We start from the raw sequence: 144,179 nt of genomic DNA, 5'->3' as shown, positions 1-144,179 counted from the left end.
TACGGCCACAATTAACTTTAAATGCTGGTGTCTCTGAATAAAAGCAGTTACTCCCCGTGGCCCCGTGAGGTTATGTGTGTGCAGGGCTGGCCACCAGAAATCTGTTCGTTGTTATCAATGCAGACAGTAAATGTATTCATCCATCAAGCCCAGATGCTCACGAGGAAGGGTCCTAAACCAACACTCATCAGAGGAGCCAGGCTGGGCTCGGGCCATAGAACACAAGTCTTTTTGCTGTTTTTTTTCTAAGTTCCATTATCACACCACAGACTTGTAATCATATTTCATTGTCAGGGTTAAAAATAAAAGCTAGTCCCCCAAAATCATAGCATTCAACTCTTTCTATTACAATGTGGCTGCTTGCTATTTTTAAACTAATTCCAGTGACATCATGTATATCAGGCTTCTTTGCTAAAACAGACTATTCATGAGTGAATCATCAAGAAAGCTTTGGCTTATCTTTTTAAACAGCACATTTTTATTTTTAATCATAACCATTTTGGTTACATTTTTCCCCCAAAACATTATCAAAAACTTCCCAGCCCTCTTAATAACTCATTTTTTAAATGGCGGTAAAATATACACAGCATGTAATTTACCCTTCTAGTCATTTTAAGTGCAGTTCACTTTTAAGTTTACAGTATTTAAATGTTATCTCATACATTCAAATGGCTGTGGCACTATCGCCGCCACCCAGAAGAACCGATTATTTTTAACATACATGAACCTTGCTTTGATGACTCTGACGTCATTATAAATATCCAGCATTATGTGTCGTTGTGATATTACTCATGGGGACAAACACAGTGTTTAGGGCTGTTTATCCCGTATGTTAGACAAACTCCGGCTGCTAAGATACTGAAGTCTTGAGATAGCATTTATAATTGCATTTGTTTTTGTTGTTCTTTGTCTTCTGCCATTGGGGTGCAAGCCACTGTTTGCTTGTGTCCACTCTTTTCTAACGTAGGGCAGGGAAAGCCAATAATCACACTTGGTAACTACTACGTACACATCCTATGAACAGACCTCATGGTGTGCATTTTTGTGCTTTGGAAAACAGTTTTGTTTCTTTCAGATTCTTAACTTTGTCTTGGATTGTGTGATTGACATGTATCTGACCTGTAAGTAAGGGAAGACTGATTCTTGTGAATCCTGGTTGCCTGAAGCTCCCCTTCACATCAAAAGGCAAAATGCAATAATAACATCTGGAAGCCTAGTCCCCACTGAGAAAGCAAAAGAGAAAATTCAATTAAGGAGACAAAAAAATTTAAGCAAAACTCCCTTTTAGGTTATTATCATTTCCTGCCATAGAAATAAAAGACAGATTCTTCCTATATTGGCTCTCCGTTTGTCTTGACCATACATTTTTACTTACAAAATTGTCCCTCCTAAATATAGCAAGCAGAGAAATAAACTTTGGCCGGAACCTAAACATTTAGAGCAACCAGAAATCAGGCAATGCCGGAAAGGATAAATCAGGTGGGGAGGTGATATCTTCAAATCCCTGCCTCCTTTCTGCTTCAGTATCTGCTCGGTGGATGAGTGAGTACTTTCTCTGAAAGAATCTCCTACAGGGATTCTATTTTGGTTTTCAATTAAATCAGTGGTTCTCAACTATGGGTGATTTTGCCCCCAAGGGACATTTGCCAAAGTCTGGAGATGTTTTTGGTTGTCACAACTGGGGAGGGTTGTGCGGCTGGCATTTCTAGCGGGTAGAGGCCGGGAGGCTGCTAAACACCGGACAGTGCACAACACGGTTCCCATAGCGTTAAATCAACCAGCCCCAAGGTCAACGTGCTGAGGTTGAGAAATCCTGAATTAAGTGAACCAAAGCATGACAGAAGAGATGGATGCCACAGAGAGGGGACGGAGAGGAAGGCGGTCACTCCAAGGAGGTCACATAAATGCTGCAGCTTTCATGAAATGTGTGTGGGTTCCTGAAAACGGAGTTTTAAAGCTAGAGGACTATTGCTTATTTGGCTTTGATGCTACAAAATGTGGATGATCCTGTTAAGAATAGAAGCTGTAAGGATGAGTGCACCCGAGCCCTCGGGGAATGGTTATAACTGTACGCGCTTCTAAGGGGAGGGGACGGAAGTTGCTTCAGGTCTGGAAAAAGAACCTGACTCCAGCTTAATCGATATGATTCTTAGAAGAAACTAAATTATTCACTAACAATTGAAGACGCTCAAGCTCCTTATAATCGGGAAAGAGCAAGCGAAGAACATGGGTCCCCCTTTCATCCTTCAAATAGCTACATTTTAAAAGTATGGCAATATGGACTTTTGCTCCCTGTACTTCTATATCATTTGACGTATTTCACAAAGAGTGTGTGCTCACATATTGTTTCTGTACCAAAACGATCATAATTTTTATTTAAAGAACCAAATCCATTTCACAGATACAAAATGCCAGTCGGGACCCACTACATTTATTTTGTGATCCATTGTGAAGGTATTTTTTGGATGGGACTAGCATTTAAATTAGTAGACTTTTTGTAAAACAGATTGTCCTCCATAATATGGATTGTGTCCGTAATGTGGGTGGGCCTCATCCAATCAGATGAAGGTCTAAAGGAAATCCTGACCTCCCCCAAAGAAGAATAAACCCTGTCAGCTTTTGGACTTGAACTGCAACTCTTCCTTGGGTCTCCAGCCTGCTGATCTACTCTGCAAATTCTGGACTTGCCAGCTTCCATAATCATGGGAGTCAATTCCCTAAAATAATTTCCTCTCTCCATCTCAGTTTGTATATTGAGATATATTTCTATGTAATTATGGATATATACAGGTTTGGAAAGAATTACTTTACACACACACACACACACACACACACACACCCTATTGGTTCTGTTTCTCTGAAGAACCCTAACACTCACTAGTTTGTAAGAAAAAAAAAAATGAAAACAATTTAAATTCCCAACATTATTGGAGCCAACAAATTAAAAGCATCACATTCATAAAATGAAATATAAAATATTCACTAAAATGAATAATTATGTTTATGTCTTTCCACATGAACAGCTCTTGAAAACAAAATGTTGACTATACAAAATACTCTTAAACAATGTATACAACAAGATACCACTTATGTAAATTCTTAAAAAATATAAAACAATACCATCCTTTTATTATGGAAAATATGAGTGTAATGAAAATATAAAAATGTGATCTGGAAGGATATACAGTAAATTACTCAGGGTTGTGTGTCTTTGAAGGGAGAGGATGAGGGAAGGCAGAGCATAAGAAATGGGACCAAGAAGGGACACAAAGTAGACTTCTGTTTTATCAGTAATGTTTTATTTTTTAATGAAAAATTACCTGGAGCATATGAAAAGATGTTAACATTTGTTCTTTCTAGATGGTGCTTGGAGGGGGTTAAATTATGCAACCCCCCCCAAAGGAAAACAGACATCCACCCAGAACCTGTCAATGTGACATTATTTGGAAAGAGAGTCTTTGCAGATGTAATTGATTTAAAGATCTTGAGATGAGATCATCCTGGATTAGGGTGGGCCCTAAATCCAATGACAAGTTTTTACCATCACAGACTTCAATTCTGCTTCCAAAATTCTGGAACTATCATCCAAAAATATGTCGATATAATCAAGAGAGAATGAAGACATCATGAAAAGTATGAAGATTAGATCTGATTTGCACAGTGGCACCTAACCAATTCTCATCCTTCTTGGTGGTACAAGACTCTAATTCTGGCATTAGAATATGGTCTTAAAAGCTTCCCACCTGCCCCCAGCCTTCTCTTCCTCACCCTGGTAATCTCGGAAGTCACGTGCTCCAGATGGCATAGCTACAAGATGGAAGCCTAGATCCCTGCACACCTTTGGGAAGAGAGCTGACCTGAAAGCTGCCCAATCTGGATTTTGGTAAGCACAAAGTAAACTTTGGGGTTGTTTCTGCAGCATGCACTGTTCTCCTGACTAATACAAGCCCCAGAAACATCAATCTCATTTTTAGCTGTTGACCTCCTTGAACATCAGCATTTACAGATCCTTCCATCACCATTGTTCCATTAATTATTATGGCTCAGTTAGTTTTCTTTAGGATTATTAAACCGCTAGTAAATATGCATTAAAATCTTCCACTGGGATTTCACAAATACCACTTAATAGCCAAATAGTTTACCCCCTCATCTGACTCAGAAAAGCATATTGTGATTAGAACACTCTTTGCACAATAATAAAAACAAAGCAGGTTTTTGGATTGTGCTGGATACCCAGTGTGGTTAAGTCACCCAACTTTGAGTTCTGACTGGCACAGGTTTGTTTATTTAGATACTTTTCAAAAAGAAGAGGATAGGCCCTGTGCTGATTCAAGGTGTATATGCCTGTGTTTGTTTCTTACTATTAAGCCTTGCTTAGTCTTAATTTTTTCTGGCCAAAAATTGACATTTTTCTATAGACTTCTCTCACACAAGACATCTCACATGCAATAAAGATGTGACTAAATGAAACAGTGAAATGTGGTGAACACAGGCTTTGAAGCTCAGAAGACCTGGGTTCAAATCCTGACATTTACCAGTTGTGGGTGCTTGTGCAACTCCCTGAACTTCTTGATTTCCTCATGTAAAAAACGGGCTAATAGTATTGCCTTGTGGCATTTGTCATGAGTATTAAAAATCCTTAACAGAGAGCTTGTCCAGTCTAAGCCCAGGTTGAATGGTAGCTCTTACTATGGTCCTACTGACCAGAAGGAAATTCCCAAAAGTCCCTTGATTCCTAGATCAAGAAAGAATGCGTTGCTCTCCTCTGCCCCATCCATGGAATCCTGCCCCCTAGAGGCAGAAGGCGTAATATTTCCTGACTTGGAAGCTAACTAAGTTGATGGGGGGGGGGGGGGGGGGTCANGGGGGGGGGCGGGTTCAAGGACCATGTTAGGAAGAGCTGATGAGGCACAGAAATTAAGACCAGGCCTTTACCGAGGTGGAGTAGCAGACACGAGGGGTCTGGGGCGAGGAAACTCTGCAGTCAGGAAGGCACGTCCCCTCACACAGAACAGAGGTCCACCCAGTTAGACAAATCTGAAGAACAAAAGCCAACACTTTGACTCAATTCAATGTGTTGTGACCAATTTTCAAGTAGGAATAACCTGGGTATTTACAAGCTTGTCTTAAAATTAAAGCAGAATACAGATGTCTTGAAGGATATTCATTAAAATGTTTCCGGTTATCCCTGGATGGGGGTCTTGAGGTGACTTTTCACACTTTAGTTTACAAAACCTATAAAGCCATTTCAACAAGAACAACGACAACAAAAACAGTGAAAATGCAGAGGAGATACTCAGGGTTCTAAGTCAGAGACCTGACTTCAAATCCCAAATCCACCACCACTACCTGGGACCTTGAGTGAGTCACATCGAGCTACTGCAGGCCTAAGTTTCCACATCACCAGCTTGGGGATAACTTATGAAATGCAAAACATCTAGACTAGGGCTCAGAAAGTGGCAAATTAAAAAAAAAATTAACACCCTAGAACACCTTGTGGGGGCAAGTCATTTCTCATGGAAGGTGTTGACTTGATTGGAGACTGCCCATCCCCTCCATCACAGTTCTCCCCAGGAAAATCGGAGATGGGGAACTATCTACCTCACCTCCTAATGTCTCCGAGACCCTGGCAGGGGGAGGAAGGGGAAGGGGAGGGGACTGTGAAAAGCACAGCTGTGGAAAGCAGAGGCTAATGCCGGTGTCCATCCACTCCGACTTTAGCTATCACAGCCAAGCTGAGAGTCAGCCCCCAGAGAAAGTATTTGAAGCCACAGCCACTCTGCAGACCCCCATGCAGGCAAACCCACCCCAGCGCTGGCCGTCCTGCTCACAGAGGCCCCAAGCCAGAGGAAGCAGTGACTCAAAGCCATCCCCTTTGGACTTGGCATCCTGGGGCTTTTGAACAGATTACACAAATGTGTGTGACAAAAATAGGCGGGCATGCCCGGCTCTGCCAGGGGCTCGTTGCTAAGGGATGACGTTAGGGAGAGTGGAGACCAGGAGCTCGGGCTCAGCCCAGGGCCCTCCACCTCTACAGTGTCTCCTCCTCTCCTCCTCCCCCACTTTCCATCCCTTGCAATCCATCTTTTTCCAAAAGTTGGCAGGTTAGCTGGAGACAAATCCCCCTGGCCAGCTTTTCTGTCTTTTCCATCTTTACGTTAGGTTTCTCGTGAGGGCTGGTAATCCGCTCTCGGCTCATCAATAACTTCATCAGCAAATCCTTCCAGATCTTCCTCGCCTCCTTCGCCTGCTCAGCTAAGCCGAGAATAGACCTGGCCACCCTGGGGGCTCCAGCCTCTCCATGTTCCCATCTCCTTCCTTCCAGGGTCTCCCTCTCTCTCTCCTCGTTTTAATCCTATGCTCACCGTTTACCACTGCCACGAGCATGAGATTGTTTTATTGTGACATCACCCATTCTTGGGGACCTTTCCCAGGACTTGCAATTTTGTAGCAGAGAGGGATTTTCTCTCTGAGGCAGAATGATGGTCTTGTTTTTAAAAGTAACAATAAACGGAAAGAATAAGTAATTCTAAAGGTATTTGGCCCGGGGCACTCAGGTGTGTAGAGAAGCATTTCTCCTATTTCTAATTTGCCACTTTCCTTAACCAACGTGTGCACTGTTGTGGCCTTGATGACAGTGCTTCGATGCCTTCTCTAAGGCTCCTGAATGTGTGCTCGGAAAGGGTCTCCTCCCTGAGCCCCCAGCCTCCGGGCCATGGCGGCTCCAACCTCCCTCCACTCCTGCAGGCAGGGTGCCGTAAGGAGGTGAAGAATAAGCCCGAGGATACCCTGCAGCCTGAGGCCACAGTCCCCTCTGCTCTGAATTGCAAGAAGGGCAGACAGGCCTCACTGCTCGGGACGCCTCTCTCCTCTCAGCTGGCAGGAACACTTGTGGGATAAAGGCGACATCCTTTTGAGGAGCTGTGGAGACATGCACGCTCACTTCTGGGGGTGCACATTCATCCGGTTTTTCTTAAGAAGCCAGCAAAGTATAGCAACGGGACCTGGAGTCGGAGGGCTGTGGGGCTTTGTTCCAGCTCTTGTATGCATCTCACCGGCCATGTGACCCTGGACATCTGACCTTCAGTTTCTTCCTCTGTACAGGGGTGAACACAATGCCTACTTTGTTGGAAGAACTGTCAAAAATAAAAGCAGTACTAACCGGCATGTTTGATGAACCAGGAGTCTTAGAACAAAATCCGGGTGTGCGCAGATTGCCCTGGATATGGCACGGGCTCCACTGTGTGTCAGAGCCACCTGCCGACTCCCCTGGCTCATTGTTTCCCTTGGACTCTAAGAGCTGTGGCATTTTTATCAGGCATCTTTATTTCTGTTGCTATCTTACCAACACGCTCCTGTCTGATTTGCCCCATTAACGATTTACCCCCTTCCCAGTGTCCTGGTACACCATATTTTAACATTTCTTTCAGCTGTCCTTATAAAAAGGCTCCATTCGTAACCTCCACCCTGTTCATGGCCCTCTCTCAGGACTCAGGGTTCCCAGTGTCTGTCTGCAGCGTCCCCAGTCCCTGCTCAGGGGGGTCATTTACATCAGTTCCTAAACAAGGAGGAGCTCCTTCAGCTCCCTGCAGATCGAGGCAGACTGAGCCAGGCCTTCCGTTGCCAATCACAGCGCTGGACTGAGAACAAGGACTGATTCAGGCCCAGCAGGTCTTGGCTTGGAATGTTTTGATTGCTAATGTCCAAAGTTGGTCTTCCCTCTATCTTTTATGGGAACAAATTCATGCATGCACCCCACTGGATAGAGCTGTTTTCCCTGCTTGCTGTGGACACGTGTCGCTCTGCTGCTGCCACCCCCCCACCCCGCAACCCTGGCCGGTGCCTTTGCCACCAGGGCCCTACTGTCAGCAGATTTCTTTACAGATGTCCACCTGCGTTCTTCCATCAGACCACCTTACACTTTGCAGGGGCTGCTCTCCTTGCTCGTTAATGCTTCTGAGAGCTTGCTCGGAAGCAGCTGGGGGTGGGGGGTGGAATCTGCGGAGGAATGGCGCTTTATAAATCAAAAAATAATAACGGAGTGTACGCTAAGCACTGCAGGCTGGAAAAGGTCTGGCAACCCCAAAGGGCGAGGGAGCAACGGGGCGCACGGCTAGTGAATGACGACACTGCCCTCTGGTGGCCAGCCCGAGCCAGAACCCAGAAAGTGGCCGCAAGCTCCGGAGCAGGCAGCTTCGGGGTTCTACACAATGCAGATGAGTTTTCCCACTAATCCCATAGGAACTAAGCCATAATCGGGCAACGAAAAGAATTCCCCAGGAAGCATTAAATCCAGGAAGAAGCACAGTAAAAAAAACCTCTTTCGTAGGGTTTTTGTTTTGTTCTTTTGTCCCCAGATAGGGAGCCGAATTTGAGTAGTTCAGGGCTCACCAAAGAAGGTGTATTTTATGATGTTGCTTTTCAGAAACAGAATACGTAAGCCGGGGCGCCTGGGTGGCACAGCGGTTAAGCGTCTGCCTTCGGCTCAGGGCGTGATCCCAGCGTTATGTTATGGGTTCGAGCCCCACATCAGGCTCCTCTGCTATGAGCCTGCTTCTTCCTCTCCCACTCCCCCTGCTTGTGTTCCCTCTCTCGCTAGCTGTCTCTATCTCTGTCAAATAAATAAAATCTTTAAAAAAAAAAAAAAAGAATACATAAGCCATTGCCATCCCTGTTATTGAGGGTTACTATTGACCAAAAATGCCCGTGAAACTCTCTGAAAGGAACGAAAGCTTGTGCTTCTTTTGCATTAAGTAAAAAGGCCAGTTTTCATGTTTAATTTACTGAGATTCTGAACATCATATACAAACTCAGAATTTTGGTTCTTTCTGAGCCAGAAACCTGGCTTCTGCACTCATCCACACACCCCTTGAGAATGGTGTGTTTGAAGTTGCACATATATGCCAAGTTCGAGGAAGTTCATCTTTAACAGTGCATTTCATTAAAGTTTCAACCACTTGCTATAAATATCTCCAGTCTAGACTGAGCGACCCGTTGGCGCATACTCAGAAATCGGGATGGAGTATCGTAGCCCAGGAAGGCATATTCCTTTTGGCATCTCCACTCCCTGGCTGTGTAATCTTGAAGCCTGGACTCTATTTCTTCATAACTGGAAGATTCTAGTGTTTTCGTTCTACCCCCATAATTGTGTGGGAAAGAGATGAACGCTAAGGATTTGTACAAAGCACTGTGAGCTTCTTCCAAGGGACTTTACCTTCAGTAAAGTAGAACAGACTCACATTCATGTACGATGCTCCAAAGTTGGAAGGTCCCAGAACACTGTAGATCAAATCTACCCCACCCAAAAAGACATGAACTTCAGGGAAACGTGGAAGTGGTCTTGCACACTTATTTTACGGTGCTTGAGTGCCTGACGAATGGAAATATTGGTCTGAAGAAAGTGCTGTGTTCTAACAGAGTTATAAGCATTACAGTTAGGAACACTAAAACCCAAACAAACACAAAAAGAAATAAGCAAAGCCCCAAACTGTGCTGTGTGAACTGGGTGCTGTTCCCATCGTGGATCTTAGAGAATGAAGACCAGATGCCACCATATGCAGGAAAGATCAATGACTGTGACTGGAGGTTGGAGTCATTCCGTGAAGCCCATGCACGGGGGCAGGGGTCCCCACGTGAACAGGGAAATGATCTCTGCATTGAGATCTCATCTTCCACTGGTTTTAGAGTTGCCTTCTCTTTTAAAAAATTGTGGTAAATACACCGGCATACGATCTGTCATCCTGACCATGTTTAAGTGTCCCGCCCAATGGCGTTAAGTGCATTCACATTGTTACGTGACCACCGTCCAACCGCAGAATCCTTTTCATCTTGCGAAACTGAAACTCTGTACCCGTTAAACAGTAACTCCTCGTTCCCACCTCCCCCAGCCCCTGGCAGCCCCCACTCCACTTTCTGTCTCTATGAATGTGACTTCTCTAAGGACTCCATATGAGGTGGGATCCTCCAGTATTTGTCCTTTTGTGACTGGCTTAGTTCACGAGCATCGTGTCCTCAAAATTCATCCATTGTCTGGCATGTGTCAGAATGACCTTTTTAAGCCTGAGGAATAGTCCATATATAGGGAGACACCACGTTTTGATTATCCATTCCTCTGCCAGTGGGCACTTGGGATGCTTCCACTTACTGGCTACTGTGAACAATGCTGCCGTGGGCATGGTATATAAATACCCCATCAAGTCCTTGCTTTCAATTCTTTTGGGTGGATATGACCCAAAAGTGGGATTGCTGGATCACATAATAATATTAGATTTCTTTTTTTTTAATTTTTTTTATTTTATTATGTTAGTCACCATACAGTATATCCCTGGTTTTTGATGTAAAGTTCGATGATTCATTAGTTGCGTATAACACCCAGTGCACCATGCAATACGTGCCCTCCTTACTACCCATCACCAGTCTATCCCATTCCCCCACCCCCCCTTCCCCTCTGAAGCCCTCAGTTTGTTTCTCAGAGTCCATAGTCTCTCATGCTTCATTCCTCCTTCTGATAACCCCCCTTTCTTTATCCCTTTGTTCTCCTACCGATCTTCCTAGTTCTTATGTTCCATAGATGACAGAAACCATATGATAATTGTCTTTCTCTGCTTGACTTATTTCACTTAGCATTATCTCCTCCAGTGCCGTCCATGTTGCAGCAAATGTTGAGAATTCGTTCTTTCTGATAGCTGAGTAATATTCCATTGTATATACGGACCACAGCTTCTTAATCCAGTCATCTGTTGAAGGGCATCTCGCCTCCTTCCACGATTTAGCTATTGTGGACAATGCTGCCCATGGAACATTCTCAAGAATAGATTTCATTTTTTTTAAGATCTTATTTATTTATTTGACAGAGAGACAGCCAGCGAGAGAGGGAACACAAGCAGGGGGAGTGGGAGAGGAAGAAGCAGGCTCCCAGCAGAGGAGCCCGATGTGGGGCTCGATCCCATAACGCCGGGATCACGCCCTGAGCCGAAGGCAGACGCTTAACCGCTGTGCCACCCNTCTGAGCCGAAGGCAGACGCTTAATGACTGCGCTACCCAGGCGCCCCTAGATTTCATTTTTTGAGTAGACGTCACACTGTTTTCCATAACAGTTGCACCGCCGTCCAACCCCACCATTCTCCCCATCTCGCCAACATGACCGAAAGCGTCCTGAGGGGTGTGAAGAGGTAGAACTGCCTTCTTGTCATTACTGTGACCCCGACACTCCCTGGGAGTCCTACAGAAAGGTGATTTCTTTTCATTCTTAGATGAGAAAGTTAGTTAGGGGATGTAGTTAGTCAAGATCAACTCAACCTTCTGATGGAACTTACCCTCCTTGGGGATTCTCCATTCCTCCTGCTTCCGCCTCCCCCACCCCTCCCCCACCCCACCTAACCGAACACTGAGAATTGGTGGAGGGAGGGAGGAAGGGAGGATACCCAAGACTTGAGGACTCTTGGAGCCCGTGTGACCCAGCGCCTGGGTGGCATCCGGAGGGCAGCAGCCACCAGACTAGACCTCGCAGCCGCCTCACACAGCCCAGACACACTAAACTCATTAGTCTTGAGGTCCAGTGTCCGTGGCCGCCTGGTCGGCTGGGGCCGTACGTTGATGTGCAACCACACGGCGGTTTCCAAAGGAGCCTGGGAAAAGGGAGGGACCCCAGATTATAAGGGAACAAGACCCTGATAGACGAAAATGACCAAGCGGGAAGCCGCTGTGGCCCTGACCAGGTCTGGGAATGAGCTGGGATGGAAAGTCATCTAAATATAGCCTGTTTATAGCCAATGATCTGACTTCCTCAGGCGCTGCTTGTGTGACGGTTGGTGACTACAGGGCAATTGTTCTAAACTGGTCACTTTTATCACTGGCTTTTTATTTGTACTTGAAATAACTTTATTGTAGGTAGCAGAGAATTATAACCCAGACTGTTGCTGTGGTTAGAAGGCAGGCATGGACAAGCATTTCAAGAGAAAGCTTAATTTGGTGTTGAGCCTATTTTGGCATTTGAATATTTAAAACAAGATAAAAGTAATCTGAAGGGATCGCCTCTTTTTTTCACATCTCAACATTCATCTTCTTTACTCAGTTTCATACTGGAAAGTCCATCTCAACCCCCAAATCGTGTCGAGTGGCAAATACCAAGCTCAGTTATGGGCCCGTTTCAAGGGGCTGTAAATGGGAACTCCGGGACCAAGGATCCTGTGGGCATGGGAACTGTCTTCGCAGGGACAGTGTGGAATTCCAGATGTGGTTAGAGCTTCCTCATCTGCAAACCATAAGAGTGGACTCAGTAAAAACCGCTTGAGTAATAAACTGAGTAATGTTACTCAGTAAAAAACCAAGTTACTAGTAAAAAAAAAAAAAAAAAAAAAAAAAAAAAAAAAAAAAAAAAAAAAAAAAAAAAACCAACCAATGAACCAAACAACCCCATTCCTTTGGGCAGTGAGTAGTCCCCAGCATTGCTACCTAGACGAATCTCCTGGGGAGATTTTGAAAGACCCAGTGTCTGGGCTGCATCCCAGACACACTGGATGGGATTGGCTTCCTCAGGGTGGACCCCGGAGCAGCACTTAGCTGACTCAGGGGCACATGAGGTGCATGACCACTGCCTGGCAAACGGGTGGCCTGGGTGGGGTGCCTGGGTGGCTCAGTGCGTTAAGCATCTGCCTTCGGCTCAGGTCATGATCCCAGGGTCCTGGGATCCAGTCCCACATTGGGCTCCTTGCTCAGCAGGGAGTCTGCTTCTCCCTCTGCCTGCTGCTCCCCCTGCTTACGCTCTCTTTCTCTCTCTCGCTGGCAAATAAATAAATAACATCTTTAAAAAAAAAAATGGGTGGCCCCGAGCACTCCAGAGCTGATCAGATTGTGCGGGTGGGGAACTGCAGCCACAAGACATTTCAAAAGGAAATGATGGAACAAGATTCTTCAGTTTGGGGCAGTGAGCAGCTGACCTCTGAGAGAATTGTGTCTTTTCAGGCAGGACCCAACACAAATACAGAGTAGACACTTGTGAGCTCCCTTCAACCAAATACTTCCCTCCCCCAGCAGTAGTAGAAAGGTGTTCCACATTACGATTCACCAGTACACTCCCGCTGGGATGGCCGAAGTAAACAAGGCTGACCATACCACATGTTAGTGCGGATGGGAGCGGCTAGAACTCATGTGCTACCGGTGGGGATGCCAAATGGTACAAGCTCTCTGGAATCCCATGTGGCAGTATGGTACTTGCGTAGGACCCAGCAATCCCATGCCTGAGTATTTACCCAAGGAGATGAGTCATATGTCCACACAAAGACTCAAATGCCAACATCCATGGCAGCATTATTCAGATAACAAAGACCTCGAAACAAATGCCCTTCGGATGCTAAATGAATAAAGAAAGTCTGGAATATCCATAGGATAAAAACTATGGAGCAATAGAAAGGAATAATATTTTTTTTGAAAGGAACAAAATATTAACACAAGCAGCAACATGAATGGAGCTCAAAACGTTCCTTTCATTCTATGTATATAAAAGTGCACAAAAAGCAAAACTATAGTGACGTAAAGGTATCAGTAGTTGTCAGGGGTTGGGCTCAGGAAAGGGGATTAAATGTAAAGGGACACAAGGACAATTTTAGCGTAATGGAAATGTTCCATATCTTTATTATGGTGATGGCGGCTGTATCAAATTACCAGAATTCATCACACTGTACCGTGTATGTGATCCATACAGCGTGTACACTTAACATGCCTGAATTTTATTGCATGTAAATAATGCCTTCTTAAAGATAAAAAAAAATTAAGTTCCCCATGCAACATCTGTTTAAATATTATCATTACGGTATTATCCTTAGAGCAGGCAAGTGTCTGCTGGTTCCCAGCATGGCCAGTATCTCCCACTTATGGGGCTGTTCGCCAAGTTTAGGGATCAGCCTCCGTTCAACTCCACCACCTCTGCACATTCTAAGGGGACAACTGTTTCTTCCATTGGCCCACAGGGCAATTGCAATGTGAGAACTTTCTGTTTTCAGCAGGAGAACCAAACAAGTGCAGAAGTAAAGTGTGCCGCCCTTTGGGACAGAGCTCGGGGAAGAGAGGCTGGTGGCAGAGAGGCTTCCAGATGCCCCTTGCTATTCTCGGGAAGCCCTGACCTCTGCATGGGATGGTGGAGCCTTACAGAGAGAGATGGTGCAGGCTGTGCTGAAGGGGTAGGTCCTGTGTAAGAAAGAATCCTGGAGGAGGTCTCAAATCCAATGCAGGAACATGTAGTAGGGCAAAGCATTCATGGGAAGCAGCTTTCAGGCTCCCATTGTGTGAAAACCAAAAACAGGGCCATCAATGCATTAAAATATCCAAGTGGGTGTTTATATAAATAAATGGACCTTTTCTTCCACTTCATTGAGTAGTGGAGAATTAGCTGTAATGACCTAGCTGATGGGTCACTTTGTTCCCATGGAGGTTCAACCTTAAGGATGTTGGGATGGCATCTGTTTTAGTTTGAGTTATTTTGAAAGTAGAGCCTAAGACACAAGTTTGAATGCAGGTAGTTTATAGAGAAAGCAGAGTGAAGAATGGAGAGAGGAAGACCAAAAGGGAAGAAAAGTCCACAAAGTTCTGTTGTTGGACTGGCTAACATAGCGGGCAACTGGGCTCAGCTCCCCCGAAGATTCTGAGAAACTGTGAAGAAAGTGCCTCAGCCTCCTCTCTCCAGAGGACAGGAAGTTGGGGGTTTCTCATTGACTTCCAAGTCCCATAGGTTAAGGGTCCCCAAGGGGGTTTTGCTTCAGGGCTGTGCCCAGAAAAAGCAGCTTTCTGTGGTTTAGGAGGAGTCCTGCAGCTGAAAAAGAGCGAGCCCGCTGGAGCACACATTTGCACGGACTTGGAACTACCCACTGCGCTGCACTGAACGTCGGTGAGTTGAGGGGTGAGTTGAGGGGTGAGTTGAGGGGTGAGTGGGGCAGACAGTTCACTCTGTGAGATGTGTGGGGTGCCACTTCAGTGCTGCTCAGAGGCGAGAAGGTGAATTTGGAGAGGTTCCCAAGCTGTCATTGGCCTTCTGATTCTGTGACCCAATAAATGGTGTGGGTCTTTCTGACTGGAAGAACCGGAGATGGGAGATTATTAGCACATGGCCCTCATCTTAAAACTCAGGCTAAGCCATCACACAAACAAACACGTGAGCAAGGTGTAACAGTTGCACTTTAATGGCATCTAATTCCTCCAAGCCGAGCAGAGGACTCACTTCCTGCCTAGTGTCTTGCACTTGCAATGAAGGCTCCGGATGTAAATGGAAGACAAGATGCACTGGGGATAATCTGATACCATAGCCTCATTCCTGGGGTAGGTGGCAGAATATGCACATGTGTAATAAGAGCTCCAGGGGAGACCAGATACTTACTAAATGGCCTGGGGGATTATCTGTGCTTTTTGAACTTTTCTTTGGAGACAAGGGATGATCAGCAGGTTTCTGCCATTTTTGAAATATCAGCTGAATGTGCCTGGCCTGCTCTATGGATGTCACTTCACCATGAAGCTTTGAGGAAATGTCTCTAATTCTCCTGAAAGCTCACATCCTGGAACAAAACTCTTGTTCTCCCAAAAGAGGAGATCCAATCCCCAAGCAGCTCACAGATGGGAAATCAGAAGGCAAGAGGAGGGATTTCAGATAAGCTCTTAATAACGAAACCTTTTATTAGCTGTGGTGTTTCCCTGTATCGCACATTTCCAGGACCTGGCTAAACACTTTGGGTAACTGAGAGGCCAGCCTATCCCCAGAGTGTATTTGACACTCAATAAAAAAACTGCACTAATTTAAACAATTCCAGAATTGCTGACAAATATGAACAAAGCTTTAGACTAAAGAGTAAAAATGTAATGGCGCATTTTCATTTTGAATGGCCAGATTGACTCTATAACAAAATGGTAGATAAGAACATCTAATAAGTCAAGCTCATAGACATGTTTACAATGAATAATTATCTGGTAAATACTGACCTAGAAGAAGAAGAAGGCTGGGATATCAGATTATCCAAAATGTGCTTCCTTGTCTTCCACTTTGATTTATGTCCTTTCATGGCAGGTGCTGCAAAGCAGCATGCAGGAAGCTCTGTGTGTGGGGGGGTGGGGGGGTGGGGGGGGTGTGAATTCATAGAAAATAGGAAATAATACAGTGAGCACAGGCATAAAGAGAGCTTCTTTATGATACCATAAGTGCCACATATGTGCCGACTGCCTTTATGTCCACAGCTACCATTGCTGCAATCATATGTGTCAAAGGAGCATCTCCTCAGTAACCCCTAAGGTGGAGATGCATTTTTCACAAGGGAGAGAATTTCAAACTTTTTCAAACAGACTGTTTTACATGTTTCTTCCCTAATCCAATGACTTAGTGCTGTCCTCGCCAGACTAATACCCAGGTAGTCAGGACATGCCTGTGAACAGGCAATAGAGGCAATGTGATAGACTGATTCATTGAGGCTTTTGGTTTAGAAAGATTTTAGGGTAAACCCCAACTTGGCCACTGAATGACCTTCGACAAGTTACCTAGCGGTAGAAGACTCCATTTCCTTAATGGAAAATTGGTATTATAGAAGGACACAACATGTCACACAGACTATTACGGAGACTGAATTAGATAATGAGGGTAAATCTCTTAGCATAGTGCCAGGCACAAAATATCCACTCAATTGATGATGGTAACTATGAACATGGTATGCCAGATAAGTTTTCATGCACACAAACACCAACGCTTGAATACCTCCTTGATTTGTCTCTGTCTTGGAGCCAGTCTGCTTCTTTGGGTAGCACATTGGAACCTCATTTTAAAATGGTACAGGAGAGCATATAATTTAGTAACACTAATATTCCATGGGTTATAACCAAGGGAGTACAGCCGTAAGGGAGTTAGTGAAGTTTTGCCTACAAGAATATCCCATGGAATGAATCCCATATACAGTGTTATTAGGAGACTAGTGATTATTTTATTTTATGACACAAGATAAGAAGCTTCCAGTTTGTATCACAAACTTCTTTGGGTTTACAACTAAAACAATATTTAGGGAAATTTTTAGCACTAAGTGCCTCTATTGGAAAAGAGGGAATATTTCAAATCAATGACTTAAGCTTCCTTCTCAAGAAATTCATGGGAGAGGGAAACAAATTGAACCCAAAATAAAGAAAAGAAAGAAAAGAATGAAGATAATAAAAGAATTTGGTGAAATAGAAAACAGAAAATTAATAGAGAAAATGAATGAAACAAAAGCTGGTTCTTTGAGAAGATCAATAAAATTGATAAGCCTCAAGTCAGATTGATCAGGCAAAAAGAGACAAGACACAAATCAGAAATGAGAGAGGTGGAATCATCATAGATTATTAAGATATTAAAAGGACCGTAAGAAATACTAGGAACAACTGCCTACCAATAAACTTAGGTGAAATAGACAAATTATTTGAAAGGCATTAACTTCCAACATTAACTCAAGAAGAAATAAAAACTCTGAATAGTCCTATATCTGTTACAGGAATTGAATTGAATTTGAAATTAAAAACCTTCTCACAAAAAAAAACTCCAAAAAATATGGCTTCATTGGTGAATTCTACAAATGTTTAAGGCATATTCTACACAAACTCTTTCAGACAATTGAAATGAGGAAATACTACCCAGTTTATTCTATGAGGCCAGAATTTCTTTGAAACCAAAAGACATTACAACAAAACTAAAGAATAATAGCTCTCATAAACACAGAGGCAAAAACTCTAAATAAAATTTTAACAAATTAATTCCAAGAAAATATGTGAAGATAATACATTATGACCAAGTTGGGTTTATTCCAGAAATGCAGGGTTGGTTTAACATTTGAAAATGAATCAGTGTAATTCACCTATTAATAATCTAAAAAGGAAAAGCCATATGATCATATAAATACACAAAAAGAAAGTATTTGACAAAACCCAATATTCATCCCTGATGAAAACTCTCATAAAACTAGTAATAGAAGGAAACTTTCTTAACCTGATAAAGGGTATCTTATGAAGAACTTACAGTTAACATTATACTTAATGTTGAAAAGTTGAATGCTTTTTTTCCCCCTAAAATCAGGAAAAATATAAGGTTGTCTGCTCTCACCACTTCTATTCAATATTGTACTAGAGTTTCTAGCTACTACAATAAGATATGAAAAAAATAAATAAAAGAAATCCTGATTGGAAAGGAAGAAATAAAATTATCTTTATTTGCAGACAACATGATTGTTTATGCAGAAAATTCAGTGGAAAACACAAAAATATATGAGACTTATTGAGTTCAGTAAGATTGCAAGATATAAGATTAATATGCAAAATCAATTTTAGTTTTACAGTAGCAATAAACAATCAGAAAATAAATCTTTAAAAATGCCCTTAACCTCAAGAAACGTGAAATACTTAGTGATAAAATCTGACAGAAAGACCTGAACACTGAAAACTAGAAAACACTGATGAGAGAAATTAAATATCTAATTAAATGCATAAATATTACTGTTTATGTGTTAGAATCCTCAGTGTTTTTACGATGTCAGTTCTCTCCAAGTTAATTTATACATTCAGTGAAATTTTAATTAAACTCCAAGTGGACTTTTCTTGTAGAAATTAACAAACTGATTCAAAAATTCTTATGGAAATGTAAAGAATCTAGAATAGCCAAAACAATTTGAGAAAGAAAAAAGAGGACAAGTAATAACTAATTTCTGAACTTATTATAAAACTTCAGTAATCAAAATAATGTGGTCTTGACCTCAAGATAGACAAATAGATCAATGAGACAGACAGAGTGCCCAAACTACACATATATGTTCAACTGACTTAAAAGCATAAAGTCAGTGCAATGCAAAAAGGATCTTTTTTCCAGTAAATAGTGCTGGAACAATTGGATATCCACAGGCAAACAAACAAATAAACAAATTTTCATCTGTGCTTGCACCATACCCAAAAATTAAGCCAAAAGTCATTATGAACCTAATGAAAAGTTTAAAATAATAAAACTTCCAGAAGAAAACAAAAAAAAAAAAGAAAATCTTTGTGACTTTGGGTTAGACAAAGATATCTTAGATATGACACCAGAAGCATGATCTATAAAAGAACAAATTGATGAATTGAACTACAAAATAAAAACTGCCTATTGAAAGACACTGTCAAGAGAATAGAAAGGCAAGTCATAGACTAGGATAAAATATTTGCAAATTGTATATCTGATAAAGGATCTGCATTCAAAATATATCAAGAACTCACAAAACTCAATAATAAGACACACAAACTACCTAATAAAAAGGGGCAAAAAAATCTGATCAGATACTTCACTAAAAGATACACAGATGTAACTTAAATACACAAAAAGATACTCAAATTAAATGGCCAGTAGGAAATTCAAATTAAAGTCACAGTGAAATATCACTACACATCAATTAGAATGGCTAAAACTAAAAGGGTTAGCCATACCGAGCATTAGCAGAGATATAGAGGGACTGGTGAGAATGTCAAATGGCACAACTAATGTGAAAAACAGAGTGGCGGTTTCGTAGGAAGTTAAATATTCATCTACCATATGATTCAGCCATTCTACTTCCCTGTATTTACATACACACACACACACACCTGAAAGAAAGAAAAAGAAAGAAAGAAAGAAAGAAAGAAAGAAAGAAAGAAAGAAAGAAAGAAAGAAAGAAGATGTCCATTCAAAGACTTGTACAGGACATGAATGTTCATAGCAGCTTTATTTTTAATAGGCAAACTTTGGATATAACCTAAATGATCATCAAGAGATGAATGTATAAAATGGATTGGTACTCAGCAATAAAAATAAAGGAACTACTCATATAACATGGATGAATCTCAAACTACTTCTGTCACATGAAAAGATTCAGACAAAATAATATATATTATGTTTATATGGAATTCTAAAAAATGCAAACAACGTAACATTAGATCTGTTAGATTATGTTTCTATTGGAATGTGGGACTGAGATATAAGGGTCAAGAAAGAAGTCGTAAAAAGAAGCGTGAGGAAATTTTGAGAAGTGATGGCTATGTTAGTTATCTAGATTATAGTGATAGTTCCACAGGTATATGTATATGTCAAAACTTATCAATTTTAGGCTTTAAGTTTATGCAATTTATTGTATGTCAATTATATATCAATGAAGCTACTAAAATTTTCAGTATATTAGCTATTTTCCATATAAATTGCCTACATGCACCTTTTCAATAAAGAATGTGTATAGATTTTTGTGACTGTCTTCTTTTTATTCAGCTTATATTTATTAGAGTCTAATTTTACGTCTCTTGAGTCTAGTGAAAAATCAGGGCCTGTATTTTTAATGTCTTGTTTTTCTATTTCATTTCGTTAGTAATTTTTCTTTGTACTTCACAAAAGTATCAGTTTGAAATGGATTGAAAATTAAAAGGAACTATCCAAAACATCTGGTGTTTTTTGACCTGTAACTTGAGAAACACTATTCTCACATAATTCCTCTCTATTAATCAGGATTGGATCACATGGTCATGCCCTGGCCATAAGAGAGTCTGGGAAAGAAAGAGGAGTGACCAACTCTTATCACATCTGAGGTCACAACATCAAAATGGGTGTGGCCCAGAATGGTGGAGTAAGGACTTCTGAATATCCACTGCTCCATTGAAAAACAAAACAAAGCTGGCAAAGATGTCCAAATCAACCTTTTTAGAACTCTAGAAGTTAATCAAAGGCTTGAAACAATCTGAGGAATATTTATTCAAGAATGGCTGAATATCAAAAATACAGTCAGTTTTGCAGCATTTTAACTTGCCCTATTCTCATTATCTCCTCCCCAGCTCTGTGGTAGTCTCGAGAAACATCAGCTTAGCAGTCACAGGGGGTGTGTGCTGCATTTGAAGTTTCTCAAAGCGTTTCATTCCGAGAGCATTGTCACTATTAGACCTGTCTGGCGGCTTCCTGAGAAATCTCCATTTTCAGGACTTGCTATTATTTGACCTGACTTAGATCATGTTCAGTGGGAGAGGCCCTATCCCCAGGGCAACTGTCAAAAATGATCAATGACAATTATTTAATACCTTAGCTGCCTCAGTTGGCATTACCAGTTGGGGTAATGAGACTGACCAAAAACTTAGAAGAGCTGGAGAATGAGATATTCATAGGGGGTTTGGAAAAACTCTGACATATTTCAGGGGATTTAGAAAGCCATGCACATGTACAGGGCTATGTACATGTCTAGGAAAGAACTGAAAAGACCCTAATTTATCACCTCCGACTGACTCTGAGGCCCTGTGAAAGCAGGAAGTGAAGGCTAAGGCAGAGCTCTAAACTGCTGTTGCATTGAAGAAGCGCCCCAATACTTAGAGACAGCCCCTCGGCAAAAAAGTGTAATACTTGTGTTTAAAGCATTTATAAAAATCACTGTCTAATTATGAATTCATCACCAAACTTAAACTGAGTAGAGACTTCAGTGGCCACTTCATGGCAGGGAATACAGACTTTACAAAATTAGTCCAAGAATGAGATTTAAACAAGATCATCATCATCAACAACAACAACAACAAAAACAGCAAAAGAGCAACAATGGCAAACCATAGGGAAAGAAGAATTTGATTTCTAGAGTAACCATGTTACTTAAACTGTCCAATTTTCAAAAAAAAAAATATGAGATGCTGAAATAAAAAGGAGGTATGGTACATAGAAAGGAACAAAAGTAATCAATAGAAATCGTCCATGAAAAAGCCAAATTGGTATACTTGTTAAAAACACTTACAGGGGTGCCTGGGTGGCTCAGTCTGTTAAATGCCAACTCTTGGTTCTGGCTTCGGGCATGATCTCGCGGACACGGCATCAAGCCCCACATGAGGCTCTGTGCTCAGTGCAGAGTCTGCTTCATATTCTTTCTCCCTCTCCCTCTCCCTCTCCTCCTCTGCTCTCACTCTCTCAAATAAATAAATAAGATCTTTTTTAAAAAATAAAAATAATAATTAAATATTACAAATGTATGCAAAGAACTAACGGAAATCATGTCTAAAGAATTAAAGGAACATATGAAAATAGTGTCTCACCTAAATAAAGCATATCAATAAGAGATATAGATAGAAGGATGCCTGGGTAGCTCAGTTGGTTAAGCTTCCAACTTTTTAATTCAACTCGGGTCATGACCTCAGGATCATGAGATTGAGCTTCATGCTCGGTGGAGCCTGCTTGAGATGCTCGCTCTCCCTCTCCCTTCCCCCCACTTGTGTGCTCTCTGTCTAAAAAAAAACATAAGAGATACCAATAGAAATGGAAATTATTTTTAAAAATTAGTAATTCTATGGTTAAAAAGTCACAACCGAAGTGAACATTTTACTAGAGGGGCTCAATAGCAGGTTTAATTTGTAGAAGAAAGAATCAGTAAATACTAAAATCAATTAATTTAATTATCCAGTCTGAGGCAGGGAAAAAAAAGAATGAAGAAAAATGAGCAGAGCCTCACAGTTGTGGGACACCATCAAGCATGCCATTATATACTCAGTGGGAGTCCCAGAAGGAGAGAAGAGACAAAAAAAAGTTGGGAGGGGGAGACAGAGAAATATATTTGAATAATGACCAAACTCTTCCCAAATTTGATGAAAGACATCAAGATGCTCAACAGACTTCGAGCAGAATAAACTAAAAGGGGGCCACGCCTAGCAACATCATAGTCAAACTGCCAGAAGACAATCTTGACAACAGCAAGAGAAAACAACGTATCATGTACAAGTGCTTCTCGATAAGGTTAACGGTTGACTTCTTGTCAGAAACCATAAAGGCCAGGAAGCAGTGGAACAGTGCATTCAAAGTGCTGAAGGAAAAGACTGTCAGTCAAGAAGCCTACATATAGTAAACTATACTTCAAAAATAAAGGAAAAGCAATTCCAAAATAAACAGAAATTGAGAAAATGCATTGATAACCAACCTTCCCTACAAGAAATCGTAAAGGAAATCTATTTGTATGTCAATGAAGTAAAGTAAAGTAAATACCTCAATAAAGTAGTTTAAATAATAATAATATGAATCATTCAGGAGGCACCTGGGTGGCTCATTCGGTTAAGTGGCTGCCTTCAGCTCAGGTCATGATCTCAGGGCCCCGGGACTGAGCCTTGCATTGGGCTCCCTGCTCAGCAGGGAGCCTGCTTCTCCCTCTCCCTCTGTTGCTCCCCCTGCTTGTGTGCTCTCTCTCTCTCTAATAAATAAATAAAATCTTTAAATAATAATATGAATCATTCAGGTTAACATGAAAGGGCAACAAATAGTAACTTAAATCCATATGAAAGGAGAAAGAGCACCAGGAGGGGTACACAGGTAAATATAACATCTTTTATCTGATCTAAAAGACAATGCATAGAGCAATAATTATAAAACTATGTTGATGGGACAATAATTGTTTTAACTTAGCATGTTAATTGTAATCCCCAGGAAAATCTCAAAGAAAATAACTCAAAAAACATACATAGTAAAAAAAACACAAGAGATTTAAAATGATACACTAGAGGGGCACCTGGGTGGCTTAGTCAGGGCGCCTGGGTGGCTCAGTCATTAAGTGTCTGCCTTCGGCTCAGGGTATGAGATCCCAGTGTCCTGGGATCGAGCCCTGCATCAGGCTTCCTGCTCCACTGGGAGCCTGCTTCTTCCTCTCCCACTCCCCCTGCTTGTGTTCCCTCTCTTGCTGGCTGTCTCTGTCTCTGTCAAATAAATAAATAAAATCTTTAAAAATAAAATAAAATGATACATGAGAAACTACTGTTTAACACAAAATAAAAGAATGATAGAAGAATAGAGGGGCAAAAAGATATGATATTTAGAAAACAAAATTTGATCATTAATTTCTTTAAAAACATTCGGGTTAAATAGTCTAATTAAAAAGCAGATATTGGCAGAATTATTTTTTAAAAAAGCCACAATCTCACTACACAATACCTACAAGTGACAAGTGCTGGACTCGCCCGTTTGTGTGGGAAAAGATACACCATACAAACGGGAACCAGAAGACAGCTGGAGTGGCTATACTAACATCAGATAATATAGACTCTAAAACAAAAATTGTTACCAGCAACAAGGAAGGATGCTGTTTAAATGATAAAAGAGACGATATCAGGAAGTCAAAAATTAAAAGCATGTGCTTAACAAGAGAGCCCCCAAATCCCTGAAGCATAAACTTAGAGAACTGAAAGGAGAAATAGATAATTCACTGTAACAGCTGGAGAGCTCAGTATCTTACTTCTAATAATGAATAGAACAACTAGGCAGAAGAGCAACGTGGAAAGAGAAGCACTGAGGACTTGTGAACCAACGACACCGAACAAACGTGTACAGAACACCTGTTCCTGAACGGGGCCCTTGGGCTCGCTAAACAACGGAAACTGACAAGACGCCAAACAGGAGTTGCAGGCGAGGCTTTATTGGGCTTAGGCTCGAGCACAAGGGAGACAGCACAGACGGAAAGTCCTTCAGGTCGGCCCCCAAGGAGAGGTGGGGGAGAGCTCTAAAGAGGCCCAGGTGGGAAAAGGGTGACGTTTAAGCATGTAGAGGTGGAGATTTCTTGGCTCCTGTGCACTTAAAGGTCGTGCTTCTTCATGTATCGCATGTCTAATTGGCATGTTCATCTCCACCCCTGGGTGTGATTTTTAGTATTATATCGAGGGGACACATGGGTGAAAGGTCAGTGCTGGGGTCCACCTTGGCACAGACGGGGGTTTGGTCCTGTCTTCTCCAGTCTTCCTAGCCGAGTCCCTCCTTTCAGTAAGTCCCTCCTGCTTCTGCGCTCCTGCAAGATATACTACTTACGAGGCAGACAGCTTTAGCTTTTCTTTTTATGGGGACAGCCAAGGAATGTGGGTTTTGCAGTTAGAATTGAGGCGACCTGAGTCCAGTCTCTGGTTCACACCCAACCATAGCAGAATATACTTTATTCTCAAGCGCACAAAGAACATTCTCCAGGATAGACCATAGGTTAGGTCATAAAACAAGGCCTCAATAAATTTTTAAGAGGTTAAATTATACAAAGTATGTTCTCTGATCACAATGGTATTAAGTTAGAAATCAGTAACGGAAGGAAAATCACAGATACGTGGAAATTAAGAAACACACTCCTAGATTACGAGTAAGTCAAGAAGGAATCACAAATAAAATTAGAAAATACCTTAAGATGAGTGAAATTAAAACACAAACTATCAAAACTTAGGGGATGCGAGGAAAGCAGTGCTTGTACTGTTATATATATATAACGGTATGTAACTGTTCACATTTATATAACTGTTAACATTTATATTAGAGATGGATGTGATCACCATCATGGAAGTAACTTGAGAGTTATACCTATTCAATTGTACCAACATATCTCAAAACCATTTTAGAACTTTCAAGGAATAATTTTTAGGGTATCCGTTATAGTTTTTTTTTTAAACTTCAATGATAGCAATTCTTTAAAGGTTTTATGTAATTTTTGAAAACAGAAGTCATTTGGAGCCACCTAAGTGCATAAAGTGAGTGGTGAGGTTTAACAATCCCACTGTTGGCCTGAAGAAGTGATACTGATCTGATGGAGGCATCTTCCAAACAGGACAGTGGGCAATTCCTGAAGAGGAATTCCAAACACGCACGAAGTAAATAATAATAATAATAATAATAAATTGGAATAAATGTATAGCCAAAGATGACTATTTTGACTACAACAGTCGTTTAAATGTATATTTTAGGAACATTTCTAAAGTAAGTATCCTCAATGCCCCCTTTGCTTTACGGATCCCACCATTTCCAGGTGGTTATCATACTATCTGCCCATTTTGTTTGTCTCCAAGAAAAACTGGAAATGGTCAGTAGGCAAATACCGGCCTAGGATTTTGGTCTTCTAAGTTAAGTTTATATTGACTAAATGAGTTTCTATTTGATCTTAATTTGACTTTTCCATTTTTTTGACAACTGAACATCTGCTCATAAGTCTGGGATATGTGTACATGGGTGTATATGTCTGTATAAAACACAATAGACTCTTTTTAAAGTCAGAAAGCCCATGTGCTGCGTATACCCATCTAAGCCTACTTTTTTTTATTTCCCTAACTGTCTCTGTAGGATACCAATACCACATAATAACTACCAATAAGTAATAAAAATGGCTATTAAGTTATATGTGATATAAACTACCATATAAAGGCTAAACAGTAAATACCGTTTACAGCTTACTACAAGAAAATGGGAACCTCATTCTGCTGATATGAACAAGATCTCCTCTTATCCTATATGTTAAAGGCTATTATTTTGAAAATTACAAGTCCCAGTAGATTGCCACACGAGAAACAATTATTATCTGATTTGTTCTCTTTATGCTATTAGTAATGTATTGTAAAGTACCTTAACCAAGCATTCGATGTATTAAGAAACATCTGGTTGTTAGCCAAATCTGTAAGATAGCACCAGCTGGAGCAAAAGGACTGCTGAAAGGGACATGAGGAAAGTGAAAGCTATTGCAGAAAAACTGAGCAGAACCGTGGGATCTGATTAGAGGCGACTTGGAAGGTAGGCTTGGCAGAGGACCGAAACCATGTTTCACTTTGGAAAGCTGTGAGGTGCTGCACACAGCAAAAGCTGCCAAGTTAATTTTTCATGATAAGATATGGGACAAATAGGAAGCTTTTTGGTAAAAGGATTTTTTTAAAAACTATTTTAAAGTATTTTTCAAAGCAGACCATACACTGTCTTTTGAAACCTTGGGAAAACTTCATAATTTTTGAAATGTAAAGTTCAATTTTATTAAACATGTGGGTAAGTTTGAAATTATTCAGAATATTAAAATTAATTCGAAAATAATTAAAATTCAGAAAAACCTCAGGTGTGCGTCCAAGTTCTGGGCAACATTAACATGGTATAAAAACTGCTCAGGAAATTTACAGTGAACAGGTGTGTGAAGTAATTGAGGGGAAAAAAAGTTCAGACATTAATTAGCAAGAATTATGAATATCCTTGTTGAATTGTTTTCTCTCTAGTTGGTATATTTTTAAACATATTAGGGAGGAAATATTTTTTTAATTATGAATACACATGGAAAATAAACTCTTATTCATAATATTCTATACTTTTGCCATTAGTCACTTGATGACACATGGAATAAAAACAAAAAGGTTAGTCTAAACCAAAAGAAAAATATTATAATTATTTTTAAGAGTTTACAATAAGTCTTGCTAATATCATTGAAATGGTCTCCCAAATCCAGCAAAATAAGGATTCGTGCACTCAAAATGCATCTCTGTTGAAACGTGGAGAGAAAAGAATAACTATGCCAAAAATAAGACCCAAGTCCTACACTCAAGGAGCTTACGGGAGAAGGGAAGCTGGACCAGAAAAGCAGAAGGTTGGAAAATAATGTGACAATCCCCACAAGAAACATAGAGGATGTGATAAGAATGTTGCCCTAGAGGGGGAAGCATGGTGGGATTGCGGTGTTTATCAGGTAGTCAACATTAGAGGCAAACATTTCAGACTGAGAGAAGGGGCTCTATGAAGCTGCAGAATTATAAGCAAGCCTATCGTGTGGGCGCCATCAGACACTATCGGGCAGGACCAGAACAAACACCGGGAAGGTGGGAGAGGCTTTGGAAACAGGCTGTGGGAAGGAGCTGGGAAGGCTTTGGGGGGACTGTTAATTTGAAAGCTTGAAGAGCCTGGCAGAGTGTTTCATGAAATCCTAATGACCTTTGAGGAGGTTGTGAGGGACAGCTTGAGAAGGAGAGGGAAGAAAATGTTATCTGAAACTGGAGGAAAATGATCTTTGTCATACAGTGTCAGACATTTAGCAACACTGTCACTTGATAGGGAGGAAAGTAGAAAACTTACCAAATGAACTGCGTGATCTAGCTAAGGAGATTTCCAGATACTGTTGAAAGTACTTCTTGGTTTCTTCTTGCTGCTTATAATAAAATGTGAGAAAAGAGAGGTAAACTAAAGGAAGGACTTCTACACAAAGAGGGAGTTAAAAATTCTAGTCTCTCCAGATAACAAATAATAGTACAGCTAAGAAATGGCTGGGAGCCTGGATGGCTCAATTGGTAAAGCATGGGACTCGTGCTCTTGGGGTTGTGAGTTCAAGGCCCACCTTGGGTGTGAGCATTACTTAAGAAAATAATTTTTTTTTTAATTTTGTTTATTTGACAGAGAGAGAGACAGCGGGAGAGGGAACACAAGCAGGGGGAGTGGGAGAGGAAGAAGCAGGCTACCAGCAGAGGAGCCCGATGTGGGGCTCGATCCCAGAACGCCAGGATCACGCCCTGATCTGAAGGCAGACGCTTAAGACTGAGCCACCCAGGTGCCCCTTTTTTTAAATTTTTTTTTAAATAAAATCTTAAAAAAATAAAGAAAAGAAACGGCTACCAGATAAAGATAAAATCCAGGGCGCTCTGAAGAAAACATGGTCCAATCACAAAGCCAAGCATTTCAAAATCTTTGTTAAGACCTCCGAAATATTCAAGACAGTACATCAGGGAATCATTCAGTCAAATGATAGGGCTTCTGAGAACTTGAGGGTATTGTCCATCAATAGGCTCAGCAGAAGTCCAAGGTAGAGAAGAGTGTATCTCGAAGAGATCTGTGGGGGTGGTCTTTTCTAGTAGAGTCAATCCCAATAAAATTCACAGGCCACCTATAAAGTTTTTAAAAGATTCACGTCGCCAGGTGCACCACCAGCTTGGACTAAAATGGGCAAAGAGAGCACAAAGAGGAAAGGGGCCTTTGAATTCTCAAACTTCTCTGGGCAGGAGCTAGGTCGAGGCCAACGTAGTAGTTGGCTCATGGGGGAGACTACTGTCTTCACTTCTCTCTACCTTCTGGAAGCTTCTAACAGCTCCCAAGAAGATCCCAGTATTGTGGGGCCTTTGGTGTGTCCCAGCACCAAGAGTGAAGCTGACAGGGCGGTGAGCGTTGTCTGTGCTTTCACGACACTGTGCACATATGTTAGTGTGATGGGGACTCCAGAAAATACATCTTCGAGCGCTGGTCTTGAGGGAAGCCAGGAGAAGCGCCTGGCAGGGGCAGCTGTTTCGGGGTAGGCTGGAGCAGCAGCCTTCAGGTGGCGTCCTGCCAGGAGAAGCTTCTCTCCCTGATGTGCTGGCTCCGAAACGCATGCGAGAAGACTTTGGAAGTCTCTAAAAATAACAGGTGAGCTTGGAGGGGATTCAGAGGCCCTAAGCTCTGCAGGTGAGGCCATGAGCCAGCTAAATACAAATTAGTCCCTTTTATGAGACCCTATCTGTACGCACAGCAATATCTGGGGAGCAGAAACTACAAGCACTTGGAGAAGCCCTGTATGAGGAGCAGTCGAAATAAGTTTCTGAAGGAGAAGCATCGGGAACCGCTTCTCTTCCTGATGGGTGTGGATCATAGGTGGGCTTGGTGCCCCCTTTCAGAGCAAGGAGTGGTCAGAGGAAGTCATGAAGTGGGTTGCAGTGCCCTCCCTTTGGAGGGATAGTGAACGAGATTGCCCCACTCCACGTTAGCACAGAGCAAGAAGGGTGGAAAGATGATTGGGTCTTATCTCTGAGTCCCGGGCCCTGAAACTCCACCATTGAAGATTTATTTCTGTAAAAGGGTGGAGTTGTCCATTGGGACCTATATTGTGCCAGTATTGGAGGGTAAAGGAAAACCATTTCTCGTAACATTTCTGACACTGAATGTGCGGGTTTTTCCCTTGTATCAAACAATTCTGGCATGAGCTACTTGGAGTTCGCACAGACCTCACAGGTTACAAGCTCAGTCCCACAAGACTGGCCCTACTTCAGACACCAGTCACAAGTGGTGGGTCCCCAGGTTACCCACACTTTGGTCTGACATGACTGCACATCGAGACTTCCCATGACTCCTTCCTAAGCTCAATAATTTGCTACCATGGCTCACAGAATCCAGGGGGAAACTTTATTCACTATTACTACTTTATTATAAAAGGCATAATAAAGGATACAAATGAACAGCCAGATAAGAAGGTACACAGGGCAAAGTCTAGAAGGGTCCTAAGCACAGGAACTTCTGTCCCTGTGGAGTTTGGGGTAAGCCACTCTCCTGGCACATGGATGTGTTCTTGTTCACCCGCCCAGAAATTCTCCAAACCTCTTTGTGTGGGGTTTTTATAGGGGTCCATTACATAGGCATGACAGATTAAATTACTGGCCATGGGTGATTAACTCAATCCCCAGCTCCTTTTCCCTCCCCGGAGGTGTAGGGGTGAGGTTGAAAGTTCCAACCCTCTTTTTTTTTTTTTTAAGATTTTATTTATGTATTTGACACACACAGAGAGACAGTGAGATAAGGAACACAAACAAGGAGAGTGGGAGAGGGAGAAACCGACTCCCTACTGAGCAGGGAGACTGACTTAGGGCTCAATCTCAGGACCCTGGGATCAGGACCTGAGCTGAAGGCAGACGCTTAAGGACCAAGCCACCCAGGCACCCCAGAAAGTTCCAACCTTCTAATCACATGGTTGGTTCCTCAGGCAACCAGCCCCATCCTCCAAGAGTCGCCTCAGTCGCATAAACTCAAGTGTGGTTGGAAGGGGCTGATCACGAGTAACAAAAGATACTCCTCTCACTCAGGAAATTCCAAGGGTTTAGGAGCTCTGCACCAGGAACCAGGGAGGAGACCAAATATATCGTATTTAAAATATCACAATATCACAGATGATCCATGAGGTTTCCTCACTTTGGGAAGAGGTCAGAATGCCTCACCTAGAGGTCCAACTGGGAAACAACTGGAGTTCCAAAGAGAGGGATAGGATACCCTTGTGTGAGACAACAGGAAATTCGGTGCGGCTATCTCAAGCCAGGCGGGTGGGTGGGGGGAGTTGGTGACACTGAGTCAGTGTCAGTCACTGCAGGACTAACATGCGACTTTTGAGAGGGAAGCACATATCATCCTCGGGCACACATGCATGCTTGGAGCTGAGGGGTCCCAGCAGAATTTCCAGCCAACGCTGACCCCAGAAAGCAATGTGGCAGCTGATGGCTGGGGGCTGTTATATACTGAAATATTTAGTAGCAGATTTTCTGAAGCAGACACCTTACAAATACCTGTCGGAGAAATAATCACTAAGATACAGTAAAGGGATTGAATTGCTAATTGCCTTAATAATTATTAAACACTGTTCTGGCATTAGACACTTTACATATATCTCAGTCCATATTTTCTATTAACAGGAAAAAAAAAATCCTAAATCTGTGTGGGCACATTGCAACCACCACTGTTTTCAAGTGGACCAGCCAGTATGTGAATGCCTCTGGAGCCCCAAATAAGTAGTGTGGCATCATTCTTTTAAGGCATTGGGTTCTGGGGCGCCTGGGTGGCTCAGTCTGTTAAGTGTCTGCCTTTGGCTCAGATCATGATCTCAGGGTCCTGGGGTCAGGTTCCCTGATCAGTGGAGAGTCCGCTTCCTCCCCTTGCCCCTCTTCCTGCTCAAGCACTCCCTTTCTCTCTCTCAAATAAATAAAATCTTAAAAAAAAAAAAAACCCTTATTCTTAAGGTATTGGGTTCTAAATGTCACAGGATTTTTAACATGTCAGAACTTACCAAAAAGGACAGAGTTTTTATTGCATTTACCAAGTCCATGTCTTTGAATAATCGAACTCATTAACCAAAGGATAAATAAGGCCCATGTTTATTCTTCAATATAATATATATATATGACTGTTATACATCTTTATAAGGCAAAGAAATACAGCTGAATGAAACTATGTTCAGAAATAAAAAATATACATGACATATGCAATCACCACATTAAGAATCCAGTTTTATTTCTGCTCTACACTACTAAACCTCATTGAAAGGACTCACTGACATCTCTCGGCTGGGACAACTACAAAATACATACAATTCAAGATAGGAACATTCAGGTATTTGATGTTTTCTGCTCTCTTGAATAAGTAGTGATTGAGTTATAAGCCTTCATGGAAGGTGAAACTACCCACATTGAGATCACTTATGGAAAGCACGCCTGATGAAAATGGAGCTCGGAGACATCTGTGGAACTTCTAGTGGGAGAAACTGTTGACTTCATGCTAAGCAAGGAAGTCACCTTCATCCAGGATTCGAACATCTAATTGTCTAATAGCTCAGCTTCAAGTTTCCTTTAGGACAGCAAGCAATTTGCCTTTTGGAAATACCATTTTTATCCTAAAAAGGCTTTAGGGGAACACTGTGATGGATAAGAAGATGGGCTATGATTCTAACTGAAAAAAAAAAGAGAAAGAAGTAAAAAAAAAAATCAAAAAAGATAAAGCAAAAGCAAGGTAGGGAGCATCACGGCTTTTGAGAAGTGAGCTACAGCAAGGGCGCAGCCTACACCCATGCTGAAATCGCCCAGGAACAGACACCTGCCTCGCCATCTTGCCACCCTTGCACAGATGGACTTTCCAAATGGGGTTCCCTCAGCTGGCCTGTCATCCAAACTGAACTAGTACATGTGGGCATCCTGACAGCATTTGCCTCATGCCTAGAGTAAGGGTAGTGGGAGCAGAAGGAAGAAAAAAGGAATGAAATAAAGAATAAGACCCTCATTTCCCTAATATCAAATCCATATTTTGATTTTAAAACAAGAAAAAATTAGCTATGCTAATTTCCATAAAAATGGTGAAAATATCATAATTCATGCATCTTTCAAAACACATTCACATCAGAGTATGCCACAATAATAGCAGCATGCCTATTTACATCTTCGAGGAAAGAAAGCAAAATAATCTCAAGTCAGACGAAAACAAACATGAGAATTACCCCATTTCAACCTAGAAGTCTTCCCACAAGGTTGTTCTGGTGAGAATCCATATCAGATACTTTTATGTCACCAACGGGGCATGAGCTCTTTTCTCCCTGAATTTTAAATAGCAACAGCTTCTGGGGAAGTGTTGGTATCTTACAAATGACAAATGGGGGCGTGCTTTTTCTGGAATCCTTTGTGAGGTGTTTTTCTCTCCAGGCAGTGGGAAGTGCCCCGTCAGGGCTGAATTTCTGCCTTTTTCCAAAGAAATGGCTACTGCCAAATGCAAGTGACTGAAGTCATAACATCTGTTAGGAGGGCAGAGGAGCAATACAGGCTATCAAATCCTAATGACTTCTTGGAAAAATGGATCACAATAGCCCCAGTCTCGCCAGACTCAGCTTCTCTGGTCCATGCTTGCATCTGGTTTGATTTGTCCACCGTGCAAAGCCCCCTTTCCCATCACAGTGGCAATCTACCAAGTTACCAGTTCTGAAGCCGCCACACGGGCGTGGAGGGAGGGAACAGGCTGAGCAGGAGCCCGAAATGCTCCCATTTCGCTGTAACTCTAGACTGTAATAATCAGCTCTGCAATGCAAACTATCCTCAGCTCTCCTATGAAAGGCACCCTGCTGGCATGGGGATGCCTCCCCATCCAAATGTGGAAATTTAATTCCAAATGCAAAGGGGATCCGTCTTGAAAGTAGAGTCTCCTTTCTAAACCTCTTTTTAAAAAAATCACACCCACTGACTGCAGGGTCATTAGTGGATTAATTTGACAAAGAAATCATTCCTTCGTTTGGCCTTAGCTGCCTCTCCCATGTGTGCTGGGGTCTGATGAAAGTTTCTCTGCCAACGTGAGTCCGGAATGGGGGCTGGATGCAAAAGTCCTCCTGCTCTATCTGGTAGAGATTCCACACCGCAGGACAGAAAACGCCCTTCCATGAGGGGTTTCAAATCAGACCCTTGTGTCTTGTTTAGCATCTGAGAGAATGCCAGCTCTCCGCGGTCTGAGTATTAATGCATGCACTGGCTTGTATTTTTCCAGACTCGATGAATACCATCAGCTAAAGATAGCACAGTAATAGAACACTTCAGTCACAGGGCTTTGTTGTGTTGTGTTTGTGTTTTTTTTTTTTGTATGTGTTTTTTTTTTTAAGGAAACTAAATTAAACATTTTAAGCACAGTCACATAACAGGAACAGGAGAAAACCAACCTTGGATAAATGCATAGGCCAAAGGAACAAAGAAATGCATCATAATGTAAAAGCAAAGCTGGAAAGCAGTCAGTTTTATAGCTAGCATGACCACTAAATTGGCATGTGGTCTTAACTAAATTACACATTTTCTTCTGTCTTTACTTCCCCTTTACCTTGCACACGAGAATAAGAACATTGCACATATGGTTATTCACAGGCATGCTAGAAAGATCCACTAGGTGGGTACGAGCAATGATGGAGAAAAGCCAATGCCAATTAAAACTACCCTCACTAATATGGCCATTGCTATGGTGACTATGGTGACTGTTGGAGCCCAGAACCATTTACAGCTAAAAATAAAGACGTTCTTATAGCCGATCTCAACACAGGAGTGATTTGGAAATAGGAAATACAAGGGCGGCTTAAGAAACTGAATGGTGAGCGGACTGCTGGATGTGTGATAGGAGTTTCATATGGCTCTGCACGGGCTCTTCTTCATAAAGAAATGACACACACGTTTCACTCTTGAGAGGCCCCGTGCCTTTCTGTGCTGTGTATGGTAGGGCTCGCTTCCATTATTAAAGATCTATAGTGAAATGGCACATGAGCTCAGGAACAAGAAGAAGCTTCCAACTGGAAATCATTCTCATATCCAAAGAGTGAGCAGGAGTGTTCCCCTCACCTTTGATTTCTGAACGTTCTTTCTTCACAACCAATGAGCCATGCGAGAATCGCGTAGGTGAGATCACTGGTCTTCAGAAATGTTGGAATTCACCCAGAAACCTGAGCGCTATTTCCAAAGTCGTTTCAACATTGGAAGCAAAGTGCCGTCCTTCCTTGGGAGGCACACGACTCCTCGGTCCTCGACAACGGCAGCGTGAGGAAAGCTCTCGTGACTGTTACCGTTATCCCAAAGGGCATAATTCTAAAGACGAGCCAGAAGCAGACACCTCTTGTTCTGCTTGTGAAAACTAGTGCATTTCATGCGCGTGAATGCTCAGCCAGAAGAGAGCGGGGAGTGCCTGTGACATGCGCGTCACTCATTTGAGAGTAGAATCGCTGCTCAGAAGAACCTGATGAACTGGGAGGAAAGTTCAGAATAAATGGAAGACACGATGTCTGATGCCTCTTGCCCCGGGATTCGAAGACAAGTTCCAGAAAGCAAATTATTTATCAATCGGATTCACCTGATTTCAGACCAAATCAAAACAACGAAGTCTGAGAAACCAAGTGTTCAAGGGTGCAAAAGGCAGAATTTTTTTCTGGCGATAATGATCACCCCTTTGAAAGGCATGGTTTAAAGACTGGAAGCAGTTTTCTCCCTCTAAATGTATCCTCTGGGTTTAAATGTCTCAAACAAATCTCCAGTCTGATTGCTCTAGCAAGCTGAGTGACAGCAGAAGTCACAGACCCCTTACCCCAGCGACCAAAATCACAAAATAAACATTGAAAACTGAAGATTCCAGGGAAACATCTTCCCAATTGTGTACTACCATGGGGTGTGGGGATGTGAGGAAAGGGGCACGGGGCTTGTCTGCACCCCCAGGACCACAGCACTAGGCAGCCCCCTTAACTGGGTGCTCCGAGTTCAAGTGCAGCGGCTCCCCCACCCCCCACGGCCACCCGTCATCACCGGGGTCAAGGCATCAGAATTGCTGATTTTTCCAAAAATCTTCCCAAAGCAGCAGCAACCGCAGCAGTTTTCCTGCAAAGCAAACAAAATATGACTCTTGTTAATTCAGCAGGGCTTTTAAAATTGTAATTAGTTGGTTGTTCCCCTTAGGAAAACCACACATGATTTTTTATAATGCATGTGTGCATGTGAGAGAAAAAAAAGAAAGAAAGAAACCCCTTGCAGGATTCCACTGCTTACCAGAGTTGGGTTGGATTTTTTTTTTTTCTCGGTTTATGCAAGATATTTTCGTACTATTTGCAAAATCGAAGCACAAGGCCGCTTTGTTTCATGTGAAGCACAGCCAGCTCCACACCGGCCATCCTGTCAGCTTGACCCCGCATCAGAGGGACATTGCGGAGAGGGTGTGGGAATGTTTTCATTTGCTTAATGACCACGTGGGACATGGGCCCGCATGCCATTCTCAGCCCTACCTCACTCCTGTGCATCGGAGGACGTATCCTCAATTTATATTTCACAGGTTGGCAGTAGGTGGAACGGAAGCACAGAGCGAAATGCCACTGGGTTGATTTTTAGAGTGTTTCCTCGACGCATCAGAAAACCTCTAACAAATTGCAGGAGATTTATATGCGTCAATTTACAGTGTGGATCCTGCCTTATTCATAGGGCCTGGAAGTCATTCTTTTTCCACAGGAATAATCTTCAACCACCAGATTTTAAAAATCAATATTATCACAAAGTTGGTTTTACTCCCAACAGAGCTTGCCAAAACCCCCATCTTGTCCCAGCAGGAAATACTATAAAAAATGTTTGAAAAAAAAAATTCTTCTCGAATGAGGCTGCTCTCAGAGTTAGTATCTTAAGCTTACATTTTAATTTGGAAGAAAAAAAAAAGAAAAAAAGTAAACTAGGAAGTGCGCACATCCCACGGACCTGAAACAGCTCTTTCCCGGCCTGCAGTGCAACCAAGGTGAATTTCTGTGGCTAACTGCAGCCGGAGGGACCCAGGAGTGGAAGGCAGCCAGCCCGAGTGACTGTCCAGAGGCGGGCCAGACCACACTCAGAGTAAGGCTGCATCAAGCAATTCCACCCAAAACGGTATCTAACAGCGCCAGTGTGACCGGCTCAAATGTCTTTGTCCTCTGCATAACTGTCACTGCTTGGGCTGCCACCGTCCTCCATCACATTGGTTTCAAAGCGCCAATGTGACGTGGAAGGACTCTACCGCCTCCCGCTGTCATTCCTTCCTCATTCTTTCCCTGCCAGACCCTGGCCACAGGCCTGCCTTGCAATGGGACCTCCTGTCACCCAATGAATTCATTCCTACCAGGCCTCAAAAGTGACTCCGGTGCTCATGGTGGGAATGCAGTTTGTGGCGAACCCTTGAGGTTTGTGGTCACTGTAGATGAAACTGGCAGGGAGAGCCGCCTGTGGACTCTGGTGCCCACCACTCACAGGGCAGGCCGGGCTGCACCTCAGAGAGCCCAACGACCCACGGCTGGGAGCACGAAGAGTCCTTTCCTTCTCTGCATTGTCACAAGACATAAAGCTATCTTCTACTTTCCCCAAAACTTTACTTTGACACATGAGAATGGTCTTTGTAAGTAGGAAGCCCAGGGCTTTCTGTTGATGTTTCATAGATTTCTAGATAAATGATAGACTTCTAAGTAAGTGCCCCATGCACCAAAGGCTGAATGCTTTCCTAACTCTGGTCTGTGACTTTTGTTATGATTTATTGATTTATTTCTGCCTGATCTTATTCTATGAAAGATTCAAGGCAGCTTACAAGAATACAGAGTCAAACAGACAAACAAAAACTTGAGGACCAGAATAAACACCAATCAGAATAAGAGTAAGACCAGTGGGCAGCAAGAATACAGACTCATAAGTCTTACACATTTGTTAAAATTGAGTTGCAACAATGGCCATGGACTTACCACCCCAAATTAGAGAACCGACTTGCTGGAGGGTAAATGGACCCCTCAACAACGACATAAATGTTGGAATTTCTGAAAATGCTCTGTAACAAGTACACTGCCTTAGCCTTCTTCTTTAGAGCATAAATTAAGCTAGCTTATTGATATAATCAAAGGGATTCATGTGAAAAACTATATCTTAAGAATTCTGACAGAATTCCAAGCAGCGTAGAGCCTTTCTATGAATTGGTGGTTCCTCAAGGTCCAAGAGTAGGCAGCTCACGGAAGAAAAATAAGCATGGGCTTTACATTCAGAGACTCCTCAGAAGTCACATTCTACCACATACTAGCAACACAGCTTTGGCGGAGCGATTTAGTCTAGAGTCTCTGAGATTGGTTTCCCCATCAATATAAAAAAATACAAATACTTCCTCTGACCCTGAGCTAACATCACGCACCTTCTATGTGCCAGGCCCTGGTCTCCTGGCTTTGCTTGGATTAGCTCATTGGAGCCACTCAATGAACATAGGAAGTAAGACTATCTCCAATGCACAAATCAGGAAAAAGGTTTTTCTGCTAGAAAATGGCTGATTCAGGCTGCACACACAGCAGTCTAAAATCAGCCCCTCCCCTTCAGCAGAAACATCGCAGTGCTTCCCACATAGCTCAACACACATTTGACTTATTTCTTGCTCTCCTCTCCGAAGGCTTGCAAAAACATCTCTTTAGAAAAGACCCAAGACCAACCTTTCAAATGGTTGCCTTCCATGGACTATTTGGTCACAAGTTTCTTCGCATTAGAGCAACAATTCTTCTTCTAGGGAAACCAGAAGATAATTGGAGAAGGATTAGAACTTTTTTTTTTATCGTTTCATTCCTAACTTCTGATATGAGAACACCTGAAGAGTCAATAACTTGCTACCGAATAGAAGATGCTCTTAGAGAAATGTTCTAGAAGCCTACATTGTTCATGACCCTCTGACAGATACACTGACCCACCTTCAGTGTCCAGCTCGAGCATGTCCCCACTTTCCCTTGTCATCACTACTTTTCCTCTCAGGGTCAGAAACAGAGAGCTTGGCATCTGACGACACTTCATTTTTACATGTGTATTTTGTCAAAACTCACTTCCACAAACATTCATGTTGACAAAACATGAGAGTCAAGACAGACCAGGTGAGGACAAAGATGTTGCTTCTTCCAAAAAGTTTTCAAGAGTCACTTAAGTGCCACAAGAGGTTCAAGAAGATGGAGAGAGCACCTCCAGTTTGGGGATTAAGAAGGGCCATCTTACAGGAGGTGGTGTTTAAAGTAGGTCTCAGGCACTTGCTAGAATTTGAGCTGATCTGGAAGCAGTAGCAGAGACAGGACCAGACACCAGAGCCCAGGGCGAGTCAGAGCAGGCCTGGACTGCCGGGTATGCTTGTTTGGTGTGCACGACGGGGAACACTTGAAGAATTTTTGATGAGGGAGTAAGATGATCAGAGTTGTCATTAATGAAGTAATGATTTGGTGAATTAGAGAACAGATGGACAAATGTGGAATATCAGGTTCTAAGTTATTTTATGAGCTCAGTAAACTGGAAAAAGGGCATGACCTAAGGTCATAAAGCTGGAAATGGGAAGGAAAGGTAGAGGTTTATTAGTTCTGGCAGGAAAGAAACAATGTCATAGTTGTTCAGTTTTCCTTCCTCCAGGCCCAAAGCATTTATTAAGTCTGCAGTAGGTGCTTGATGAGTTCTAACAGATTTGTAATTTGGGAATGCTTTGTTCCACTCCAGCTGAGAGCTATTTCTGACGGAAGATGGGTTATATATGGATGGTTAGAAATGTAAGAACATAATACAGAAGGCAGAGAGCTACAGGGCTTTAATTCCCGGGGAAAAAAGTCCTTCTTAAATTTACTGACTGATTATAGGCAGGCTTAGTGGTTAAGAAATGGTAAGTGATTTTAAGCATGAAACAATTAAAAGAGATAAATAAAAGTTCCAGAAAGACTTTTAAAATACAAGTTAGATTCAAGTAGTAAATAGTTTTGGATGAGACTTAAATTCTCAACATAAAGTTAAATTCTGATTTTATAGAATGTATCAGAACCAGGATTATTCCAAAAATGAATCTTCTGGAAAAATCTAGTCTTAATATTTCCTTAAAAAATAAAGTACGTTAAGCTTGAATACTGGCTCTCCGCAACACCAAAAATGTATAGTACATAAGGAGTTCTGGAAACATCATCAGGCCCCCTTTGCCCAGAAGCCCATTATCCAGCAGGATAGCAGAGTGGTGAAGCTCTGCCCAGACTCCACAGCCTACCTGTCTACACTGGGATGATAGCGCCATCATTTTTCGCCTGGTGGGATCCTCTACAAGTACTTAACCCCTGTTTCCTCATCTATATGAGGAGAATACAGTACCTGTTTCAGAGAATTGGTTTGTGGATTAAATGATTTAATTTTTGTAAAGTAGTTAGAACAGTGCCTGGCACGGTGCCATATAATTATAACTTTAATGATTAACTAACTAGATTTCTACAATGGAATTTTTTTTTTCAAATCCCCATCATTCTTGAAATATCTATTCACCTAGGTACTAACAGTTGGATAAAATAACAAAAAGGTGATTTTTGTTGTTGTTAGGTGGTTTTAAAAATATTTTAAGCACTTTTTAAACTGTATAATGTCATTATTTATCTGCTGTGGTTTCCATATTGTCCTACCACGTCAAAGTGTATTTGGACACCAATAAGCTTGGATAAAAATACATTGGTGGAAAATTGGCCCAAAATAGGTTGGTAACCCTAATAAGCAGTTTATGTAGTCTGGGTGAGGTACCAACTAGGTAAAAAGTCTATTTTTACTTGACATCAGTACCAATTATCAAGGAAAGGTATATTCAGACACAAATAAAACTTAGTACTGATGCTGAATTTAGAAGTAAAGTTAATTTCAATAAAAACTGGATGTGGAAAAAATGAGTACCTGAAGCATAGTCATTCCAAGGTTTGTTGGTCAGTGAAAAAGCTCCATTCCAAAACCCTGGGGAGTAGGGAGGATGGGGAGCAGAGATGGAGGGAATGAAAGTGTATCAAACGCATACAACTCCAGGGCATGACAGCCGCCATCTTAACTGATGCTCATGTCAGACCTTCCCTAACGAGGACTGAAGGCAGAGAGCGCTTATTGCCTCTCTATATACCTTGGCCGGTTAAACATCCTAAATGTTTAGTTGAATTACTTAAATGTTACATTTTTGGTTCTGTGTTATTTGTATAATCCATAGGGATGGGGGTGGAGAAAGTCTGGAGGAAGCTGTTATTGTAATTCAGATGAGGGGTGTCATGCACCAGGATAACCAAGGGGATAGAGAAGGTTAGACAGATTCTAGAAGTCATTAGGGAAAATAATGTACAGAACTTGGAGATAAATTAAATATGAGATGGGAGGATGGAGGAGAGGAAGGAAACAGACAGACCCCGGGGGGTCTGGTTGAGGCCACTCAGTGGGGGCCGTTCTGGAAGGATGGTAGGAGGATGAGGGGAGGTGGGGAAGATGAGTGCAGTTTAGGACTGAGAAGATCCAAATGGAAATGTCAAGTACACGGGGGGATATATGGATCTGAAGCTTAGGAAAGGAATCTGTGCCAAAGGGACAGACGGCTGCCGAACGTAAATGGCAATTAAGGCAATAAGAGTAGATTAGGGATTTTATTGTACGAAGTTAACGCAGAGTGTGGGCTCAATTATTGTCAACAAGTACTCAGGAAAAAAGAAAAAAAAGAGAGAGAGCCAAACCAGGGAACAGACTCTTAACGATAGAGAACAAACTGAGGGTTGATGGAGGAAGGTGGGCAGGGGGATGGGCTAGATGAGGGATGGGGATTAAGGAGGGCACTTGTGATGAGCACCGGGTATCGCATGTAAGTGATGAAACACTAAATTCTGCACCTGAAATTAATATTACACTGTATGTTAACTAACCTGAATTTAAATAGAAACTTGGGGAAAACAGATTTAAAAAAACCCACAAGTACTTAGGTCATCTTCATTCAGTCTTTGGTAAGAGTCTCCTTCATATATATTTATATTCCTATCTGGATCAACCTTAGTAGTACAGTGTTTGGTGCCCAGAGCAGACTGAACCAGGTAAGCATAAACATTAAAAATCTGTATTAGGGAGGCATATTTATCCTGAATGTACACTAACCCATATTCTCCAAAATGTTGTATGTTTATATATATCCTAGATTATATATGTGTGTAAGTGTGTGTGTCTAATACAGTGATGGAATTTATTTTATAATGAGTACAATGACTGAGTAATAAACATAATAAATAGTTATGCTGAAAATATCTCCTAAACAATGTAAGAAGTATTTATTTTAAAAAAAACACACAAACTGCTCAATAAAAGCATTTTAAGCAATTCAACACTAGCACAAGATTGGAAGGCTGTGAGAGATGGAATTAGACAGAACCCCATATGAGGCTAAGATGCTTTTAGCCACTGATCATCGAAAGACTGAGGTTGGCTAGAAAAGGAGAGGAAAAGCAACAAGCCTCGGTTACCTGTGCAGTGAGCCTGGAGTGGAGCTTGTGGTCTGACAGCCAAGGGTGCTTGAGAGCTTCACTGGCACTTATTCTCCAACTAAAGGGAAATTCGGAATGGCTGTTAGCAGAGACACGCCAAGGAGGCCTGAATCTGTCATTCACCTCAGCTCTGGCGATTGCCTTTGGGAGACCAGATGGCCAAACGTCAAATTCACAGGCAATTCTATCTTCTCTGGAACTATCATTGATGATCGTAGGTTATCATCAAATCCAGTAAGGTAACAACAGCAGTAAGACAATTAAGGCAAATAATTCAAAATTCTTGTTCATAATTGAACATCTACTTTCCAATACAAGTAACCATTTTTTATGCAGTGTTTGGGCTCCATGTATTGAACTTCTATCAGTCAGTGGAGAAATAAATGCACATGTACGATTGCAAGAGCAAAATGCTACAATGATTCTTGATAATTGCAAACATGATTTATATATTAAAATTTTTCAATATATGTATCACTAATTTTTGAATTAAGAAATTTGGGGGGCACCTGGGTAGCACAGTAGGTTAAGCATCCAACTCTTGGTTTCAGGTCAGGTTGTGATCTCAGGGTCGTGAGATGGAGCCCCACGTCAGGCTCCGTCACATTCAATGCAGAGTCGACTTGGGATTCTGTTTCCCTCTCCCTCTGCCCCTCCCCCTTGTTCTCTCTCTCTCTCTCTAATTAAATAAAGAAACCTTTAAAAAAATAAATTTTGAAGACTTAAATAGATGAAGGGTTAGTATAAGTACTGAGAGAACATTAGATAACTTTACAAAGAAACTACATTATTTTGAGCCAGCAAATATTTATACAATTTTTTAAAAATAGCATGGGAAAGAATCACAGAGATTATATTATATTCTAATTTCAAGTTTTGTAAACTTGCCTTGTGTGCTAACGTTTATCACAATAAACCAAATAACCTTTCAAAATAAAAACTATAAGTGAGTGCAACGATCTGAGTCTACTTCTGAAACCGTATCAAGAGCATAGTTTCCAACGGTCACAGGGCTTCCACTTGCACATTGCTTCAGGAAAACTGCTCCATCAGATACCAAACATTTAAGTATAAGATTGGAAGAGACGATAACTCTTTATTTTAATCCATGAAGGCAAGTTTAATAACTTGGTGACAACATCACCATTAATAGGACCTTAAACAGGCAGGTATAACGTTTTAAAACTACTGACCTCCATCAACCTCAGACAGAAGTGCTATTTTATTGAATACCATAAATTTTCAGTGCTGGACCCCCAGAAGCGCTCCAAAAGCTGACAGTGCCAAAAAATTATTATTTCTTCACTGTAATGCAAACATCTGAAAGCTGACTATTAAAAAGTTAACAATAACATAATACTAAAATTAATTTTTAATAGAATTTTGAGTTTATTTTTGTACCCAGAAATTTATTCCATGATGGTGGTATCAGGTGTTGGCCTTAGTTTCATCCACCTATTGATTTGAATACTCAGCCAGTTGTCATTCTGCCCAAATGTGTAATTGTCCCTCCTAAGGTATTAGTGAAGCCTTCAGACCAAAGGAGAGGGCAGGGCATGGCACTGGAGGCCACCAGGGGTGGCTATGACTCTGCCCTGCGCTAGCCCTGTGACTGCTTGACTGCTATCAGCCTCCATTTCCTCATTTAATCCAAAGCATTAAATCAGATAACACATAAAAGTGTATCTGTCGAATAGATTCTCAGTAAATGTACATCTCATCCACCAAAGATTTGAGAGAGTTGACATTTTCCATCGGTCCACTGCCTGGTGCTCAGTGACATACAAATAATAATAATCATAATAGTAACATCTGTGGCGCTTTTCCATTAAAGATAAAACCCATGTCTGTGTAGTGCCCCTTCTTGCACTGATACCCCCTGCCTGGCTAAGTCCTCCTTACCTTCTAGGATGCAGTCCTGACTGACCCTTTTCAATAGACTCTTAACTACATTGTATTCTATCTTTAAAAAAACGCCTATCTCTTTTCCTGGATCATGAGTCACCTAAAGGCAGGGACTGGACTTTACGCAGGTGTTCTCAACGTTCCAGGCGCATTCCCGGCAGACTGTTGATGAAGCAACTCCCTGATGTCAGATACTGCTCTGGACCCATGTCACTTCTTTAGTCCCCTTCCTCAAAATACACCCTCCCACTTGTTCACAGACATGTTTACTAATGACCTAAAAGCCATAAAGATAATAAAACAATGAAGCAAGTATTGTTGGTCTTGAAAATCTTAAATGCCCTTTATCATTCTACATTTTAGATATAAAACCATCTGAAACAGTGTTTTTGACTAAATCACCATGCCCTTCCCCCACCTGTAGTCTAAAATGCAAGCCCGTATGTTTCAAGGTCACTCTTCTTCATGGGCTGAATTCCTTTTTAAAATTTTTATTTGAGAGAGAGAGAGAGCACAAGTAGGGGAGAGGGGCAGAGGGAGAAGCAGACTGCCTGCTGAGCATGGAGCCCGCCAGGGCTCGATCCCAGGACCCTGAGATCATGACCTGAGCCGAAGGCAGACGCTTAACCCACTGAGCCACCCAGGCACCTCCATCTGCTGAATTTTGAATTAACGTGGTTTTAGCATGACAGAAAATAGAAGGCCGTGTAATATGTAAGATTTAAATGCACAGCCTTAGGGGAAGGTGGACGTGCTTGGTGCTCAGTTCTGCCACTGACTAGCCATATGATCTTGGGCAAACTATTTAGAATCTCACCCATAAAATAGTAATGATAATTCTCAACTCTTGGAGAGGGGTGGGGGTTAAAAGACAGGCCTATAAAGCACTTGGCATGGTCTGGCCCACAGTAGGCTCTGAAATGAAATGATAGTTAAGTGTTCAGCTACACAGAGCCGGATATGTGCTTTGTAGATGTGAAAGGGGTTATGGAAATAACTTATCCCAAACCCTTCATTTTGAGGCCCAGCAAGAGCCCCTAATTGCTACAGCCTTATTGCAAAAGACAGAAGCAGGGAAGTTTTTGTAGCCCCTTTCAAGCCTGGTGACCAAACCAGTCCCCGATCTCAGTAAGCAAGGTCAAGAGCATCAAACTCCTTCCATTTACAACTTTGCACGGGCATCGGAGACGTCACAAAGAGAATTCGGGAATTACTTCCATGAATTGTGGTAGCCTATGCTTCTCTATTATCCCTCCTTCTTCCAGACCCCAGAACCAACTTGGGTTACCTCTTCTCCTTAATCAGAAGCTTGGAGATAAACTCTCTGGCCTCCTCTGAGATGTCCTGGAACTCTTCATCCTCTAAGTCCCACCTGCAGGCCAGGATGTTGTTCAGGGTCTCCGCGTCATTGTCACCCAGGAAGGGAGACAAACCACTCAGTCTGTAAGACACAGGATTCAGAGTGAGTCTTGTTTAAATGGCTTCAAACTCTTTACAGAGAGGTTGCTTTTTCTCAGTTCTGTCATTTAAAACTGAGAGAAGGCAAATAACCAGGTAATTAAACATAATTTTATCATATATCTTTGCAATCAGGAAAACGCTTCGCTCCTCCACCCCAGTCCCTAATGAAACACCTGCAGCCATGGAGTCAGCGGCCACCCTGAAATATGAAATCTCTAAGGAGAACACACCTTCCTTTTCAAAGCATTTACAGGGACACCTGGGTGGCTTAGTGGTTAAGCGTCTGCCTTTGGCTCAGGGCATGATCCTGGAGTCCTGGGATCGAGCCCTACACCAGACTCCTCCACTGGGAGCCTGCTTCTTCCTCTCCCACTCACCCTGCTTGTGTTCCCTCTCTCTCTGGCTGCTTCTCTCTCTGTCAAATAAATAAATAAAATCTTTAAAAAAAAAAAAAAAGCATTTACAGCTGCTAAAGTCTGCCACACACTCAGATGGCAAACGCCAAAGGGTCCCCTGACGAGTAAATCTAGCCTTCGTCATTTAGGAGATCAGGACACAAGTTGCTTTTTAATTACTTTTAGGGCATTAGGTGGTGTCCTAAGAGTTAAAGTGATTACAAGTAGACATATATTTACTTTTTCAGGTGATGTACAGGGCAAGAATTTATTCCTTTCACCCACAGGATTCACAGAGCCCAGAAAGTGACTCAACATGGCGTGGTGTTATTTATTTGCTAAAAGACCTAAATTGGGCTATTATGCATGTGTATAAGTGTCAGAGCGACTGGAGATCTGCTTACAGCATATAAGCAATGACACCCACACTCCACATGTCAGTGGGAAAGGAAACAAAATCATAGTTCACAACTTCAGGAGCAAGAAATTCCGGAGTTCCAAAGTTCACCTTCAGCTTCTCTCTGGGTTTGTATCTGGAATTCAGGAGACAAAGTGGATGGATGGAGAGGGTCGATCAAACATCAACAATCGTAGAAACTGAAAACATGCAGTCTATAAGACAAAATAACTTCAACCACACAGCAAATTTTAAATCACAGGCTTTAAAGGAAATCATGTGTTTAGGAAACAGTGTTAAAAACTTGTAAAAAAAAAAAAAAAAAGTTCCAGGAGTTTGAGAGTCGTAATTCATACTATAAAACCTTAATAATCTGAAACAGTGGTGGGGAAAGCCGCTGAGAATAATTAGAACACCTGAATTCTAGAACACAACGAAAGGAAAACTGATACAACCCTTGACATGCCGATGGCTTGAGTAAGCCCATATTAATGAATAAATGAAATGCAATTATTTGCATCCATTTTATATTCATCATTAATGTGCCGAAGTCCACATATAAACTCTTTTTTCACTTAAGAATCTTGTATGTACCAGAACCCTTCGCGATCTCGTTTACACTACTCAATTTTTAAAGTAAATCTTCTCTTTAATGGATAGAACGAATATAAAAGACTAAGACAAGCTTACAAATCCTAAATTAATGTCTTCAAATTTAATAACTTCACTGTATGAGATTTTAAGTTTTCTTATTTTTTTCTTGGATACACTAGAAACCTCTACATATTCCAGTTCCAAAATCAGCAAGGTAAGGCTGGAATATAATTTTTGTCAAGTTAATTCTAAATGAGAGTCTAAAAGCGAGAGGTATATCAGATTTATCTTTCCAAAGACAGAGCACCATCCTGCTGTCTACCTCCATTCATACACCTACGTCCAGATACACATACCTTCTGGCCAATCCAAAATCAATAATTTTTATTTGTTTAGCATCCCGATTCACACACAGGATATTCTCAGGCTGCCAGGAGAAAGAGACACATTAGCAATGAAAACAACCATCATTCACTCAAATTGTCCTTGAACCACAACTAAAAATACAACGATGCTCAGGAAAAACATATCAGGCCTTTCACTTTGGGTCTGGCTTGTCTGTGTGGGTATTTTCTCCTTTAATTTTGTGGTGGGTGAGGTTGTGGGTACCCTGCCAACCTTGCATTACCCTGCCTGTCCCTCTCCCTGGTTCTGCAGTTTACCATAATGTGTGAGTTCAGGCAGAGGCCTCTTTGAGGGAAGAAAGACAAGGAGCCTGCTTCAGTACCTTCCAAACAGACTGGTGGAGGCTGTCTCAGACTTGACATCTGCCCCCCTAAAATTATTAAGTATGAATTTCCCCCTCTTGGAGGAATATCTTTCCTGAGGATTTATGAGTTCCAGGAGAAATGGCCTGATTCATTTAAACAACCACACTGAGTATGCAATATAACGTGAACGCTCCTGACCTCCAGATTTTCCCTTTGTGCTTAGTCTATGGGAAAGTCATGTGTAAAAGGAAGACTTCCCCCTCGTTCATTCTTCCTTCTCAGCAATTCCAAAGTTTTGCTGAGTTTGTTCTCAGTACCCAAACCCTTGACTAAGTGTTCCCTTGGAGTTTGACTCTGGTAAGACTTTGCTCTCTGTCAAGCCGACACTCTTGGGGGGTGAAGAGGGAGCAGCGTGGATAGTAGCATTGCAACTCAGTGTTTATGGAAGGTCTTACGAGTGTGCCTGTATTTGTTAGGTCAGAACCACTGACATCTGAGAAAAATAGGGAATTTGATTTAAAATCTAGATCATCCATGAAAGAGAAATACGGTTTTCAAAGAATTGCTTGGAACTCTCAAGCTCTCGTCCCAGCTCATCCCTAACAGCTGGGGTGCATGTAGCCGAGTTGCTGAATCCCCAGGATCCCATGTCCCATCCTTTAGGTGGAATCACAGCTGTCCCTCCCCTGCCTTTCTGGGTGGAGAGGAGGTTCAAATGAGATCAGAAACTAAGCAGAGCTTGATGAAATGATGTACTGTCTCCTTACCAACATTCAGTGGACCATTTGGTTGGCAAAATGTCTTTGGAAGCTGTTTTCTAAAATATCTCTAAAAGTGGGTCTATGAGTAAAAGCTGTTTATAAAGAAATGGACGCTCTAGAGGAACATTTGGTTTCGTGCTTAAATAACTGATCGATATGAATAAAGCCGTCCAATTGTCAAAGAATACTATGATATAAAACTATGTTTACAGCTTTGAAGGCACTTAAAAAAGTTAAAAAATTTTTTTCTAACTATGAAATGAAAGCATATTCATTGACTAAGACTTTCAAAACACAGAAAAATATAAGGGAGGCCATTTTTCATTTTTAAGTTACCTATAATCTCCCCTCCATGGTGACAAGCACTCTTAATATATTTGGCCCTTTTCCTTCCAAGGAGCTCTCTGCGAGGGATGAGTGGTCCTTAATGACCCATCCAGCTGTCGCCTTTACTATTATCTTTGCCTACAAGCCATAACTAAAATTGCCCATTGCAAGTCCTCAATCAATGTTATGAAGACACACACAGGGCTATTTGACTTATGACAGGTCAGGTCCTAGTTTTAGTTGCCAGTCAAATCCCTTTAGGCATATCTGCAGAATATCTACACTCAAGGAAAATGCTCCATGGAAATACACATTATCAAACTCAGTTCGAAGCCAAGGGCTTTGCTAATGATTTTCAACCTCTGACTTTGTCTTTTATGTACCCGTTCCTCCTGCCCTGTGAATGGGAGAGGTTGCACACATAAACCAAGCCAGTGAGGGCAGCTATGTTACAAGAAGAGAGGACCACGGAAACCAATTTAAGGAAGTTAAATTTATTTAGCTCTACAATGCCCAGTGATTTGCAATAGATGGAATGTTATAGAGAATACAGATTTTATCTCATGGTCATGCTGTCCAAGCAGGGAAGTGGGAAAACAATGGTGCCACACACAAGAAGAGGCAATTTCTGGTACTTAGCCCGACATTAGAGCTGATCAGAGTTACTGAGCCTGGGTCTTTCACTGCTTCTACCTATGTATAGTCCAATTCTAGGCACTTCATAATGGGGGAGAGATCAAAAGGGGAGGGTCATTAAGTAGGAGGAGAAAGGCAGGTGGCTTGGCTCCCTGCTGCTCACATGGTTCTCCACCATGTCCAATGTGGTGCCAGCCCCATTCCCACCACCCTTCTACTATCCTCAGCATTTTAGCATCGCCCTTCTGGCTGTATCCCATTCTGCCATAGGTCTCTCTGAATGTTCTAGCATGCCCACAGAAAAATAAATCCCTAAAGTCCAGCACCTCCCAAAAGAGTTTGAGAGTACTAAGGATGCTTGAAGAGCTGGAAAACGTGGCTACCACTAGGGAATTCTGAGTTAGCTAAAATCCTCCCACCTACTTATTCTAAAAATGAGAGGGACACAGCAAGGATACCATGGTGGTGGTAGTGGTGGTGGTGGTGGTGGTTTTAATTCTAAACTTTTCAGGAAAGCATCTCCCATGTGGATTCCTTTCACACAGGCAAGTTACAAGAATCTGAATACTAGTCCCTGAAGGTGGAGATGCTAAAATATTAGGGGGTGACGGAAGCCGGGAATGGGGAGATGACACTAAGAATCCAGGTTTTTATTAATTCCCGAATATGTACCTCGTAAGAGCATAAATTTCCCAAGATGGCGTAGAGTATCTGACGGGGCTCGCTGATCCACAGGGCGGGGGGGAGGGGTTCATACCAAACAGAACGCGCTCTACCTTCAGATCCAAATGGAGAATGTACATCTGATGCATGTGTCTTATGCCCTCACATATCTGCTTGATGAACAGGATGGTGTCAAACTCGGTCAGATTATAGTTGTCATCGATGATGCGATCAAACAGCTCCCCTCCATCCACGCTGCAGAGGGAAGAGGCGTGAAGTCCTGAGTTTGACTCCTTCATGGACACAGCTATTTCCTGGAGTAGCAGGAATAATAAGCTCCCCTAACTCTTCCAGCAGGTGTGTGTGCCCAGTGACGTCTCCACCTCCGTCACTATCTCAGCTAGATGATGCTTGGGCTCAGGCCCTTATTTCCGCTACCATCAATTTCACAACCGGAAGGCCTCAAGGTCCCTGTCACCCAGCAGCTGCAGCTCTGCCATTTCCTAACATATACGGAAGACAAAGAGGACCCTATAAGGCAGGGCGAGGAATCCCGAATACCAAGCACAGGTCAAACAGGGTCTCCTCAGACTAGTGTCAGTGCTAAAGTGCTCCTATGTGCTTCTGATGCTAGACATTTTATTACCCAAAATTCCTATTGTGCAATGATAAACAAAGCCCCAAACGGAGGAAAGAATGAACTGAATCATAATACTGATTCAGTGTTATTTAGAACTACTCACTTTCTAGCTACTTACTAATTTTTTATAAAAGTCAATTTAAATGGAAGTCTCTTAGCCCCAATTATTAAGAATTTGATGTGAACTTTGTATTAATGATTAGGTCGAAAATAAAATGTAGTTCAAAAAATCACCCTCCGTCAGGTTAACCGGAATAACCTTTAGGCTGGCTTTGACAAGATAGCTTAGCTATAAAGCTGGATCTGCGATGTCCGTCTACTTCTTCTCAGTAAAATCACACATGGAGATGTGTATTCCTAGGTAATTTTCCTTCTGAAACTGATCAATCGTCGGCTATATGCCAGTCAGAATCAGAAGTGCTCCAAGCACGGATCTAGCCACTTCTGCAGCAAGACAGAGCGACAGCCGCCTAGTCCCGGGTGGTGCGGGCCGCCCTGGATGCGCGCGCGCAGCTGTGCAGGCGAGGGGGAGGGGCGGGGAGAACACGTACTACTCCATGACCAGGACCACGTCATTCTTAGACTCAAAGGCATCGTAGAGCTGAATGAGGTTCACGTGATCCAGCTGGTTCATGATGTTGATCTCGTTCTTCACTTCATCCTGAGAAGAAGCAAAGATGCTTTAGCGAAGTGAGGATAATGGCAAGGAGAGATCCACATTGCGCGGACTTTACCTTGTCCTTCGTGCCTTTGATCTTGATGATCTTGGCCGCCAGCTTCAGTCCGGTTGCTTTTTCCTCACACTTGTGGACCTGGCCAAAGCGCCCCCTGCCGAAGAAGAGGACGTGGTGCAGCGTGAGGTGGGGCCAAGTGGAAGACGCAGCTGTCGGGGCATTGCTCTTTTGGGGTTTGAATGAGCAAACCTATTAGTGTGTCTACTGTAGCCAATAAACTTCTAAAATAATGTTAAAGTGTGGTCTCTCCGTCACGAGCTGAGGGGTTTCCCGGCCCTACCCCAGACCTACTGAGGCAAGAATCCAAGGTGAGTCCCCAGAATCTGCATTTTCACAGAGTTCCTTGGGCGATTCGTATGCACCCTAAAATTCGAGAACTTCTGTTATAGAAAAAAAAAGAATCCTTCTGAATACATATGAATGGACTAAGCTAGGCTTTGTAAGCATATGAACAATATAGGCTGTAGGTCAGGCAAGTAAAATTATTTTTGGAAACTGCATATAAATAAAGTAACAATAATATTGCATACAGATACACATAATAAAAATATATATTACATAATCACCTATGAGATTTTTGACGATTTAGCTTGGATATAAATTTATATATACTTTAAAGGACAGCTTCTTACACATACCAAAATGCAACTCATGAACAATTTTAAAATGTGACTTCTTGCTTCGATTCCTGATTTGGCAAAATAGAACACAGGTGCCTCTTGTGAAGTGTGGCTATCATGGTGGGGGACACAGCGGAAGCTTCCCGAACAACATCGTGACCCTAAGGCCCACCACATTCCTGGAGGACTGCAGAGGTGAGCGTGGTGGCAACAACTGACAGAGGCAGGGTGGTGGCCAACTGAGTTGAGAGCCCACTCAACTCCGCTACCTCCGTGCACAAACAGGCGGGTCTCGGAGAATGACATTCCTGTAAACGCCAAGGGAGGACCTTCATTTCAACGACCATTCCAGATGTAGTCTCTTTACCGGAGTGCGTGAGCACAGCTGCAGCCACTTCCCATGTGGCTACTGATGAAGACAGCGCCCTGGGGGCGCCTGGGGGGCTCGGTGGGTGAAGCGTCCCACTCTCGATTTCAGCCCAGGTCATGATCTCAGGGTCCTGAGATGGAGCCCGGTGTCAGGTTCCCTGCTCGACGGGGAGTCTGCTTCTCCCTCTCCCTCTGCCTCTGCCCCTCCCACGGCTTGTGCATTCTCTCTCTAAAACAAACAAATCGAAAGAAGGAAGGAAGGAAGGAAGGAAGGAAGGAAGGAAGGAAGGAAGGAAGGAAGGAAGGAAGAAAAGGAAAAGAAAATGCCCTGGAAATTGTCTCTAAGTGTCTTCTGCAAATAACTCTTCTTAAGAGAAACAGTTGCTGGCTTGCCACTGAAGTCCCTGACACCCAGGTGAGCTACTTGATGCAGTAATGCTGAAGACCCCCAGGGCACCTACTCGAGTTTCAGAGCTCCCATTTGTCTCTTTGCCCTTCCTCACAGTCTTGAGGGGAGTTCTCTAGAATCAGCAGGCTGAGGAGTAAAGCATTCAGGTGGTGCCCCATGGTGGAGGGCAAAAGAAATACGGAGCAGGACGAGGAAGAAGGGACTTCACCAAGAGTGACCACACCCCCAATGACCAAATGCAGAAACGCGCGCTAGAGTTGCTACGCGTAATTTCCACGTGTTGGTAAGTAACTTTGTGTATAGTGGTTTAAGTGTTCTGCCTCCTTTTGCTTTTTCATGTAGATATGCTGACAGTAGTAAACTTTATAATTTAGACTTTAAATTATAAAATATCAAAGGGAGATTGTGACTGTCGTAGAAGAGGAAGGAATATCTCCCAGTAATAAATTTGGTCCCTGATGGGCTGTACTCTTCCTTCTTCAGGGAGAGACGGTGTATTTAGACATCTTTCAAAAAAACTCTTCGGTGATGGAAGCAATCAATAGAAATGGATAATAGTAATTAATACCGTAACAACATAAATGGAAAACCAACGAAAATGATAAAAAAAGAGATTTAATACATGCCACAAGAAACACAGTGTTCACTCATTTCTATATTTTGTGTCTCCATTTTCAAGTTTTGGACAGCTTCTAAACCTTCTGGTGACTCACTGGTGTTTCTCCCACTTTCAGACATTACAACATGGGAAGTAAAGCAGATAATAAATGTGGATTTCAGTCACAGTCACCACATCAACCTTTCTGACATCAGTAGCGATTTTCAGAAATGCTTAAAATCTCTTTAAAATGCTTGTTTATGATGTTTCTGTTTCCCAAGTCAAGACTGGCAAACATTTATGAAATCCTCAGGATCTGCCTCTTTGAAAACTCTCTTGTTTTGTACAAAGCGTGTTAAAATGGAGCAATACTCACCCTCCTAAAATTTCTGTTCTGCTCACAGTATAAAAGCTGTTGATGGCTGCTTGTTTGGCTGCCACGATACGGTGATTAAACGGGGCGGGAGGAGCCGGGACATCAACTAGATGGTGAGAGGAAGAGAAGGGCCATTTGTTAAGCAGTCAGACCTCTTTCTGGCACCAAGACTGGGCCTCAGAATAAAATAAAATGGACCATCTATTTGATTCCTAATGATCCAGGGAATATATGTTTTTATTTCACATTATGGTCTGTAATTCATGAAGGTGACACCTGACATCTTTCAGAAAGAACGTCAGGATCATGAAACTATGGTTTATAGCATCTTCAGGTCAACTTTTAGAAATGTCACAATAGTTGAAAATCTCCAACCCCAATATACTCCATACAGATAACTCTCCCAAGCCCAAAACCATTTAAGTTCAAAGATAAGAAAGTGCTTGCCCTCCCCCCCCGCCTTTTTTAAAGCATCCCTGATAAAGTCCATTATTTTAATTAAAGCAAAGAGAGAAAGATGAAGAGTTTCTTCATGTCATTGTAATGTTTGATATTATTCTATATTACTTTCCAAAATATTTTTAGCCTTTATTTAAGACACTTGTAAGGCACAAAGATGAATTTTTCCTGGCTGGAAATAAAACAACCAGTGAAACTTTTTAAGTACATACTGTGCAGCTCTCAAATTTCTCCCACTTCCCACCCTTCGGTCTAAGTGTTTTAACTCTAGTCCACGTCATGATTGGCTCTAAGACACAAACTCAGTAATATTCTTCCAGCATTCCTTTTGTTTTTCCGTGGTTTGCTTTCTGCGAGCCTATTCATTTCCCCATTTATTCCGTATTTAAGCATCTACTGCATGCAGCTTTTTACATGCATACAAGGATACAGGGGAGGTGAGTAGATAATAACTTTGCTTTCAGAACTTTAAATGTATTCAACATGTAATTCTGGAGCACTTATCTTGTGCGAGGTAGGCATTCTGCCAAGTGTTAATATTTTTAAGAATTCAGATAATAGAAGTCTCCAGGAATCTGATTTGATATAGACATTCGTCTCTCACAGCATAAATATGCTGAAAACGAAAGAAGTCATGAAAGAATTCTCTTGGTGGCATTCATCTCTTCAGACCAAAAAAAAAAAAAAAAGGTGATTGAATTACATACACAAATGGCATCAGTATGGCATTCTGTCTCCTTCAGGCTGTTAGGCTAAGTGAAATTTAGTTGGAAATGCTTGCTGGAAAAGGTTAAGAAGCTTTAAAAGGCTAAAACAAAAGCCATTTCCTACCCAATGGGGCCGCCAGATCTTGCTGTCTGGAGGTCTGAGTTCCAGTGGCCTCCAGGGGTTTGCCTTGTAAGCCCCCCTGGGCTTGTCTGGTTTCCTGTGTCCTAAATGCGTGTCCTTCACCTGGACTCGCTACATCTATTCTGCTCTTTTTGCTGTCCTCTTGGGCGAAGCACTCCTCGGTCACCCTCCGCTTGCTGCTGCCAGTGTGTTCTGCCTGCTCAGCATTCTGGAAAGTGGGCGCTAGGGCTGGGTGTTCCGGGATTCGGGATGTGGCAATGGCTTTTATGTTGCTGATACACCTGGAAAATAAAATCCAGCTGCAGCTCTCAACGTTTCAAGGAGATAACTTTCAGATGGGCAAAATTCTTAGCACTAAAGCTTCTTGAATATGGTGTTTTGGTGAAGCTTCACGAGAGAGTTGCTGTCTCAGCATTTGGGATAAAATGGGGCGGTACGCTTCCGCATTAGACGAAGCCGCACAGGAACTGGTATAGATACCTCGGATCCCAGGGTCTCTCCCTGCTGACCTCATGGTGACCCCAAGTTATTCCACTGACCCTTCACAAAAGCAGTCATTTCATACCTAATTCGATCTTCATTTTTTTCACTTCCTTTTCTTAGAGAAGAGAGAGATTACTAAATTAAATATACTAAAGGAAACAATCATCTCTCTGAATATTAACAGCAGGGAGAGTCAACCTGTATCGATGAAAGAATTGAACTAATTTCAGTTTTTTAACAGCTCCTTACCTTACTACCTTACTAAGCACATCTTTGCAGTGATGGGTTTTCTCAATACACATTTTCCTTTATGTTTAATTCTTTAAAAATTAGACTTCTCCATGATTAGGTTTCAAATACATTATTAATAAATGAAATAAAAATTATATCTTAATTCCCTAAGAAACACGCAGATATTTGAATACTCTGTTCCAAATAGATTCTGTGGCCCATCACAACATAGAGTAATTAATTGTGATTGGCTAATAATTATCTGAACTTATATATGAAACTTTGCAGTTCAGGAAGGGTCCTTCGATAATCTACTTCTTACTCAATCCTCACAATATCCTAGGAAAATAGCCAATTTATTATGTATAATTTAAGAATTAATTTCTTAACTTACAGATAAATCTGATCTCATTATTCAATACTTGATCTTAAAAGGATGTGCTTTATATTGCTAAAAACAAGAACTTCTTACTTAATCTTTTAAAAATATTGATTGATAATAATCATTATCTTTATCTACAGTTAGTAGAAGAAAATAGTAAAAAATGCCTGAAAATGTCACAAGGCAAAAAGAAAAAGTAATGGCAAGAGAACAGGACCAAGAAAAACCCACTGGGGAAAACAAGCTGGGAAACTGGTTTCCAAACCATTGTTTCAAAAACTCACTTCACTTCTCCTTTTGGTATGGCCTTAAATTGCAATGGCACATAGGTCTACCAAAAACATCAGTTGTAGGCGTGCAATGCTTTAAAGCCTACCTTTCACAGAATTGATCACCATTGGTTTTATCAACACACTGCTTTTTATTTGAACACTTGTCCAACACTGTATCATTTGCATTTGCTGGCCCTCCTTTCATCTCAACTTCGCTTTCACTAGCATCTTCCTCAGAACAAAGCCCATTTTTCTCTCCTTTGAACACGGGATGTTCATTTTTATCCACAGTGGCTGGTTTATCATCTCCAGCACTATTACTTTCTTGTCTGCTCAGTCTCTGTGTGCTCGAAATGTCTCCTGTGTCTGTATTTTCTCTTGGCTCTACGGAACTTCTCAGAGCAAAACCTTCTACCTTGTCTTGTGGTCTTTCTGTACGAAATGTGGCAAAACTTCTCTGAACTAGAGAGGCATTGGTCTTCTCAGAATTTTTCTCGTTGAGTTTATTAACCTTTTCTTTCTCAGAGGAGGGTTGGTTCTTCTGGGAAGATCTCTCTAAAAGCCACAAAATATTTGAATGGAGGATGCATGTGATCAGTATAATTTCGGCTTCACATAATGGCATTTCTATTCAGGTTTCTCTTAATCAGAAGCTAAAAGCTTTTGAAAAGCAAAGTAGATGTGAACACGACCAATTGACTGACATTTGGAGTCCCAAAGAGTTTCCAGTTTGTAACTAGTAGGACCCAAAGCCAACCAAATAAAAGACTTTCAAACAGCGCTTCTCCCAACACAGTGCTTTACGAACATGTAACTTCTTCTGAATAAGAACAATGACAACAGGACTTTGACAACAGAGCCTTCTTCACAGTGGAAAGTGCTTTATGAACATGTAACTTCTTCTGGATAAGAACAATGACAACAGGACTTTGACAACAGAGCCTTCTTCATGCATAAATATCTGGTCTTCTAAAGATGTTACCTGTGAGGGCCGATGTCCTTTTGCCTTTGACAGGTGCTGTTTCCTTCAGACCAGGGTGTGACTGTGACTTCTCCTTAGCCTGTGGACACACAATTGAATAATTGAAGTCACTTATTAATTACATCAGGGTTTCTCAACCTCAGCACTACTGACACACGGGGTGGATAATTCTTTGTTGTGGAAAATGTCATGAGCATTATAGAATGTTTTGCAGTATCTCTGTCCTCTACCCACCAGATGACGTTGATACCTCCTTCCCAGTTGTAACATCCAAAATGTCTCCAGAAATTGCTAAGTGTCCCCTGGGGGGCAAAATTATCCCAGATTGAAAACCACTGTATTACGTGATTCAAAAACAGAAAAATACACACACACAAACAAACAACACCAAAATTAATAGCAAGTTAGAGGGCAGGACAGTCTTATTTAATGAAAGTGTATAGAATACAATATTTGAAAACAAATGAAATCACTACTCTAAAAGAAATTCTGTTAAATTCTGGCATAGTTTGTAAAAGAGGGCCCATCTTCATGAATGGATTAAAGGATATTGATAATGTATATGTCACCTCTGACTTCTGTTTATATTGTCTTGATATAGTTCACATATAAATCAGATGAAAATGAGAGGATCTGTGTGAATAGGTTTTGTAAGCCAGAAAGTAGGAGACTAAAGTAAGCTTTTATAAATGAGCTTTCATATGGCTTAGAACAGATGGCCTTTTTCCTAGGCAGATAAACATTCTTCTCACAGTTCTGGCTTCTCTGAATTTGCTTAGCCAACTTTTCTTAAATGCCACATAAAAGGTAAACATTAGCCCAATCCACCCAAGTTATCACAAATTCTGCAGTTGTGCCTTATAAATTAATGCAATTGTATGGAAGTCCAAAGAATCCGTTTTTTTTTTTCTTTGGAAAGGGAGCAGAATTTGCCTTAGGGTCACTTGCAAGCATGAAACGTCATGTTTAAGTGCAGCTCAGGGACATCAAGACAGACCACTACTGTACTTTTAAATAATCCAAGGGCAGTCTCATAGGTTCAGAGAATTTCCATTTTTCAGAAACACAAAGGTATGTTTAGTAAATCTGTGGAAAACCAAAATTAGAGATTACAGCCTCAGAGTTTGTAACTTCCTCACCTAAGTGAAAGTGCGGGACAAAAGTCCTTCAACTTCCTCAGGCAAAGCCGGCTGCTTTCTCCTCCGTGCACGGCACGTGCACCCACCCCAGCAGCACTGGCAACACTTTTAAACATATTTTCCCATTGATTTCCCACTAGCCTGAAGGCCTTGCTTAAATGGGCAGAAAGACTGATTCATCTTTGAATCTCTGGCACTTAGCCCTGTGACTAGGACATAGTGATTAATACTAGGACATGGTGATGATGATGATGCTGGTGGTCATGATGATGATGATAATGGTGATGATGATGATGCTGGTGGTCGTGATGATGATGATGCTGGTGGTCGTGATGATGATGATAATGGTGATGATGATGATGCTGGTTGTCGTGATGATGATGATGCGGGTGGTCGTGATGATGATGATAATAGTGATGATGATGATGCTGGTGGTCGTGATGATGATGATGCTGGTGGTCGTGATGATGAGGAGGAGGAGGATGACGGTGGTGGTGGCGATGATGTCAATGACGATGTGGCTAATATACACTAAGCACTGTCTACATAACAGCCACATTTCGAAGCATATTATTAACTCAGTTGATCCTCATAGCAACCCTTTGGGACAGATTCTATTAGCCACATTTTATACTGAAATCAGGTAATTTCCAAGCATTATAAAGTTCAGAAATGGTCGAACCAGGATTATTGGTCAGCTATCTCCTTCATTCTGTGCTCTTAACTACTACATTGTACTATCACTAAGAAAAAAATAGATTACAGGCAAGGTATGTTGTTAGTATTTACCGAATATCTATTGCACAGCCAGTGCCACAGGAGATAAGAAGGAAGATTAAGAGAGAAGGGTATAAAATGGGAACACGTCAGTAGAGTGAAGAAATAAATATTTACCAAACAATTAGAATTAACATGGAAGAAAGACAAGAGAGAGAACCTAAGTCCAATTTTGAAAATAAGTCAAATTAGCCAAATAAGATAGTTTTATAAATTGTGTTTAAGATATTGTATAATTTTGTTTTTCAGTGCTTCTCTTTTGAAATGAAAACTCCTGACAGATAGGTATTTTGCTTCTGGATGACGTGAACACAGCTGGACTTGATAATGAAAACTGGTATGTTTCAATCAATTTCAGTTCATCAAATTAGCTAAAATTGAGAATTTGGTGGTAAGACTCCATGGAGTACCAAATTGATGAGTGTTTGCCTCTAAGGTCATGCAGGTGTTGGTGGCAAAGGTCCGGGAGTTGTGCTAGCATTCTTTGAGTAGAGCAGTTGGAGTTGACCAACAGGAGAAGCTGTCGATTCTGAGGCATATGAGAAACCAGCTTCCAAAGGAGGCTGGTTTTTTCTTTGTCAATTATATATCACATATGTTTTACCACTTAAATAATGTAAGGAGGTCTTTATTCATTGCCACAGGCTATTGTATTTTCATTTCTCTATGTAATACTGACATCTAGAGGAATTTCGAACTGAGTTTCCAAAAAGGCAGAAGCTGTATTTCTCCTTTCCTGTTTCTGGACAGCAACTTCAGTATGAAGAGTTTTTACTTTGTGTTTCCATGTTATCTGTAGAAGTCACTAAAATAGGAAGCACAAGTCTGTAGACTTGTATCTTGTTCCAAAATGAACATATTTTCTACTGATGAGAGAGGACATGACAGGACTGTTAGGCATGATGTTCCCATAAGGGTTACTACCACCCTCCGTAAATGATACAAATCATGTCAGAGACTATGTTCCTTTGCTAAATTCACACTGATGACCTAGATGAGCATGAGGACTTCATTTCATTCAAATTCACTCATTATTCCTTCACTTCATTAATACTTCTATATTTGCATATGGATTCCTTTTGTGACCAATCACTCATTGCTTTTATAATAATCCATCGATGCATTTAGAATGACATACAGAAGAAAGGAGACCCAAGTGCCCAAGTATTTTAAAACAAATTCTGTTTTCTCTACTCTGTAGAGTTTTCTAGACTGGTGTCCCAAGTGGGGTGTATGTAGCCGGAGTTCAAAGTAGTCTTCAGGTTGTGTAATGGAAATGTTAGAACTCATTTCTATCCCATTTCCCCACAGACCGGCAATGGGTAGTAAGGAGGGCACGTATTGCATGGTGCACTGGGTGTTATATGCAACTAATGAATCATCGAACTTTACATCGGAAACCGGGGATGTACTGTATGGTGACTAACATAATATAATAAAAAATCATTAAAAAAAAAAAAGAACTCATTTCTATTTGTTTTCCATTCTTTTAAAATTTATATTTTATATATGTTTTAAAATATGTATTAATAAAATTGGAAGATATATAATTTACAAGTATCTGTAATATACTAAATCTATTTGCAAAAATAAATATACGTGTATTGCTTATCCATGTGCATAATTTCTGAATAAACATATTGGGATTTGCTTAAATGCATTTTACTGATAGCAGTACAAAATCAAAATAATTTAGAGACCGTTCTTCCAAATAACACCATTTCTTACCTTCCGATTTTCTGAAATATGTGCTTTAGAGAAGAATCATTCTAATGAGCAGGTTCAAGAACAAGTACATAATTTGAACAATCAGCTCGTTTCTTTCAAAGTGCTTTTAAGAGGTCGAGATTCATTGCTTAATGACAATTTTGACAATTTAGACCAATTGTATGCACTTTCTCCTCTTGTCTCCATGCAGTTCCACTGACTGCCACAGAAACAAGAGCTGAGCAGGAAGGCAACAACCATCCGGAAGCGTGTGCCCCCCAACCTAGTGCAGAGCGCACTCCCACCTCGGACCACAGCCTGTCCCCGTACAACACTGTAACTCTACTCCTCAACGTGGTGGAACAACCAAAAGGAAAATTCATTCTGTCGAATGACTGCCTCATCCCTCTTCATTTCCTTTCAATAAAAATCAGCTTTAAAAACCCATTCTAAAGTGGATTTAAACTTTCAAAGGACAGAAAGGAAAAGAGCTACTGCGTCCTCTGGACGCCCACAATGCTGTGATAATCTTCTGGGTGTTGTACAGTCACTTGACATGCCTGTCCCCCCACTGGGATATGGACCCTTCTCTTCACCATTGTTTCCCCAGCACCGCATGCTGAATATGCTTGGTGAACCCATGTGCAGTAAAGGAAAGAAGTGCTTGCAGGACTGGCGCCCTCATTCTGACAGCATTCTTTTTTTTTTTTTTTTAAGAGTATATATGTATTTATTTATTTTTTATTTATTTTCTTTTTTTAACTTTTTTTATGTTCAGTTAGCCAACATATTAGTTTTTGATGCAGTGTTCAACGATTCATTAGTTGCGTATAACACCCAGTGCTCATCACATCACGGACCCTCCTTAATACCCATCACCTGCTTATCCCACCCCCCCACTCTCCTTCCTTCTGTAACCCCCAGTTTGTTTCCTGGAGGCCAGAGTCTCTCATGGTTTGTCTCCCTCTTTGATTTCTTCCCAATCAGTTTTTCTTCCCTTCGCCTGTGGGGCGCACTATTCCTTATGTTCCACATATGAGTGAAATCACACGGGAATTAACAATATTCTTTAATCAGGCTGTGTCATTGAAAAGTCTGACTCCCGAAGCACCATCCAAAATGTATCCCTATCACCAATGCTCATATCCTTTGCATCACTTAACTGATAGTGAGTGATATCTGCACTCTTGCATTTGGAGATTATGGTTGCAAAAGAAAACTGTTTTCTTACCATCACAATGGAACATGACTAACTAACTGAGCTGAGGGCTTGTCATATCACTGCCATGGAGATGCCAAGAGGAATATTTTCTGGTAATTTTAACCTGATGCCTAGAAATACAAAAGCAAAATGATAACAATTTATAATGACTTTGTTAAACTTTGATTGGGCTCATCATGGGAGAGAGAAAAAAAATAGAGCCTAAAAGAAATACAAAAAGAGGAATTTTCAGAACACCAAAACTACATTTCCGGGGCGCCTGTGCGGCACAGCGTTTAAGCATCTACCTTCGGCTCAGGGCGTGATCCCGGCATTCTGGGATCGAGCCCCACATCAGGCTCATCTGCTATGAGCCTGCTTCTTCCTCTCCCACTCCCCCTGCTTGTGTTCCCTCTCTCGCTGGCTGTCTTTGCCAAATAAATAAATAAAATCTTAAAAAAAAAAAAACTACATTTCCTTATTTGAGGATAGAAGATAATTTTAGAAATCATTTGTAAAGTGAATCTATTTCTTTTCATCTTCAGGGCACACTCAGATTCATGCTTATTAAGTGAGACTCCCTGAAGTCCCCGGGTGATAAAAAGAATGTTCACAAACCATAACCTGTTTCATGGTCCATGGGGACTGGTGTGGAATAAGGCAGGACAGGATCCAACTGACCAGATCCAGGAAGGGAAAGTGCTCGTCTTGGCCTCAGGACTCAGTAAGCAGACCTTCCCTGTGCTGCTGAGAACATCAAGGATAACCAAACAGTCACCTGAGAAAATAACCCTGCCAGGAAAATTAAAGCCTTCGATGCATCCACTGTTACATGGATAGTGCTTCATTCAGAAAGCAAGAAAATAGAATTCCTCAAGGATATATATCCAAAAAAAGGCCTGAGGGACTCCTGGGTGGCTCAGTCATTAAGCATCTACCTTTGGCTCACTGCGTGATCCCAGGGTCCTGGGATCGAGCCTCACATTGGGCTCCTCCGCTGGGAGCCTGCTTCTTCCTCTCCCACTCCCTCTGCTTGTGTTCCCTCTCTCTCTGGCTGTCTCTCTCTGTGTCAAATAAATAAATAAAATCTTAAAAAAAAAAAAAAAAGCCTGAAATTAAAGGCTGGTTCAGGAAAGTCTAACTGGACCATCTGTCAGGTGAAGATACATGGTAATTTTACTTTTATTTGATTTTAAAATGTATTGAGCAGAACTATTAGAAAAAAAAAAAAAAAAAGAGCATGCGACCACATTTAACCATCTCCTGTAGCAGGAAAAGCTTGACTAGAGAACAGCACTGGTCAAATGCACTGTATCAGGTTATTCCTTATTGATTAGACTTTTCTTAATTTAAATACACTTTCAGGTTTTCTTATTCCAATAACCGCCTTGCTATGGCCAAGCCCGTGCCGGCCATATGTTCAGTCCTGAGGCGGTGTATGAAGCCTGGTCAGGGGGTAGCAGACCCCTAATATCTGCCCACCACCCCAGGGGCCAGGCCAGGCTGTGGATGAGAGCTCTGTCATTAAAAACATTGGCTTGCCTCCATTCGTTTATCCAGCCTGCCTTTGTTGATTTTAGAAGAAGCAGTTAGAACAAGTTCAGAATCTTCACCTAAATATTTAGTCACACCAGGTACTTTGATCATATAGATTGTGTTTTTTTCCTTATCTTATGCCTGATGGATAAGCTTACCCAATACATTTTACAGATTCATATTTTTCTATTTCCTTCTCATCATCAACTCTCCTGTCCTCCCCACACAGAAAATGCTGAGCCCTCTGACTCATAACTGCTCATTTCTCCCACTCGAACTACCCACATGACTTTGGTTGGCCAAACATGTTATCCCCCACCTTGCAGGCCCAAATCCTCCTTTGTTCTAACAAGGTCAAAACTTGGCGGGGGGGGATTTGAAAATATTTGATGCATGGGTTCCATCCCTAAAGAGGGGGTGAGGCAGCACACTATTATTTTTTCTAATATCCTCCCCTCCCCCCACCGCACAACCACACACACACACACATACACACACATGCACACAAATAACTCCAAGGTACTATAAAGGTTGGGAGCCACTGCTTCTGTCTGCTCAGCTCCTCCCACTCTGGGTTGTTTTGTTGTTTTGTTTTTTTCCTTGAATCCTTACCACCCAGGCTGCCGTGCCACAGTTCTGAATGATAGTAATAACACTGGAGACGTGGTGTCTCTCCTAATCCCGAGTTCCTCTCACCCACCAGCAAGGGTCTTTGATCCTCTCCAGGATGCATTATCCAGCAAACCACTGCCTCTTCCTTGCCGGCCACCCAGGGACACATGTGTGGAAGTGAGACTCAGGCAGACTGCTCCAGAGACCACAAAGCCTCCCCTCCAAAAGTGAGCTCAGGGACATCCAAGGAGGGCAAGCCAATAAAAAAGCCGGCATTTCCAACCACACCTGAAATCCTCTGCCTGGCTTCCTGGTCAAAGCTTAGTTAATTGAAAGTGATTTAATTCCTCCCCGAAAATGGAGGTGAGCAGAAGAGGAGAGGACTCAGGGTAAGTGGAGAAACACCACTTCACAGGGTGTAGAATTATTTATAGCCCTTTACACAAAAGTATATCTGAGAACCATAAATGGTGGCGTGCTCTGCCTTCTTGGGATTCTGCCACCAGAAAAGCAAGCACCTGAGCGCTTCAAAAACTGTGTGGCAAGATTACCAAGAAAGTACAACAGCGTGTGTGTGTGTGTGTGTGTGTGTGTGTGTGTGTGTGAGAGAGAGAGAGAGACAGAGACAGAGACAGAGACAGAGACAGAGGAGAGAATAACCAATACAAATGCAAGTGTAAATGGGATTAAAGCTCCTTGATGTTCATTTGATTAAAACGAGTCTTACTTAGTAAGATTTCTCTTTTATACTACTCAAGACCCAACCTTGGAATGTTTTCACATGAAGTATACAGTGTTTTTTCATCACCTAATAAAACTCTTCTATTTCTTCCTGCCGCAGACAGTTTTACAAGCATTCGTTTCACATAGTGTTCTCAGTGTGCTTTTTAATTTTTATTTTAGGTTCACTTTTATCACTCCATCTCCTGTCTCCTGCTCTGAGTAAGCAATCAGCGTTCTAGTCCAGCCTCTCCCCACAGGCTGGCTGGTGGAAGCAGCGTCTGTTGGCAGAGACTCCCGGGGAGCTCAGTGTTTCCTCAGGTGAGGTGATGTGTGGTCCCACGGCTTGTTAGGGAGGTTCAGAGATTTGAACTTAGATTCACTGAGCAGAATATCTAACCTCCTCATGGTTTGCCTTTCCATATCTTGCCCTGCATGGCAAATTTTGCAAGCACACTACAAAGTATCTTTAAAAAGTTATCTCTGAAAGGCAATGAGAAGCTGCAAATCTCTTAAAAAGTCTCTGCATTTGGAATATGTAATCCAAACTCAGTAGATAGAAATAATCAGTCATGACTACCCCCAAACCCTTCGTTGTCTAGTCCCTTCTACTCAAACTTGGTCCCTGGACAGCAGCAACCTGGGAGCTGGTTGCAAGTGGAGAGTCTCAGCCCTGCCCTCCACTTATCCAATCAGAATCTGCACTTGAACCATTCGCCAGGTGGTTCCCACGCCTATTAAAATGTGGGAAGCCCTGACCCAGATAACATCCATAATGACTTGGTGCGAAGAAATATTTCATGAAATATCTGTCATGGCCGCTTGTATTTATTTGAATCTGGCCTCCATCCACAAAGAGCCATTGTCACACTTGGTTAAGCTCAGAGGGAGTCTTGTGGAGAAAGCAGAGAGGAGCAAAAACGCTCAGCTGGTCTGGATGTCAGCTGCCCTTGGGGGAAGTGGTCAGTGGAAGTCCAGAACTGTAGAGAATATTAGCGAGCTTTGAAGAATGTCCAGAATTTTGACACTGGCCCAAGGAGCCCTAGCAAGGACTCAGAAGGGTATGCAAGACCTGATATCATGTACCTAAAATTTTCCACTGATCTCTGGGGTCTCTACCAAACTCAGATCTCAGAGAAAAGCAACATTAAGGTGTAAAGTTTCTGCTATGGGCTGAAAGTGTGTGTCCCGCCAAAATTCATATACTGAAGCCCTAACTTCCAACATGATAGTATTAGAAGGTGGGGCCTTTAAGTGGTAATTAGGTGTAGAGGATGTCATGAGGGTAGAGTCTTTATGGTGAAATCAGTGTCTTTATGTCTCTCTGCCATGGGAGGATACAGAGATAATGCAACTGTCTGCAAGACAGGAAAAGGGTTCTCATCAGAACCAGACCATGCTTGGGACCCTGATCTCAGACTTCCAGCCTCCAGAACCGTGAGAAAGAAATTATTGTGTAAACCACCCAGTCTATGGTATTTTGTTACAACAACCTGAGCTAAGACAGGTACAGGGAAACTGTGCCAATGGTAAACTCTAGAGAATCAGAAATATATTATGATCAGTTCCAAAATGCGAAGAGTAAAGTTAGGATTATTAATATAAGTGCTATAACTTGGTTGCTGTACAAAGGTGACTAGCAACCGCTTAAAAGGAACAAAAAGTAATTTTATTTAGCCCAGTTCTTTCTAAACAAAAATTTTAAAGTACGCAGATAGTACATAACCTCTGATACCATTTAGTTGTCTGGCTTTCACTCCTAAGATATACTTAAAGCCTCAATTGATGGAGAGCATGCTGAACACCTTACTGGAATCTTCGTGATCTTTTCTCATTCTTTTGTTTTATTACGTACATACAGGAGAATATTCAGCTGGTACCGTGGTACGGTAGCAGTTATTAAAATAGGGAAAGATTTCTATTCTGGTTGGTAAATAGCAGATGTCCTGATCCCTCCCACCCAACTCCTGACCTAACCACCCTCAGGACCCTCATAAGATCCAATAACTTGAGGGTCAACGTCTGGCATGGCAGGAACCTCTAGGTGCATTCCAGCGCAGTCTGTTCTGAAAGGTGACTGTGGACTCCCAGCTATGAAATTCAGTTCTGCCTCAGTGACCATGAAAAGAATATGAGTGCACCTGGCCACGAGAGTAGGTTCATGGCCATGTAATTTTTAATATTGGAATAAAAGCTTTTTTTTTTAAAGATTTTATTTATTCAACAGAGATAGAGACAGCCAGCGAGAGAGGGAACACAAGCAGGGGGAGTGGGAGAGGAAGAAGCAGGCTCATAGCAGAGGAGCCTGATGTGGGGCTCGATCCCATAACGCCGGGATCACGCCCTGAGCCTAAGGCAGACGCTTAACCGCTGTGCCACCCAGGCGCCCCTGGAATAAAAGCTTTTAATATTATCCATGCTGTTCCTGAAAGTTAATTATTAGTAGGAATTGGAAAGTGTGCCTTGACACTCAAGAAGAAAGCAGTGACTGATGAGTAAAGAGAGGGTAGGACAGTTTCTATCAGCAATGCTTTTGCCCACCTTAGACCTTGGGACAGCCATCTGAAGTTGGCTGACAGCCCCAGAGGTTCTTAATCAGTAGGTCTGGGCTGGAGCCCAAGAACATTTTTCACAAGCTTTGGAAATGGTTCTATTGTAAGTGTTCCAGGGATCGTACTTTCAGAAAATGTATGAAATTCTTACTCATTATTCAGGACCCTACCTCAAGAAGGTCCCTTTGTGAATTCTTCCTTGAAACGCTCTAGTCCCACATCCTTCTACCAAAAGCGGAGTCAGTCTTTCTTCCACCTTTACTGATGATGCGTCATCACCGTATTTACCATACTGTGCTGGCATTATTTGTTTTCATGCCCGACTCTGCCTGTGTATCTTGATAGCTCTAGCATCTCACTCGGCATTCGGCAGACAAACACTGATTGATTAGAAAGTGGGGGTGGGGGCTGATGCTGGGCAATATTTACTGAGCATCTCCACCAGCTGTATAACGTTTCCAGAAGGGGTGCCGTAGCGTGCCCTTTATTATATCCTCCCCAGTCTTTCTAACGGTGATTAAGTCAGACATCAGATCCGTGACTCCACCGTACCTCTAGCTCTCAAGATCTCTGACGCCGCAGAATCGAGAATAAAGCTTGGCACAGCGAGAGAGCACGCTCTGAAGCTTTCCACGCTGGCAAGAAACGGCTGCTCTGTGCTTCTCCAAGGATCTTGCCTGTTGCTATCTGTTTGGGGGGATGATTTACCTAAGGCAGGCCTGAGTGATAATGTCTTCGTGGCAGATCATGGGAAGTACTGCGTGTTTGGTTGGTAGTCTTTATTTAGGTCTCCCCTCCAGCAGGTAAGGGTTTTGCTCCAACACATTAGGTCCTGTCAACACGGAAGGTGCTCTCTTTGAGATTTTATCAACAGTTTCGGATTTGCCCCTTGCTACAAGGAGAAGATAGGAGTCGTCCCTGAGGGCTTCAGAATTCTACTGTGTCTTCTCGAACACCGCTGCACAGCTCGGAGGCAGTACCGGTGAGGTGGGGGTGGGTTTGTGAAACATGCCGCTCGGGTTCCTTTCCAAATTCACGGTCTTGGGCAGCTTGGGCGGTGAGACTGCCTCCCCGCTTCAACAGGCAGCTGCATTTGCTGATTCAGGTGGGAACGACGTCCTTATTCTTAAAGGCAAGAGATTGCTATTTCAATAAACAAAGGCAAAACAAAGCAAAATGTAGCCTTTGTTGTTGTTTTGTGGAAATCAGCTATTTATTTTCCATCTTGGTTTATGGCAGAACAGGAAGGTATCTGAAAAATCACCCTAGATTTAACATCACAAATTTAAATGAGGTTTTAGAAAGAAATTAAGGTAATGGAAGGAGTTTGCCTCACAATCCAGTAGGCTAGATACTTGCCTCACAATCCAGTAGGCTAGATACCTAAGTTTTCTATTTTCAACCACACAACATATTCTCAAAAAAAACCCATAATATTCTCAAGGTTCAAAACAAGACAAAGAATTTGAAAACTTCACTAAATCATAAAATCCATTTTGAATTTGGAGAGACCTTAAAGAGCGTTGTGAAATGGGTTAAGGAAACCTAACTCAAAATTGGAGACAGGAAGCCATGCCGGGAGGGCGGTCAGGCACATGGCACTCATTGCAGCTTGCTTAGTCCCGCAGTTAGAAGGAGGCTTTCCTCTCAACCTGGCAACTGCCCTCATCTGCAGCCAATAAGAGGACCCTCCACTTCCATCACCTACAGCCAGTAAGAAGCCACCACCACTATGAACTCTCATTTCCCGCCAATGAAATTTTGCTCAAAACAACCCTTGCCACTTCCTCCTCTCCTCTATCAAAGGACACTCTCCTCTTTCCTTCTCTGTACTGGGAATGCACCTGAAGAAACCAGTCTCCAACTGGAAATGAATCTCTCTCTGTCCTGATTGACACTGAAGCTTCACTCCAGTGCTCAACCCCCTTCCAGTAAACAGCCCCTGCCTCAGAGTCCTGAACATTCAAAGAGCGAAGGTCTCTGATAAACCTCAACAGGTGCCTATGTCTAACGATCTCCTTCTGCTTAGGCCCTCTAAGAGGTGCCCACCCTTTTCTCCTTAGTTCCTCCACTCCTGTTGATTTATTGAGCCAAGATTTCCTAGAAAAATATCATGCCAGAAGTTCTTTCTCCTGAAAAGGGGAAATAATTCTAGCATTTCACAGCAGAAACCAAAATAGCCCACTAGGTAAATCGCATGACCCTCAACATCTTGTATTTGCTGTGTCTCTGACGGTCCCCAAAGCTAATTCCAAGGACGCTAACCATTTGTCCCCATTGGATCAGCAACCACCTTCCTTCTGGGTAAATCCTCAACTGATATTGTCAGATTCTGTAGTGCACCTCCTATTAAGATCCAAATAGATCCCCCACAACCTCTCCCCATAATTAATCAATACCCATAAATAAAGAGGGCCTTCAAGGCATTAAGCCAATAACAAAACAATAAGGGCCAAGGCCCCATTAGGGCCTCAGCAGATCCCCTGTATCAATCCCTGTGGCATTCCTGTTTTACCTGTGAAGAAACCAAATTGTTTGTCCAGGATTTCCAAGCCATGAACAATACTGTCATCCTCCACCATTCTATTGTTCCCAACCTCACACTTTATTTACCTCCAACACTACTGAGAGCAAATTTTTTTTCATGATCAATTTATGTAGTGCTTTCTTTAGTATCCCAGTAGATAAAGGTAGTCAATATCTTCTTGCTTTTACTTGGAAAGGACAGCAATGCTATGAGACAGTCATGCCAGGGTTTCATAGAAAACTCACAAACATTAAAGGCTGGCCCAGATATCAAGTTCCCTGGAGGCTCCACTTTAATACAACATTTGGATGATTTACTTCTTTGCTCCTCTTTCCAAGCCTCCCCACAAGAAGATAGCATCCAAGTGCTAAAACTCCTAGCCAAAAAGGGATATAACATCTCTAAGGAAATATTACAATTTGTTCAAATGCAAGTTCAATATGTAGGACATCTAATCTCAGAGCAAAGACTGCATTTGGATCTAGACAGTTCTCATGGCATCCCGAACTTCCCAAAGCCCCAAACCAAATGTCAACTGCGAGGTTTTCTTGAATTGGCAGACTATTACTACAACTGTATCCCAAAATTCTCCTCGTGGCCCCACCTTCATATACCTTGTTAAAAACTATTAAACTTCCTATCATTAGGAAGATCCAGATAACATGACTTTACAATGTTAAAAGAAAGTTTAATAAAGCCCCTTGCCCTTGAACATCTAAATTAACAGCTCCCTTTCTTCCTTCTTGAATACAAAAAAGAAGGGAATGCCTTTGGGATACTCAACCAAAATTATGGGGATTATCACCAACCAATAGGATCCCGCAACAACTAGATCCCACAACCTGGGGATACCCCCACCCATGCCTCAGAGCTCTACCTGCTACTTACTGCCTTTTTTGTAAAGGCTGCTGAGGAAATAGTCTCGGTATCCCCTTTAACCCCTTCTGTGTTGCCAAAGGTCCTCTCCCTCTCATCACACTCAGCATCTTTCGATAAAACCATCTCACTTCCTGTGAAATTCTGCTGTGAACTGCCCCTTATATTCCTTCTGTTTGCTGCAATAACCTTAACCCTGCTACTTGTCTTCCCTCCTCCACCAATGAAACCACCCACAACTTCTTAATACTGACAGATCCCCTTCTAAGCCCTGTGATGACTTAAAGGAAACTCCTTTGGATAACAATGACTTTTCATTGTTCACTGAGCGTTCTTAGTTGAAAGATGAAAATGGTAAATATTGTGGCGGATAGTCAATATTAACTCCTTTTGAAGCAAGCGGAGTAGCACCCTTGCCTTTGGCTACGTCAGCCCAACAAGGGTCTATAAGCACACACGGGCCCATATTCTAGCCAAACGTGAAACTGTCAACATTTACTCCAACAGTATATTTGCCTTTAGAGTGGCTCCCAATTTTGGAATGTTAGGGGAACAATATGCTTTCCTTACTCCGAGTGGAGATAAAATTAAAAGCAGCCCTTACATTCAGGAATTACTGGATGCCGTACACTTACCTGCCGCTTTGGCTATTATTAAAACCCTGGGGCATTATAAGCTTGACTTTCTGGAAGCTAAAGGAAATTATCTCACTGACATTTCCATTTAAGAATGCTACCCTTAAATGGTCTAGAAGTCAAATCTCTCTCATGGTCCAAAGAAACTCACTTCCAGATGATAATTTGGAGAAATTGACTACAGACACCCAACAATAAAACAATATTGGCAATCAAACGGTTGTTAGTATGGTAAGAAGGATCAGAAGAAAAACCTCTGGTTTGGACCAAATATAAACCTGGTCCTACCAGAAATTTTAAAGTTCCCACTATTGACCACTGTACATGCATGAAACCATTGGTCTATAGCTAAAATGATGTTTGTAAATCAATATTGGTGGAGAAATATCAACAAGACTGCAAAAAGCACCTACTTTGCTTTCTCTACCTGCCTAAAATAGAATCCAGGCAAACACATGGACACTGTCTCTGGGCACTTTACCTAAAGTGCCATCCAAATTTCAGCATATGGACTGTATCAGCTACCCCCACCTCATGGAATCAAATATGTCCTGGTAATAATTTGTATATTTTCCCACTTGGCCAAAGCCTTTCCATGTAGACAAACTACTATCCTTCTTCAGTAGGTAAAATCCTATTGGAATAAAACCATCCCTACCCTGGGCAATTCTTCTTGAGCTCCATAGCAACTGAAGAACGCATTCTATTGGTCAGATATTATGGCAAGTCTGTGCCATTTGGGCAGCTGGATAACATTTTCACTGTGTTTATTATCCTCAGTCCCAAGGCTAGTCAAAGGAACTGAACTCAATTGGAAAAATTTATGGAAACCCTCCAAATACCTTGACCAAAAGTATTGCCCATTGGCCCTTCTAAATCTCAGATCCATCCCCTTAGAACTCATAAACCCTCATCCTTTGAGAAAACTACAGGGTGTCTCAGGCATCCAGCTTCTCCCTCTTCTGACCTGCACATAATAAAGGAGATACACATTACTGTTATGAGGGTCTAATTACATCCCTTGAAAATAATCATACTTTAGCAGAGCGGCCTTTTCACAGCACACTTCTGGGAGACAAAGACATCAAAGACCACACTCTGTAACCTAAGAATTTTGCTAATTGGAAAGGACATCTCCAAAAAGATTCCCTTCAACCATGCTGGAAAGGCCCTTATCAAGTGTTACTAACCAGTCCTTGTGTCACCACACTGTAAGGAGTTGACTCCTGGATCAACGTGTCTCATCTAAAGAAAGCCCCAAACCCTGACTGGACCTGAACACCACTGGGAAGCTCAAATTAAAGATTTCTAGGAACTGAAGCAGACAGTTTTCCCAAGATACAGGATCAGGCCTGTATATTCTCTCCTTTCTGCTTTTTCTCACCTTGTTTTCTCCTTCTCTATCCTGGAGAGACAATGCCCTTGCTTGCACTTCCCAATCCATCGCAAAAGGAAGAAGCCTTTCTGACTGTTGGACCTGTCATTGGAAACCTTGATCCAGCTGTGACAGATGTGACCCTTTAGCCTTCCCAATAGCAAATTTTCCTTTCATCTCCAATGTGACCCCTAATTATATTTGCTCCCCTCCAAATATTTCTCACCGAGTCAAACCTCAACAACCAGGTTTTCCTGTACCTTCCTTTGACTTCTCCCTGTCATAACTCCCAATGCAACGAATTGTACCTATTCACAAGGATAAATTCCTCCAGAGAAGTAAAAACCCAATTACATAATATTTGGGAACAAGCACATTGGCCACAAAAAGTTCCACCTGAAGATTTATGGTCCTTTGATCTCTAGCTGGTTTAGGACTATAATACAAGCTGGAGTCTTTATTCTGCTCCTCGTTTTATTTTGTATAAACATTTTTAAAGCTTTGTGCCTGTTGCCTGTTGAACCTTTGTAAAAACAATGTACCCAATAAGGTAATGCTGACTCAATGCTTCAAGATATCCCTAGCACTTAAACCTTGATGAGATGCAGACTTTAGGCGGGAAATGCCTGGAAGCTCTCCCTCCCCACCCTTGCTTGTTATCCAAATGTGGCCTCAGTGTTTTCCAACCTGTGTACTTTCCCTCCGGCGTAGGACATGACACCCAGAAAGGGTCCTTCCTAACATCAAGGGACAAAAACGATCCTAATAAGGAATAAACGATCCAATTCTTGATCGGCAATGTTTTTGAAGAAAGATCTCTATCAAAAGGGGGAAATGTGAAAATGTGTTAAGGAAACCTAACACAAAATTGGAGCCAGGAGGCCAGGAGGGGGCAGTTCTCATGCTCATGGCACCTGTCACATCTTGCAAAATCCAGAAGAGAAGGGAAGAATCTCCCCTGGTGGTAGGAAGCTGCACTACCTGCAGCCAGTGAAAGGCCACCGCCACTTCCAATGCCTGCAACCAATGAGCAGCTGCCACCACTTCAAACTCCTCTTCCTCCAATGAACTTTTGTTCAAAACAACCCCTCCAAATTCTTCCTTTTCTCTATAAATGGATACTTTCCTCCTTTGTTCTGTGGATTTGCCTATGGTTTGCCATAGTTTGCTTGTCCTGAGTTGCAGTTCTTTTGCTACCCCCAAATAAACTAGATTTTGCTGGCTGACTCACTTAGCTTTCTCTTAAAAGATTGACAGCATGTGGCCCAATCAGCTCAACTGGAGATGAGAAATGAGATTCTACCCACTTTCACCTAGTTATAGGAGATTTTAATAATGTTTCAAATGTTCCTGCTAAGAGGGAGGCTGTTGATATTACTGGTGATTTTTCCCACAGGACTTTCGTCCTTAAAAACGTACTAAAACAAAAACGTACGCTGTGGGATACAGTCTCAACCTTTATTTCTTCTCATTAAAAATCCACCCACTGTAATACAGTTTTTGAATGTACGCATAGTTCTCGGCATTTCATTTGTTATTATATATCAGTTTTCTATGATGTTTAAAAGAAGTAGGGAGCTATAGATTATGTTAGGTATTGGCATAAGCATAAGTATTAAAATATGGTACTGGGTTACTATTGTGGAAAGTACATAGTTGGGTCAAGTAAGCTTTAAAATGCCTATAATTGTTTGGAGGAAAAACAAATCCTTCTCAAATAAGACATAATGTTGGATAGGATAAAGAAAACTCTATTAGCACCTGCAGGAACTATCTGAAGAAAATCTTTAGCCTTAGGCTAGACATCCCCCTGAGAATGGGGAGCGGCTGGCTCACTTTCCTTGGCTTGTGAAGAGCCCCACTTGGAACTCTCTACGAGGTGAGAGGAGAGCACTGCCATGCATGCCATGTATTTCCATAGGAAGCAAAAACCAATTGCAGACTTGTACTTCTATCCTCCTGGAGACGATGCTAGACTACACCCAGATAGCAAGACACAAATACATGCCGGTGATGAGGTGACAGCTGGTCTCTGCAGCAGAAATGCACAATCACTGATGGAAAGTTCAATTGTGGGTATTCCAGGAAGAGGCGTAAAGTCTGTTTTCAGTTAGGAAACTTAGTAAAAGTGTGCTCCATCTGTGTTTACTGCATGCAGCTGCACCTCTCTCAAAGTGCTTAATGAACTTTTTCTTCTTTGTGAACACTGACTTACACTCAAAGCTAACAGCCTCAAGTAACTATCATGAGCAAAATACTTAGATAAGATAGCGCAGGCCAATATACGTGCACTCCTCCTCCATTTACTGAAAGGGACTACATACTTCATACTCACGTGCCAAGCTATCTCATCAAATTCCAGAAAATAAATCTAAACTGTGTAACAAGAAACTGCTAAAAGAAAAAAAAAAACAGAAGTAACTTTTTCCAACTATTCTGGTCATATCTCATTATGTTCATGTATTAAAATTAAGGCAATAGTCTAAATATACTTGAATTTCACATTTAATGAGATCAGTTCAATTTGGCATTTAACAATCACTGTAAAAATGTTTCATTTTGATTTAATTCGGTTATAAGCAATATATTTTTCAAACTGACCTCATTACTGGTGGAATACATTTACACAAATATATAACTTACTAGCAGTATCGGTCAACTCTGAACATGAAAAGCTCTTCACATGCTATTACTTTGCTGCTGTTCATTTTCTGTTCACTCCCACAAAATTACTCATATTGGCACCAACTTTTCCTATCTAATAGAGAAGTACTGTTATTTAAAAATAAGTAAGTTCCAGGTAGATATCATAATAGTGTTAAGTACATTTTATGAATTCTACTTATAATTAGAATCAGTGCAAAATTTTCTCTACTAAAAGTTGTTACAATAAATGTCAAAGTCAAATGCAGTTTTTCTTTAGAATTTTAAAGAGAATTAACCAGATGAGAATTACAACTCCTATGAAAATCCACATTCTATAAAACAGAGACTCCAGCTGCAAAAAATCCTCAACTCAAAATCCTAAAATCCGTATTTTTTTTCAAGTGATTAAATAACTAAGGCTAGCTTATTATATAATGTGGATATATATTTTTAATGAAAGAGCATACCATTCATAAGCATTTCATAATCATCCATATTTTTATTAAATATTGCCCCCATCAATACTGATTTAACCAAATTAATGTCTGCAGACTGTACATAACCTTTCCCCCAGATGATCTTATATCATTATTAAAATTTAAAAATAAGAATTTTGATAGAATTAACACTAACCTAATATCTAAATGTTTCATTTTAATAACTAATAATGTTAAAATAAGCTCCCTTTCTAAATTCAAGTTCTAATCAAAGAACACGAGTTCCAAATTAGAACCTGAAAAAGTTGACAGTCAGTGTATAAATATACTTGTATACTTGTGCTTAGAAATAATAGAAGTGTGTGTTATGATGGATATTCTTTGAGGAAAACTCCATTTTTAAAAATTTGCCTTTCAGCATTCTATTTTGGTACATTCTCCTTCAATGGTTTTATGGATCATTTTTCAGAGGACATGAAAGAGTTGACCTCTACTTATCAAAGTTCAACTTCACAAACTTGCCATATAATGTAGTTTTCATTGTCATAAATTTCGACTGGGGGGGGAACAAAAATCATGACTCACGTTTCCATTTCCTCTGCTAACAAAACAGAAGGAATTATCCAATCTCAAAAAATATATTTGCTTTGATTTAAGCCATCAGTCTCATTAGCATTAGGGAGCCCAGGGGTAAATTGACTACCCCTAACACACTTAAGATTCTGGCAGCTCTCAGCTTCTCACCAGGGTTGTTGTTTTGTTTATACCCAGGACTATATGTTCCAGTCCACTTAATCTTTTGGCTTGTGACTTTGTACTCCAACTCACACATACAAGTTCTGGTTTCCCCCTTACATGGTTCCCTCAATGCCGAAGTCTATATTATAGGAAGGCCTGGGTTCACCTTCTGGCTTCAACACCTCAGTATATTTTCCTACCTAGCACATAACCTTGAAAACATTATCTGGTTTCTTTCTAAATGAGCAACTCTGATATGGCACTTTTAAAAATATCTTAAAACTTTAACATCTCTTGGTAAGCCATGTACCTATCAGATTTCTGATGGTTCCTGTCCTCTTAGAAGATCCCTTGGTTTCTTCGGCTTAGAACTTATCCCATTAGTGTTACTTATTATTCATGCATAACCAGAAACTGATAGCTGTGTGACATTTCTTCCTACTTTGGTCATTCATAACACTCTACCAGTCTTTTCATCTACTGTCATATTTGACATCTATGAACACTGACCTAAGATTTATTCCTCTTGGAGAATTCACCAATCCCTTCAACTAAACTCTATACGAATGATCTCAAAATTGTCTTTATTCCCATAATCCCAGTGATTACTAGATCTTAACATCTGGACACGGTGTAAGAATTTTGAACTCTGAGGGGCGCCTGGGTGGCACAGCGGTTAAGCGTCTGCCTTCAGCTCAGGGCGTGATCCCGGCGTTACGGGATCGAGCCCCACGTCAGGCTCCTCTGCTATGAGCCTGCTTCTTCCTCTCCCACTCCCCCTGCTTGTGTTTCCTCTCTCGCTGGCTGTCTCTATATCTGTCAAATAAATAAATAAAATCTTTAAAAAAAAAAAAAAAAGAATTTTGAACTCTGAATATCTAAAACATTTTATACCCCACATTGGCTTGCCTTCCTGTTATTCCAATTTCTGTCAATAGTGCAATGATACTTGTGTCTTACTTGTTAATCTTCCAGTGAAGCATAGGGTCCAACTCAACACAAGACAGAGCCAGATCTGGGCCTTGCACTAAAACCCTCCATCCTCCCATTAGGCATAGTTCACAAAGTAGGCTCACCCACCTTAGAATCCAAGCCATGGCAAGCTCCAATATTTGGGCACGTGAATGGCAACAGGAATCCAACAAGTGAACACAGCAGAACAAATGGGAATCCAGAGAAACATTGCTATGAATTCCAATCAGAAAGACTACATTTTGAAAGGTCTTCCCGTGGTTATTAAGGCCCTGGGTACTGAGTTCAGGTCTAAGGATGCAGCTCCAACTTTTAGGAGACAGCCCAGGTTCGAAATCTAGACTCAGCTCTTACACACACCACCGAAGATTTAAACAGGAACCGGCAGAGCCGTATCCTAGTATTTGGCACATCCTTGGGAAATAGAGTGCTTTGGTGGAGGCGCTCAGCTGTAGGAGGCCCATTATGAGAATTTGGGGAACCCACAGGGGTGAGCTACACATTTGGGAACTATATTGAGGGCGGGATCAGCTTAAGCTTCGTGCAATGGTTTGAGATACCAAAAGGAGCCCAGTATCTGCACAGAGACATTGCATTTCCCAAATATTTCAATAGAGAGAAATTCCTAAAATGAAAGCTCCCCTATCTAAGGAATGGCAAAGAGGTCGAGGCAGCCTAGTGGTTCTTCCTTTACACCAAGCCTGTGGGTCCACAGCTCACTGAGGGTGGCCTGTGGGAAAGTAAGGCAAAAGGTACATTGAAGAGGAGGTTAAGCTTACACTTGGAAGTCACGAAACAAGGTTCAAGTCAAAACATGCATTATAGGGCCGTGACCCTACACCCCTAGCTGCGTGATAGAATCACCTGGAAAGTCTTTGGCAAATACTAATCCTGGAGTCTTCATTCCAGACCGATTGTGTCTGCAGCTCTGGAGTGGAGTCCGCACTTTGGTATTTTCTCAAGGCTTATGGTTGTCAGATTTAGCAAATGGAAGTACAGGATGCCCAGTAAAGTTTAAATTTCACATAAAAAACAAATACCTTTTTTAGCATAACTATGGCCCATACAATATTCTTACACTAAAACAAAATCATTCATTGTTTATCTGAAATTCTATTTTAACTGGTGCCTTGTATATTTTCTCTGGCAGCCTAGGTGACTCTAATTCGTGGTTGCTAGGGGGCTATCCCTCGAATTTGCAAAGTTCGTCTTCGTGGAAAGCAAATTCTGTTGCCACATTCAAGACTCCTCTTTCAGATTTGGTGAACTAGGGCTTCATTCACCAAACTTTATCAGTATGTGTTGCAGACATGCTAGGATTTGACAACAGAAATAAATAAGATACTCTCCCGTCCTCAAAGAACTAACAGTCCAGAGGTGAAATAAAATCTTCCATACTGGAACATATATTCCATTAAAATAAAAAATATTTTTTAAAAAATATTTACATACATAGTAATTGATTGTGTTGACTCTTCTGTCATTATTTCTTTTAAGAAAAGTCCATTTGGAGCAAGACTTATAGGAAAATGACTCTTTCAATAGAGTTATCAAAGTGCCTTCTTAAAAATAAACTTTTAAATATTGGTTTAAAGCTTCCTTCACCTATAGGTTTTCTGGCACTGACGGCCAATTTCAGTGTTGAATGAGGCCCCCTCCCGCAGGCTACTTTCGGTTTTGGTGGTGTTAGAAGCTCTCAAGCCGTGTGGTCCCTTAGGAGATTCAAAGCACACTTTTTAGTATTTTTTAAAACTGGTATTTAAAATGTTGAACAGGATGAGATCAAGGGACAAAGGGCTGAGTATTTTATAGTACCGCAGTATCACAGCTGATGTCTTGCAGCATCACAAATAATTTATTAATGATGTCCAAGGTATGAAAATCTGTAAGCTTTTTTTTTCCAAATCAGAGTGGTAGGCTGATTTTCATAATACTATATCTTGCACTAACTCATCTCCAGATGTGTTTGTTTCTAAGATTTTATTTATTTATTTATTTGACAAAAAGAGAGACCACAAACAGGGGGAGCAGCAGGCAGAGGGAGAAGCAGGCTCCCGGCTGAGCAGGGAGCCTAATGTGGGACTCAATCCCAGGACCCTGGGATTATGACGTGAACCGAAGGCAGACTCTTAACCGACAGAGGCACCCAGGTGCCCCTCCAGGTGTGTCTTCTTGAGTGGGACAGATAGGCTGCACCTGTGGCCAGTCTGCTGCACTGTGCACAGCCCCGCACATAGCCATGCACACGAGTCTAGGATAGCAACCGTCATCCTCCATGCATGCCGCAGCAGAGCACCTGCTGCTGAAAACCACAGCTCTAAGTTCCTATCCATCCATTCATTAACACCCTCGCGTCTTGTGTTTAATTTACCCACAGCTTCAACCTTTGCTATCCAGTTTACATGCTTCTGAATTTCTCACAAGACATGGTAAGAAATACTCAACTGCAAAAATCAAAATCATGGCATCCCCACACCAGCTAGTTTAGTAACCCAGGAGAAAAAGGGATGAGTTCAGCGTGACATTTTCTTGATGAATGCAGGCTACATATTTTTGTTAGTGCTTTGCTATGTTGGCAAACCCCTACCTTCACCCCCAGATGGTGCAATATACTAAATATTCTTAACTACAAGTTACTCCCAAATTTTTAGTTAAATTCTTTTGCAAATGGCTCAGTACAGATGAGATCAAATGAGGGGAAGAGTTTCTTTTTATTTTCAAACTGTGTTTTAGTATGACACAAGAAGAAGATTTTCTGGTTGTTTTCCATGAGCTCCTCCGTGGGGTGTCAGCCCCGTGGAATGAACGTGATCGTGCATGACTAACCTCTAACAGGGCGATACTATCTGAGGCACTAGGAGGCGTGAGGATGGTTTGGAATGGCGTCTGAGACTAGCATTCATCATGTGATATTATCCACTAATTAAAAACAGTTTTTCAGTCATGTTTAAAGTTGGATATCTTTGGTTAAAAAGAAAACAAAGCACATTTTAAGATATATAATTTTAAAGGAGGCTCGGAGGATTTCACTCGAGAGAGCAAGAGACAAGTGATACTTGTTTCTCACAATCACTAATGCTCTTCCTTCCAATCATAGCATCCTTGCCAAATGTGCTTCTGTACCAACACAAACAATAAAAATAAAAGTTACACATTGTGCAGGGGAATATGTATCAGAACACATATCAGAGACTGCCATTTGAAGTAAGTTTTTGTCATCTTTTGTTTTAAAGCCGAAGAGGGACTGCTGTTAAGTGGTTTATTTAAAGAAACCATCACCGTGTTCCCACTAATACCCCCTCGTAATCCAAAACCCTCAAGCGCTGATATACTCTCCCAGTAACAACAATTTCCTCATGTTCTGGGGCTCATATTCATTAAGGGCCACCTGAGCTGACGGATGACCTCTGTGGAGAGATGCCCTAAGTCTCAGCTGGTTCCCTTTTGTCTATCAATGGTGCTCACCTGCTGTGTTCATTAAGTCCCCATGTGCTCTCTCTGACATGTAGGTCTCAAAGGTCTCAAGTTAGCAAATTCCAGAGGATGGACCATTTATGCAGAGCCTTGCATATTTGCAAATAGTCTGATGAGCTCTGCCCAGGCCTGTGTGTCTGCTTCGGGCCATTTAAAATCCAGTAGGAAGCCACCAATTATTCAAAGGATATCATCAGTGATATAAAATTTCAAGCGATCTCAGACTTCAGCGGAGCAACAACAAAAATCTAGAAGATTCTTTTGTCTATAACATTCATATTTTGGGAAGTGGATTTTAGTGATCATGAAAGTCATAAGTAGTGGTTTCTAAACTTAATTAAAGCAGAATTCACCAAACCAAATTTCTAAGGGTTTCAAGGAGTCTTGAGGTGAGGAAGGCCCCACTGAGGTATGCTTGTCTTCGCGGAGTCAGACTCCTACTCCCTTCACACCAAGACTTTATGGCAAAACGGCCGATGCAAGCTGTTCTGCACTGCTCAGCAGGGTACTGTGCTTCGAGTCATAAAAAGTCCTGATGAAAGCAGGCTATTCAAATCCGTGAAATATTAACTCCCAGATGGGATCATCTCCATCAAAACGCATTACTGGTCTACAGCCAGCGTGCTGGGTTCTGGTTCCATTTCTGCTTACCGACCGTGTGACCGTGAGGAAAGCATTTAATACCTCAAAGACGATGTTTTTCTCCGCCAAATGGGCTTACTTTCTACTCTACCCAAAGATTATTGGGAGGCTAAGATGCAGGGACAAATGTAGAGGCGTTTTTGGAAAAAGAAAAGGAACCAAAGCACTAACTCGACTTAGTCTTCCTCAACCAAGCATTTTCAAGGGTCCGCACAAACAGCGTTTGCTCTGAATCCTCTCTCTACTGTCAAAGGAGAAGTTTCTGCGTGTCCCTACATCTAGACTGTCACCACTGCTGAAATAGAAGGAGTGTCCACACATGACCCTGCCACCTGGAAGAACACTGTCCCTTTTACATAAGAGTTCACACAAAGCTGCCACTGGTATTACGTGAGAGAGGGGGAGTTCCCCACCCCAAGAGTCAGGACGTGCTTTAACTGTCAGGAATCCCCTGGGGAGGTCACTAAGGACCAGCACAGCCAGGTGGTGCAGAGTTTCCCAGCCAGTACAATTTAAAGGTCGTATTCCATATTTAGGCCCAAGGATAGGCCGGCCAATGTGCCCTGACCTACTATTCAGTAGAGAACGTTGCTTTTTTTATTCCTGTTCAAAATACAAGTGGCCACTCCCACCTGAACCCAGAATGAAGAATAATTTTTTTTGAGTGAAAAGTAACAAAAACCAAAACCACCATGAGATACCACCCATCAAGATGGCTACTATCAAAAACAAAAACAAACAAAAAACCAAAAAACAGTGTCAGTGAGGATGTGGAGAAATTGGAACTCTTGGGCACTGTTGGCGGGACTATAAAATGGTGCAGCTACTGTGGAAAATAATGTAGCAGCTTCTATAAACAAACAAAGAAAGAAACAGAATTACCATATGATCCAGCAATTCCATTACTGGGTTATACCAAAATAATTAAAACCAAAGACTCAAAGAGATATTTGTATATTCGTGTTCACAGCATTATTCATAATAGCCAAGAGGTGGAAGCAACTCAAGGATCCATTGACAGATGAACGGATAAACACAGTATAGTATACAGCCTTAAGGAAGGAAGGTGTAATACAGGCCACAATTTGGATGGACCTTGAGAATATGCTCATTGAAATAAGCCCATCACGAAAGGACAATAGTGGATGATTCCACATATACAAGACACCTAGGAGAGCCAAATTCATAGAAACAGAAAACAGAAGGATGTTTACCAGGGGCTGGAGGAGGGGAGAATGGGGGAGTTAGTCTTCAATGGGTACAAAGCTTCAGTTTTGCAAGATGAAAAAGTTCTGGAGATGGATGGTGGCAATGGCTGCACAGCAGTGTAAATGTCCTTAGAAGCCACAGAGCTGTGCACTTAAAGATGGTTAGGATGATGTATTTTATGTTCTATTTTACCATAATTTGTTTAAGTCATAGAAGCTAATATATGTTTTGATGTTTGGGAACTTTCTGGAGAGAAAGTAGGCTAACCAGACAACTGTGGCCAGAGAAACGTGCCACATGAACGTTTCCTGGCTGCAGGAAAGCCCTGAGCACGGGAGATTGTATCTGTAAGGGGAAAAGGAGGACATCCCTAAAGGGCATCTGAGTCAGAGCTTTCTGCTGACTTTCAAGAACGAGCTGGTCCCGCTTCAAGTGTCCGGTCCCTAGGTGAGGACCAAACTCACAAACAATTATGTCGTTCTTCTCTGGTTCACCTTTGCAGAAATTTCTTGTTCTCTTTCCATTTCTGAAAGAGGTACATAGTTGCACCATATGGAAAATGAAGGTGTTTTCCCTGCCAGAGAAGGAGATGAAATGTTTGCACAGCAGAAGAACTCAGAGCATGTGTAAAACTAAAGTTCTTTGGAAAATCCAAGATTTATGGAACCTTTTCTGCGCTAAGCAGGAGCCCATGGTTTGTTACCCACGCCCACTGCCCAGGCTCCCAAGACTGCTGCCACCATGAATTTTTGAGCCTTCACACCACACTCAAAGCTCTCTGCTCCCCCGCTCCTTTTCTTGAAAAAACCTCCAATAAATACGTCTTTGTAAATGCAGAAGAATAACAAAAATGAAAGATTCTGAGTATGCACTGTTGATAAGTGCATTGGTTAATCTCGATAATTATCTCTTTCCTTATTTCTTTTCCTCTTCCCCAAAGGATTTGAGGTTACTACCATGTGGTTAGAACATTTTAAAAATTGGATTTGGTGCTATGATCAACAATTTAAAATGACAACAATTTTTATGGACTCTAAATCGATGGAGTTTTCAAGGCATCCTAATCAAAATATCATGAATCATCTCTTCTTTGGTTTTTCTTTTTGGTTTTTTTCTTTAAGTCGAAAATAGACTCGTACATACTAGCAAGGAGTAGAATGTGTGTAAGTGTGATCCTATTGGGATAAATCCTTTAAAGCATTTGCATATATGCTGATGTGCGCATAAACACTTCGAAAAGAAATTACAAGAAATGATTAACAGTGTTTACTGTGGGGAGAGAAACTTGAATTGGGACCATGAGTAATTTCTGTCCATTTTAAAGCTTTCTGTACAGTTTGAATTTGCTACCGCGGGCTAGTATGTGTGTATATATACATTCATTCATTCAAGATAAAATGTTGGGTGCGCTCAGAGGAATAAGACAGAGCCCCGACAGAGAATTCCTTATAATCTAGCAAGAGAAACTGACAAATACATTATTAAATAATTATGTATGTGCTATAATTGTCTAAGAACCTGGGTTCAGATTCTGAGTTGGCCATTTTCTAGCTGTGTGATTTTGGGCAAACTACTTAACATTCCTGTGCCTCAATTTTCATCTGCAGTAGGATAGTCATAGCTCCTACCTCATCACGTTTTTATGAGCATTGAATGAGCATATGAAAAGCACTTAGAACAAGCACATGGGAAGCTCTCACTAAACTCCTAATGTTATTGTGGGAAAGATGCGAGATAGGTAATACACCAGCATAGGGCAAGAGGGATTTCTTTTGCCTGGGTCTTGGATTATCAAAGGCTTTGAAGTGAAGGTGCTGCTTGAGCCAGGTCCTAAAAGATAAATCGAATTTTTGCCAGTGAATAGAAGGGAAAGGACATTTCGCGAGGGAAAGAGAACAGTGTGAGAAAGGGCAAGGAGATGTGGCTGCCTGGACAGCAGCCCAAAACAGGCAGTGTGAACTCCTGAACTTTCCTTCCAGGAGCGTCTCAAGGAAATGAAAAAGAAAGAGCAACTTTGTTCATTTTTAAAGTCCAGTACGTAATTTGTGTAAAGTCTGACCCTTCATATGGCATTTCAGACTCACTTGTTAAATTGCTTTTTTATAGTCTTCTTGGTAGAAGTTCACACCTGATCAAACATCTGTAAATGAACTAGTATAAAAAATGAACATCCTGAAATATAAAGCAGATACCTACACAGACCTCCGGAGCACAGACATGCAGTACGGAGCAGGCCTCACACCTCTGCAATCCAATTAACACCTGCTTCTGGGTCGAGTCATCTGCAACACGCTGCTATTGGAAAACGGCCGCGCGACGGGTCTGCCTCAGCACCACCAAGTGGGATTCAAGGCAGAGTCAAGCACAGCATCACATTCCCCTGGTTGTCCCCAAATCTGAGTTTAGACCATGACCTTGCACTCCTCAACTCAAAGTCACGTGGAGCGGGCACCTACGTGTTTGAGACTGCGCTAAGTCTCGCTCAATCCCCACAAGGAGCCTCTGGGAAAACTTTCTGATTTCCTTCTTGTAGGGAAAGAACTGAGCTTCTGAGAAGTTAAGCAAGTTGCCCAAGTTCCTGGCCAATAGTTAGAATTTGTATCCACATCTTCTTATTCGGCATTCAGTGCTCTTTTCACTCTCTCCTGCCTCCTCTGAGAAATGCCTTAAACTCAGCATGCAAGATGTCACAGGATCAGAGAATGTTAGAGATGGAAGAAATCCTGGACATCTACCTTGTGGTCTCCAACCCATACACTGAGAACCCCCTTGTTGCTCATGATTCCAGACGCAGCCTCAGCATTGACCGGAGCCTGACTGTGTCATAGATTGCCTATCCGACATCCTTCTCCCATCTTCCCTTCTAACAGACACCTGTGCCACTACATAACGTGTTACATCCTTTCAACCTCCTTTGCAAATGGGGTAGCCATGGAGATATAAGCATAAAAGAATAAAAAGCTCTCAAGAAGAATTTTTGCTCCCCCCCTTCTTCAAGCTTTCAGAAAAGCAGACATTGGAGCAGGAGCTCCAGCAGCCACCTTGGGACCATGCAAAAAAGGCCAGAGAAGTTCAGAGACCTTGGCTATAAACCAACACCTCTGGGTTTCTTTATTGTGAGGGTCTCAATCTTTATGTGTTTAATCCACCATAGCTAGAAGAAGCCACATAAAATTCCCAAGTGATATAGTGACTAAATAATAGCACAAACTGAGTGTGGGACTATTGTTCAAATGTTTGTTTATACTGGTGTGGTTAGTAAAATTCAGACTTACTTGAAAGAATTGCTGAATAAAAATAGCTTTCAGTCATGTATTTTCTCAACAGGAAATAACATAAGTATAGCTGCTATTATAAGGGAGTCTGTGGGCTTTTTTCTTTCACATTAATAAGGCTGAAAGTCACTCATCCCATTAGATCCTTGAGTGATTTTGTAAGTCCTGTTCTCTAGATTCATGGTGGGGTTCTCTTTACACCATTCCACTGGCATCACTTTGGACTGCTACTGCAGACAGATCAGACCAGCAAGGAGTGAGCAAAAATGGGAGGCAAAATTCTTGGGGCTTCTTAGGGAAAGCCAGCACTCTTCACAAAGAAGACTCTTCAAAGGGCAGGAAGTGCGGCTAAATCTTGGGTTACATCCTTGAGTCACATCCATCCACATGGGATAAAGCACGCCAGTCAATTTTATGCATAAAGATTAGCACACTGAATGTCTATCAGTGAGGAATGACAGAAGGAGGGAAAGAAGGAAGGAAGGAAGGAAGGAAGGAAGGAAGGAAGGAAGGAAGGAAGGAAGGAAAGGGAGGAACTGGGGGGAGGGAAGGAAGGAAGGAGGGGAGGAGGGGAGGAAGGAAAAAAAGAATGGACGGTGGGAAGAAAAAACCAATGGGCAGTATTAAAAAAAAGCAGAACAAACAAGATTCCTGTGAACTGTGAGGCCGAGGTGCAATTTCCGCATCTTTTATAAGAGTCCCTCAGAGTGTGAAAAGAGGGCCACCATTTCACAGGTAAAATTGTGAATTTGAAAGCAATTAAATATAGTAATTTTTCCCACCCAGCTACAGAATTGAATGTGCCAAATAATTTAGTATTAATTGACTGTGAAAATGCATGGCATTTTATAGCCCTTGAATTTCTTGCCTGTGTTTAGTGATTTATTAATTATAAATGACATGTTATATTTCACAGTTTGTCTTTCTGTTATTTTCATTAAAGTAAGTTCTTAACAATTCCAAGTTCAGGTACCTGAGAGGTCTATAAAAAAAAGTATGAAATTTGTTTAAAAAGAAGTGCAAATTTAATCCAGTTCTTTTAATTCTGTAATACAAATTAATAGCTAATAAAGTATGGTTCAAGTACATGGCATATCAGATTCACATCAACAAGCAGCATTTGTAACCAGAAGAACTAGTTTGTCTTTCTACGTGTACGTTCTAATAATATCCTTGAATATTTTCTCTTTTACCTAGGTTGCTAATCTACAATCTTGTTTACACTAATTTTTTTTAATCAAATCCTCCCTCTGCCAAGTAGAACAAAGGTAATTTTTCTTTTTTTTTTAAGATTTTATTTATTTATTCGACAGAGATAGAGACAGCCAGTGAGAGAGGGAACACAAGCAGGGGGAGTGGGAAAGGAAGAAGCAGGCTCACAGCGGAGGAGCCTGATGTGGGGCTCGATCCCATAACGCCGGGATCACGCCCTGAGCCGAAGGCAGACGCTTAACCGCTGTGCCACCCAGGCGCCCCCAAAGGTAATTTTTCTTAAGCAAATCCTCTCCTGACAAGTTGAACAAAGGTAAACTTTAACCAAGTCCATTATCACTAATTACAGGTTAGCAAAGTTTGACTACATGAGGTTTTACTGTGTGACTATGATGCCAGTGTTCTCATGTTTAATGAAAATTGGGGTTGTTTTTTGAGCTAGTACCCCTTTTAAATAAATTAAGTGAAGTGAAATCACAGCTGATATATTTGTAAATGTTATCAATAGGATAAATGTTATCAATACTAACTCCACACTCTGCTCTCCCTTTAAACCCATTAAAATAACAGTAAAGGGATTTGTGAAATGACAAAAACACAAACACACAGTAAAAAAAAAAGAAAGAAAGAAAGAAAAAGGAGAGGACAGTAACAGACGGATAAGTGGTAAGCAACTGGGCACATGAAGGAGAGCTGAATCTTAAGACAATAGAGGAAAACATTGATAAGTAACTTTAATTGTCCCAAAAAACCCATAACATCACCTGGAAACCTTCAAATATACTGATCTCTAAGTCCTATTCCCAAAAATTGTGGTGTAATTGGTCTGGCATGTGGCCTAGAGTTAGGACTTCTTTTCAGATTTCCTAGGTGATTCTAATATGCAGACAAATTTTGGGATCCCTGCCCCAACATGAAAAACAGAGATTTAAAACTAATGAAACAAACCAATTAGAGGAAACAGAGATTATGTGGAGAAAATAAAATTTTTTTAAAAACCCATCACTATCCTCAGAGAAATAAGAGAATGTATTAAATCTTTGTAACAAGAACAGGATTCAGAAAAAAAGAAACAGAAAATTAAAAAGAGTTCTGGAAATTAAGACTATGATAGTAGACAAGAAAATTTAAAGAAAACTTCCACAATAAAGAACTCTCATTGAAAGCAGAGCAACCAGATATAGAAAATAAAAATGAAGTGAAAAGAAATTTAGAAGACTAGACTAGGAGATCCAACATTCAAATAATAGGAGCTCCAGGAGCTTAACATGAAAGTTAGAAGACAAGTTACAATGCCTTCCAAATCCTGAGAAGAAATTATTTCCAGTCTAGAATTATACACCAGATAAACCATTATGCAAGTGCATATGTAAAATAGTCATTTTCAGACATGTAAGATCTCAAAATATCACATCCTTCCATCACTTCTCAGAAGACTACTAGAAGATGTGTCCTATCTAAACAAAGGAGTAAAACAAGAAAGAAAAACAAAGGATAGCTACCAGAGGATACCCAATACAGGAGACAGGGTCTCTCTATGCTAATGGGGAGTAGAAATCCTAGGATATCAACTGTGCTTCAGGCCTAGAGAGCAATCAGCATAGAATGAATTAAAGTTCAGATTGATAAGTCGTCTCTGGGAGAAATTCCTTCAAGAATAGAAAGTTGATAGGATACTTAATATATGTGAAATTTTGTAGAAAAGATTTAGATAGTTAATAGTTTGGTTTTGAATTAATGACAAATTTTTTTTAAATAAGTAATTTTTTTAAAATCAAGGCAAGCAGTAATTCCAGGGAAATAAAAGGCTGAACAAGAAATGAAAATAAACAATGAAGCTCTACATTGCTCTCAGTCATGAATAGAATTTTCAAAATCACAATAATTAAAACACCAAAAATTTATTTGACCAAAAATTACAATTATGTTGGGAGGATGAGGGGAGTAGGCAGGACATAAAAGGTGTGTGTGTGTGTGTGTGTGTGTGCGCGCGCACGCGTGTGGTGGAGGCAGGAGATGAAAGAAACTTAATCCTTATCTTTCTTTCTACAGCATTCAATGAAAGAAGCCTAACTATGAAACGGAAAACAACATACACGTTATTTAGACATATGGAGGTAAGTAACAAAGGAATCAGCTAAAACAAATGAAAATGCTTACCTTTGATGGGGGAAAGTGGGGAATAAGGGTAGGGACCACACTTTCTCACCAAAAATTTATAGAACTTTATGACTCTTTAAATTATGTGAATGTATAATTAATATAAAAAATTTATATGAAAATATGAAGATTTTTATGTAAAAATATTTTATGTACCTTATATGTAAAATATTTTAATTATGAGTGAGCTGCCCCAATTTTGGCAAGACAATTTGAGACCCTGTTGTATAACCTTAATAATTCATCTTTACATTTAATAATTCACATTTTTTCAATGATACACCAACTTCTCATATTGTTACTTTTCTAATTAAAAAAATAAGTTACATGATGTCTGATAATTATTAAGATGACTAAAGTTTTAATCTTTCTCCTCCCTGTGGAGCATCAAAAAGAGTGTATTTTAAAGCTTGCAGTGAAGTAAATTTGCTCAAACAAATCAGCAGTCAAATCTTTGAAAGTACAAAAGATGAAAAGATCTCTCAATAAAACTGGGTGACTGCCCTCACGCTGGGCTATCTTGAGGTTTTCTTTCTCACCAACACTCTAGGGTCTGCATTTGTTCTTTCATTTAGAATCACTTCACCAAATTTCCTCTTCATTCGGGGCTTAGTCAAAACACCTCATAAAGTTGGGGCTTTTTGCCTCCCCAATAAGGGCTCAGGTAGAAGTGGCTGGGCTGTGGGGAACTCTGGCTCCAGGCATATCTGGCTAGACAGACACCTTTCATTAGGCTGCTAGCTCTCAGGGGAAAATGTCTATTTCTGGGCTCTTCTATACAAAGTCATATTGACTGTCTCTGATATTTTTTACACCGGCTCTTAAAAATTACTTTATTCTGGGGCGCCTGGGTGGCACAGCGGTTAAGCGTCTGCCTTCGGCTTAGGGCGTGATCCCGGCGTTATGGGATCGAGCCCCACATCAGGCTCTTCCGCTATGAGCCTGCTTCTTCCTCTCCCACTCCCCCTGCTTGTGTTCCCTCTCTTGCTGTCTCTCTCTCTGTTGAATAAATAAATAAAATCTTTAAAAAAAATACTTTAAAAAAATTACTTTATTCTCCTTTAGTCCCCCTGTACCCAAGATGGATGCTTCTCCTTCTCACCTAGCACCTGGGCTGGTACGCTAGACACCTAAAGGACATTCCGGTGGCTGCTTAGTCATTGTCATCCTGACGTTCCTGCTCCTGAGGTCCAGCGGGGGTTTGCTCTGGGTTAGGTGTTCATTAAGGAGGAACAACGGGACTTCCAGAGAGATCTATAGGGGCTGTGAAGGGGTGCTCCGACTTTGAACCAGCTGAGAAGAAACCAAGCAGAAAAGCATCTACAGATCTTAGCCACCCTGTGCTGAGAAAAGAAAGTGACAAGGGTCCCTGAGAGCCATAAGGGAAATCATGAAGGAAAGAAGAAAGCCTTTTTCTTCTTTTGCCAAGTAAACTCCCGCTACAGAAATTCATCCTTTAGACCTTTATGGCCAGTTGCTAAATAATCCAAGATATTTGAATCGACTCCATAGTTCATTATTTACTGGAGATCTTCAGGGAATCCGTTTCCTCATGTTGGGGTGAACATACAGAACACAACGTGGTCTAACTCTCTGAGCACTGCATGTGTTCAGCAGCAGACAATGCAAAATTAGTTCATGTCTTGATGATGATTAACACTGACAAGGAAATCCTCATGGAGAATCCTCGTATTCTATTAAGAAACATAATTTTTTAAGTTAAACCTCATGACATAAACAACCCAAGCTTACTAAAACTATATATAAAATTAAGAATATATTATGTAGCTAAGTAGGATGTTAGACTCAGCATCTTTTGAATTAAATCTTGGTGTGCAAAGCACTTTTTAAAATAATCTCATGGGGCGCCTGGGTGGCACAGCAGTTAAGCGTCTGCCTTCGGCTCAGGGCGTGATCCCAGCGTTATGGGATCCAGCCCCACATCAGGCTCCTCCACTATGAGCCTGCTTCTTCCTCTCCCACTCCCCCTGCTTGTGTTCCCTCTCTCGCTGGCTGTCTCTATCTCTGTCAAATAAATAAATAAAATCTTTAAAAATAATAATAATAATCTCATGTATATGGGGGAATATAAATCACAATTCAGCATATCTCAGGATTCAATATATTAAAAAAATGAAAGAATCCAGGGGCGCCTGAGTGGTGCAGTCGTTAAGCGTCTGCCTTAGGCTCAGGGCATGATCCCGGCGTTCTGGGATCAAGCCCCACATCAGGCTCCTCTGCTAGGAGCCTGCTTCTTCCTCTCCCCCTCCCCCTGCTTGTGTTCCCTCTCTCGCTGGCTGTCCCTGTCAAATAAATAAATAAAATCTTTAAAAAAAAATGAAAGAATCCTATAGTCTGGAGGTGCGTGTGAATGTGTCTCATTCAAACCCCTTTTATAATATCCCTGACAAACAGTTGTCCAGGTACAAACGCATGACTTCATGACCATGTTCCAATATGGAATGACCTCGGGGTTTGGAAGGTCCATTCTTATATACCAAGGTCAGCAATCCTGGTCTCATTTTCAAGACACTGACATCGAGTTTTCCAAAGAGCGAGTAGTGGCAATTGGTGCTGAGCTGTTTTCTCTTGGCTGACTTCTCTCTGTATCTGTTGTACATACCATCAAATGTCTCACGGAGTTGCGAGATGCTAGAGCATTTCTAAAAAGACTAAGAAATAATCAGCATCTCCAATGTATTTAGGAAATGTATAATGCTTGTTCAAGTCCAAAAATGGTACCGAGACTCTGCAACTATAGAATTGCAAAAAAGTACAATGTGTCAAGTTACAGACAGATGTAATAAAAAGCAGAGAAGATGTAGGAGGTGAGAGGAAGGAAGGAGCTCTGGGCATACAAAGCCGTAGCCATTTGCCAGGAAATAGTTGTAAGTGTTTGGAGACTGTACGTGAGTGGTTTTCGTGAAACCAGATCTCAGTGTTAGGTGTCTGCTTAAGTAAATTCCATTCTTGGTGCACTCTCCTTACTCACTCCGACTTAGAGGACACGGAAGCCCTGCCCAGAGTTGTAAGGCCATTACAAGAGATGAGAAAGTGTTGGGAAAAGTAGGAACGGCTCAAAGGAACCTCAGACCAAAGTAGCCCTCACACCCTTGGCTTTTCTTTCCTATATAATTAAGCAGATGATAACTCAAGCTGAAACAAATTTCTATGTAAATATCTTAAGACTGGATTATTACCTTCCAGCAGAAAAGACCGATTTTGCGGTATATAATACTTTGGAATTATAAATATGTCAGATACTGTTACCTGAAATGTGGCCCTAGTAACGTCCACTGTGCGGTTTCAGAGAGTGTAGACGCAGGCAAATGGGTGGAACCCTGAGGGCCTGGAGAATTGGCTGTTTCTGGTCTCTTTGGCAATCTTTATTAATCTCAAAGAACTGGCCCCGTTAACTAAATCAGAGTCAATCGTTGCTACCTTTTAAAACAAAATACAGTGGATCCACTGTTGTGCCTCAAACACAAAAACTTGGGAGTCTACTAATCTAAGAGTCTGGATATAAGGAAGCAACAAGACACAGGGAAGCCCCACAAGGCTTTTGGGGTAAAATGGAAATTGAGGAGAGTGGGGAGCATGCCAGGGGAAGAGGCTGCCCCAGAGCTGGTGACAGGGAGGCCCTTGAAAGCTCCCCTTCTCCTCCGGAGTCTCAGGGACACAACCTCCCCCATAAGTGGGTGGGGAGCCCCCCACAGACAGGCATTCTTTCATAGACAACAAAAGGCAGTGTTTTCAACAGTTTGGAATACTATGAATTACTAGGGGGTTGTACTTAAACATAAGATCAGAAATTTTGATTTCATGCGTCTGGGATAGAGCTCAGAAATTAAAAAAAAAAAAAGTAATCTGGTTGGTTCCTATCTTCTCCTTTTTCTTCTTCTTCTTGTAATTATCATTATCATTATAGCATTTACTGAGGACTTCAAAATGGCCTGGCCCTGCTTTTACTGAAGCCCTCTCAACCTTGCAAATGCTCATTTTTCTTCCATTCCACATGCAAGTAAACCGAGGCACAGAAGGGTGAAGTAATGATTCCAAGGCCACATGGGTAGTAATTAGCAGAGCTGCTATCTCAATTTTTAAAGGTAACCCAGGTGCCACAAAGTCCTCACAAGTAGCATCAGACAGTGGGGAGCAAGTCCCAGGGCAGCATTACTTTGTTTCTTCCTGTTTAAGGTATTTTTCAGCTGTAAGACTCAGGGGGTACAGTGAGACCTGCCTGTTTCCTGCACAACGGGTGATTTGTATCTCGTCCTTTGGAGGGACCATTTCTGTTTTTTACTTAACTAATCATGTAATGTTTGAAGAAAGAGCTGAAAAATAAAAGAGTTCGGGGGCGCATGGGTGGCTCAGTCGGTTAAGTGTCTGCCTTCAGCTCAGGTCATGATCCCAGGGTCCTGGGATCAAGCCCCATGTTGGGCTCCCTGCTCAGTTGGAAGCCTGCTTCTCCTCCCTCTCCCTCTGCCGCTCCCCCTGCTTGTGTCCTCGATCTCTGTCAGATAAATGAAAATCTTAAAACAAAAATAAAAAATAAAAAAATAAGAGTTTGTTAATGCCCTGCCTTTGGGAGATTCAACTCCTCTATCAGGCTCTCAGTGGCGTTGGCCGACCTATTTTTCCATCCTATCTCCTACCACTTCTCGTTTTACCTATCTGCGTGTTGGGCCCTGCTCAACAATGCATTTTCTTCCATCTGTGACTCTGCTCACTGCCCCAAACCCCAGTGCCCCTGCCCCCTCCCCATCATGCCTGGCTAGGCTGGGACTCCAGCTAGGGCTGAGGTTGGGAACCGACGGGGGGGGGGGGGGGCNGGGGGGGGGGGGGTCACAGAACATATTTCTCTTCTGTTCTGCTTATCACTGTGACCGGAAGTCCTCTGTGCTGGCAGCTTCTCTCCACAACTTGGAAAACCAGGAAATTCACACCTGCATTTTCTTGATCTTCAAATCAATTTGTCAAGCTCCCACCTCCCAATCAGCCAACTCTCTGGCCTCCACCACCCATCCCCACCCAATTCCAATGAAGGAGGGCTGGAGAACATCCACGGTGCCCATGGTTTCAGGTTTCTGCAGCTCTGCCTTCTGTCACTGCGTCCCCACTGGAACATCCCAGAGCCTAGCAGGACAGCAAAGTTGTTGCTAGTCCTGACAGCGCCCTGGAGCCATGGGTCCTGGGTGCCGCCAGTCCCTCCTGCATTCCAGGCCACCAACTGCAATCGTACCCCAGGTTCCAGGGCTTTAGCTCCCAGCCCCAGTCACAAACACATCCTTTGCAGCTTTACTTGTGAGCCACGCCCCATTGCTGTGCAAAGAAAACTATAGGAACCCCAGAGAAATTTGAATTTCAGATAAGCAATGAGTGACTTTAGGGTGTGTGTGTGTATATATACACATCTCAAATATTACAGAACAGACTTACACTAAAAATGATGCACTGTTTATCTAAAATTCAAATTTCACTGGGGGTCCTGAACTTCACTTGGTACCCTACCCTAGCCTCTACCTACAGCAGTGGGCCAGACACCCCCCCACCAAGGGGAGTTTCTCTTTAGGCCTCCTTGGATCTTGTCCAGACTGGAGACTTTAGTTCATCAGATGTGTTTTAATAACTTCGGGGAGAAAAGCGAAGGTCTCATTTTGTTTCTTTCTAGGAGTCTCCTCCTCAGGGGCATTTTTCAGCATTTACTTACCAAGACCACTGGGAGAGGAGTTTTCGCCCAACTACAAAGGAACCCATTGAAACCTATCCGGGAGGCAGTGGTTTCTGTGATTTTCTTATTTACATAACCCAGAAGGGTTACTCAAGCAATTTCTCCCAGCAGGACCACTGGGCCCAAGACAACTTTTTACCTCCATCCAGATGGAGATGCATTTGGCAAATGCTAGCTTTTCTTCTCCCTAAAGCACTGCCTTCCCAGGAAACCCACTAAGCTTTTGCAAATGCATTATTTACATTCTTAAGAATGAACTCTTCGCAGTTCAACAAGAGTGAGTGGAGAGCAGACTAAGGGCAAGTTCTCGGTTCCAGCAAGACCATCCACGTTCAGTGTGTGGTTCAACACCAAACAAGGCTGCTCTACCCGGAGGCGAATGGACTGAAAGCCAGTGTGTTCTCGTGGCTAAGCCTAAGGAATGGATGCCTTTTTCTTCTCCCGTAAGTGATGTCAGCTGACCAAGACGTCAGCCCATGGGGCATGCAGAAGGATGTTCCCGCAATTCTAGTGCCTTAGAGGGAACGCTTTTCAAAATGTTGTGCAAAGGTACTTTTCCAGCTCAGAGTGACCCTCTGTTCCAGGAGAATTGCCCAGCACAGGGGGAAACCAGTTTTCCTTAATTACAACATCGAACCAAGGACTCCAAATAGCCACGGGAGCAGGTCCTTATGTGGTTAAAGGCTCTGGCGTTTGCTTAAGAGGCTAATTTTCAGCCCACATTCTCTTACTCAGCACTTTTAATCAAAATAATCAGTCCAGTGTCTGAGGAGGAACAGGGAATGAATAGGGCAGTGTAAGAATCCCTTGTTGCTAATGAAATATTTAAAAATCCAGGACAGGGATGGACTGTACTATTTAATACACAGGAGACTCTTACCATGCCCTTCCATACCCTGGTGTGTGTGTGTGTGTGTGTGTGTGTGTGTGTGTGTGTGTGTGTGTGTGTGTGTGTGTTTTAATTTGCAAGAGGAAAAAAATAGAATTTATGCACCTTAAAAAAATATGAAGTGAAAAATTATCCATTAGCACAGCAAAGACCTATTTCCAGGAAACAGGTTTTAAAAGAAAATTCCTGACATCCTGAGGTTAAAACCAGGAGGTGTCATGACTTTGAAAGTGAACGATGAAAGAGCCTCTGTGTCCAGGTGCGTACAGGCTCGCCTCGTTTCATCTGTTAAGGGAGGCTGGTTAAATCCCTGGTTGTGATCCAAAAATATCCTGGCAGTTAGCATCTTGCATTAAAATTTATAAACCACGAAAGACCTTTTCTTAAAGAAAAGTTAATTCAGGCTGGATGGCCTGGAAAAAAAAAAAAAGGTATTTAAAAGGGGTAGTCATCAGAAGCGGTTATATGGAAAACTAGAGGTAAGTAATGCTTTTTACTCCCCTAAAACATGCTAAAAATATAGCAATAGTAATTTCAGAAGGAAGGGAAATGGCACCAAGTATAATTTCATTTCTAAGAAGTCCCAGGAATGAGCCCTGGAATTGCCAGAATTGACTTTTCGGGGCAACAAATTAATGGTAGGACTCTGAGCAGGAAATCAGAGCTGTCAAGTGCATGGAAACAGGCTGCCCTTCGTGATCTCCACTCTGGACCCAGCTGCGAGGTTCCTCCTCTCCAGACTCTGGTTAGGCGGGTCTGGAAGGGCACTCAGCCCTTCCCCTCTATCTCTCTCTGCTGTGCCTCTTTCTTCAGTTCACCTATTCAATCCACCTTTATTGATCACCTCCTGTATGCTGCTCTGCTCTCTCTATCCTTGCTCATCCTGCAGAAGCAAACTGAAGGTCCACGTGCTCGAAAAGGCCTTCCTGAGTTACCCATAGATTAGGTCAAGTCCCCGGCCTTTGAGCTTCTCTTCACCCTCAGCACCCTTTCCAATGGCCTGACTTCACTGTGAGGTGGTGGGGGCGGTGGGGAGACAATTTCCTTTACTCACAGCTGCATCCACACCCTCTCATCCCCCACCCGACGCCCACACTTTGGGGTGCCCGGTGAAGACTGGCAAAATGAATAAACTCCAAACTCTGCAATTCCAGTTTCACAGACCCACTTTATCTGGTTTATCTTTTATTCCGAAAGGACTGGAGATTCAGCACTGAAGGAGTTTTAAGGGGATCGGTAAAGAAAAGAAAGTGGCAGCAAGGAGAGGGTGATTGTAACAACACATGGTTGTCAGCAGGCAGTCTGACCACCGCCCTGCGGGGGACTCCATTTCTGCATAAACGTAAGCGGGAGGCAAGGAAGCCCCAAACAACTGTGGTCTGCAGGCCCGTCCCGCAGGAGGTCGGCCTGGACGGGCATGCCAGCTGCACGTGGAGAATTACAGTCCCCAAGAACCACGCTTGAATTTGCCTAGCCTGGTGTTCTTCCTGATCCATATAATCAGACATTTCAACCTCGACTAAATGATAAGCCTCCCGAGTAACTAACAATAACATTAACGTGAGCTACCATTTATTGAGTGCTCAGTATGTATCAGGCAGAGTGCTACGTGTTTTATACACAGTGTCTATGTCTTCTGCATAGCAGCCAGCAGGAGGCAATATTATTAACCCCATATTTCAAATACCTACTCAGTGAGCTACAGGAATTGACATGGGTCCAACAGCTAGTCATGACAGGCACTATAAATCCCATGTCTTTGGCCTCCTCTATATATCCTAGCAGGTATCTGGGCACTCAGGAAGCATTTCATAAATCTTTTCCAGTAGGCCTGAGCAGAACAGTACAAGTCGTTGCACTCCTGGTGACAGTAGTCCCCACCTGGGCCCGCACACACAGCCAGGATCCATCTGAGCTGGACCCTGGTCTTGACGGAGTTTATGGGCCAGCTCTGCAGGGACCCTAGGAATGCCGTTCTGTGCCAGGCATGCAGAGTGAACCCTGAAGTTGCTGGAGTCTTGGGAGGAGGTGGACTCAACATTCTGGAAGGTTAGTGGAATCTTTATTGCCAATGCCATAAGACTGAAAGTCTAGAGGGTTTTGCAGGAATGGCCAAGGGGACTGCACTGTGCTTCATTTCTGCTGAGAGTGACCTCACGCCGAAGAGGGTTTGGGCTTCGCTCCACCTTACCTTGGCTGTTCCTCCCAAACATTCTTCCATTGACAACCTTCCCTGACCCTCTGTCCCCAACTGCTCTCTCAATCTATTTGTGGATATGTTTAGGGCTAAGAACACTGGGGTTGGATTTCATTCAGTGTCTCAAATACATTCAAGGAAGGCTTACTTTATTATAAAGATTCAGACAGGCACAGGCCCTCCCACCTGCTTGCACGTCGTGCAAAATGCTTCTCAATTCTTCTTTAAACCTTTGTATTATATCTTTCTTCTCTTCGGATTATTTTTAATCTGTTGGTTTTATCCTGGATGAACCCTCTCTTGCTACCTTAACTACCTGGGTATCTTCTACCCAACTGTGAAGGAGTCAGCGTTCCCTCTTCTCTCACTGGGCATGAGAGAACCACATTTTTAATCCTACAAAACATTTCTCATTGTAGTCTTGATGCAACTGACACAAAGAAGAGCTATGGTGGAAATGGAAATACATACGTAAAAACTATAGTTTCCCACATTTTTCCATGAATTCATAATCCCCAGAGACCAAACAAGCAAGAGGAGGGTCAAGCAGCTCCATAATATCAGCTGACAGGTATGCAGCATTGACTCAGAACAAAAAGTCGTCTCATATGTGTGTATTATGACCAGCTGCTTCTATAGATAAGGACATTCAAGTGGTCACAAGACCAACTTCACTGTAAGAGGTAGGGATGATGCATTCTCAGGCCAGATAGTTCAAAGTTTAATATATTTTTATAGTCTAACCAACCCCCAGCAATGGCACAACATCACCTTCTTAGTTGCCAACTGTCATCTGCTGATAGGAACACGTTTAGGGATAGAGGAAGGGATGTAGAGCTGGATGTCAACCAAGTGGTGTCCTAGAACAGCGCTAACCACACTTCTCATAAGAACCCCCTGAAGGGTGATTAGAAACACAGACTCCCAAGCTCCACTCATGGAGATCCTGCTCCGAGACGCTGGGGATCTGTACACTCCCCAAGCCCCCTAAGGGATCCTCTTGTTCCAGAGAGTTTGAGAAAGGCTGCCTTCAAACAGTTTTTCTCAACCCAGATAAACAAATTATCGGAGAGTTACATAATGTAGTCAAGGTCACTTATCTAACGTGAGTGGCAAAGGCCAGGTGGACCCACAGACTCCAGATACCAATGATCTTTCCACTTGACCCTGAGAGCTTCTGAACCAAAAGCCATCCTAAAACCGGTGCCAGTGGAACGTGACGGGTCCGGCTGCTCCACACCACCCGTGCTCATGCCTGTGTGCTAGAAGCACCTGCACAAGAAGTAGCTCAGGGACCAGAGAGAATCTCAGGGATTAGTCCTTTACTCAGCACATATGTGGCTTTCAATTAAACCTCCTGTCGCTTTGCCGGCCAGAGCAGACCAAGGGATTTCCATGATGCAGAGTCTCATCAGAGGGCTGCAAACTCTCAAATGGGCAAGGAACTTGATGTCCACACCCGACTCTGAGAGGACCAGTGTGACCTTCGCAAGGAAAGCGGGCCATTCCTGGCACTTCACAAGTTCTCTCACCCAGCTAATCTCACTGGCCAGAATGCAGGCTTCGTATTTGGTCTGCCTGGGAAATCTAATGGAAAGAACTATTATTAGACATATTTATTTTATCAAGGAAAATATTCTCATAAAATGTTCAAGAAAGGATATTGCCTGGTTCCCAAGAAACAGCCAGAGAGACCCCTTGGAGGATACACATGTATACATTTATGTCCTGAATATATAGGTGTGTGTGTACATGTAATATACATATATATTACTTAAGTAAGCGTATATTTGTAAGTGCAGCAGTAAATGTTTAAATTGCATTTCAGCAATTTTTTGCAGTACACTTTAACCCTTCATTTTTCAATTGCAGGAGTAATGAATGTTCTAGTGCTTCTCAGACTTTAATAAGCATGTGAATCATCCAGGGACCTTATTAAAATGCATTCCTATTTAGTAGATCTGGATGGGACCTAAGAGTCTGTACCTCTAACAAGTTCCCAAGAGATGCTGACAAGTCACAGACCACACTTTGAACAATAAGATTCTCGTTTGTGGCGAATGACCATCTTCATCGCACATAAACAGCAACTGTTAAGGGTCAGAATAAATAAAACGAACAAAAAAATAAAAACTGTGTTCAAATTAACTTCATTGGATAACTAATTCCAAAAGGACTTCAGAATCTATGCAATGTCCCCTGAATATAACTGTAAACAATCTTCACTCAATTTTACTAGAGTCACTTCAGAGTACAAGTTGATAGATTTCAACTTGAGAGACAGAGGAAGCAGATTGTTTTCTTCTTCAGAAGGAGAGAGAAAGCACCCAGAACTATGGTATTCTCTTATTGCAGACACGCTAATCTGTGGGTAAATGAAGAATGCTGGCGTGTATCAGATCTCACTGATCTCTCAAAACTGATTCTGCCAGTCTAGAAATGATTAAAATGTCATCCAAGCACATCCTCTTGGAACTTTTTGGGGAAATGTCCAACACCAATATCATTCCAAATATTCTGCTACTTGGAATTCTACTCATTGCTTCGTTGAAATATTTGACCTAAGTATATTAATAATTATTTTCACTTCGAAGCCTTAAAATATGAAATTGTTCCTAAAGTATGTTGGTAGTAACTAGAGCACAAACGAAAATGGACATGCCTAACACATGACTACGTTATGCAAGGATACATAACGTATCCCCACAGGGAATAATCCCCACAGGGAAGGAGCCCCAGCTTTTTAGGAGCAGAGACCCAACCTGTGAAACAATTATTACCAGAAAGGACACCAAAACTACCCACACAAATGGCCCACGTTATTTAAGTGGTGTACTTAGAGGATGCTGTAGTCAAGGCTAAACTTGGTATGCTGGAAGGAGGCGGGGTGTCAGATTAGAATCAACAGTGGTGGGGGGCGCCTGGGTGGCTCAGTCGTTAAGCGTCTGCCTTCGGCTCAGGGCATGATCCCAGGGTCCTGGGATCGAGCCCTGCATTGGGCTCCCTGCTCAGGAGGAAGCCTGCTTCTCCCTCTCCCACTTGCTTTGCTGGTGTTCCCTCTCTCGCTGTCTCTCTCTGCCAAACAAATAAATAAAATCTCAAAAAAAAAAAAAAAAAAAGAATCAACAGTGGTAGGATTTAAATCTGACCTTGAAGGACAGGAAGGATTTCGAAAGGCATAGAAGAGGAGAAAGAATGAGGAAAGGTGTGGGGAAAATAAAAAAGTGGGACCAGATCTTAAATTTGGGAATCACATCTCTGTGCCAGGCACCAAGCCACCTGCTAACAGATAGATTAGCTAATTTAACCTTCCCAATTATTCTGCAAGGTGGGCATTCTGACCCATTATGATGAACCAGGGACAGAGATTCAGGTTAAACTACTAAGGTCACACAGCCGGTAAGGGGCCCCACGGGGATTTAAATCTGGGGTGATTTGATACCAGAGTCGATCATGGATCCTGTCTAAACCAGCATTCCCCAAGGTACAATTTATGGCATCCTGAGACGTGCATATGAGTCGGGAAACAGAAGAGTTCAGTGGTCAGATAAATTTGGAAAGCTCCTAGGATAAATCAGAACACTAATAATGTTTCAGAAATGAGCTAACATTTATTGAATGCTTCCCATGTGCCTGGTTAAAATGGTTCTGTTGTTGTTTTAACAGGGGACCTCTCAGAGCCTTTAATATTGTAATATGCATTGAGAACTTCCAATGTTATGTGTTGGGGAATAATATTAATAATCCCACATAAGATCCCACATAAGATGATATGATCATGCAAACACACAGTATTACAATAGAATAATTGGAAATAGACTGATAAGCTTCAATTAGAGGCATTATCTCCTGGTGGACAAGCTTAAGAGTTAGATATTATGCCTGGTGATTCTCCATGCTTCCCTGTATCCCCCAGTTATTTCACTGTAATATAGAGCTCTGTTAGTAAACTGGGTGTGACCCCGAGCTTGGGAACAGGGGTGGTTCTCAGGGAACAAGGTCCGAGAGTCAAGAGGTAGAAAATGCAGCTTCTCCTGCAGCTCGGTTAGTTGGGTCTGTCATTCACCATTTTAAATATCAAAAGACAAAGGTGCTGGACAGGACACCAGTGGAGTCGCTTCCCTTTTTGTCTTAGCGATAGTAACTGTTACAATTTGAGAGTTCATAAATCTTTGTTAACTGTATCTGCGTCAGACTTGAACGAGCCACACATTGCCTGGCTCCTGTGGCATATTCAGTAACAGGTGTCCAATAAAGTAAATAGGTTCTACCTTCTCTCATGTTCTATCAATCCCACATTACTGAATCCTTCTCTATGTCAAATACAGTTGACCCTTGAACAATGTGGGGTTGGGGCTGCTGATGTCCTGCCCAGTTGAAAATCCACATATAACCTTTGATTCCCCCAAAACTCAACTACCAATAGCTTACTGTTGACCAGAAGCCTTACCAATCACATAAACAGCCAATTAACACACATTTTGTATATGATGTACTATATTGTTATAATAAAGTAAGCCAATTTAGCTTATCATTTTCCAGCCTTATTATATGTTTGAGAGAATCAGTAGTTCCAATGTATTCTCGCCTGGCTTCTGCTGTGCTCATGCACCAACGCCTGCCTGCGGCCGGCCACAGGACGCCCGGTTCCTACAATCAAAAGGTTTAGCCTGAAGCGGTGTGACTTCACTGCCCAGCCGCAGTAACGTTTGCAACTTCTCCCCACTAGAGGTCACTGTTATATCGCAGTTCCAGAAAAGAGCCTCACTTTGCCAAGAGAAGAAACAACCGTGTTTTAATCTAGCCACTCTGGCTGTGTTTACGTGGAGAAAGAACAAACAAGCAAAGCAGTCATCCAACGGAAGCTATATTTCAGATAATGTGAAGATAATACAAACCGTCCTTAGAAAATCCATCAGAGAAGATTTGTTTTCAAATACTTCATGTTTAATTAAAAAAAAAACTCCAGTTAAGTTTACTTCGAATAAATGATTTTTTAATAAATTTTCATAATTTTTTAATAAATTTTCAAATAAAGTTTCCTTTTCATATTATTGGGCAGGCTAACCCATTCAAGAGATATCATGGTATATAGTTGTATAACTCTGGGCAAGTACCTGATGTCACTAACCCTCACTTATCTATAAAATGGAGGTAATAATTATACAAATTCATTGGGTGTTGAGGATTAACTGAGACGCTGTATGAAAAGTTCTTAACACAGTGCCCGGGACACAATAAACAACCGATGTGTTAGCATCATTCGTAGTATCCGTAGAGCCAATCAGGGTAGTACGTACAAGGTTTAAATGAGTTCTTATTTGAAAATTGCTTAAAACAGGGTCTGGCACACAATGAGGACCACGTACATGCTTGTTAAATAAACTAAGTCAATAAATTAATAGACCCAAGTTAAAGCGTAAACCCTAAATAGGCAAGTGGAAACACAGCCTTATTAGGAAGGCAGAAACTTCCCTGTGTTGTCTTATTAATTCAACATGCTTATTCTGGAAGGTTGGGAGGAGAGTAGGACCTAACACAGCTCATTGTTCATTTTAAAATTTCTAAATAACGACAGATTGCCAAGTGGTCTAAAGGGAGAGCCTAGCATAAAACATCTCTAATACGCGGACTCGGACTGAACAGAAAAGAGCCCTTGGCAACCTAAATGCATACCCTATGTGTACCCTCTAAATAAATTATCTCCTTTCATCAGATTCTGCCTCTATTTGACACCATCAGTGAGCATAAATACGTGAAAATGTTTGTGTCTTTGGGTTTCAAGTATCTACCCTCCAAACCAGAATCGTATTCTGCCACGACTAAGGAACAGTCCCGGCAGAATTAAAAGTGTGTCTTTGTGCAGAAGCTCAGTAATTCTTTATTGAGTAGATTAATGTAGAATATGGACGCAAAGATCTAAATGACTTTGACACAGGCTGATTAAATACATTTACATTCCTGTTTCATCAAGCACATTTTTAGGGAAGACGGGCTCTGTCAAAAACAAAATAGAACAAAAACTTTGAGCATCTGGTGGTGAAAATGCTATGATTACCAGGACACTTTGGAGCCACTGCCTTATTTTGTGCTGCGGAGCGAGCAGTTTACCCACCAATGTCTGTTCATCATCAATGCAAACATCAATGCAGTAGAAAAGGCCAGTAATTAGAATTATTATGAAGATAGTTTTGATCTTGCAGACATCTGAAAGGGCCTAAGGGTGCCCCAAGGGATCCAGGGATTTCACTTTGAGAACTGCTGGCCTAGGGGATGATGTTCCAGTGAAAGACAGTGCTGAACAAGGTAGATTCATCATGTGTTCCCCTTGCCTGTTCCATCCCCCTGCTTCTCTTCCTTGGACAATTTGGGAAAACACCAAGGGCTGCTGGGAACTTCCTTAGGGTTTAGGCTGGAATGAGTGATGAGCACTTTCCGAGGCCACACTCGTGATACTTTCTAAAGTCCTCTCCAGAGAACTGAAAGGACGTGAGTGACTCGGGCATGCAAAGGCCTCTGGCAGATTCTAGGAGACTTAGAAGCTCCAAATAAAATATTCAGCTCCTGCTAGTTCCTCTTCTCTTACCCTCCAGTGTCCAAGGCAGCTCAAAACCCCTTTCAGAATCAGAAACCATCCTAAAAGATGTCCAAGCTAGGAGTTGGCCCCTGGAACAACAGAGGCTCTGAGGTTGGTTATTATGCCCCATCAGAACTCCACAGTTAAAAGTCCCATGAGTATACCTGCACACTGGCACTGCAGAAACAGCAGAGCAAAAAACCCCAGGTAGAATCGTATGGCTCAGGGCTCCTGGGTGGCTCAGTTGGTTAAGCGTCTGATTCTTGATTTCAGCTCAGGTCATGATCTCAGCGTCATGAGATCAAGCCCTGTATGGGTCTCCCCACTCAGCAGGGAGTCTGCTTGAGATTCTCTCTGTCTCTCCTTCTCCGCTTGCCCCTCCCCCTGCTCTCTCTCTCTTTCAAATAAATAAATATTTTTTTTAAAAAGACTTGTATGGCTGGACGTGAGTAGACAGCCAGAACGTAAACATTTATATTGCACAGAAGGTAGAGTCATTTTCTCAAGGACACAAGGAAAAAAAACACTTATGAATTAAAATCTTGTCTCTATAATTCATTTGTATACTTACCTGTCACCCCAATTAGTTCAGACAAGCCCCAAACCATACAAAAAGTAGAACAGGACAAGTTTACAACCTTGTTCACTGCTTAATTTGGAATGCCAATGCTAGCAGCTAAAGGTCTAGTAGATAGACGAGAGGTTGGGCTCACAGGCCCCTCATTCTAGCCTGGTCACTGCCTTGCTTTAGAATTTCCTGACACCTGGCCACCAACAGCAGCATTGACCCTGCTCTGTCACCACCTGAGCCTTCTACCTGGGCTACTTGCTGCTCAGATTCCCAGCTCCCGAGTGGAAGCCTTGGGGAAACTGTTCATAGAGGGAGAGCCTGAGACGCAGGAAAGTTAAGAAGCAGGAGGCTCCTGCCTAGAAAGAGGTGCGGCCAAGGCAAGGTGCCAGTGGGCCTGGCTGATGGCCAGCCATCCTTCGAGGCAGGCCTGCAGGACTCGAAAAGCTGCCCTGCTCCGGGCCAGCGGAGCCAGCACCTACCGGATACTGCTGTGCTGTGTTCACACGGGTCATGGCCGACACGGAACCTTCATAGCCAGCATGCAAAGTGCTGCCCACCCCTTCTGTGAAGAAGGCTGGCTCTGGTACAACAAAACTTGTGAAGAGCAACCTGGAAAACACGGTTGGGAGGGTAATTCTGATTTTAGGTCAGAATAGTCCCTCCAAGTAATAAATCTTGGGCAAGTTCAGTTTACCTCTCTTGGACTTTGAGTCTCCCCTGCAAAGACGGATTCGGATGAGCTGACCACCAAGGCTCCTATGTGTCTAAGTCCCTAATTTTTGAGTCACAGCCTCCTTGCTAGAGCACAGGTCTTTAGTGTCCCATTCACTATGGAAATGCCACACTAACCTGGGCTCATCAGAACCCCAAGTAGACGAAACCATGAGCCACAGGTAATACTGCAGGTTTTCGCCAGTATCCAAATGATCACATATCATTCCTACCTAATCAGGGAACTAGCAAATCAGACACTCGTCCTGAAGTCAAAGTTGTCAATGAGGTTGACGTGCGTGGGATGCCCCTGAGAACCGACTATCACCTGAACTGAACATGCCAGGGGGTTAGTCACCCGATGGGATGGCTCCTGACCAGTGGGGATGACCAGGTGCATCAGTGTTGCCCGCCTCCCCCAACCCCAGTCCTCTGGGTGGACAGTTCTGAGGTGATCCTACCCTGCAGTGGTCCACTTCGCAATGTGAGCTTGTTAGGGCTTCTTTCCTTCTCTGTGTCACACTCCCCAGGCCCCCACTCCTATTTGCTGAAGTCAGTTCCAAAAACAAACCATCTACCCACATGCTTTTGTCACAGCTCTGCCTTCTGATGGGACCTCAAGACCGACAATGGAGAGAACATGGGTCCAGGCACAGAAGAAGTGCTACACAGACTTCACCTATTATCAATTTTCTGTGTGTCTGCTATCTCGAGGGAAGACTTTGGATTTCTCTTCTCTCCATGGCTGTCCACTCATCACCAGTTTCCCTGGTCTTTGTTACGGTCACTACATGGTGAGCAGAAAATGAGAAATGGAGTTGAAAGTACCAAGTGGAGGGCTAGGCCGGGTCAGGAGCGAGAGTGCCGGCCTCCCGAAGGCGGAGGCGGTGGCTCAGACGCGGTCTGCTCAGGAGCGTCCTGGCCCAGAGGCCCCTGGGGTCCGACCCAAGTGGGTCTGGCGAGAGATCTGGCGGCCGTTGAGCCGCCCCTGGAGGTGAGAAAATGGAGCATCAGGGTGATTTAGGAACCCAGTACAACTGAACTCCAAAAAAGTGTGCATTTAACCACTGCCTGGTACTGTCATTCAGAGGTCCATCTACTGCTCAGTGATGAAGCCAAAATCCAGAGGAGGGCAAAACAGAGGATTTTAGAAGACCAGACTCCAGCGAGCCAGGAGGGAGCCAGTCCACACTCCGGGGTCGAGGGACACCACGGACACAGGTCAGACTCAGAAGGGCCTCCCGCAGGGCCACCTGCACGGAGGAGCAGGTGGACTCGCGGTCAGCACCCGCGAGACACCAGACTGAGACGGGGAGCTCCGGGAGCCCGCGCGGGGCGGCTGGCGGCTGGCGGCTGGCGGGGTTGGAAACACAAAGGACAGAGACGTGCCGGCCCTGGAAGTGAGGGCTGGGACGCCGGGTGTGGGGCGCACAGCCCGGGATGCTGCAGGGTTGAGCAGCACCAACAGAAACAGAGTTAAAGTGGCCAGAACATCAGTGGAGAACGATCCGCGATCCCTCTGTTCTGAGACAGAGGCTGAATTTCAGCCGCTGCTGCTCTCTCAGAAGAGGCATAGCAAACCGCCAGGGAAAGCCGCCAGAGAACAAAAGCCCGGAAATACCGGCTCACAGGGTGCCCATCCCCATCCCCCCTCGCAAGGGACACAGAGACTCTACCCAAACAGGGTTTTCTGAGTACCTGCAGGCAGGCCCCTCCCCCAGAAGGCAGGCTGAAAAATCAAGAAGCCCACAACCCGGAGCGCCTGAGTGGCGCAGTCACCAAGCACCTGTCTTCGGATTAGGGTGTGATCACAACGCTCCGTAAGGAGTCCTTCATCGGGCTTCTCCACCGGGAACCTGCTTCTTCCTCTCCCACTCCTCTGCTTGGGTTCCCTTTCTTGCTGACTGTCTCTCTCTCTCTCAAATAAATAAATAAACTCTTTAAGGAAGAAGCCCACATCCCTAAGATCTCTATAAAACAAGGGCGCACGGCCTGGGTCCCAGTCAACACTTGGGCTCTGGACAACCCTGCAATCTCTCTTCATCAGAATGACGAGAAGGAGAAGTCCCCCCCAGCAAAGAAAAGATAATGAGTCTGTGGCCTCTGCCACAGAATTGGCCTCGGCCACAGAATTAATACATATGGATGTATCCCAATTATCAGAAATGGAATTCAGAGCAACAATGGTCAAGATGATGAGTAAACTTGAAAAAAGCATCAGAGAAAGCGTTGCTGAGAATATAGAATCCCTAAGGGCAGAAATGAGAGCGAATCTGACAGAAATTAAAAACTCAGTGGGCCAAATACAGTCAAAACTAGAGGCTCTGACGGCCAGGGTCACCGAGGCAGAGGAACGCGTTAGCGAATTGGAGGATGGGTTAGTAGAAGAAAAAACGAAAATAGAAGCTGGTCTTAAAAAAATCCACGCCCACGAATGTAGATTACGGGAGATTACTGACTCTATGAAACGATCCAATGTCAGAATCATCGGCATCCCTGAAGGGGTGGAGAAAAACAGAGGTCTAGAAGAGATATTTGAACAAATTGTAGCTGAAAACTTCCCTAATCTAGCAAGGGAAACAAGCATTCGTGTCCAAGAGGCAGAGAGGACCCCATCCAAGCTCAACCAGGACAAACCTACGCCACGGCATGTCATAGTGCAATTCGCAAATATTAGATCCAAGGATACAGTATTGAAAGCGGCCAGGGCAAAGAAATTTCTCACGTACCAAGGCAAAGGTATCAGGATTACGTCAGACCTGTCTACAGAGACCTGGAATGAGAGAAAGGCTTGGGGGGGCATTTTTAAAGCTCTTTCAGAGAAAAACATGCAGCCAAGGATCCTTTATCCAGCAAAGCTGTCATTCAGAATTGATGGAGAAATAAAGACGTTCCAAAATCGCCAATCATTAACCAATTTCGTAACCACGAAACCAGCCCTACAGGAGATATTAAGGGGGGCTCTATAAAGGTAAAAAGGCCCCAAGAGTGATACAGAGCAGCAAGTCACAACCGATACAAAGACTTTAAAGAGAAATGGCATCATTAAAATCATATCTGTCAATAATCTCTATCAATCTAAATGGCTTAAACTCTCCCATAAAACGCCACAGGGTTGCAGATTGGATAAAAAGACATGACCCATCCATTTGCTGTCTACAAGAGACTCATTTTGAACCCAAAGATGCATTCAGACTTAGAGTAAGGGGATGGAGTACCATCTTCCACGCAAATGGACCTCAAAAGAAAGCTGGAGTAGCAATTCTCATATCAGATAGACTGGATTTTAAACTAGAGGCCATAGAGAGAGATACAGAAGGGCACTATATTATTCTTAAAGGAAGTATTCAACAAGTGGATATGACAATTATTAATATATATGCCCCCAACAGGGGAGCAGCAAGATACACAAGCCAACTCTTAACCAAAATAAAGAGACATATAGATAAGAACACAGTAATAGTAGGGGACCTCAACACCCCACTATCAGAAATAGACAGAACACCCTGGCAAAAACTAAGCAAAGAATCAAAGGCTTTGAATGCCATACTCGACGAGTTGGACCTCATAGATATATATAGAACACTACACCCCAGAACCAAAGAATACTCATTCTATTCAAATGCCCATGGAACATTCTCAAGAATAGATCATGCTCTGGGACACAAAACAGGTCTCAGCCAATACCAAAAGATTGAAATTATCCCCTGCATATTCTCAGACCACAACGCTCTGAAATTGGAACTCAACCACAAGGAAAAACCTGGAAGAAACTCAAACACTTGGAGGCTAAGAACCATCCTGCTCAAGAATGACTCGATAAACCAGGAAATCAAAAAACAAATTAAACAATTTATGGAGACCAACGAGAATGAATACACAACGGTCCAAAACCTATGGGATACTGCAAAGGCAGTCCTAAGGGGGAAATACATAGCCATCCAAGCCTCACTCAAAAGAATAGAAAAATCTAAAATGCAGTTTCTATATTCTCACCTCAAGAAACTGGAACAGCAACAGAGGGACAGGCCTAACCCACTGACAAGGAAGGAGTTGACCAAGATTAGAGCAGAAATCAATGAATTAGAGACCAGAACCACAGTAGAGCAGATCAACAGGACTAGAAGCTGGTTCTTTGAGAGAATCCATAAAATTGATAGACCACTGGCAAAACTTGTCCAAAAACAAAGAGAAAGGACTGAGATTATTAAAATTATGACTGAAAAGGGAGAGGTCACGACCAGCACCATTGAAATTGCAAGGATTATTAGAAACTTTTATCAACAGCTATATGCCAAAAAACTAAACAATCTGGAAGAGATGGAGGCCTTCCTGGAAACCTATAAACTACCAAGACTGAAACAGGAAGAAATAGATTTCTTAAATAGGCCAATTAACTATGAAGAAATTGAGTCAGTGATAAACAACCTTCCAAATAATAAAACTCCAGGCCCAGACGGTTTTCCTGGGGAATTCTACCAAACATTCAAAGAAGAAATAATACCTATTCTCCTAAAGCTATTTCAAAAAATAGAAACAGAAGGAAAGCTACCAAACTCATTCTATGAGGCTAATATTACCTTGATCCCCAAACCAGGCAAAGACCCCCTCAAAAAGGAGAATTACAGACCGATTTCTCTAATGAATATGGATGCCAAAATCCTCAACAAGATCCTTGCTAATAGAATCCAACAGTACATTAAAAGGATTATCCATCATGACCAAGTGGGATTCATACCTGGGATGCAAGCATGGTTCAACACTCGCAAATCAATCAATGTGATACATCATATCAACAAGAAAAGACTCAAGAACCATATGATCCTCTCAATTGATGCAGAAAAAGCATTTGACAAAATACAGCATCCTTTCCTGATTAAAACCCTTCAGAGTGTAGGAATAGAGGGTACATTTCTCAATCTCATAAAAGCCATCTATGAAAAGCCTACTGCAAGCATTATTCTCAATGGGGAAAAGCTGGAAGCCTTTCCCTTAAGATCAGGAACACGACAAGGATGCCCACTCTCGCCACTATTATTCAACATAGTACTAGAAGTCCTTGCAACAGCAATCAGAAGACAAAAAGGGATCAAAGGTATCCAAATCGGCAAAGAAGAAGTCAAACTGTCTCTCTTTGCAGATGACATGATACTCTATATGGAAAACCCAAAGGAATCCACTCCCAAACTATTAGAAGTTATAGAACAATTCAGTAAGGTGGCAGGATACAAAATCAATGCCCAGAAATCAGTTGCATTTCTATACACGAATAACGAGACTGAAGAAAGAGAAATTAGGGAATCCATCCCATTTACAATAACACCAAAAACCATGCGTTACCTTGGAATTAACTTAACCAGAGACGTAAAGGACCTATATGCTAGAAACTATAGATCACTTTTGAAAGATATTGAGGAAGACATAAAAAGATGGAAAAATATTCCATGCTCATGGATTGGAAGAATTAACATAGTTAAAATGTCCATACTACCCAGAGCAATCTACACTTTCAATGCTATCCCGATCAAAATACCGAGGACATTTTTCAAAGAACTGGAACAAATAGTCCTTAAATTTGTATGGAACCAGAAAAGGCCCCGAATCTCCAAGGAACTGTTGAAAAGGAAAAACAAAGCTGGGGGCATCACAATGCCGGATTTCGAGCTGTACTACAAAGCTGTGATCACAAAGACAGCATGGTACTGGCACAAAAACAGACACATCGACCAATGGAACAGAATAGAGAACCCAGAAATGGACCCTCGGCTCTTTGGGCAACTAATCTTTGATAAAGCAGGAAAAAACATCCGGTGGAAAAAAGACAGTCTCTTCAATAAATGGTGCTGGGAAAATTGGACAGCTACATGCAAAAGAATGAAACTTGACCACTCTCTCACACCATACACAAAAATAAACTCCAAATGGATGAAAGACCTCAATGTGAGACAGGAATCCATCAAAATTCTAGAGGAGAACATAGGCAACAACTTCTATGACATCGGCCAGAGCAACCTTTTTCACGACACATCTCCAAAGGCAAGAGAAATAAAAGATAAAATGAACTTATGGGACTTTATCAGGATAAAGAGCTTCTGCACAGCCAAGGAAACAGTCAAAAAAACTAAGAGACAGCCCACGGAATGGGAGAATATATTTGCAAAGGACACCACAGATAAAGGACTGGTATCCAAGATCTACAAAGAACTTCTCAAACTCAATACACGAGAAACAAATAAACAAATCATAAAATGGGCAGAAGATATGAACAGACACTTTTCCAATGAAGACATACAAATGGCTAACAGACACATGAAAAAATGTTCAAAATCATTAGCCATCAGGGAAATTCAAATCAAAACCACACTGAGATACCACCTTACGCCAGTTAGAATGGCAAAGATAGACAAGGCAAGAAACAACAATTGTTGGAGAGGATGTGGAGAAAGGGGATCCCTCCTACATTGTTGGTGGGAATGCAAGTTGGTACAGCCACTCTGGAAAACAGTGTGGAGGTCCCTTAAAAAGTTAAAAATTGAACTACCCTATGACCCAGCCATTGCACTACTGGGTGTTTACCCCAAAGATACAGACGTAGTAAAGAGAAGGGCCATATGCACCCCAATGTTCATAGCTGCATTGTCCACAATAGCCAAATCATGGAAGGAGCCGAGATGCCCTTCAACAGATGACTGGATTAAGAAGCTGTGGTCCATATATACAATGGAATATTACTCAGCTATCAGAAAGAACGAATTCTCAACATTTGCTGCAACATGGACGGCACTGGAGGAGATAATGCTAAGTGAAATAAGTCAAGCAGAGAAAGACAATTATCATATGATTTCTCTCATCTATGGAACATAAGAACTAGGATGATCGGTAGGGGAAGAAAGGGATAAAGAAAAGGGGGGTAATCAGAAGGGGGAATGAAACATGAGAGACTATGGACTATGAGAAACAAACTGAAGACTTCAGAGGGGAGGGGGTGGGGGAATGGGATAGACTGGTGATGGGTAGTAAGGAGGGCACGTATTGCATGGTGCACTGGGTGTTATACGCAACTAATGAAGCATCAAACTTTACATCGGAATCTGGGGATGTACTGTATGGTGATTAACATAATATAATAAAATAAAATAAAATAAAATAAAATAAAATAAAATAAAATAAAATAAAATAAAATAAAATAAAAAAAGAAAGTACCAAGTGGCACAGGGCAAAGACGCAGAAACAGCCTCCCGAGTCTAGGGGTCCAGAGACTGACGTGAGATCACCCCATCCTTAGGGATTTGGGGTGATTTTAGGTTGTAAGCTAATAAACAATTTTTAAAATTGTACGTGTGTGTGTTACTGTGTCTTTGAAAATCTAGAATAAGCCTATCAAAACCATGATTTCACTCTATTGTTGCTTTTGCTAAAATTTTTTGAATGACTTGATATGTGAAAATATTCATTGATAGGGGTTCAAGTAGTATGCGGGTACAGCAGAACCCATGAAGGTGGCATGAAACCTAAAGTCTGAGAAACATTAATAGCTCAATACGCTTTCACAACTACACTGTTTTAGGTGAATTTCATTATCAAGTATGTTAAGCATTTTCTTACTTAAGAGCATAGACTTGATTTCCAATATTTATATTTTTTACTACATTGCTTTAACTTTTAGAGAAAATAAGATATTTGTATCATATTTTTTCTCATACCATTTCTCATATTATACCGAATAACAGAAAAGTCTCATAATTTTAATTATTCTGAGAACTTGAAATGACACAAACAATAAGACTCCTCTGTGTGTTTGGTCTAGGACACCCAGAACTTTCCGTGGGCAAGTATTTGCAGCCAATGTATTGGAAAAATCTTTCGATTGTCTTATGTTCTCTGCACATCCCTATACCTGTATGCTACGCTATGTGTTTTATGTTCTATGGATACAGAATACATTAATATCACAAGTAGGATTCTCCAATGCCCTTAGAAAAGACAGTTCTTAAAATTTCTGTGCTTGCAGAAATTTCTAAGACAACAGGCTGTCCACGTTTCTAAATAACCATTAGCAACGGGGGAAAAAAGTAATAGGAAATATTATAAAATCTGACTTAAGAGACGTTTTCTTTACAGTTAAAAAGTTGCAAAAAACTTTTTGAAATACATACCCACAACACTTAAAATTAGCACATATATCTCGTCGACCTTGTCATTGGGAAATACTATGAGGGATACATTCTGAGAGCTCGGGTGACTAACTCATTCTTTTCCATATAGAAGATGAAAACCCTCATGGTATTTTCCAGAGGAGAGCTGTTAAGCAGCCAAAAATGAGTAATGCTTGGACAGCACTGACCAAGTCTGAAAACACAGACCTCACAGTGACATTAGGTCAGACCTAAAGAGACTTAGAATGTTTTATGATCTTCCTTAAAAAAAAAAAAAGTCTGTTCCTGTCTATCCATCTTTCTCCCATCTCTTTTACCTTGTCCTCAACTGAGATCAGATAATAAACCATTCCAAGCTTTGGCAATTCCTCTGAAAGTGAACGTAACGGTCCCTGAAATACTGATTGTGTCAGAGTCCCGTGGAAAGGCTCAGGGCCATTATGAAAGCCTGACTCCTGGAGCTCTCAGTCCTCCAACAGGACGCTGAGGTGGTGGTTTCTTGTTGAATAGATATAAAGAAGGCGTCTGCGTACAGCTGTAGGGATATAACGCCCAAGTCCCCTGGAGAAATTTTTTTTTAACTATAAATCATGCATTCTCAATGAGGGTGGTATCACCTCCCCCAAGAGGATAAAATTGTTTCTTTAGGAGGGGTGAAAAAAAAGTATTCCTTTTATGCATAAACACCTATGCTGTATAAGCAGGTGTACGGTCTATCTGTGGTACTGAGATTTCACAGGAGGGCTTCCGCTGGGGGAGAAAAGCCGAAAGCTCTGCGAGGGGAGTAGATGGTAATAAAACAAAGTGGAAGGTCACCGCTGTAAACCCCTTCCTGCGATTGAGGCTGATTTCTGTAGTGTCTTCCAAATGGTTTTATACTGTCTTTAAAATAATGTATCTTACGCTAATTGATACAAGAATTAAATCTGTGGAAAGAGCTGTTTTCCCAGACACAAATACCCTCTCTTGGGAAGTGCTAACATCCTTAGAATCTGAATTATTTATCTTCTTTCGGAACTGGACTATTCTCCTGACTGAATTCCATTCCTGGAATAGCTGCAGCACCACGTGAAAGGCATTATCCACAACGGTTCCAAAGAAAGAGCGTAAAGGCCCGGGGGGCTGGCTCCCCAGGGGAGGTGGCCGCTCTTCAGATCTGCTTTTGCCCTAGACGTGATAAGGGGGCGGGAAGTTTTGCTCTCGTGTCCTTTTATTTTCATAATTAAGTCATAGGCATGGTACGGGAATGGAGAGATGTTGACATTATTCAGCTCTCAAAACAAAAATAGCTCGCCGACTTCAACATGCACCAGGCATGGCTGCTTTGAGGTTCCCCGAAAGTTGGTGCAAGTGTTTGGAATGTTGAAATGTGCCACATGCCACTATTATTATCCCAACCCCTCCTAAGGCGGTAGTCTTGGGCAAGGATTAAGACGGGGCATGCATTCCGTCGCCTTTGGCAAGCACCACTCCCTGGCTGGAAATAGAACAGGACCGCGAACAGTAAAATGGATCTGTCTTAGTTAAAAGTGATGTTACTACCTGCGTGTCCTCCAGGGCAGGAGCCCGTCTGTGACCTCCCCGTGTCATCACGGACCGGAACACACGCCAGAGGAAGGAAGACGAGATAAGGCACACACTACCTACAATCCAGAGGTCTTTTCTTCTGAGCGCTAAATCCATTCTCCGGGATCGGCTATGGAGGTCACTTGGTTTATACGCTCCTTCCCTCCCCTGACCCAGCACAAGCACGTTTCCAAGCAAACGCTTGTTACATGCCTGCTTCTGAGCAGTAGGCGTTGCCGGATGGCAGTTGCTTCTCCCAGGGTCCTGCAATTTGTGTTTCCAGCTACACGATCAACAGATAATCTGCCTCTTTAAAAGGAAAAATAGGATGGCCTGCGTGACAGATCTAAAACAGGTGTAGGGGCAGAGACAGACCCGCTGACGATCGGCACCAACTCGAATGCGCTTGTCCCCAGTTCAAGGACAATTAGCACCACAGAAACTGGCATTGGCCTTGCTGGCTGGGCCACTGCCAGGGAGCTTTCTTCTGCCCTTAGGAGCAAAGGAGCAAAGAGATGGGGGTGGGGAAATGGAACTTTAAAAATCACAAAGCCTCCCCCTCAGCCGTGGTATTTTGATACCTAAGTAAGTCATTAAGAGCACTGCTGGCGGTACAATCTCACAGTGGTTTGTCAGGAAGCGCCATCTGCTATCAAGAACACCAACTGCAATCAAAACAGGGAGCTCCACGCTTTGCTCCCACCCACTCCATGCTATTCACATCCTGTCAATAAATATTTTTTGTTTGGTCTTTGGAGCATTTGTAGCAGGCATTTAAACATTCTGCCTCTGTTAAAGCTATCCTTATTTCTACCCCCACAGCTCCGCCTTCCCCCCCTGGTTGGGGACTGTGCGTTTCAGATGGAGGATAGGAACCAGGGTTCTACAGGAAGGTGTGGGGAAGCCAAAGGATGAGGAGATGAACATAGATAACCGTGGGCATAAAAAGTAGGTGTATGTATCATAAGCGAGAGTAGGCAAAGGGAGGCAGACAGAACCAAATGCAGGAGTAGAACTCTGCTTGTCTGGCCCTTTTGTCTTTTATTAAACAAATAAAGTGTGTGTATATTAAACAGTAAATTATATCTAAGAGAAGTACAACAGGAGGCTATCTATATAGGTAGCAGAGAACTAACCAGCGAAGAAAACCTGGATTTGATTCTGCAAAAAATGATACTAATTACAAGTATGAGAGTCATTACCATTTATGAGCTAAGGGTATATACACAATGGCTAGTGAGCTCATCGCTCGTATATAGCAGATTAATTTTTTTGTGTTTTACTTTATTTCAAGACCATATTATGTAGGTTTAGACCTGGTATATTACAGCACATCTGCCAAAAGTTTTTAGAATTCTACATTATATAGGTGATTTTGAACACCCTCTAGAATATAAGACAATGAGAAAAGTCATCAGAAAACAGAATAAAAAGGGACGTAGAAAAATAAAGTGAACAAACCATAGGAGAAAAGCAGAATACATGGCATTTAACAAATTCAACAAAAAATAAAGTGGAGAAAAGAAAGAAGTTAGTTAAAATTAATCTAGTGGAGGAAAAATAAGTGAAATAGAAAGAGCTGGTTAAGAGCAGGAAAAGGAAAAGAATCTGAGCTTTAGCAGCCTGGACTAGGGATGAAAGACTCTTCTAGAAAGAAATTGCACCTCACACCTTCCAAACAAAGCTTCCACATCACTAGGGTATCTGAAATTCAGAGGATATTATTTCCAATGCACCACAGTGACAATTTCTACTGTGATTCGCAACGCTAATCTTCTCAAAAAGAGAAGGAATATAAAGAGAAAGGAGCATAAGTTTTCTCCACTTATGGCAAATTATGGCAAGCATTTTTTTAGACGGTCCCTGGAGAGTAACGACTGATATTGTAAAGATTTACTGTGCCCACCCCACCCCCCACAGAAGATGGAGACATGTCAATTTAGCTCTGTCTGCATACCTACAGACATCTGAGCTGCTGGAATGCCCTTCTCCACCCACCCACGGCCAAGGTCGGCTGCCTCCCCTGGCACCCACTGACTGGCCAGCCGGGGCTTCCAGGACCGTGGCCTTGGCAGCCACAGAAAGAAGAGCTCTGTGCCTCCCCTTCATGTTCCATCCATCCTCCAGAGGGCCAGCACGAGAGAGAGACACAGGGAAATTTATTGCCGACATCTCTGGGCCCTTCGCCACTTACAAAGAAGAAGCTGAATGAGACATATGGAGCTACCAGTCACTCCTTTCCACGTTCCACACAGCATCGACTCCAGGATGGAGGCCAGGAAGCCCAGGTTACGCTCAGGACATCAGACCAAGACCGAAGGATGCTCTCTCAGGGCTTCTGAGGAGCAACATTCTCAGTCTTGTCCTCAAAAATACCAAAAATATTTATTGTCCAAATTATTTGATTTCTGATATTCTGGAGCAATTTATCATGAAAACAATTCTTCCTAAAAATGTTTCTGTTCCAACTCAACACCACCTCACTCTTCAAAGATAATTCCTACTTCTAAAAATTATATCACAGAACCCGGAAGAAAAACAGTACTGGAAAAATAATCAAATTCATATAAACTATCACCAGTAGCTGGTTATTTCAAAGTTATCAAAGAAGATTGTTTTGTCTTCTCTGTCCTACAGAAATTAATGAACAGAAAAGGAATCCTTCTATTTATTCATTTGCGTCATAACAGCCCTAAGGAGGAAGTCCTTCATATGTGACTTCAATTTTGCTGTGGAAGTTTCTTTTTGGTGTATACTGAAAAAGATACTAACTCATAAGGAAAGTGGAAGTCTCAAAAAACCTAAGTTTCAACCCAACTCATTTCTTTTCTCCAGCATGTGTTAGCATTCCATGCTCACTGACAGTGAGAAGACTCTTCTGCCCTGGTAACTTAACGGCCCTGCTTCATTGTCCGGGGCACCGTTAGAAAGGCCCTTCCTATCCAAACAGTGCTTTTCAGAACAGTAGTTGGACAAAGAAGGATGCTCCCCAATCCTGCCTAGTAAAAGTCACCTGCTCTGATCTTTAAAAACACTCATTCCTAGCCTTCAACCAGAGTGTGGAATTCACTTCTACAGCTCTGTTCATTCCACAGACATTTGGGGGACCTCTTCTGTACTAGTTACCAGGAGAGTCCAAGTAGGAGTGATTCCAGGTCTTGCCCTTGAAGAGCACTGTCGAGAGAAAGGTGACATACGTTCGAAACAATTGCATGTGCTAGAAGAAAGGCACGGGCAACATGCTGTGAGGCCGACCCTGGGCCAGAAGCTGCATTTCCATGGATCCATGAGTGTAACTGACTAAGTCAAGAGAGGAGAGGAGACTGCTGCTGGATGACATTTCTCGAACGTGTACCATGGTGACAGATACTGTGCTAAATGCTTTATATACATTATCACACTTAACTTCCTCTACAGCCATCGTCCCATTATTCTGATGAGGCAGCATCTTGGCTGAGGTTAGGAACTTGCCAAAAATCAAGTAGCCAGAAACAGGCTCAGGGCCTCGTTGTGCACAACTGAGGACCGAGGCATAACCTTCAGGGAAGGCTTGCTGGTCCCCGTCTCTGACCGTCACTGTCAACGTTATGTCACCTACACTGTGAGGAACTCAGAGTCTTAAGGAGATTAGAAACTCTTCTGCAGAGCGACTGTGCCCCTCATAGCGCTTCTCTGAATTTCAAACCCAGATCTATCTCTGTAAATGATCCTTCTCAAGAAATGTGTGTTTCCACAAGTTCCCTTGCATAAGGTCTAAACCACTAACCACAATGAAGAGAAGCCTGCTGGGAGAGATGCACCTTCAAAAGCCTCTCAATTACTTACCAAACTCAGTTGTATAATCCGCAACATGCAATCCTCCGTGAAACACAATGAAAAATGTCTTATCCATAAACATTCCTTAATTCTTCACACAAGTGACAAAAATAGAAGTTGACGAGTCTGATAAATGGCTATACTTACTGATTCATGTAAGAACAGATAAAGTAGAACTGATACTTTTTACAAGACCAAATTAGCACATAATTACCTCATTCTTTCCAGATCTTGAATCCCGTTCACTAGAACTTTCTTCCAGAAAACATTTCACTTTCTCAACCTTTTCCATGCAGTGGAAGAACGCCATTTTCTCCAGTTTGTTACTGTTATAACATGTGTTGATTTCTTCCAGCCTCTTCACTTTTAACATCTTGGTAGTGAGTCCGATTAAGTTACCGTCTGGAGTGTGGTTTTCATCTCCCTCTGTCTCTGATTTGTAAATTAAGGCGCAATCATGAGCTTTGAGCGTGCCTTCCTCTTGACTATTAAAAAAAAAAAAAGGAAACAAAATTCTCATCACTTACTCACATATTTGACTTTTGGAGAAAATGACCAGTGAGAATTTTGAAGTCCCTTTTATTTAAGCTGGAAAGAAGATCCAAAATTAGGAAGAGAAATGCTAATGTTAATATCAAGTTTCAAATGCTGGAAATTTGAAAGAAAAAAAAAGAATTTTTTCCCTACCTTTTCCTATAAAAGCGAAGAGTAAAAGGCAACCTTCAGTTTCACTGGGTGACTGTTTCCCTCACTGCATAAAATAAGATTTATACCAAGTGGCCAATTTAAATAGAGAAGATGACATTTTGTTGGGGTTAATTGGGATTGCATGTTTTGCTCCTCCCATCCCCAGTGGGAAGGTCTCCTTCCTGTGTGAGGGGGTCTCTCATGCTTTCTCTCGGGGAAATTTTGTCCATCTGGGGAGTGATCTCCACCAGATGGCCCATATACAGAGCCCTTCTCTGCCTACACTAGAAATGTTTGGTGTTTATTTTTAAAAAGAAATTTTCTTACAGCCCTCTCACGCAGATAAGATACTCAGATAGCTTTCCTCATTGTCATTGACTGTTAGATATCAAGGAATTCAAATCCTTGGGCTTTCCTTGAAGTACTTTCATTACAAATTAAGTAATGCACATAAAACCGTTCTGATACTGGTGATCTACACATGAATATGTATCCGCACAGTTGATGGTATGGGCGTTTGGGGAGAGAGGCTGATTGGAAGCTGCGGTGGATTCCCACCGCTGACTGCTGAGGCCCCCTGCTGGAGATTTTTTGAAAATTGCTTCCAGCTTTTTCTCAAATTTAAAATCATCTGCAATTATCTCCACAAAACTTCATTTTTCAATCTCTCAGCTCAGATAGTAAAATTCAGATATACCTTTAGTTTCAAATTATTAAAAATCCAATGCTCTGCAAAATTCTTCTTAGCCACACAAAGACCTTACTTGAACACACTGAAATGTCAGTACCAACCAGAGATCTCTACGATACATTATAGATCAATGCTAGCATTCCTTCAAATTGCCCTGAAAAAAATCATTATTAAAATAAGGAGGCAGATACGTGGCTATTTCTAAGGCAAACTATGACTTATGTTCAATATGTAGCTGTAGATGGTACTCACGTTGGATCAGGAAACCACATAAAAATTAACATATTAAAAAGAACACAGGCCCAAGATATAATAATTTTGCAAAGAAATAATAAATGTTAATCTCTACCTGGAGTTTGGTACAACCTGTTATTTAAGGCAACATAGAAAGAGGAGATGTGAGAGGTTACAACGATTATTTGAAATAAAGTAATTACCATGTATAGGAGGACATCCTAGGCTTTGGACCACTTCAAGTGCAGAGTATAATTTCTGGCAGATAAAAGGAAGTTTTGCAGAGATCAAAATGACTACACAATTCTCTGGTGAAGGTCTTTACTCTCAGTCGGTATAAGTCTTCTGAAAACACAAGTGTCCACTCTGAAAGGAAGTATCCTCTCTCTCAAATGCCACTTTGAGCCCCTGTTTAAACTAATATGGTCCTTGATCTCATGTTGCTCAGCTGTTCCCTTCTTAGTCAGATGGGGAAGAATATTAATTTTAGACACCAGGCTTTTCAAGGCCAATGGCTCCATTTCAGAGGTCAGGTAAGGAGAGGATGTACTGGGAACAGTGGATGAAATATCACCTTCACCTTTTCTTCTCATCAGTGTGGTAATACTCTCAGAATTACCTAGCAGAATTTGCCTTTGGCGATCAGATGCCCTGTCCTCCTGCCCCTTTTAGACTCGTGATGATTTAAGTGCTCATTCCCAGCCAAGAGGATTCTGGGTGTGGGAATCCCACAGCCACCTTTGTTTACCCATGTGACACTTAGAATAGACACAACTAGAATATGACAGATCTTTTGAAAATACTTAGCAAGTTTTAATTTTCTCAGTACTTAAAATTTTTTGCCATATCTCCAACTGTTTCTAGCTTTGGGAAAGGTCGACTGCTCAAGCATCCACAGAGTTGCAAAAAACAGGAATGAATTTTCATAAATTCTCCTTACAGAGAACACTGTGACCTTCCCCCCGGTTGTTTGTCACAGGTCAAGAAAAGAGAATCCAGTGCAAACAACCCACCTACATGATCCTAACAGGAGTGTATCCCTAGTTAAGTGGCATGAAACCTCGACTGCCTGGGCTAGTAATACAGGCAATTTTATAATTCTTCAAGACCCAGAAATGATTTCCCTCTTTGGAGCCTTAGCTGACCCCTGTACTCCCCACACCAACATCAGCCTCTAAAACTCTCTTGTTTCTCCAAAAGAAAGAAAGTTCTTATTCTTTTTCCTTTTTTAAGATTATTTATTTATTTATTTATTTATTCATTTGACAGAGAGAGAGACAGCCAGCGAGAGAGGGAACACAAGCAGGGGGAGTGGGAGAGGAAGAAGCAGGCTCCCAGTAGAGCAGGGAGCCTGATGTGGGGCTTGATCCCAGGACCCTGGAATCACGCCCTGAGCCAAAGGCAGATGCCTAACGACTGAGCCACCCAGGTGCCCCCAAAAGTTCTTATTCTTAATTCAGATCAATGTGCTCCATATAATATAAAAATATGCTTCCATTTTGAGTAGCATATAAGGAATTATAGCAAAACCTTTAAAAAAGAAAACTTTGGGGTTTTTTTGGGATTAGAGAACTTTATTCTTTAGGAGGAGTAACTAAACAAAATTGGGTATTTGCTAAAGATGAATTATTTAACAAAATTGTTATGAAAAGAGTGAACTGATTCGAGGTTATCAATTTTGCTCAGAGCAATTAAATTGTGAGAAAAGTGATAAACTGATAAAATGACAAATCTCCTGCCCAAAGACAACAATGTGTATGGCCTTCTGCTGATTTGACCATAACTTCCACCCAGACCATCCAGACAAAAGGATCAGATCTTCCATCCCCTCAGTCCAGCAAGATATGCTCCTTCCCTTTTTTTTTCCCCTCAGTAAATTGCTTTTTTTTAGAATAGTTTGAGATCTACAGAAAGGTTAAAAGTGAAAAGATAGCACAGAGAGTTTCCTTATGCCTTGTACCCAACTTCCCCTATTGTTAACACCTGACATCTGTCACAGTGAACCAATGCTGATATGAAACTCTATGCTTCATTCGGAGTTTATGAGTTTTTCCCTAATGTCCCTTTTCTGTGTCAGAATCTCATCAAGGTTTCCCATTTCATTTAGAGCCGCCAGAATTTGTGATGGATTGGATCTGGGATGTGAAAGGAAATTGATAGACAAGAATGACTTTCCGAATTTTTTTCCTGAGCATTTGAAGAACAGAGTAGACATTAACTAAGATGGGGAAGGACATGGGGGGAGCAATTGGGGGGAGGGGGATCGGGAGCTCAGTTTTTGACAGGTCCATTGGACATTCAAGTTGAATAGGTTGTGAAATGGAAATCTAGACTTCAGGGAAGAAGTCCAGATTGGAGATATAAATCTGGAAGTCATCACATGTAGATAGCTCCATGCATGATATGTATTCGATAGAAATTTTGGATTAGTTACTAGAGAGAAGCTTTTAAATTGTGTCCACTTATCATAAAAAAGCAAAATCAATTAAAACAATCCATGCTACTTGTCTTCTAAAATTAGATGACAGTAGGCCAGTTCCTCTATGTCATACTATTTTCAACTTCTGATAGCACAGAGGACAGGCAGCCTGGTACAACACTTGACCACCAAAAACCAAAACAAAACAAAAAAACAGGTAACATATGCATACCCATTATGATCTGTCTGTGTCATCCTAAGTCCAAACCCATAAAATAATTGGAATGTCTTAAAGACCCTCCTGTGCTTGGAAAAGTTCATAGTGAGGCTATGAACAGACCCAGTGATACTTTTCCTGGATATCCCTGATATTTTGGAGATACGAATCCTTTAGAAAGAAAAAGTACCAACCTCAGAAAAATCGCACTCCACAAAGCCACGGGAATTGCAATTCTTTTCATTAACAAGAGACTGCAAGTCATATAAAGTGTGCATTGCCAATGACTGTGTGCTGGTTGGCATTCAAACCAGGCTGGATAGTGCTTATTATTTCTATTTGTACACAGCATTCTGAATGTTTCCAGAACAAAGCTCTTGAACATTTATACACAAAAGTGAAGCAATCTTCACAAATACTAAAATGCAAATAAAAGACATCCCTGTTATCCGCATAACTATTGAATTTTCTTCCTTTCAAAAACCACTGAGAATGAGCCATAAAAGCAAAAATTGATAAATTGTACTTCCCTGAAATTCAATTTTTGCTTTTCAAAAGGCAGCATAGAAAAATGAAAAGACAAGGGCGCCTGGGTGGCTCAGTCGTTAAGTGTCTGCCTTCGGCTCAGGGCATGATCCCAGTGTTCTGGGATCGAGCCCCACGTCAGGCTCCTCCGCTGGGAGCCTGCTTCTTCCTCTCCCACTCCCCCTGCTTGTGTTCCCTCTCTTGCTGGCTGTCTCTCTCTGTCAAATAAATAAATAAAATCTTAAAAAAAAAATAGAAAAGAAAAGAAAAATGAAAAAACAAACTACAGACCTGGAGAAAATACTATGAAATCACACATCTGATAAAGGATTTGTATCCCGAATATACAATCAACTCTTATAAATCACCAATATAGTAACAACCTAATTTTTAAAAATGGACAACAGATTTGAAAGACATCTCATCAAAGAAGATATATAAATAAGTGGTTACAAGGCAAAGAAAAAATGCTCAAAGTCAGTCATTAGGGAGATACAAATTAAAATCACAATGAAATAGCATTTTACACTCACTAGAAGAGCTATAATTAAAAAGACGGACAAGAGTAAATGTTGGCGGGGATGTGGAGTGACTGGAACCTTCATCATATGTGTAAAATGGTACAGGTATTTTGGAAAAGAGTTTGGCAGTTTCTTACAAACTTATTTCCCATGCGGACTAACAATTTTTTTCTAGGTATCTACCCAAGAGAAATGAAAACATGAACACTCAAAGCTTTGCACATGAATGTTCATAGCATCATTATTCACAATAGCCCAAAACTGGCAACAACACAAATTTCCATCAGTTGGTTTGGTAAAAAGAAAGAGATAATGTGATACATCCATTCAAATGGAATACTACTCAATATTAAAAAGAATGAAGTACTGATCTCTGCTACAACTTGGATGAACAAAAACGTTGTGCTAAGCGAAAAAAGCCAGAAATAAAGACCACATACTATATAGTTCCATTTGTTTGAAATGTACAAGAAAGGCAAATCTATAGGCACAAAAAGTAGATTAGTGGTTGCCTGGGGCTGAGAGCAGGAACAGGGATTAACTATAAATAAATTCTTATTGAGGTGATGGAAATGCTAAAAAACTGTTCTGTGGTAATAAATGTGCAACTCATTAAGTTTCCTAAAACATTGCTGGATTGTATACTTGGAGTGGGTAGATTTCATATGTAAATTATACTTCAATAAAGTAATTAAGAAAAAAGAAAACCTAATAATATGATTTAAAAAAGTTAACTTGTTAAAAGAAAACAAAAGAACAGAGCACTACTGAACATTTATGGCCAGCTTTTCCAGGTGACAAGGCTGGGATCCAAGGAGACATAAATTATACTCATACTTGTTGGGTCACCTGGGGCCAAAGAAAAGGGAAAGGGAACAGTGAGTGGGGGAAAAGTCAAGATTCTCACTGTTCTCTTCTGCTATGAACACTACATAATGCATGATTTGTAATTAATAGAAAAATTAATGGAAATTTAAAACTAAATTCTATCTCATTTTCTATTCAGAGACAGGATTCTTACAGCAAGGAAGATAATGATGTTACATAAAGTCCAGATGTAGTTATATTAGACCCTTAATACTTCCAAGGGACTTTGAGTAAGAAGCTAAATTCTGTGTAATGAAAAATGAAAATAAAAAACGGGAGGGCTTAAAAAACTAGATAAAAATATAGATGGGACCATTTAAAAATTAATCTCTTTCAGAAATATTAAATAATGTTTTAGTTCATTACTTCTGTAATTGTTTCACGATGTGTTCATCTAGTTATACCCTTTTTTACTTTCTTATAAAATGTTAATACATGTCACCGAGTAGTATACTGTGTATTAAACAACACGTGATATTCAATGCGAACAAAGAACATTGTGTAAATACTACTCATAAATAAATGTCCAAACCTCATATGACTTTCACATAATTTTGTTAAACATTTTTCCTTTCCTCTGACTTCTTTCTTTTTTTTAAGATTTTTTATTTTATATAGAGAGAGAGTATATATGAGCAGGGGCCGGGGCGGGGGTAGAGGGAGAGAGAGAGAGTCCCAAGCAGACTCCCCACTGAGTATGGAGCTCACATGGGGCTTGATCTCAAGACCTCAAGTTCCTGACCTGAGCCGAAACCAAGAGTCCCACTCTCAACCACCTGAGCCACCCAGGCGGCCCTCCTCTGACTTATTTCTTAAACTTAAAACCTACAGATAATTTACATGAATAAAACAATGACTATCCATATACTTTTTACATGGATTCACCAAATGTTAACGTTTTCTGTATTTGCTGTGTCTCTTTTCTGAAGAGTAAGGTACAGACCTCACGAAACTTTATCCCTAAATACATTAGCGTATGTCTCCTGAGAATAAAGACCCTTTCTCACCCCACAGGATCCAATCACAAAACACAGCACATTTAGTTGGCATGTCTTTTTAGTCTACTTTTATGTATTCGAGGAACAATCACCCAGTCTTTTTTTTTTAATCCTTCATGACATTGATAACGTTGGAGACTCCAGACCTATTTTTTCACAAAATATCTCTCCATTTGAATTGCTTCCTTGTTTCTTCATGTTTGGAACTGGGCAAACCATTGGGTATGAAAACCATGTAGGTGATGTCATGTCTTTTAGAATACCACAAGAGGCGATATATGGTGTAGCTTGTGGCACGATCATTCATGGGAAATTTGGTGATCTGATTAAGTTTTCTCCAATGTAAAGTTACCCGTATTCTTTTGGAATTAATAAGCATCTCTGTGAATTTATGGATATCTCATTCCCCAACAATCTGTCGCCTTGTGATTTTAGTATCTATTTTTGCCTGAATCAATTATTACCATAGCAATTCTTAAGCAGTGATTTTCTAATTCTATCATTTCTTCTTTTGTTTTTTTAAAGATTTCATTTATTTATTTGACAGAGACAGCCAGCGAGAGAGGGAACACAAGAGGGGGAGTGGGAGAGGAAAAAGCAGGCTCCCAGTGGAGGAGCCTGACGTGGGGCTCAATCCCATAATGCCGGGATCACGCCCTGAGCCGAAGGCAGACGCCCAACGACTGCGCCACCCAGGCGCCCCCAATTCTATCATTTCTTCTACATTCATTAATTGGTATTCATCTGTAAGAGAAGAGCTCTCCATCCCCATTCTGGTCCCCTTTGCTTTTTAGTATCACCATGATCTGGTGTATTTTTAAAAATGAATATATATTCCCTATATTATTCATTTTGATGCTCAAATTGTTCTAGATCTGGTCCATGAGACCCCTTTTGAGCATGCTCCTATGTACTTGTGACATGCCACCATTATTTTTTGAGTACTTCCTTACTTTATGGCATAACAAGATGTTCAAAGCTCAAGTTGTACCTTTATAGCTCTGTTTCTAGAATCTGCCGTTTCTCAAAGGAGCCTGGTTCCTTTTAGAGAAGAATCGTATTTAGAAATTAAGACAAGGGCAATAGGAGTGTTCTTTGTTACTGGGGTGTCATTGTTTCTAGCTCCTTCATGGACAAAACTAGGAAATATAATATTTTAAAAATCATGAGTTCATGTTGTATATTTCTAATTCCAACCTAACACTGCAGGATTCTTTCTTCCCCTTCCCCCGTTCCATATACATATCTCCCTCCCATTAATTATTTAACCATAAAAATTTAAAAACACAATAAAATGCTTGCTACAAGGTAAAATCCATGCTACTATGTGACTACCTATTCCAAACAATGGAGGAAAGTCAGAGTGTTCATGCCCAATTTTTTAAAATTCCATTCTATACCATGAATCATCATTTTATTGGTTTTTGGAATTGGACGAAGGGTATATTTATGTTTACATTCTTGGGAATGCTTTTCTACCTTCTAAATTAGAAGTGAATTTCAGGAGCTAGAAGAAGCTTATGATAGTAACAAGGCATGAAATTACAGAAGTGCAAAGCCCAAGTCATGCTCTTCTGACCAAATGTTGGCCTGCTCTTCCCAAGAGGGTAAGGTTCAGGAGAGAAATTTTCCATAGGGAAAAATACTGCAGGAGAGAGGGTATTAGTGGCTGATGAGGAGATGGGTGAAAACTTCACCTATTTTTAGGGATGTATTATTCCCTACAAAAGGTAAAAGTTGTATTTTTAAGTAGAAAATATATCTGGCTTTTATGTAATGGTTCATAGTAGGTTCTTAGTTTTTATGCTATATGCTCAAAAGCGTTGATTTGGGGGGAGTGCAAAAGGATCATAGGAACTGGCAAAATGGCATATACAGAAAGGACCATAGAGCTGGTAGAGTGGCCTTATACAGAAACATTCTCAGTGTAAATGAAGCCTGTGGGCATAGGGCGATGGACATTCTCATATACTTCTGGTTGGAACGTAAATTGTTCTAATCTTTATGAAAGGCAATTCAGCCCTACCCTTTGACTCTCAAGCGCATTCCTAAGAATATTGCCTCCCCCAAAATAGAATTATACACAAAATACTATCTTTGAAGTCATCCATGATGACATTATTTATTATATTTAAAACACTGAAAGAGAACCTAAGTATAAGCTGGTTGAATAGATATGGTACTTCTATAAAAAAGAATATTATGCTTCCATTAAGACCCATGTAGAAGAATGTTTGACAACATGAGAAAAGATAAATGTGGTAATTAGGAGGAAAGGGACAGATTATGGAATAGTATATGCAATAAGATTCCAATTTTGACTAAAAAATGATGCTCTGTAAATATATAGATGAATGATAATACAGATAGACACACAGTTAGGAAAATAGATAAGGTTGCTACACCAAATATTAACCACGGTTAGATCTTGTGTAGAGATGGGAATCGTGGTTTGTGCTTTCCAAGATTACCAGTTTTTCTAAAATAAATACGTATTTTCTTCTTAACCTGAAAAATGCAATGAAAATAACAAGTGCCCTAATAAGGAGACCAGCCTAGTGGGTAAAGCATGGGCTTTGGAAACAGCTTAGGCTTGCATTTGAGATTTACTTGCTGGGTGAACTCAGCAAGGTTGCCCCGTCTTCCTGGGCCTAGGCTTTTTTCATCTCTTAAATGAAGATATCATTTACTTTGCAGGGTCATTCAGATATATGAAAGGAGATAAGAATGGCTGGTGCATCAGAGGGACTTGATAAATGTCAGCCTTTATGGTTATCATTGCTAATATTATTGCTAATATCGCCAAATCTCATAAAAATAAAAGATTCCAATTGAAAATCTTAAAGCTTGAATTCTAAGGAGGAAAAATACTCGCAAGTATCTCAATTTTCTTAACTTCAGTGCAAGTTCAATTACTCTTACTGTACATCAGGGCCTCACCAGCCTATGGATGCAAAATGAAGTCATGCTAACTTGAAATTTATTTTTCTTTCATTGGAATATACACCATTAGAAAGGACATACAACTGTATGTACAGCTAAGAAATAATTGTAAACACCCATAAAGCTACTACCAAAACTAGAATATTGCCAGCGCCCCCAAATCCCATCCCTTTGCCCTCTCTTTAAATTAACTACCAATTTGAATTTTTTATAATAGTTTCTTTGATTTTCTTTGTAGTTTTACCATTTATTGTGCACACGAAATATACAGTTTTGTTTTGCCACTTTGGGATTTGTTTATAAATGTATTTTGTGCCTTTTTTTTTTCAGTTAAAATGGTCTTTGATTCATCATATTATTGGGGATAGCTGTCTTTATCATTTTTCATTGTGCAATATTTCATTCTATAAATATTATAAGTTATGCATGCACCCTACTATTGAACATTTTTGGCTATTTTCAGCTTGGGACTTGTATGAATATTATTGTGCATGCATGATGCATGTGTTCAAAGTATACACCAATATAGACTCTCACCAGCACTGTAAGAATGTTCCTACCATTCCATATCTTTAACAGTACTTTAATTTTTTCTGATCTAGTAGATGTACAATAATTTATTATTTTTTAACTAATACTGCATATCTCTACTGAAGGATCAAGAACATTTTCATGTATCATTTGGCCTTTGTCTTTTATTAAGAACACATTTCTTCATTTATTTTTTATTAAATTTGCTATCATTTTTCTCAACATGTAGTTTCTCATATATTTTATTACTATTAATTAATTAAATTTATTTTTATTTTTTTATTATATGTTAGCCACCATACAGCAATTATTTTTAAATAATTTTTTAAAAATAAGCTAAATACTGTGCTTGACAGTAGTGTATAAAGTCAGAGAAAGAAATAAAGGGCATTAAGGACTGGAAACAGGGAGAAGGCCAATCTCACTCAATAACCATGTAATATTAGAGATGTACATGAACAATGGACATAGACGTAACATCAATAGAAATGATGCTCACAGACATCCTGCTTCTGTTCCTAATTTCAAAAGGAAAAGGTTTTGCCATTTCACCATTAAGATTAATATTTGCTCTAAAATTTTCATGAATTCTCATTTTCATATTAAGAAAGTTCCCTTTTACTTCTAGTTTTCAAAGAGTTCCTAAATCATGAACGGATGTTAAATTTTCTAAGTGCTTTTATTTTTGTGTGTCGTCTGAGATGATGGCATGGTTTTCTCCTTTAATCCGTTAATGTGGTTAATTACATTATTGAATCTTCTAATGTAAAATCAACCTTGAGTTTCCGGAATAACTCAACTTGGTTATTCCCTATGATCTTTTCATATATTACTGAATGAGATGTGTAAATACTTTGTTTTTAAGATTTTTCCATCTATGGTTCTTGAGTAAGATTAGCCCACAGTTGTTGTTGCTGTTGTTTTAAGTCCTTATGGGGTTTTTAGCCTTCTGTTATAATACATGCATTTAAGGTTACAAATTTATCTCTATTGTTTTAGGCACATCTCTCAGCTTTTGAAATGTAATATTTTTGTCTCATTGAGCACAAAATATGTTCTTATTTCCATTCTGACTTCTTCTTTGACTCATGTGTTATCCAAAATGTGTTTCTTTCTCTAGAGAGGATCTCCTTGTCCCTCTGCCAAGTCCTGGGAGCACTTCTTAGAAATTCAGGAGCTAACAAGTTTTCAGCTTGAGGCTCAGCTCGGGAAACTGCAAGACACAGAGCTGGGCCTGCAGGCACACTGCTCATAGACATTTTTAACATTACTGCTCAGTGCCAAGGCAACCTGCCCCACGGTCTCACAGGAGTAATTATGGGTTTGTATTTACTTCTGGTTCACTCTCACCATTAGGGTATTTCCCTGTGGGGGATACCAGCTTAATGGAGGAAGGTGTAATAGACCCCTCACCCTGGGTAGACCCCAAGCTGGACTACTGTCATCCTCGTCCCATTAGGCCACCAAAATCCAAGCCCACATTTGGCAGAATTCCCAAAAGCCCTCAGGACAAGAGGAACTTTTGTGTGCAGGTCCCTCTTTTCTCTGGATTTGGATTTCCCTTGCAGTTTTGCCTATTTTATCATGGCTTTGATACTTCAAAGATTTTTTAAAATATTTTATTCAGCATCCTTAGTTGTTCTCAGCAGGGGTGTCGATCTGAATTTCCCAGCTGCCATTATTGAAAATGGAAGCCCTCACATTCTTTTTTTTTTTAATCAAGATAAAATTTGCTCACAGTGAAATGCACAGGTCTAAATTACTATACAGTTCTGTGGGTTTAAGAAATGTGTATACCCAACTAAGCAACATCCCAATCAGGATATAGAACATTTCCATTATGCCCCCTTTCAGTCAATTACCCCAGAGACAACCATCCTTCTAATTCCTTTTTTTAAAAGATTTATTTATTTATCTTAGAGGTGGGGCAGGGGGCAGGGCACAGGGCACAGAGGGAGAGAAAATCCCAAGCAGACTCCCCGCTGAGCATGGAGCTGGATCCGGGGCTTGATCTCACAACTTTGAGATCATGACCTGACCAAAAATCAAGAGTCGATGCTTAACCGACTAAGCCACCCAGGTGCCCCTATCCTTCTAATTTCAAACACCATAGTTTTCCTTCTCTTACCTTTTCTTGAACTTCCTATTAATAAAACCATAGTCTGTGCTGTTTTGTGTCTGGCTTCTTTCACTCAACGTATTTGTGAAAATCTTGTATGTTGTTGCATCGGCAGTTCATCCTGTTCTATTACAAGGTAACATTTCGCTGTGGGAATAGACCACAGTTTATCCCCTCACCTGCTGATTTACATTGTTTCCAGGTGTTTTTTGCTGTTAAACTATAGCTTCTACAAACATTCTTCTACAAATTTTTTGTAGACATATTTTCACCTCTCTTGGGTAAATACTTAGGAGTACAAGTGCTAGGTCATTAGGTAGGTGCATGTTTAGTTTTATAAGAAACCAAGAAATTTTTCAAAGTGTTGTACCATTTATACTTCCACCAGCAATGCACTAGCAACGTCTGAGAGTTCCTGTTGCTCTACATCCTCGCTGACATTCAGTATTGTCAGTCATTTGAATTTTAGTCTTTTGCCTGGATGTCAAATAGGATCTCACTGTATTTTCTAAAATCAACATTGTTCAGATAAAATTTGCATTAATAAGCTGCACTCATTTTAAGGGTACAATTTGATGTGGTGTTTTTATTTGATGCTTTTATAAATATATACAACTGTATAACCATCTCCTCAATCAATATACACCATATTGCTGTCACTACCCCCTCAAATCCCTAATAATCTGTCACCATCAATAACTCCCACCCTTCTGCCTCAGATAGCTGCTATGAGTCTATTACTAGAGATTAGTTTTGCCTGGTCTAGAATGTCACATAATTAGAATCTGTGTCTGGTTTCTTTCATTCAACATAATGTTTCTGAGATTTATCTTCTTGTATATATTGGGAGTTTATTTTTTACTGAGTAGGATTGCATTGTATGACCAAACCAAAATTTGGTACTGGCTAATGTAATTAAAAAAAATAATAAAGGGGCGCCTGGGTGGCTCAATCATTGTGGCTGCCTTCGGCTCAGGTCATGATCCCAGGGTCCTGGGATTGAGCCTAGCATCAGGCTCCCTGCTCAGCAGGAAGCCTGGTTCTCCCTCTCCCACTCCCCCTGCTGGTGTTCCTCTCTCGCTGTGTCTCTCTCTGCCCAATAAACAAAAGAAAAGAAAGAAAAGAAAAGAAAAGAAAAAAGAAAAGAAAAGAAAAGAAAAGAAAAGAAAAGAAAAGAAAAGAAAAAGAAAAGATAAATGCATTGAAAAGGAAAAGGCAAGAGTGTTGTTCTGACACCAGTTCTCCAACACCAGCTCGGTGTCTTGTAATTCAGTTCAATTCTGACACCAACTAGCCAGGGTTAGTATCAGACACCACAAGCTAAGCACAAAGTCCTCCACAAGACTGTCCCCACACCATCCTCAAGTCTGAGGGGTCAGCTGTGCTCCTGACAAACAGGATACAAATCTGGGAGTTCTCACGACCCCCTCAGTTTTGATAATTCACAAGAACAAATCACAGAACTCATTGAAAGCACTCTACGTATAATTACAATTTTTTAGTAAGGGATACACAGAAGGGTCTATGGCCATACTACCCTGAATGTGCCTGATCTTGTCTGATCTCAGAAGCAAAGCAGGGTCGGGTCTGGTTAGTACTTGAATGGAATACACAGAAGGAGGGCACCAGATGCAGAAATGTCTGCCCTCTCTCATGGAGACAGGGCTCATTACTCTCTCTGCCCATCAGTATGTTCACCACCCAAGAAGCTCAACTGGGCCGTGGTGTCCAAAGATTTACTGGAGTTTCATTATGTAGGCATGATGGATTAGATCACTAACCATGTAATTGAATTGAATTTCCAATGTCCCTCTCACCCCCAGGTTGGTCTGAAGTTCTAATCATGTGGGTGGTCTTCCTGGTGACCAGCCACCTTTCTGAAGCCATGTAAGAACCCATCAGAGGCAAACTGATTGGCATAATAAAGACTCTCCTGTCACTCAGGAGATTCCAAGCGTTTTTGAAGTTCTGTGCCAGGAACTAGGGACAAAGTTCAGATATATTATTTTTATATTATATCAATAGAAAACCACTAAAAACCAATAAAAGAGTTCAAAAAAAACCCAAATATGAAATAAATTAGTAAAAAGTCAAGGCATTTCTTTTTACCAATAAGACCAGTAAGGAAATAGAACAATCAGAAGACCTTACAACTTACTAGAATAAACTTAATAAAAAATATGGTATAAGTTCCAGAAGATAGAGGGGAATGTCAAGAAAGAAAGGAACATGAAGTTAGATTAAGGGAGAGGAATCACAAAACAGATAGAACAGATAATCATAGGGCTCACTTCTAGGATGCGACTAAAGATGTCAGGGATTAACTGGACTCAAAATGTCCAACATACCTTGGGTATGAATATGAGGAGGCAAGATGATGCCTGGGGGTTCAATAATATTTGTGGTTACTGAAGAGAGGGCTTATCTGAGTAACCCACTGAAGACCTCATTCCCAAACTGTTTCTGGGGAAAGAGGACAGAGAAGATCGTTACGCTGCTCAAAGTAAACTGCCAACGCCTGTTGAAAATAATTAATCAGTGGGTTATTTAAAGAGAAAATTTAAGCCTAGATTTCATTGCTTTACCATGGTGTCATTTCCTGCAACCTTAGCACATGGTTTAAATTTATTTGTATGTAGCTGATTTTAAAAGAAAATTTAAATTTGGTTAGAAAAGTTGGTATGGTAGATTTGCTTTATTTTTCTACCATCACCATCTAGTGGAGAAAACTTCAAACTTCAGGCAGAATGAGCTAGGGTTCAGGAATAAAACAGAGGCATTGTGTGCTAGGCACTATACTATACACTTTATTAAAGGTCATTTGCTTCTCACAGCAGATCATTTAGTGCCTCATGGAGGTAGGCATTGTTGTTCCTCCTTTAGACTTGGAAAGTAAGTCCGAGAAGTTGAGTGTCTTGCCCAGGGTCGCACTGTGGCCAACTCAAACCCAGATTCCTGAAGTCCACGTCAAATGCCATTTTCACCTTACAGTACATTCCAAATACCTCAATGTTATTCATGGATATGACCATGAATGCAAAATATACCTACATATATAGAGAATTTTGTCTTTTCTTTATATTTTTCCCTTTTTCTTATTATTTCTTATATATAATATATATATATATTAGCAAAGCACATGTATTAAAAAGAAAATACTGTATAGTTTTGTATTTTAATTTTGACTCCATATTACATAAATACTTTCCCATTATAACAAATACTTTTGATTTACTCATATATACATATTAGGTAACAATAAAGACATATATAGATTTAAGTTTATATGTGAATATACAGTGTAACCTTGAAATGCATTTTATTATTTTTTTAAAAGATTTTATTTATTTTTTTGACAGAGACAGCCAGCGAGAGAGGGAACACAATCAGGGGGAGTGGGAGAGGAAGAAGCAGGCTCCTAGCAGAGGAGCCTGATGTGGGACTGGATACCAGAACGCTGGGATCACTCCCTGGGCTGAAGGCAGACGCTTAACAACTGTGCCACCCAGGTGCCCCCGAAATGCATTTTATTTTTTTTTAAAGATTTTATTTATTTATTCGACAGAGATAGAGACAGCCAGTGAGAGAGGGAACACAGCAGGGGGAGTGGGAGAGGAAGAAGCAGGCTCATACTGGAAGAGCCTNAAAATAAAAGACTGGAAGAAGCTGCTAAAATATTAACAAGGCTGATCTCTGAGTAGATTTTCCATAATAACCTGTATTATTTACATATATATATATTACCAAAAGAAAAGACATTCAAGGAACTTCAGTTGTCTAATTTGCTGTAATTATTTAAAAATAATTTGCTTGTGTTAGGAGTGACCATATGTCCCTATCTTTCTATAATCGTTTAAAATTAATGTAGTATATTACATTTCCATATTTAGTAATACTTTCCTTCACAACCTGTTTTGAGGACAGCCTTAGAACCTGAAGGGTAGCAAAATTTGCCACACCAAAATATACCACTTTGGCATAGGATTAAAATTGACCCTTGAACAACACAGATTTGAACTGGGTGAGTCCATTTATGCGTGAATTTTTATCAATAAAAACAGTACTGATATGTGGAATTTAAGAAACAAAACAAACAAGTGGAAAAAAAAGAGAGAAGCAAACCAAGAAAAAGATTCTTAACTCTAGAGAACAAACTGATGGTCACCAGAGGGGAGGTGGGGGGATGTGTGAAATAGGTGATGGGGATTAGAGAATGAACACCAGGTGTTGTATGGAAGTGTTGATCACTATATTGTATACCTAAAACTAATATTTCACTATATGTTAACTAACTGGAATTTAAATGAAAACTTAAAAATAAAATATTTGAAACTGCTAAAAAAAATAGAAATAAAAACAGTACTGTAAATGGATTTTCTCTTCCTTCTAATTTTCTCAATAACATTTTCTTTTTTCAACCTTCCTTTAAATACAGTATGTAATATATACAACATATTAAATATGTCCTAATCAGCTGTTTATGTTATGGGTAAGCCTTCCCATCAACAGTAGGCTATTAGTAGTTAAGTTTTGTGGGAGTCAAATGTTTTATATATGGATTTTCGACTGTGGCGGGGGGGGGGGGGGGAAAAACCGGGAAATCACTGCCCCTAACACCGCAATTGTTTGAGGAGATCAACTAACTGTATTTTGAGCTGAAGGCAATTAAGAAGCAGCAGATACAAGAAAAGCTCTCTGCTCTCCCCCCATTTGCCTAAAAGCAGAACAGAAATTGTAAAGACTCCCCTCCACCCCTCTCTACCAGAAAGGACGGAAGTTAATTACCAGGGGGCACCTGGGTGGTTCAGTCCCTTAAGCCTCTGACTTTTGATTTCAGCCCCACATCAGGCTCCATGGTCAGCATGGAGTCTGCTTGAGATTCTCTCTTCCTCCCTCTTTGTCCTTCCCCTGCTCACACTCACTCTCTCTCTAAATAAATAAAATCTTAAAAAAAAAAAAAAAGTTAGTTACCAGAGACAACTCTAGGCCCTTATCAGCCCACAGATGGCACCAGAAAAATCACGAACCCATATATTTACCTTTTCACAACTTGCCACTCTTGAAATTCTGTCCTTTTCCTTTGTCTTATCACCCCTCTACAGAATTATTTTGTTGAGATGTAATAGCTCAAGTTCATCACTAAGTACTTCCATGTGTCTGAGTGCCTTACGAGTTAATAAATGTTTTTCTTTTTTTGTCGTTGTTGTTTTCTTTTTAATCTGTCTTTTGTAAATTTAATTCACAGGGGCTAATAAACTTAAGATGGGTAGGGGGAAAAGGCTTTTTCTCTCCTTAACCCAAAATACTTGTTTCTGTGATGTTCCTGTGATGGTTGCTCTGGAGGATAGGTAAAAGGCTGTATAAAGTCAAGCTCCTTCATTTTTGCACAATTTCAGATTATGATGACCAAAGAATAAAGATTCTTAACTCATTTTCACATACCTTTTCTACAAATTTATTTTTGAACCTAATATATCTAATCAGAAAATCATGAAAAAATCAGATTTCACATATTTTCACAATTACCAGGTGACTGGGCCACACACTTGACATCCAGTATCAACTGAAACAATGCTTCCTTTACCCTATCTTTAAAAAAAAAAAAAAAAGACTTTATTTATTTGACAGAGAGAAAGACAGCTAGCGAGAGAGGGAACACAAGCAGGGGGAGTGGGAGAGGAAGAAGCAGGCTCCCAGCAGAGGAGCCTGATGCGGGGCTCGATCCCAGAATGCCGGGATCACGCCCTGAGCCAAGCGCCTACACTTAACCACTGAGCCACCCAGGCACCCCCCTTTACCCTATCTTTTGATTACTATTTTTTATCTATTTTTAGTTCCTTGTGAGTCATTCCCCATTTTGTAAAAGCATGTTACATAAAGAGGCTTATTAAATCCTTAGGCATTTGCTTCGGGATAAGTTTCATGAAGATGTTCTTGTGCAGATTAAATAAAAATCTCATTCTTGTCAACTTTTGGAAAAATTCGTTCTTTCCTGAAATTCATTATTTTTTCATTCTTCACTCTTCCTCAATTTATTTTCTTCCAAAATACCAAAAAAAAAAAAAGAAAGAAAATACACATGCTTATGATACAGTTTTGAAGGAGAAGTTTACAGAAAAGTAGAAAATGAAATCACAGAAAATGGTAATCCTATTGCTAAGGTTGTGGAATATAGGTGAGGTTCAGTGGGGTGGAGTCTGGAGAAAGAACTCTTGAGACGCCTTTGATGCAAAATGGTGGTTTGTGAAAGCAGGACAGGACCCATGGGCAGAAAGAGCTGCTGCCCTGGGTTGTGAGTGGTGGCTGATTATATACCAAGGGGTTGGGGGAGGTAAGGAAAAAGGGAGGTTGAGAAAGGACTTTCATATTTTAAAGAAGACTCACAGGATACCAGAGGCCTCCCCATTGTCAAGCTAAGGTTGTTTACCACTCTTCCTGTTAAGGCATTAGCATGAAGGTAGTCAGGAACTTCCTGAAGGAACATTACACTCTGCCCACTTCTAGTATCTGTCTATGGGCTGCAGGTTACAAAAACATTCAATTGTATTTACATTTCCTTCTGGAAGCTAGGTTTTTGATAGAAATGTTTTGTTCTTGTAAACTGCTAAGACATTTGTAAAGTGAGGGAGACTCAAGTCTTGCAGGATTGTGGTCTCTATAGGTTAACAATTTCTTTTTCCTTTAGGGCAGCCAGGAGTGCCTGAGGAATGTCACATACATCCCAAAGTTGGGGGGATGGGGAGCTGAGGGTGTCAGTTTCTGCTTTGTCCTCAACTTATCTTCTGTTCCCTCATCATTTTCCCCCTGAACAATTTTGACCCTTAAATCTTTAAGGTTGTTGAAGGTGGAAGGTCTCATCTTCTGTAACATCTTCCTGCTGAATAGGGGTATAGAGATGTCCCTACCTATGGGTCAATATTGATCAATTGGGGAACATACAGTGGAGTTATGAAAGGGGAGGCAGCTGAATCACGTGGGTAACATAGATGAACCTCCTTGAGTAGAAGGGATCATCTGTTAGCCGGAAGTTATAGCGGTGAAGGAGTCTTGGCACTAGGTAGGGAGACATCAAATGACAAAACAAGTTTAATATTATAACGAGAAAGACAGGTCTGAATAAAAGACCTTTGATAATTTCCTCTAGTCTAGGAGTTTAAAGCAATCACTAAAGGAAAGCAATCATTTAAAGTACCAATTTGAGTATTCATGTCAGATAGAAACCCAGCAGTATCTTGTGGTAATCTAGACCATATACACAGCATTGTTTTTATGCTAGCACAAGTTTCACCTTGTGTAATTTAAAACATCTAATGCCATTCTGTTTTGTAAAACTGCTTCACGTATTTGTATTACTTCAGAACTTAATAGAGAAATGTTATTCCAAGTGTCATTTTGGGCTTTGACCACGTACTTAAGAGTTTCCATGTGCCAAACAACATTCTCCAGTCTCAAGGAGGTAACAAAGATAAATGCCAGGTGGTTATACCAATGAGACGCAGAACAAGTCCACCAAGGTTTTAAATTTGGAAGGTTGGCTGGGTTGGTAATGGTTTTAATAATGCATCCATGCATCCAGGCAAAACCCAGAGTACAGTGGCTTACCCAGCCTGGGAGAAGCCATGGCCACAGGTTAGAGCTGCATAGCCAATGGGTCCCAGCCAGGAGCCAGTCATATAATACTGGGCCTCCTTGAACTGTAGTCAGGATTTCAAGGGCTACTCAGTTTTGGAGGGCCGTTCTTTGAATGTGCAGTAATTTCAGGCCCATGTTTGATTGGGGAGTTATGGCTTGATAATAATCCCTTTTTTTTCCCAAATTGCACCATGAGCATGGAGGACCAGGAAAATATATTTGAAGTCAGCATAAATATTTTTAAGGCTTTTGCCAAATGCAAAGCACAGGTGGGCGCTATTAATTTTTCTTTGGGGGCAGATATGTTTGCTGACAGGGCTTTGCCCTCAATAGTCTTGAGTTAGACTTGACTATAGCATACCCAGTTTTTCTTACCCCTCTTTTCCATGAAACTATTACCATTGGCGAACCAGTTGTCCTTTGTATTTTCAATAGGGACATCTTAAATCTGGCCGACAAAAGAAACAAGATCAATAACCTCTGAACAGTTATGCTCTATAGAAGTACGATGGTCAGGTCCAGGCTTACGGGTAGCTGGGTTTAAAGTCTGACAGGTTTTAAGCATTATTTTAGGCCTATCTGGAAGCATAGCCTGGTATTTAATAAGTCAGCCTCCTATCACCTATTGATGGCCTTTGGTCTCTACAACATTCTGGACCTGCGTGAAGTCATTACAGTCACATCGTGAGCTTTGAGGCTCTTTTTACCAGGACGGCCATTGTATGCACGGATAAAGCCTCTCCTTATAATTGTACATCCATAGAGGTGGCTTCTAGGATAAATGTAACTATGCAGGATGAAACCATTAAGAAGCTCTCTTTGTTTGAGGTCTAGCCTCAATATTTTAACAAGGAATCACTGGTGAGTGGGGGGAAGACTTGTCAAGAGATAAGGGCATTCCCAAGTCATCATCCAGTCCAATCACAAGGAAAGTGGGGTCATCCATTATCTCCACAAGCCCATAGTTAACACTATGGAGCAGGGTATGTTCTAACTTTTAAGGAGCGATTTCATCATCCCAGCCACATAGAACTCCTCAAGGTGATAGAGTTATACAATTGTTGGGAGATCTATCCCATTTCCCAGTTGTTCAAATAATTAATTATATACCCATGAGGTCCTGTGATTAGCCCCATAGAATAAAAAGCATGAGGATTATCTATACTTGAGCTATTATATAGAAATAGGAAAAAAAAAAAAAAGCTATTTCTCTGAAGTTTATCTCAAGTTGTCTAGCTTAAGCAAACATTTAAGGACAATCGGGTTTAGAATTTAACATCCACAAAGGTGTGTTATTTAAACATAATTTTTCTCTCTAAAATAACCCTCATTTCCAGAGATAGCCAAATCAGGACTAATTTATTTGAAAAACAAGTCCAGTTTTAACAAACTTGGCCTAATTATTTACATAAGCTCAGCAAGGATAGTGATTGATCACTGTAAGGTTTCTCTTGCCGCAAATAAAATGGAGACCGCAAAGGCAAACGTGGTCCAGAGGATGAGCTTTATTGCGAGGACCCTCGGGTGAGGTTCCGCGACTCGGGAAGGAGCTTGGAGTCAGGGAAGTCGCACCCAGGGCAGGGCAGCGAGGGTGTCCTTTTAGGAGGAACTTTATTGTGTGCACCCTCGTGCGAGGTCCCGCGACTCCAGAGGGGGGAGTCGGGGAAGTCACGCCCAGGGCAGGGCAGAGGGTTTTTATTGGGCACCGCTGGGGGGGAAGGTGAGGAGGTAGGAGAATTTATAGAATTTTCCTTTTTTGGTAACTATGCCTGGTTGTAAGTAGCCCATTGGTCAGCTAGAGTCCCGGGCAGAGAGTTTCGGTTTCCCACTTAGGTTTCGGTTTACTGGGGTTGACGTGGCTGCTGCAGGAGTTCTGGCAGGAGATTCGGCCATCTTGGGTGTCTGCCATTTTGAGTGGCCCCTTTCTCAGCGAGCCCAACAATCACATAGATCTTTTAGAATCTGCTTTGCTGGAACTTTTATAAGGAATCTCCAGGTTGAACTTTTAGTAGCCTCTCCAGGCCAGAAGCCAAGCCAAGCACTTGCCATCAGACATGCCTGTGATACCTGTAGATTTGGGCGGATACCTCTTCATCAGGTCCCCAAAGTATCCTGAGGTTCCTGCACCTGCCAGAAGTGACATTCTTTACTCAACTGGTGAGGCTGCTGGGAACTCTGTAAGCAAGGTATCAGGCCAACAGTTCCAAGGAGCTTTATGGCTCCAGGTTTCATAAAGTTAACCTTAGTTCCTGAAAGCTGTTTGGTCATATCTGAGTCTATGCATGTCTCTCAAATATGACATTCCAGTCAAAGCCTTGGTAAAATAACCAATGTTTCCAATGGTGTCCTGTTACAAGGAGAACAGACTCTTATTGAACTTATGCAAATGATTATGATTGCCATGGAAAAAAGAATACTTACTGAGACCTTTTTAATTTCAGAGGGTTCAGGTAGAGAGAAAAGTTAAATGCTTTAATTTGCTTTAATATTATTTCTGTATATCACTGATGTCTTAAGAGAAAGTTTCCTCAATCTGGAACAGCAAATATTAGAGAACCAGTACTGTTTTAAACAAGAGTCACAACACTATAATCTTTTAGTTAATTTAGTCCTATGTTACTATTTCTTGTTTAGTTTGAATACAGCTTTAGTTAGTTCCGGAAATTCTTACCCATTTCAGTTTTAGGATTCTATAAAGATATCGAATACCTGTATCTGTCCTAAACTTCCATTTTACAAGAGAGTAAGAACAATTATAAATGACAAAAACCCAGAATGGACATGGTTAGAGATATGATGAGATTGAGAGTTTACAATATAGGTGGCAAGAAAATCAGGTTATTTATGTAACACATAACACTTCAATAGCCAGAAGAGAGTGATGATGACCTTATATTAAAACATTAAAAGTTTAGGAATTGTGTATCATCTCTAGAATAATTTAGAATTTACCCAGATGTAACCTAAGGTTTATCATTTGTTTAACAGTGCTTCATAGTAACTTAACATACCAAAGAAAAAGGCCAATGAGTTAAAGAGACTTCATTTACAATTTAAATCTTGGTAAAGTTGTTAAAATCTTAAAATTTTAGCACATGCCTGAATAGGATTACAGATCACTACAAAACTCTATTTTTATTTAACTAAGGTGACAATAAGAGATTTGAAAGGCAAATATGTAGGGTTCTGTAGTTGTTAACAAAACTTAGTTCCTTTAATATTAAGAAGTTTTAACTAAGTGATCGGAGACCTGATCATGACAAAACATAGAAACTTTGTTTTCTGGGCAAAGAAAAATGTTTACGTTTTCTTATCCAGAGCTGTTGAACAATTCAAGAAACCTTTCTCTTTTTAAACAGAGGGAAAGCAGACTTCTATATCTTACACCACTGTACTTTAAAAATCCGTTCATTTCACTCTTAGTCAGTTCTGACCACACCTAAAATTCCTTTCCAAAGATTTTCCTTTTACAAATTTCTTTTGCATTCAGATTTTATCCTATGCCATCTTTCCAAACAACCATCCTATTTAGGACAAAATTACCTTATTTTACATTCAACAAAAAATGCATTCTGTATCCTCCTTACATATCTCCAGCATATGTAAGGATGCATACAAAGTTGCATACATACAGAGTTGCTTTTCTACATACAGAGTTGTTTCCCTTATTTCCACCAGCCTTCATTACATTAAGTAGAATTTTGCATTCTTTAGAAAGCTTAGTCTCCAGTGAGTGAAGACTAAGTAGTAACCAATTATTCACTGTTACACCAAAACCTCTAGATGGCAAATTTATGAATCAGTTAAGCACAAAACAAGTTTGCCAACAGATTTAAATATCCTTAATTTTTTG

At 41.3% G+C, this 144,179-nt stretch overlaps 1 protein-coding gene across 1 annotated transcript; it reads right to left on the bottom strand.

Moving 5' to 3' along the window:
- Positions 1 to 35,499: 35,499 nt before the first annotated feature.
- Positions 35,500 to 120,330, bottom strand: MYLK4 (myosin light chain kinase family member 4). The gene is made up of 13 exons (XM_034660150.1): positions 120,157 to 120,330; positions 70,936 to 70,950; positions 57,307 to 57,367; positions 53,649 to 53,754; positions 51,277 to 51,370; positions 51,094 to 51,203; positions 50,016 to 50,157; positions 47,162 to 47,232; positions 46,219 to 46,347; positions 45,247 to 45,399; positions 42,033 to 42,111; positions 38,217 to 38,286; positions 35,500 to 35,625 (listed from the first exon to the last, which is right to left on the bottom strand). The coding sequence occupies exons 1-12, from the start codon at positions 120,313 to 120,315 to the stop codon at positions 38,242 to 38,244; spliced, it is 1,164 nt and encodes a 387-aa protein (XP_034516041.1). The 5' UTR covers positions 120,316 to 120,330; the 3' UTR covers positions 35,500 to 35,625; positions 38,217 to 38,241.
- Between the last annotated feature and the right edge of the window lie 23,849 nt (positions 120,331 to 144,179).

The sequence above is a fragment of the Ailuropoda melanoleuca genome, chromosome 5 (genome assembly GCF_002007445.2).
Source record: "Ailuropoda melanoleuca isolate Jingjing chromosome 5, ASM200744v2, whole genome shotgun sequence".
NCBI classification, from domain to species: domain Eukaryota; kingdom Metazoa; phylum Chordata; class Mammalia; order Carnivora; family Ursidae; genus Ailuropoda; species Ailuropoda melanoleuca.
Note: the sequence above shows the minus strand (reverse complement) of the source record. Positions and strands in the feature narration are given on the sequence as shown.

Coding starts and splice junctions, on each gene's coding strand:
- MYLK4 (XM_034660150.1), bottom strand. CDS start 120,315: ATGTTAAAAGTGAAGAGGCTGGAAGAAATCAACACATGTTATAACAGT. Junction 47,233..50,015: donor TTCTCCATTTGGATCTGAAG/GTAGAGCGCGTT, acceptor TTCTCCTGGCAG/CCTGAGAATATCCTGTGTGT. Junction 46,348..47,161: donor GATTTTGGATTGGCCAGAAG/GTATGTGTATCT, acceptor CCTGAATTCCAG/ATACAAACCCAGAGAGAAGC.